The 121,896-nt window shown below is 45.6% G+C and overlaps 2 protein-coding genes across 4 annotated transcripts; one reads left to right on the top strand and one right to left on the bottom strand.

Annotated features, from left to right (window-relative positions):
• Positions 1 to 254: 254 nt before the first annotated feature.
• On the top strand, positions 255 to 80,774 carry CLDN10 (claudin 10; the record flags this gene model as incomplete). 3 transcript variants are annotated; one of them, XM_084275784.1, is made up of 5 exons in its annotated part: positions 255 to 339; positions 73,537 to 73,698; positions 73,864 to 73,945; positions 79,594 to 79,701; positions 80,660 to 80,774. In XM_084275784.1, 5 exons carry the CDS (start codon positions 270 to 272, stop codon positions 80,772 to 80,774), a joined length of 537 nt encoding a protein of 178 aa, XP_084131910.1. The 3 variants fall into 3 exon arrangements, with proteins under 3 accessions (XP_084131910.1, XP_084131909.1, XP_084131908.1); XM_084275783.1 differs by lacking the exon at positions 255 to 339 and adding an exon at positions 66,682 to 66,901 and having other exon boundaries at positions 73,657 to 73,698; XM_084275782.1 differs by lacking the exon at positions 255 to 339 and adding an exon at positions 66,682 to 66,901.
• Positions 80,775 to 82,626: 1,852 nt separating this feature from the next.
• DZIP1 (DAZ interacting zinc finger protein 1) lies at positions 82,627 to 115,401 on the bottom strand (the record flags this gene model as incomplete). The annotated part of the gene is made up of 18 exons (XM_084280170.1): positions 82,627 to 83,095; positions 83,897 to 84,068; positions 87,196 to 87,326; positions 87,657 to 87,859; positions 88,683 to 88,733; positions 88,914 to 89,043; positions 89,404 to 89,599; positions 89,929 to 90,074; positions 93,178 to 93,237; positions 100,393 to 100,449; positions 101,714 to 101,762; positions 103,506 to 103,646; positions 104,919 to 104,981; positions 106,199 to 106,336; positions 107,062 to 107,223; positions 110,117 to 110,241; positions 111,755 to 111,839; positions 114,811 to 115,401. 18 exons carry the CDS (start codon positions 115,399 to 115,401, stop codon positions 83,013 to 83,015), a joined length of 2,583 nt encoding a protein of 860 aa, XP_084136296.1. The 3' UTR covers positions 82,627 to 83,012.
• Between the last annotated feature and the right edge of the window lie 6,495 nt (positions 115,402 to 121,896).

Genomic DNA, 121,896 nt, shown 5'->3' with positions numbered 1-121,896 from the left:
AAGTGTTACTGAACTTGTTGGAGTATAATTTGCTTGTGTTATGCCTTTTTTTCGCTTACTCACGTGACTGGACTACTTTTCTCTCCACGCAGCAGCATTACCAGGTCCTTGGGTTACAGAGGAACATGCTAGGAATACAGATTATCGCCTTCATATTTTGTTTCTGTGGGCTAGGAGCTGCTATTGCTGCCACTGCCTCAAATGAGTGGAAAGTCACCAGTCGAGCATCATCCGTTATCACGGCAACCTGGGTCTTCCAGGGTCTTTGGATGAACTGTGCCGGCAACGCACTGGGTGCTTTTCACTGCAGACCTCACCTCACTATCTTCAAAGTAGAAGGTAAGTGAGTGTAATTTAACTGGAACGTGTTGCAAAGCGTGAGCCTGAGGAGAAGATTATTTTGCCTTGTGCAAGAGATTATGATTAAAGCATTGTCATGAATATAAGGAAAGGATATTGCAGGCAGAATATCGGAAACTACTCTGTAGGAATGGTATGTATTCCAGGAAAGACAGTAAGCCCTACTCTGTGGTTGGTAATATGTGATAAGTATACTGGACAAAAATTCCAGTAAATACGCTATCAGTAACAAGCCACTGTTAGCAGGGAGAGGGACTAAACTCTCTCCCAGCATTAATTTCCATGCAAAAGAGAGTCCTGCTTGCTGGATGGGGAGAGGAGGAAAGATAGTAAGGTCTGTGGCAGCTGTTGGTTCTCTTTCTAGTGTCTAAGGAAATTAGATAGCAAAGATGTTGGATTTGGAAGGTGTCTATTGGAGCTTAAAAACAAATGGAGGCTTCTTGCCTTATATCAGGTATGGGTTTTCTCGGAGACAGGGACTAGCTAAAAGTCCACTAGACAGTGTGGTTTTGCACTGTGGATAAAGCAGTAAATGAAGAGGTTTGTTGTTCTATTTGTTGTTAAACCTCAAGACAGTAGGCAAGAGAGTGTTCTCAGTGACACTGCACGCAAGGTGAGGGCAGAGGGAGGGGAACTGCTTTCTTCTGGGTGTGGGCAGCACATGAGCAAGATGGAGTCGGAAAAGCAGAGTAGGAAAAATGGACTAAGACACTGGTATTTTAGGGAACCAGAAAAGAAATCCAGGCTAGGCCGGAAGCAGCCTCCCAAAGCTTTTGGGAGATCAGAAAAAAGCACAATTCTAAGATGTCAACAGCCATATATCTGCGTGAACAAGATATGAAATGTAGTGTTGCATGGCTGTTACTGTACTGCGCAAACAGGGTCATACACACACCTTGCACAAATTTGGAGACATGGAAATGCAGGGATGTCACAGATCCATACCTCTTCTTGCCTCCCATGTCCCTCTGCATGCTCGGACATACATACATGGAGAACTTTGAGATACAATTCTCTTACATATATGGAGGACTTTGAGATAAAACTCAGCTTCATTTTTGTACACATTTTATCACACCCTGCTCCAAACCATCAGAAATCACATGAGGGATGTGAATGGATAAGAGCAGTTTGATTTCTTTTTTCCTGACAGAAACTCACATAGGCCCTTTAAAAGTGAGTATTATATATTTGCAAATCACCATTTTTGCACTGTTTCTGCTGAGATTTAATGAAAAAATAAACCACAACACTCTTTTCAGGCACTTAAACTCAAATTTGTTTAAAGAAAGTACATACTTTAGTAACTAGAAACTCCCATTATTGCTATTATTAGTAGTACAAAAGCTGCTTTCAGAAAAATAGCCCTAATCCATTTGCCACTTCGGATTGTTACTATTATTTTGACCAGTGGCAGATTGAAACCTGAGTAAACAAAATACAGGTCATTATATATGCAGCCTTTAAATATATTCTTAAGCATCTGAGTAAGATTTTCCTTATTTCCTCTTCAGAGTAACACAGACAAGAAATTCCTAGCGAAGCGAAGCAGCACGGTCTTGTTAAAGTGAGAGAGCAGCTGTACTGACATTTAGGAAGTCTAATTTTAACCTGCCAGTGCACGCACCAGCAAAGGGTAATGTTACATGTAGCATAAACACTACTGGGAAAGCGTGAGGTATTTTGTTTGGAAAACCTGCTAAACATAAACTCCTGGTAATCCAAGGAAAGCAAGAGTTCAACAGGGAGAGAGAGAGAGCTTTGCACTCTCACTCTGTCCTAGGTTGTAAAACAATAAAACGCTCAGATTAAAGAAGTAATGAACTCTCATCTCTGTCCTCCGAGCTTCCATACATCATCATTACTGGCATACTGATGTCAGGGTGGGTTGGCAATAGAACGTTTTCTTCTGCACGTTTACGTTTTTATGGAGTCTATTTACAATTTGTACTATAGCCAAAGATAACTGCTACACGTTCCTACCTATCCGTCTTGAGGTTCCTCCTAAAAATGTATTAGCAGTAAATAATGTAAGCCATGCCTACTGCAGAGCAGGTATATCTGATCATTGAGGTTTTGATTGCACTTTTGGGGTTATTTTGCAGGAAAGGCTTCTCCATCAGCTCTGTGAAGTTTTAAGATTTTATTTATTCTCCCCTATTTGAATCACAGTAAACAAAAAACAGACTCCAGAGGTCTTCCTCTGAGCAGGATTACCCTGTGGTCATTGGCAGCATGTAGGTATATCTCAAAACTGACTTTCAGCTGGAGGTCTAGCTGTGCTGATAGGAGCATAGCCAAGGCATTAAGAGCTCAGCTTCTGCAATGCAGCCCACGTGCAGATCTTGAAGGTTTCGTGTTTCTTCAAGTCTGGCTTAGCATGGCCACACCGCTAACAGTACCCAGGCTAGCTGGGCTGTTGCCAGGTGTACATGTACATTGACTTGTACAGCCACATATACATTTATGTGAACAGCCACAGTGTACTCTGCTGTAGTGACTGAAACATTCAGAGGAAACATCCTGGAGATGTGTGATGTATTTACTGTAGCATGAGTGGCCATAGTGTTGTAGCAACAGTCATTTAAGGCAATGTTTGTGGGGAGAAGTAATATCTTTTATTAGATCAACTGCTTTGGGAGAAATATGCAACCAAGTCATTCATCAGATCTAATGCAAATACAGTGAGCTTCAAGCTAAATATTGTCTATGAACGTTGTCTCTTCAGTTAACTTAATTACAATTATCAGTGCACGAGATACACTCATGGAAATACGATGATAAAAACCAAGGGACTATTACACACAGGCATAAACTCACGCAGTCAATAAATGCCAGAAATTAAAACTAGCAGAGAGACAATAATATCTAATCTCTGATTAACCTCTTATTCCCTTCCAGTATGACAGACCCAGGAAGTACCTTCATAAGGTGAGCCTGGGAGCTGCTCCTAACTCTGCTGGAGTCAGAGTTATCATGGACTCCAGAAACATACTGACTTTTTATAGCAGAGTTTCCATCCACCCTGTGTCCTGCTAACTCCTCAGTGCTCCACAGCCAGTAGTTACCTCTCTTCTCATTCAGCTCATGTTTATCATGGTGTTGGGTTTGCTTGGCAAGGTTTGGTAGCAGAGGGGCTACAAATGTGGCTTCTATGAGAAGCTATTAGATGCTTCCCCCACGTCCAATATGCCAGCTGGCTCCAAGATGGACCCACCAAGACCACCAGCAATGGTGATAGTCCCTGTTGATAACTTAGTTAACAAGGGGAAAAAAATCTGTGCCACATCAGGAGCAACTGTAGACAGAGAGAGGATTGAAAAGATGTGAGAGGAGCAGCTCTGCAGACACCAAGGTCACTGAAGAAGGGGAAGGAGGTGATCCAGTCCCCAAAGGAGAGATTCCCCTGCAGCCCACAGAGGACATTGGTGGAGCAGATACCCACCTGCAGCCCATAGGGAACCCCACACTGGAGCACCCAGAGTCTGTGACCCTGTGGGAAGCCTATGCTGGAGCAGGTTTGCCAGCAGGACCTGTGGCCCCATGGAGACAGGAACCCAGGATGGAGCAGTCTCCTGTTAGGACTTGTGACCCCATGGGGGACCCATGCTGGAGCAGATTTTCCCAAGTCAATTCTGTTTTGTCTGTGATGGTTAATTGCTGAGTGATCTCTCCCTGTCCTTATCTCAAGCCACAAGTCTTTCATTGTATTTCCTTTTCCCTGCCCAGCTGTGGAGGGGAGTGATAGTGCAGTTTTGGGGGGCACCTGGCTTCTGGCCAAGCCCAATTCACCACAATGATCCTGAATTCTTAAAATTCCAGAATTCTCCAGATTTGACAAGAAGGTTTCTAGCACTGCTTAGACACCTATTTAAGTATTTTGCTTTTGGTGATTCTACAGAGAGTTGTTTTGTTCACATAAAACATGGAAGTGTAACTAACAAACTGAATTGTGCCTACATCCCTTTCCCATGAGACTTCCTTAGTCTGCCAAGGCAGCTCCTAGGCTTCTTCAAGCAATTAGGTCAGCATTTGGCATGCTTAGACTATGATGCTGCTTCACGACTCCTCTGCACTCTCTGGTTTCCCATACCACGCATTCAGGGAGGTGTACCAGAAAGTGGAATTGTGCTTCCTTGAACTTTTGCTTGTTTGGTTTTCGGATCTTCTTCTGGTATCTCTTAGTTTCACCAGTGCCTATTTTGACCGAACCAAGTGGGGCAAGTAGTGCTATTCTGATGGTAGCCAACATGGAAAGGACCCTGCCCAGGCGCTCTAGGTCACACAGCCAGACAGTTTCATGGAGCTGCTGCTGTAACGCAGCTACCAAGTGGAAGGAAGCTGAAACAAGGCAACAATTATTGCAGCACCTGTACCCAAAACAGCCTTGTGAAGTCAAACTCCAGTTCAGTGCATCCGAGTGTGGAGAGCAATTCCAGACATGCTTTGTGGTGAACTTTCCCAAACAATCCAGAGCAGAAAAGGACTGACATGAGAGTTTCCCTCTCTAGACAGAAACTTGCTGCCAGGGAAACCATGCTAGCCATTTGCTTGCTGCCAGTTGACAGTGAGCCACCCAGATACCTGTGGGCCAGCCAAGTCCAGGCTTCTCCTAAGCCTTTAGGGAGAGAACTTAGTTCTAAACCCCCAGCAGCCACTGCCACAAATTGTACAGGGGTTGCAGTGGGAGCAAACAGAGTGGGGGACTGGGGCCTGAGAATGCCCTCCTGTTCCCCACCACCTACCTGCTCTCTGCTGCCTGCCAAATCCCCACACCCTGCCCACACCTTGCCTGTTGCCCATGGCCTGCTGGCTGCCTTCCCGAGCGCTGCCTGCTTGGCTGCCTGCTCTCCCTCCACTGCTCGGCCCCTGCCTGCTGGCAGCCTTCTCCCCGTCCAGAGTCTTGTCCCTGCCCACTCCTCTCCTGCTCTCTGCCCGCTGGTTGCCTGCTCCCGCCCGCTGATCGGTCCCTGCCCGCTCCCCTCTGCCCGCTCGCTGCCCGCTGGCCGCCCGCCGGCTGCCCGCTCCCGCCCGCGGGAGGCGTGCGCGCTCCTCTCTCCATGGTGCTGCAGGCGCGGCCCCGGGGAAGAGCCGGCCGTGCCCGGTGGAGGGTGCCTCGCCGCTCGGGTGGCGGCAACAAGGTCCCTGTCGTCCCGGAAAGGCCGCGAACCTCGGGCCCGGCTTCCCCTGGGTGAGCGGCCAGAGGTGAGGAGCGGTTTAACTGTGCCCAGGGCCATGGCAAAGCAGCAGCAGAGAGCGCTGTTGGGAGGTTAAAGGGGAGAGGGACAGGCGGTCAGCTGGGGGTGAATGGCTGCAGCCAGCAGCAGGAAGGGAGAGATCTGTCGCGAGGTCTTCTTCAGGCTAATGGCCAGCCTCAGAGGACTCTGCTGAGGGGTCCAACAGCCAGTCAAAGGGAAAGGGTCATGGGGGTCTGATACTGAGGTTAGAGGATGACTCTAACAGGGTTTGTGCAGCAAGCAGATCCTTCTAGGAAAAATGCTAACTGAATGGAGGTGGGGCTGATCTATGTTTGACAGACTAACCCACCCCTCCAATAAGTATTTCTGCCCAATGAGTAAAATATCCATTTGCTGATTGATGAAAACAACGTTAAAACAGCATTGGCAGAGTTGCATCAATATGAAAAGAAATCTACTCCAGGAGCAGTAGTGCAAACTTGGGAATGGTATCCATGGGGCATGGCCTGGATTCCTCTCAAGAGTTTTATGGCTCAATTCCAAGACTCTTCATTCCTCAGCAGGCAGATGGGTCACTGTTTAGACTGGTTGAAATGCTGATTCTAGCACTTCTGTGTGTGCAGAGAAATAGGGTGTTAAATCTTGGTCATGAAAAGTTTTCTGCTCTCACAGCTTGTCTCTCCTATCGTAGCAAGCATCTTTCTGAGCTCATGTCCTCTGTTCCAACATGAGATGATTAGTTCTCTCCACTCAAACAAGATAGCCTAAAACATGTTTGGTCCCTAGAGGAAGCACCAGAGGAATGCACCAGAAGTCACGAGATGCCATGACAATATACAGCAAATGTTTTTGGAATCTGTTGTATATTATTGTCCACCCTCTCCCACCCCCACCCCCCCACCCCCAAAGGTGAAAGAAGAAAGCAAATTAAACAGTTTAGCCTAGGTAGGAGTTAGTCTGAGACATAACAGGACTTATTCATGTTGTTTCAAATAAGGGAAAGGATCAGTCCATATGCATCTGAGCCACTCCTGAATCAGAGAGCCATGTTTGACCTAGCAGTCCCCGGCAGAACCAATATGAACTGAAGGGGGGCTTAACTCCTACGTATGCAAAAGATTTTCCCTTTGGGAGGTCCAGCAACAGCTGTGAAGTAGATCCAGACCAAAACCCAGGGCTTTCATGGGCATGGTAAGTTCCAGAGCCCAGGAGTCCCTCAAGAGGCAGGACAACTCTATGAAACCTAGGTTTTTGGATGTCAGAGCTAAAACAGGTTAGAATTTTTGAAGTGATTCACAAGGAATCCAGCTGCCAAATTTTGTTTTCTCTCTAAGCTCCTTGTTTCCAAGATTTTAATCTATAAGCGCTGAAAATTCATTAATCTAAACCACAGTGAATCACTATTTACTGCTATTTACTATGAAGACTGTCTGGCTCTGGCCAATTACTTGAACCAGAATAGTTCAGAGCTATAGGGCAGAGTGTAAAGTGGTGTGCCTACTGGGGGATCTGCAGCCACAAAGATAGACAAAGGAGTCCAAGAACTGCAGGACTAGACTGCATGGGGCCAACTGGAAAACACTGAGGCTGGAGGCTTTCACAGCCAGCTGCCAGTTTTGGAGGAGAAGCTGATGGCAGGTTACAAAGGACAGACTCTGATGCTGCTTTAATATCTGCAGGATTCTGGGAAAACACAAGACACTGCAGATCAGACGTCCCTTTTAGCTCTTGTTTACACCCGGCAATTTGACAGCATCCCTGCAATCCCCTTGTGCTAGAAGCCTTCTGTCTTCCCACCTCCCTCCAAGGACAGAGGTTACTGTGGTACTTTTTCACAATCTGGCCATGAGTAACGCTGCTTGTGCTGCTTTCCAGTCATCCTCACAGATTTTTGCACGGCAGACAGTCCTCTGGAGCTGGTTTTCATCTGCAGTGAGGAAATGTGGAAGGTGCAAAGCGCTGCTGTTTGCTAGCATGGTTCCCATGCAGCTGCTGTGAGGATGGGAATGCAAAGCTTGTTCATGGGGCATTAGTAACAAAGCTCTTTCATCTTCTAATACTCACGCCAAGATAGATTGCTATCTCTGCTTTGCTTTTAGCTTTCTTTGATTCCTCCTACATAGCAGTAGAGAGTGTACAGCAAAATGAATAGGACTCAGCAGTAATTGGTATGCAGCCAATATCTTAAAATACCTCTGTTCAAACAGGTTTTGTACCCTGGTCTGCTTTGTGAAAATTGAGGTGGGTGAGGGGAGCTTCCCTGGTGCTGAGGAGCCTAAGGCCAATGTACCTCTGCTAATCTTTTTAGCAGTTGTGCTACAATCAGAGCGTCATTTGGAGTTGCAGAGATACCATCCATTTCATTTTTTACAAGTCCTTGGAGCAGGAGGGGAGATGAGAATGGGAAATTCTCCATCGTGGTACAGGGAGGGGCAGGGAATGGGAAATGGGCGTTCTCAGTCCGTTCCTCCTGAGTTGTTTTCCTTCTTAGCTGGGGGGGGCATTCCACACACACACCCTTCCCTTGCAGCACCGTGGGGCCCCACCCACGGGAGACAGTCCTCCACAAACTTCTCCAGCGTGAGTCCTCTCTGTGGGGGAGTCATCTCCTCACCACAGGCCTCAGCAGGACTCCCTTCCATGTAGCACTGACCTTCGGGCCCAGACTTGTCCGGCCTGGTCCGCCACAGAGTCACAAGTCCCCCGGCAAACCTGCTGTGGCATGGATCAATCCCTTCACAGGCCATAGAGGGCTCTGCTACCCGTCCTTATCCATGGGCTGCGAGGGGACAGCCACTCCAGCATGGTCTTCTCCACGGGCTGCAGGGGAATCTCTCTTTCTAGCACCCGGAGGGCCTCATTCTTCCCCCGCCTCCTTCGGGCCTGGCCTTGGTGTCTGCGCAGCTTGTTACATCGTCTCGCTCCCTTCTCTGGTGGCAAAATGCCTCTGCCTGCAGGTTTTTTTTCTCCTGTCTGTGATTCAAAGAGGCGCTGTGACCATCGCCGATTGGCTCGGCCCTGGTCAGCAGCAACTTTGGCCTTGAATTGGCCGATGTTTACACTTTGGGGGCTGCAGAGAACTCCTAGCTGCTTCTTGCAGAAGCCGTCTCAGCAGCACAGCTACGCAAAACTGCGCCACGGGCTCAGTTCTAAAGCCAGTTCTGTTCAACTTTTGAATCAAGAGTCTGGCTGTAGGAGTCGAATGCGTGGGTAGTAAGTGTGCTGCTGATCCTAAACTGGGAAGTGGTGTTGCCTTCCCGGGGAATCTGGATAGATGGGAGCACTGGGCATCGATCAGTGGCATGACCCTGAACCACACCAGTTTCTGCCCCTGGCAGGGAGTAACGTTTGGCACGAGTCTTAAACGAGGAGAGTAGCTGGAGAGCAGCACTGCAGCAAGGTGGGGGGCCTGGGGGTGCTGGTTGACATGAAGTGCAACAGGTGTCAGCAGTGTGGCTGGGGAGGGGAAGCAGAGAGGCAGGGTCAGACATGACATGAGGAAACACTTCTTTGCCAAGGGGGCAGCCCAACCCTGGACCAGGCTTCCTGCAGGGGTGCTCCCTGCCCCAGCCCTGTCAGTGTTTGAGGCATTTGCACAACGCCCTTATGTCCATGCTTTAACTTTGGTGAGCCCTGGTGCTCAGGCCAGTTGGACTAGATGGGCCTCATAGGTCCCTTCCAGCTGAACTATTCCATTCCATTCCATTCCATTGCAACTTTCCATTCCATTCTATTCCATTGCATTGCAACTTTCCATTCATTTCCACACTCCTGTATACTTTTCTACTCCCTCTGCTCACTCTCAATCTAGTAACAATGAGACCATCATTTCCCTGGAATGCCAAGAGTGAGTCAGTTCCACAAAATACTTGAAGAACACCACGACAATTGTGCATTTTTCATTTTATTTTAGTTTTTATTTTCTTTTGCCATGCCAACTGCGTACGTATTGTCATGGCTTTTGCCTTTTCCCCATCCCTTTTGCTCTTTTGTCTTTGGCTGGGCCATTTGCCAATTGCCACTTGCCAACTTTTGCCGAATTGCCGAATTGAGCCGAATTGAGCCGAATTGAGCCGAATTGTGCCGAATTGTGCCGAATTGTGCCGAATTGTGCCCAATTTGTGGCCATTTGGTGCACAAATTTGTGCACAAATTTGTGTGGCAATTTGCGGCATTTTGTGGCAAATTATGCCAAATTGCTCACAATTTGTGTGCAATTCCTGCCCTTTTGGTGCGCAATTTGTGTGCAATTCGTGCCTTTTTGGTCCCCAATTTGTGCCCTTTTTGTGCCCTTTTTTGTGCCAAATTTGTGGGAATTTGCAACAATTTTTGCCAAATTGAGCCCGAATTCCGCTGAATTCTGGTGAATTCTGATGAATTCTGCTGAATTGTGCTGGATTCCTCCGAATCCAGCCAAATTCTGCTGAATTCTCATGAATTCTGCTGAACTCTGCTGAATTGTGCTGAATTCCTCCGAATCCAGCCGAATCCAGCCAAATCCAGCCAAATTCTGCCGAATTCTGCTGAACTCTGCTGAATTGTGCTGAATTCCTCCGAATCCAGCCAAATTCTGCTGAATTCTGCTGAATTCTGCTGAATTATGCGGAATTGCACCAAATAGTGCCGAATTGTGCCCGAATTCTGCCGAATTCTGCTGAACTCTGCTGGATTGTGCTGAATTCCTCCGAATCCAGCCAAATCTAGACACATTCTGCCGAATTCTGCTGAATTCTGCCAAATTGTGCCGAATTGAGCCGAATTGAGCCGAATTATGCCGAATTGTGCCGAATTGTGCATGAATTATGCCGAATTCTGCGGAATTCTGCTGAATTGTGCTGAATTCCTCCGAATCCAGCCAAATTCTGCTGAATTCTGCTGAATTCTGCTGAATTCTGCTGAATTATGCGGAATTGCACCAAATAGTGCCGAATTGTGCCTAATTATGCCGAATTGTGCCCGAATTCTGCCGAATTCTGCTGAACTCTGCTGAATTGTGCTGAATTCCTCCGAATCCAGCCAAATTCTGCTGAATTCTGCTGAATTCTGCTGAATTTGCGGAATTGCACCAAATAGTGCCGAATTGTGCCGAATTGTGCCGAATTGTGCCCGAATTCTGCCGAATTCTGCTGAACTCTGCTGGATTGTGCTGAATTCCTCCAAATCCAGCCAAATCTAGACACATTCTCCCGAATTCTGCTGAATTCTGCCAAATTGTGCCGAATTGAGCCGAATTATGCCGAATTGTGCCGAATTGTGCACGAATTATGCCGAATTCTGGTGAATTCTGCGGAATTCTGCTGAATTGTGCTGGGTTCCTCCGAATCCAGCCAAATTCTGCCAAATTCTGCCAAATTCTGCCGAATTCTGCTGAATTGTGCCAAATTGCGCCGAATTGAGCTGAATTGTGCCCAGTTTGTGGCAGTTTGTGGCAATTTGTGCCACATTGTGCCGAATTTGTGCCCACTTTTTGTGCCAAATTTGTGCCCAATTTGTGGCCATTTGGTGCACAATATGTGGCAATGTGTGGCAATGTGCGGCATTTTGTGGCAAATTGTGCCCAATTGTACCCTTTTTGTGCCAATTTGTGCCGAATTGTGCCCAGTTAGTGCCCAATTTGTGCCCAATTTGTACCCATTTTGTGCACAATTTTGTGGCAATTTGTGGAGCACAAGCAGCAACAGGCAGTGAGCCAGCCCAGAGGGGCCCTGTCAAGGGGTCCTGCTCCGTGCTGCAGAGGAAGGCAAAAAACCCCCAGGGACCAGTGCCAACACGCCGCTGGGGAAAATTCCTTCCTGACCCCAGCAGCAGAGCTGGCGATCAGCTATTCCCTGAGCACGTGAGCAAGACCGACTCCCTCCTCCCCACCGGCTGGTCACGCCTCCCCAGAAATGCCCTAGCCCTATTACCTCAGCCCAGAGCCTAACGCAGGGCTCTGGCTTCCCAGAATGGCCTAGTGCCCCCACCCCCATCAACCCAAGGAGCAAGGATCCATCCAGCACCTGGCAGAGTGCCGGTCGGTGTGTGCTCCTTGCAACCCCTCTGCACCCCGTTTGCTTACAGCTGCTGCTCCTGGCTGCACAGGGGATGAGGATGGTGAGCGCTCCTCAAGTAAAGGTATCCCCGTGCTCTGGCCACAGCCTTAGCCTCCTTTGAGTTGCTTTAGCAGCTCCTCTAAGAGCTGCTCTCTGGGCCGTGCCCAGGACAACTCTGACAGGGGGACTAGCAGGACACCCCCTTTTATACTGCCCAGGAGCATTGTGACATCACCGTTGCCTGGTTACAGGGGGTGATAGGGGCCCCGCCATGCACAGCCTGGCCTGCTGCAGCCCCGCCCAGCATCCATCAGAGGAAGGCCTCTGGGCCTCTAGGCCTCTGAGCTCTTGGCTCCCAAGGCAGTCCCTGTGCAGTCCCTGTGCCCAGGAGGCTCAGAGGCTGTCCCTGCCTTTGGTGGCCATGGAGTAGACACAGCTGCTGGCAGTTCCTGATGTGTCCTCTGCCACTGGGCTCCCAAGAACAAAGCCAGTGCCCTTACTCTTCTCTCAGGCTGTGACACAAACCAATCCTGTGGCACAAAGACCGTCCCGATTAGTCGTTCCCCTTCTGTGCTGGATGTAAAGTTCATGAGGCCACGCAGCGTGGGCACCCAGGGGCTTGTCTGAAATCTTTTACATTTCTATGCTTTGCTTTGCTTTGCTTTGCTTTGCTTTCCTTGCCCAGTTGTTACTTCTTTTTTTTGGGGGGGGGGCGGGGGGGGAGCGGAGGGGGGGTGTTGTGTTTCCAATTCTTTCTTGAGTTTTTATGTTTGGTTTACTCGTGCAGTGTCATGCAGTATCACGTTATGCGATTTTCTCTTACATTAAATTACATTATTTTAGGGGGGGTTGTTATTCGATGTTAAGGTTTCTTACTATTTCATGGCACTCTATGCTAAACCTCCCTGGCAGTCTGGCAAAGCCAGAGAGCCATGGAAGTGAGCAGCAGGTATACAGGCCGTGCAGCCTTTGAAGCTTGTGCTGCTTGGCCAGTGCTGCCGGATAAGTGCTCCTGTGCCTGCCCCGTGTATGGGTGCAGCAGCAGCTGCCCTTTTGCCGTGCCACTTCCCTTTTCCTTGCCTCCTTCCCCTTGCCTTGCCTTTTCACTTTTGCCTTTTTCCATGCCTCTTGCCTTTTGCCCTGTCTTTTACCTCTTGCCTTGCCTCCTGCCTCTTGCCTTTCATCTGGAATTTTACATTCCTTTACATTGCCATGCGGTTTAGGAAGTAATGTGGGTGGTAGTGGGATGGTAGTGGGATGGTTGGACTCAATGATCTTGGAGGTCTTTTCCAACCTGAGTTGTTCTTCAATTCCATGAAAGCGGGCTGTAGCGTCTGTGCTAGATGGCAGAGATGAGAAGTGATGCCGTCAAGTCAGGCGTCAGCATCTACAAACGCCTTTTCAGCTATTTGAAAGCTTATGAAAAGCTTGACTTTCATCTGGTGCGTTGTGCTGACTACTGTTCCCCCTGGTTTAGTTTTCATAGTAGGACTCACTCACTTTAAACAGGCTGAAAAGCAGGTAGCCTGGATGTGCATCTCCTCCATGGTCAACAGCATGCTTCCTATCTGTTGATCCAGCAGCTCAGCAGTGCCAGTGTCCAAGGCTGCAAACTGATGTCAGGAGAACCTCTGATTGCTGAAGTCTTTGTTGAGCCTTGGAAACAGACAGGCTTTATCCTTGTGGAAACTGGTGACAAATTTCCCTCAGTTTAAACGAGGACAGCTCGTCACCCTTCCTAGACAGTACTTGGTATAAATCAGTACTACAAAGTCAAGTAGATCAGGAACTTTCCTTTTGAGGTGGCTCTAACTGCCTAGACGCATATAGTACAAAACTAGTTGTGGAGTTTGGTGGTCATCCACACGATTCCCTGCCCAAGAGGTTCATGACTCATTTATCCCTCCAGGGAACAGTGAAAACCTTGCTCATTTCTGGTGTGGTGTCATGCTTATAAAAATGGCAGCCACTTTTTTGGGAAGAGTGGGAGAAACTTTATTTCTTAAGAAGAGTCAGCACAAAGGGATAGGTACTGTGTTCCTTTATAAAAAAAAAACAAAAAACAAAAAAAAAACCAAAAAAAACCAAACAAAAACAAGAAGTTGAGTGTTTTTTTTTTGAAGAACTGCACATACTTTGTAATGTGATGCCCATCTGCCTGCCTTAGAACAAATAAAGATGCCGGAAAAGAAAAAGGAATCACAACGTGCCCTAGGCTTACCGGTGTCGTGGAGGGAACATCTTCTGGATTTCTCCCTCCTAGCTTGCCCCCATATGACCTGTAAGAGCTGGCTGGAATTGGACCTGCGTTCGGCAAGAGGCCTTGCAATTAGTTTTGGATGCAGTAGTATATCGGGTCTTGGGTTCAGTACACTCCGTGCATCCCCTCCAAATTGTGTGGGGCATTGCAGTTAATGGAGCACCAATACACATGCGGCAGCGTGGACCAGTGGGCCCAACTCACCCCATTGGGTTTTATTCTCACGGTTTTTAAGGTCTGGAAAAACGTTACTCTGTCTGGGGAAGGGGTCTGTGTGTAGTCAGTCAGTCTTGCTGCGCGAGAAGCTGAGAAAGCCCCTAGAAAGGCGAGTAGTTGGAGACAAACGGCTCGTGCCAGTCGCCAGCGATTTGGTATTTGGAGCAAGACAGAATGGCGCATGTAATGGTCAGTGTAGTTTTTCTGGAATTTCTTCAGGCTTTCGATGCTGTCCCTCCAGACAGGCTTTCCAGCTCTGAGATGAGCAGAGACATGACATGCTGGGTGAAGAACTGGCTGAGCAGCAGGGCTTGGAAGGTTGGAGTGAATGGGGCCGCATCAATCTGTTGAGCAGTCACCAGTGCTTTTCTTCTGGGCTGTGGTGGTTTGGCCCTGGCTAGAGGCCAAATGCCCACCAAGCCGCTCGCTCACTCCCCTTTTCAGCCGAAAAAGGAAGAAAATGTATGTTGGGAGGCTTAGGATTCAAGATAAGGACAAGAGGGATCGCTTTCCAGTTAGTGCAATGGGCAAAGCAGACTCACAGAATCACAGAATTATCAAGGTTGGAAAAGACCTAATAGATCATCTAGTCCAACCATTCACCTATTACTACTAGCTCCCACTAAACCATGTCCCTCAATACAACATCTAGTCTTTCCTTGAACACCCCCAAGGTCGGTGACTCCACCACCTCCCTGGGCAGTGCATTCCAGTGCCTGACTACCCTTTCAGAGAAGTAGTGCTTCCTAATGTCCAGCCTGAATCTCCCCTGGTGCAGCTTGATACCATTCCCTCTAGTTCTGTCGCTGTCTACACGGGAGAAGAGGCCGACCCCCAGCTCACTACAACCTCCCTTCAGGAAGTTATAGAGAGCTATAAGGTCTCCCCTGAGCCTCCTCTTCTCCAGGCTGAACAATCCCAGCTCCCTCAGCCGCTCCTCGTAAGGCCTGTGTTCCAGACCCCTCACCAGCTCAGTAGCCCTCCTCTGCACGCGTTCCAGGGCCTCAATGTCTTTCTTGTAGTGAGGGGCTGTCGTGGTTTCACCCCTCCTTTCTCATGAAGAGCTGAGAAAGTCCTTGACTGTCTGACAGCAACTAGAAACATCAGGGTGTTATCAGCACTACTCCCATTTTACTCTCAAACACAGCATTCATCTGCTGTTACAAATGAAATTAACTCCATCCTGACCAAAACCAGGACATTATCCACCCCTTATTCCATACCATTTACGTCATGACCAAATCCAACCATTTTCTTGTTTCAGACACATATATATGTGTGCACACATGTATACACACACATGTGCATACAGGTATTATTCCCTTAGTCTATGGACCATTCTTCTGAGTTTGTTGAGTGAATGATCTTCAGGCTTCATTCTTCGTAACAGTCTCTCGTGGTGTCAGTATGTGTCCGTTGGATCGTTGCATCTCGGGCTCTCAACCGATACACCTGACATGGTCCATGTTCATAGTCTGTGAATCAAAGACGTTCATTTTCAAAGGGAAGGAGGAAAAAGTTCTTGGAACACCAGGTCTTGGTCCCGTTATCGTGGCAATCTTCCTTCATTGACTTGTATGACTCCGGCTGTAACTCCATTGGTACAACATACAACAACATACAGCAGTAATAGCAATAATGGATGTACAGAGCAATTATTATAATACAATTTCTACCTTATTAATTATATTGGCTATTCTCACCTAAAATCAAATCCCTCTGGGGTACACATCGAACTTCTCCATTCTTCTGCATTACCCACCAAGTACAACCAGGTCCTTGAGCAAAAGCAATCCCAGACATGGGTTTACCTTTGCCTGAAGCAGGGATGACCCAAACTGTCTTCCCTAATATACTCTTCATATGCACCACTGGGACTCTGTCTCCTTCTACAGTACATGGAAATTTTGACTGGGCCGGACCAGGTCGATTGGTGGATCCTCTAGAGTTAGCTAGCCATGTGGCTTTGGCTAAATGTGTATCCCAATGTTTGAATGTTCCACCACCCATCGCTTTCAGGGTAGTCTTTAAGAGTCCATTATATCGTTCAATTTTCCCAGAGGCTGGTGCATGATAAGGAATGTGGTACACCCACTCAATGCCATGCTCTTTTGCCCAGGTGTCTATGAGAGCATTTCGGAAATGAGTCCCGTTGTCTGACTCAATTCTTTCTGGGGTGCCGTGTCACCACAGGACTTGCCTTTCCAGACCCAGGATTGTATTCCGGGCAGTGGCGTGGGGTACAGGATATGTTTCTAGCCAGCCGGTGGTTGCCTCCACCATTGTAAGCACGTAACGCTTGCCATGGCGGGTTCGTGGGAGGGTGATGTAATCAATCTGCCAGGCCTCCCCATATTTGTATTTCATCCACCGTCCTCCATACCAAAGAGGCTTCAACCGCTTCGCTTGCTTGATTGCGGCACACGTCTCACACTCATGGATAACTTGTGCAATAGCATCCATGGTTAAGTCCACCCCTCGATCTCGAGCCCATCTATATGTTGCATCTCTCCCTTGATGACCTGAGGAATCATGAGCCCATCGAGCTAGGAATAATTCACCTTTACGTTGCCAGTCTAGATCTACTTGAGCCACTTCAATCCTAGCAGCCTTATCTACCTGATGGTTGTTTCGATGTTCCTCCATGGCCCGACTCTTAGGCACATGGGCATCAACATGACGTACCTTTACAACCAGCTTCTCTAACCAGGCAGCAATATCTTGCCATAAGTCAGCAGCCCATATGGGTTTGCCTCTACGCTGCCAGTTGTTCTTTTTCCACTGCTGCAACCAACCCCACAACAGAAGGATCCTCCGAGAGTCCAGGCAAGGCACGCAATTGTTCAATTTCTTCTGTCTCCAAAGCAGCTATTCCAAAAGCCCATCGGTATCCTTTTGGGTCTTTAAAATACCCTCTACGGAGATAATCCATACCTAAAATGCACGGAGCTTCTGGGCCAGTCACAATTGGGTGTTTCTCCCAGTCCTTCCCAGTTAAGCTCACTTCAGCCTCTAACACAGTCAATTGTTGGAATCCCCCTGTCACTCCAAAAATGCTGACAGGTTCTGTCCCAACATGAGTCGATGGCATTATCGTACACTGGGCACCAGTATCCACCAGAGCCTTGTACTCTTGTGGGTCTGACGTGCCAGGCCATCGGATCCACACAGTCCAATAAACACGGTTATCCCTCTCCTCCACCTGGCTGGAGGCAGGGCACCTCTATTGTTGCTGACTGTGTTGGCTGTTCACTGGTGCAACGTTCTTCCTGGCAGAATCGCGTTGTGCAATTCTTTTGCCTCGCAGCTCATTTACTCGTGCTTGAAGGGCTGAGGTGGGCTGCATACCCCACTTACTCATGTCCTCACCGTGGTCACGCAGGTAAAACCACAGCGTCTCTCGCGGTGTGTACCCACTGTATCCTCCCTTCTGGGATGATGGACGCTTTCTCCCAATAGCTGCAACATGGTTGCATACGGGTTTGGAGATGGACACATTTTCGTCAAGTCGCTTGACCAGTTTCTCTACCGCTGCGATCACAGAGAGAGAAACATTGTCCTGATATCTCCGAAGGTGGCCAGACACCTCAGATACGGTTGGTGGATATACATCACTCCAGTCCATTGTTGCCAATGAATTAGTGTGCCCTGCTGGTGCACTTCGTACAACCTTACGCCACATATCTGGGGTGCATAGGACGTCATCAGGATCAGAGGGAAGCTGTGAGTTGTCCAGATCATAATAAATTACCTCCCATACAGCTAATTCTCTCAGGTGCTGGATAACTGCCTCTAGGTTGTTACACTTGGGTGTTTGACATGTGATGTATTCCTTTATGGGATACCTTTCCCTCACACTTGACAGTAGTCGCCTCCAGAGGCTGAGGATTTCAGGCTTTTCCCCAATTGCCTTATCAATGCCTCCTTCTCTAGCTAGGGATGCCAACTGCTTGGCCTCCCTGCCATCTAATTCCAGACTACTGGCCCCGTGATCCCAGCATCGGAGCAATCAAGTGATGATGTGCTCACCTGGGCGGCGGCTGAAATCTTTTCGAATTTCACGCAGCTCACTCAGGGACAGGGATCGTGTAACAACAACCTCATCCTGAGATGGTTGAGATGGAACAACCTTATCCCGGGATGGTTGAGATGGCTTTGCCTTATCCTGAGATGGTTTGGATGGCCCTGCTTCATCCTGACATTCATCAGATGACCCTGCTTTATCCTGACCTTCATCGGGTGGCCCTGATTCAATTTCATCCTCATCCTCATCCTTCACTACAGGAACAACTCTCTTTGTGTATTTCCTCTTTCGTACGGGAGCAACAGACACTGATGTGGGTTGATTTTTTGTTTTACCGGCAGTATCTGCTGTTGGGGCAGCAGTAGCTGCAGCATCAGTTGGGCAGGTTGCAGTAGCCACAGTGCTAGTCACAGAAGTTACAGTGGCCTCAGTGTTAGTCCCAGTGGTTACAGTAGCTGCAGTGCCATTCATAGGGGTTGCAGCAGCTACAGTGCTAGTCACAGAAGTTACAGTGGCCTCAGTGTTAGTCCCAGTGGTTACAGTAGCTGCAGTTTCTGCTGGTCTGTTTTCCTTCCTTTCCCTCTGACAGTGCTGACTGCTATCAAGCAGTGTTTGGTAAATAGTGGCCAGGGCCCAGCACAGTGCAGTAAGCTGTGCATCTCTGGCAATTTCTTTTCAGATATGCAGCCACTTTATCAGGGTCCTGTAACTGTTCGGGAGTGAAACTCCAAAACATCGGACGTGAGAAAGTGCCTAGGTAGTTGCCCATACTCTGCCACGTACCCTGCCACTCGTGATTATCTGGCCTCGCAGAACACTCTTGAGTGGTATTCATAAACCTTTGCTTAATATTGAACAAAAGCAGAACCATATTCACCAAACATAACAACAGCAAAATGCTAATTTGAATATCCCAGGGATATTGTAAATTTTCAAAAACTGTTACCAGAGCTGTTGTATTTAGCCCAAAGGAAGAGAAAACAGCATAGATATTTCTTTCTGTACTCCCACCATACCAGCTGCGATTATTAACTCCTCCCTGTCCAAAGAATGGACAGGGCAGCAAAATCTCATACAAGTGCCAGAACAAGTTCACGACCATTGATATCACTGTATCATAAACTGTTTTCATAAAGTACACCAAGATGAGGTACGGGAACGAAAACAGGAGCTGCAGCCTCAGGATGTTAAAGGATCCTGCTAGGATTGCATACAACAGACGGTGCTTTTGCTGCCACAGCTGTGAGCACAGCCTTGTGAGTACATACCAGAGCATCGTGACCAGAGACTGCTTAAATCAAAGTGCTTATCACAACTTTGACTTAATTACAATCGGGTCAGGGTCAGATCTACCATTATCCCAACCTTTCGGGCCCCACGTTGGGCGCCAAAAAGACTGTCGTGGTTTCACCCCTCCTTTCTCATGAAGAGCTGAGAAAGTCCTTGACTGTCTGACAGCAACTAGAAACATCAGGGTGTTATCAGCACTACTCCCATTTTACTCTCAAACACAGCATTCATCTGCTGTTACAAATGAAATTAACTCCATCCTGACCAAAACCAGGACAGGGGCCCAAAACTGAACACAGTACTCGAGATGTGGCCTCACAAGTGCTGAGTACAGGGGGACAATTACCTCCCTGTTCCTACTAGTAACACTATTTTTGATGCAAGCCAGGATGCCGTTGGCCTTCTTGGCCACGCGCGCACACTGTCGGCTCATGTTCAGCCGTGCATCAATCAGTACCCCCAGGTCCATTTCCTCCACACAGTCCTCCAGCCACTCCGCCCCAAGCCTATAGCGCTGCCTGGGGTTGTTGTGGCCAAAGTGCAGGACTCGGCATTTGCTCTTGTTGAACCTCATGCCATTGGCTTCAGCCCAGCTCTCCAGCCTGTCCAGATCCCTCTGTAGGGCCTCGCTACCCCCAGGCAGATCCACACTCCCAGCCAATTTAGTGTCATCTGCAAACTTACTGAGGGTGCACTCAATGGCCTCATCTAGGTCGTCAATAAAGATACTGAAGAGGACAGGCCCCAGCACCGACCCCTGGGGAACACCACTCGTGACCGGTCGCCAGCTGGATTTAACTCCATTTACTACCACTCTCTGAGCCCGGCCCTCCAGCCAGCTCCTTACCCAGCCGAGGGTGTACCCATCCAAGCCACGGGCTGCCAGCTTCTGCAGGAGAATACCGTGGGAGACAGTGTCAAAGGCTTTGCTGAAGTCTAGGTAGACCACATCAACAGCCTTTCCCTCATCCAGCAGATGGGTCACTAGATCATAGAAGGAGATCAGGTTGGTCAAACAGGACCTGTCCTTCATGAACCCATGTTGGCTAGGCCTGATCCCCCGGCCATCCCGCACATGCCGCATGATCTCCCTCAAGACTATCTGTTCCATAACCTTCCCTGGAACCGAGGTCAGGCTAACAGGCCTGTAGTTCCCCGGATCCTCCTTACAACCTTTCTTGTAAATGGGAGCCACATTGGCGAGCCTCCAGTCTTCTGGGACCTCACCAGTCAACAAGAAGAGCTGATTGATAATGGAAAGCGGCTCGGCTACCAACTCAGAATAAAGGACTCAACGCAGAATAAAGGAAAAGTGATTTATTACGCTACAACTAGACACCCAGTGAACCAGAGTCGTGTAATGAGAAGTGCGGCCAGGTCTTCAAGCACCTTCCCCTCCCTCCTTAGCAGACATAAACGTCATCGTAATTTTACTCCCTTCTTTCCCCCCGCCTAGCATGGCGCGGGGAGGGGCAGGGAATGGAGAGGGGGGTTCCGGTCAATTCCTCGCAAGCTGCTTTCTTCCTCCAGATCTCAACACTTCTACTTCCCCCCACCCCTCCCTTCTTTGCAGACTTGACTTGGATCCTAATTTCACTCCCTTCTTCCTCACATCATGGCGCAGGAAGGGGCGGGGAATGGGAAATGGGCGTTCTCAGTCCGTTCCTCCTGAGTTGTTTTCCTTCTTAGCTGGGGGGGGCATTCCACACACACACCCTTCCCTTGCAGCACCGTGGGGCCCCACCCACGGGAGACAGTCCTCCACAAACTTCTCCAGCGTGAGTCCTCTCTGTGGGGGAGTCATCTCCTCACCACAGGCCTCAGCAGGACTCCCTTCCATGTAGCACTGACCTTCGGGCCCAGACTTGTCCGGCCTGGTCCGCCACAGAGTCACAAGTCCCCCGGCAAACCTGCTGTGGCATGGATCAATCCCTTCACAGGCCATAGAGGGCTCTGCTACCCGTCCTTATCCATGGGCTGCGAGGGGACAGCCACTCCAGCATGGTCTTCTCCACGGGCTGCAGGGGAATCTCTCTTTCTAGCACCCGGAGGGCCTCATTCTTCCCCCGCCTCCTTCGGGCCTGGCCTTGGTGTCTGCGCAGCTTGTTACATCGTCTCGCTCCCTTCTCTGGTGGCAAAATGCCTCTGCCTGCAGGTTTTTTTTCTCCTGTCTGTGATTCAAAGAGGCGCTGTGACCATCGCCGATTGGCTCGGCCCTGGTCAGCAGCAACTTTGGCCTTGAATTGGCCAATGTTTACACTTTGGGGGCTGCAGAGAACTCCTAGCTGCTTCTTGCAGAAGCCGTCTCAGCAGCACAGCTACGCAAAACTGCGCCACGGGCTCAGTTCTAAAGCCAGTTCTGTTCAACTTTTGAATCAAGAGTCTGGCTGTAGGAGTCGAATGCGTGGGTAGTAAGTGTGCTGCTGATCCTAAACTGGGAAGTGGTGTTGCCTTCCCGGGGAATCTGGATAGATGGGAGCACTGGGCATCGATCAGTGGCATGACCCTGAACCACACCAGTTTCTGCCCCTGGCAGGGAGTAACGTTTGGCACGAGTCTTAAACGAGGAGAGTAGCTGGAGAGCAGCACTGCAGCAAGGTGGGGGGCCTGGGGGTGCTGGTTGACATGAAGTGCAACAGGTGTCAGCAGTGTGGCTGGGGAGGGGAAGCAGAGAGGCAGGGTCAGACATGACATGAGGAAACACTTCTTTGCCAAGGGGGCAGCCCAACCCTGGACCAGGCTTCCTGCAGGGGTGCTCCCTGCCCCAGCCCTGTCAGTGTTTGAGGCATTTGCACAACGCCCTTATGTCCATGCTTTAACTTTGGTGAGCCCTGGTGCTCAGGCCAGTTGGACTAGATGGGCCTCATAGGTCCCTTCCAGCTGAACTATTCCATTCCATTCCATTCCATTGCAACTTTCCATTCCATTCTATTCCATTGCATTGCAACTTTCCATTCATTTCCACACTCCTGTATACTTTTCTACTCCCTCTGCTCACTCTCAATCTAGTAACAATGAGACCGTCATTTCCCTGGAATGCCAAGAGTGAGTCAGTTCCACAAAATACTTGAAGAACACCACGACAATTGTGCATCTTTCATTTTATTTTAGTTTTTATTTTCTTTTGCCATGCCAACTGCGTACGTATTGTCATGGCTTTTGCCTTTTCCCCATCCCTTTTGCTCTTTTGTCTTTGGCTGGGCCATTTGCCAATTGCCACTTGCCAACTTTTGCCGAATTGAGCCAAATTGAGCCGAATTGAGCCGAATTGTGCCGAATTGTGATGAATTGTGCCAAATTGTGCCCAATTTGTGGCCATTTGGTGCTCAAATTTGTGCACAAATTTGTGTGGCAATTTGCAGCATTTTGTGGCAAATTATGCCAAATTGCTCACAATTTGTGTGCAATTCCTGCCCTTTTGGTGCGCAATTTGTGTGCAATTCCTGCCCTTTTGGTCCCCAATTTGTGCCCTTTTTGTGCCCTTTTTTGTGCCAAATTTGTGGGAATTTGCAACAATTTTTGCCAAATTGAGCCCGAATTCCGCTGAATTCTGGTGAATTCTGATGAATTCTGCTGAATTGTGCTGGATTCCTCCGAATCCAGCCAAATTCTGCTGAATTCTCATGAATTCTGCTGAACTCTGCTGAATTGTGCTGAATTCCTCCGAATCCAGCCGAATCCAGCCAAATCCAGCCAAATTCTGCCGAATTCTGCTGAACTCTGCTGAATTGTGCTGAATTCCTCCGAATCCAGCCAAATTCTGCTGAATTCTGCTGAATTATGCGGAATTGCACCAAATAGTGCCTAATTGTGCCCGAATTCTGCCGAATTCTGCTGAACTCTGCTGAATTGTGCTGAATTCCTCCGAATCCAGCCAAATTCTGCTGAATTCTGCTGAATTCTGCTGAATTATGCGAATTGCACCAAATAGTGCCGAATTGTGCCGAATTGTGCCCGAATTCTGCCGAATTCTGCTGAACTCTGCTGGATTGTGCTGAATTCCTCCGAATCCAGCCAAATCTAGACACATTCTGCCGAATTCTGCTGAATTCTGCCAAATTGCGCCGAATTGAGCTGAATTATGTCGAATTGTGCCGAATTGTGCACGAATTATGCCGAATTCTGGTGAATTCTGCGGAATTCTGCTGAATTGTGCTGGGTTCCTCCGAATCCAGCCAAATTCTGCCAAATTCTGCCAAATTCTGCCGAATTCTGCTGAATTGTGCCAAATTGCACCGAATTGAGCTGAATTGTGCCCAGTTTGTGGCAGTTTGTGGCAATTTGTGCCACATTGTGCCGAATTTGTGCCCACTTTTTGTGCCAAATTTGTGCCCAATTTGTGGCCATTTGGTGCACAATATGTGGCAATGTGTGGCAATGTGCGGCATTTTGTGGCAAATTGTGCCCAATTGTACCCTTTTTGTGCCAATTTGTGCCGAATTGTGCCCAGTTAGTGCCCAATTTGTGCCCAATTTGTACCCATTTTGTGCACAATTTTGTGGCAATTTGTGGAGCACAAGCAGCAACAGGCAGTGAGCCAGCCCAGAGGGGCCCTGTCAAGGGGTCCTGCTCCGTGCTGCAGAGGAAGGCAAAAAACCCCCAGGGACCAGTGCCAACACGCCGCTGGGGAAAATTCCTTCCTGACCCCAGCAGCAGAGCTGGCGATCAGCTATTCCCTGAGCACGTGAGCAAGACCGACTCCCTCCTCCCCACCGGCTGGTCACGCCTCCCCAGAAATGCCCTAGCCCTATTACCTCAGCCCAGAGCCTAACGCAGGGCTCTGGCTTCCCAGAATGGCCTAGTGCCCCCACCCCCATCAACCCAAGGAGCAAGGATCCATCCAGCACCTGGCAGAGTGCCGGTCGGTGTGTGCTCCTTGCAACCCCTCTGCACCCCGTTTGCTTACAGCTGCTGCTCCTGGCTGCACAGGGGATGAGGATGGTGAGCGCTCCTCAAGTAAAGGTATCCCCGTGCTCTGGCCACAGCCTTAGCCTCCTTTGAGTTGCTTTAGCAGCTCCTCTAAGAGCTGCTCTCTGGGCCGTGCCCAGGACAACTCTGACAGGGGGACTAGCAGGACACCCCCTTTTATACTGCCCAGGAGCATTGTGACATCACCGTTGCCTGGTTACAGGGGGTGATAGGGGCCCCGCCATGCACAGCCTGGCCTGCTGCAGCCCCGCCCAGCATCCATCAGAGGAAGGTCTCTGGGCTCTAGGCCTCTGAGCTCTTGGCTCCCAAGGCAGTCCCTGTGCAGTCCCTGTGCCCAGGAGGCGCAGAGGCTGTCCCTGCCTTTGGTGGCCATGGAGTAGACACAGCTGCTGGCAGTCCCTGATGTGTCCTCTGCCACTGGGCTCCCAAGAACAAAGCCAGTGCCCTTACTCTTCTCTCAGGCTGTGACACAAACCAATCCTGTGGCACAAAGACCGTCCCGATTAGTCGTTCCCCTTCTGTGCTGGATGTAAAGTTCATGAGGCCACGCAGCGTGGGCACCCAGGGGCTTGTCTGAAATCTTTTACATTTCTATGCTTTGCTTTGCTTTGCTTTGCTTTGCTTTGCTTTGCTTTGCTTTCCTTGCCCAGTTGTTATTTCTTTTTTTTTGGGGGGGGGGGGGGGGGGGCGGAGAGGGGGGTGTTGTGTTTCCAATTCTTTCTTGAGTTTTTATGTTTGGTTTACTCGTGCAGTGTCATGCAGTATCACGTTATGCGATTTTCTCTTACATTAAATTACATTATTTTAGGGGGGGTTGTTATTCGATGTTAAGGTTTCTTACTATTTCATGGCACTCTATGCTAAACCTCCCTGGCAGTCTGGCAAAGCCAGAGAGCCATGGAAGTGAGCAGCAGGTATACAGGCCGTGCAGCCTTTGAAGCTTGTGCTGCTTGGCCAGTGCTGCCGGATAAGTGCTCCTGTGCCTGCCCCGTGTATGGGTGCAGCAGCAGCTGCCCTTTTGCCGTGCCACTTCCCTTTTCCTTGCCTCCTTCCCCTTGCCTTGCCTTTTCACTTTTGCCTTTTTCCATGCCTCTTGCCTTTTGCCCTGTCTTTTACCTCTTGCCTTGCCTCCTGCCTCTTGCCTTTCATCTGGAATTTTACATTCCTTTACATTGCCATGCGGTTTAGGAAGTAATGTGGGTGGTAGTGGGATGGTAGTGGGATGGTTGGACTCAATGATCTTGGAGGTCTTTTCCAACCTGAGTTGTTCTTCAATTCCATGAAAGCGGGCTGTAGCGTCTGTGCTAGATGGCAGAGATGAGAAGTGATGCCGTCAAGTCAGGCGTCAGCATCTACAAACGCCTTTTCAGCTATTTGAAAGCTTATGAAAAGCTTGACTTTCATCTGGTGCGTTGTGCTGACTACTGTTCCCCCTGGTTTAGTTTTCATAGTAGGACTCACTCACTTTAAACAGGCTGAAAAGCAGGTAGCCTGGATGTGCATCTCCTCCATGGTCAACAGCATGCTTCCTATCTGTTGATCCAGCAGCTCAGCAGTGCCAGTGTCCAAGGCTGCAAACTGATGTCAGGAGAACCTCTGATTGCTGAAGTCTTTGTTGAGCCTTGGAAACAGACAGGCTTTATCCTTGTGGAAACTGGTGACAAATTTCCCTCAGTTTAAACGAGGACAGCTCGTCACCCTTCCTAGACAGTACTTGGTATAAATCAGTACTACAAAGTCAAGTAGATCAGGAACTTTCCTTTTGAGGTGGCTCTAACTGCCTAGACGCATATAGTACAAAACTAGTTGTGGAGTTTGGTGGTCATCCACACGATTCCCTGCCCAAGAGGTTCATGACTCATTTATCCCTCCAGGGAACAGTGAAAACCTTGCTCATTTCTGGTGTGGTGTCATGCTTATAAAAATGGCAGCCACTTTTTTGGGAAGAGTGGGAGAAACTTTATTTCTTAAGAAGAGTCAGCACAAAGGGATAGGTACTGTGTTCCTTTATAAAAAAAAAACAAAAAACAAAAAAAAAACCAAAAAAAACCAAACAAAAACAAGAAGTTGAGTGTTTTTTTTTTGAAGAACTGCACATACTTTGTAATGTGATGCCCATCTGCCTGCCTTAGAACAAATAAAGATGCCGGAAAAGAAAAAGGAATCACAACGTGCCCTAGGCTTACCGGTGTCGTGGAGGGAACATCTTCTGGATTTCTCCCTCCTAGCTTGCCCCCATATGACCTGTAAGAGCTGGCTGGAATTGGACCTGCGTTCGGCAAGAGGCCTTGCAATTAGTTTTGGATGCAGTAGTATATCGGGTCTTGGGTTCAGTACACTCCGTGCATCCCCTCCAAATTGTGTGGGGCATTGCAGTTAATGGAGCACCAATACACATGCGGCAGCGTGGACCAGTGGGCCCAACTCACCCCATTGGGTTTTATTCTCACGGTTTTTAAGGTCTGGAAAAACGTTACTCTGTCTGGGGAAGGGGTCTGTGTGTAGTCAGTCAGTCTTGCTGCGCGAGAAGCTGAGAAAGCCCCTAGAAAGGCGAGTAGTTGGAGACAAACGGCTCGTGCCAGTCGCCAGCGATTTGGTATTTGGAGCAAGACAGAATGGCGCATGTAATGGTCAGTGTAGTTTTTCTGGAATTTCTTCAGGCTTTCGATGCTGTCCCTCCAGACAGGCTTTCCAGCTCTGAGATGAGCAGAGACATGACATGCTGGGTGAAGAACTGGCTGAGCAGCAGGGCTTGGAAGGTTGGAGTGAATGGGGCCGCATCAATCTGTTGAGCAGTCACCAGTGCTTTTCTTCTGGGCTGTGGTGGTTTGGCCCTGGCTAGAGGCCAAATGCCCACCAAGCCGCTCGCTCACTCCCCTTTTCAGCCGAAAAAGGAAGAAAATGTATGTTGGGAGGCTTAGGATTCAAGATAAGGACAAGAGGGATCGCTTTCCAGTTAGTGCAATGGGCAAAACAGACTCAACACAGAATAAAGGAAAAGTGATTTATTACGCTACAACTAGACACCCAGTGAACCAGAGTCGTGTAATGAGAAGTGCGGCCAGGTCTTCAAGCACCTTCCCCTCCCTTCTTAGCAGACATAAACGTAAATAAGATTACCTCATATCTACTTCATGCCACGTGCAGGACTTACAGGGGATGAGCAGATGTGCTGGCCTGGAGACAAAGCTGGAAAGCCAGATTCCTGTTATTCCGCTACAATGACCTTTTATGTGATACCAGGAGACACTTTTGCCTGCCCAAATATTAAAAAAATCTAGAACTTAAATTTTTATTGTCTTAATTCATGCGCGTGCAAATTCTTCTGAGAACATCTATTTCATCTCTCACCTTAAATACCTCCTACTGGTCACCCAGCTATTTGCCCTTCACATTTCTAAAAAAGGATCTGAAACAGTCAAAAAACCAGAGACATTAAAGACTTCCAAAGACCGTGCCAAACAGTCTGCTGATGTGACCATTTTACCGTTTTGTTTCTTTTTTACTCTGCTAACTTTTCTGAAGTAAATGTACGTTAGTCTGGAGGTAATTAAGCAAGCTCTAGTAAAACACATCCTCGGGATTAACCTGCTTAAAGTTGGAATTTTTAAATTCCACGTGCTGTGCTATTAAGCACTTTTCCATAACTGGACATTTACATATGGTAAATTTTATTCCTGTACACCATCAACTGGATGTGCCATTAATTTTATTTTACAAGATTATTCAAAGTTAGACTTCAAGATGTCCCTTCTAGCCCCTCTGTTTTCCCAAAAGTTAGCTGCATAGACTCTGAAAGAATGTGATTACATAATGTGACCATCAAAATGAGAAGCAAAAGTCCCTTCTTGAAGATTCTCATGAATTTGCTTTCACAATAGTATATACTGCTTTTCTACCAGGTCCACTCTACCACTTTTGATTCTTGCCATTATTTTGTACCCAGCTGTAATTTCTGTATAGCAGGCAGAGGCAACGATGTGTCTTGGGCTCATATTCAGGGCAGCGCACACCGATTCGTACTTCCAAAGGAAATGAGAGCTCATGAGAGTTCTAAAAGTGCACTGCAGATGGAAATCTGCCCAAATCATCTGTTATTTGGAGACTGCCTTTTCCTTCTTCACAAATGAATTTCTAAACAATAACACAGAATGTCACATAAAAGCCTTTCTATTGCTATTTCATCCTGTAAGCAGCAAAAGCAGAAACCAAACCCCAGGCACTAAGGAACAGTGAAAGTGACTCACTAACCATATCTCAGTACAGTGTTTAATTGGGCAACCAGGAGAACAGGACTCTCTGGACATACGAACAGCTTCTCCACTGCAAGCCCACCACAAGCCCAAGCTGCTGCCCTGGGCTGGCATCCTGTCCCAAGCCCGCATTGCACCACATGAGTCAGCCACCTTTCTGTTAATAACACAAGCAGTTACCTCACAAAGTGGGGAAAAGAGGTAATTTAATTAACTAAGTAATCATGAATGGCATCTGGCTTTTCCATAGCATGTTTTTAATGGAAACATTCCACCTTACAAACAGATGATACACTTATATTCTAGCAAACCCGATGCAATAGACTCATTTACCCCACCTTTCAATATCTTCATGCCACAAGTAGTTTTGCTGTAACAAAGCCTCCAATATCATGCTTTCTTAACATTGCCCCTAGAAACTCAACTCTTCACAGAAATTCATCGTTTTCAAGTGTCAGGGACTCTTGTGCCTCCGTGTGCAGTAAGGCTCAGGTTCCCTTTGAGCAGACCTGTTTGCCTGGCTTCATGTAGGGCTGGCACCCATCAGGGTTTTTCACTCTCGCAAATGCAGCTTCTTTCCAACTGAAGCTCCTTGCAGAGATGACTTTTCAGTGCAAAAACCAAAGCTTCTTCAGCTTTCCTTACGAGCTGGGTGTCATCTTTCCAGGCTACAAAATCTCCACGGTGGGTGTTCGGAAACGATGATGCAACTCAACCAAAAAGCCCCCCCCACCTGAGGAGTCACCCACTGTCCTAGTTAGAGCTCTTTTAGAACAAGGTGACTTTTAAAACAAGGGCACCTACTGCAGCCAGAGATCTGATATGAATGGAAGACAGAAAATTTGTTTTGATCCCTGTCAGGGATTCAGGTCAATTCCTGATGAGTCAGAAAGACTCGTTGCAGTCCCAGTCAGCTGATGGCAGCCAGGGCTTCTTGGTCTGCTGTCTCAGAGGTTGAACAAGCACCAGGGGCTGGCACTGCCCACCAAGCACTGCTAGGGACATCACTGCCCATGGCACTGTGAGCATGGCACAGCCATCCTGTACATTGCCTGCCAACTCCACAGCCTTCATCTTTGCTTTTCTCCCTCAGACCTCGTCTCCCTAGGACATCTCCAGGTGAGACCACTATAGGGTTCCTCTTGCATTTCTGGCTGACACTGGAGTCCAACAGCCTGTGCTACAGAGGGACCATCACATTACTGCTGCCTCTGTGTAGGTGTTTGAGATCAGTACATCCTTCCAGGAGGCACAGGGACCTCAGCAGAGGTTGAAGATGAGTCAAAGGCAAAGAAGTAAACTGCAGCTGGAAATGTGTGTCCCTGAGGGAGCAGGAGGGCACATACCATAGACCCACTTTAGCTTAAAGCAAATGAGACACAGAGTGGTTGGACATGGTGAAGTGCAGTGCAGGGGTATAGCAGGGAGAGAAGGAGTTGTGCTTCTGCAGCTCTGTGCATCTCACCTGCTTTCCAGACTGTCGCTCACCCTCAGACTGTCAGTGCTGGTTGGCTCTCTGTGGTAGGACATCCTCCACTGCCACAGCCAGACTTTGGCGCAGACACCCGCAACCGACAGCTCAGCTAACTTCTGCCCAAATGGCAAAGCTGCCCCTGCCCTGGCAGGTGGGCCCTCTCAGGGGGCTGTGCCTGGCAGAGCGAGGGAGAGAGGCAGGAGGAGAGATGGGCAGCCGAAGCCAGCATCCCTCCCTGCGGGCAGTAGCTACTTGTCTGAAGGCAAACTCCTGCTGGGACATGGGGCACAGTGGTGTGGTGGGCTGTCAGGGGGGTTTGCTGCACAGAGCGGCCAGTCCTTCCCTTTCCTCCCCTGGCACCCACGGAGCAAAGCACTGTGTGTGTTAACAGGAACAAGCATAAGCATTTCCAGCCAAGGTACTTAACACAAGTCTGTTTGCCAAATGCCTTCGCTACCTTCTTTGGTTAAGGTTAAGAGAAATGTTTTTGCTCAAAGGAGAAAACAAGTAGGGGGTGGTTTTCTCCCTCACCCTTCCTGTCTGCAAACCCAGGCATCTCTGCTCTGCAGTTCCTTATAAACAAAAGAAGGAGCTTTTGTGGAGCCTGTTGATAAGAGGTAACTCCACACCACCCCACATCCCACAGATTTATTTTTTTTATTTTTATGTTTGCAACGATATGCAAATGTTTGAGCACTTCCTAAGGTTGCTTAGCACTGGTTGTGCTGCAGTGTGGAGATTGCTCTGGTTACTGCAGAGACCTGAGGACAAGCCCAGGGCAGAGTAAGGCACTAGTAGTCATCTGGGCCTCCTGATAGAAGTTGCACTTGATCAGCAAGATCTAGATGTGCAAGACTAGGGCACCATTGGGTGAAAGGAGAGTCAAGGAGATAGGAATGTCTTTGTCTTGCACTCCTCTTTTCTGGGAACGGTTTGCAAGGAGACAAAACACTTAACAGTCAAGGAAAGCAAGTCTGGTGTACAACAGCTGGGACATGGGGCAGGGAGATAGCTCTTGACAAAACGCATAGGCCACAGCCACCCAAAATACATGAGACAGCTTGATGGAATCAGATTATTGGGAAAGCAGAAAGTGAGCTTGTGAGGTGCAAGGCTCTGCCTTGACGTGGTGGTGACAATTCAGCCACTGCTTTCACTACAGCAGGGAACAGACCCACGTTCTCCACAATCTCAGCAAAGGCTAATGACTCAACTGTGAGAAACTAGATAATTTCCAAAACCTAGTATTTTAATTTAAAAAAAAAAAGAAAAAAAAAAAGAGTAGGAGCTCTTATATAAGGAATCTGTGTGCTTTCAACCACCTGCTCTTTACAATTTTACCACCTTGGATCACTTAAAATAAAAATCTATGTCCAGCAACAGAGTTATGCTGTGCCTGCTTGCTCACACAGCCTCAGAGCAAGATGCTTATAGTTCATAATGCTGAAGGGAAAGCATTGCTGAGCAAGGGAGAGGAACAGTGAAGCAAAGAGTCATATTTTAGGTATGCAAGGCTCCTGAATAGCTCTTTCAAAGAAGGAATGATGAGGAAAATTCTGTTTCCAAACAAGACTCATTTCCATTATGCATGAGTCGTACAAAGTGATTTTGAGAGCCAGAGATTTTTTCCCTGGCATTGCTCGCTTTTCTCAGTAAGAGAAAGAAATAACATTACTTCGGGGTCTGAAGTTCACTGGGTTACATCTGCTTTCACTCAATTCTACCAGCAACAACATTTTCAAAATGGATTTCTTTCTTTTTCTTTTTTTTTCTTTTTCCTTTTCTCTCAACATCTTTTCAGCCTTGCTGTCTCCTCTGTGCCACTAGCAGAGACAGGACCGTAAATTAATTCAGTGCTGTCTGACAATTGCTCAAATAAAGTTCTTGCAATCCATCCCTCTTTTGCTTCAAAACACCTACCTTTTCCTTTCTAAATAATTTGATGGAAACTTAATGGGAAGAAAAATTCCCACAAGCCTCTGGTGAGCTATTGGATCTGTGGAGATGGACCAGTAGGGGTCAATCCAATACTCAGGATCCTCTCAGCTGGGATCAGGCAATGCATGACATACAGATTTGCTGTGTCCAGTTTGGGTACTACACTTGAAGCAAGATGCAGAGCACTTGGAAAGAGCACACAGATAAGAGCAACTAGAATCTCTCAAGTTTACGAAACATGACCTATGAGGAAAGTCTGGAAGACTGTTTAGTCTAAAGAGGACTAGACTAACCATAGGCACAAAAATAACCTTTAAACGTATAAAAAGTGGCTGCAAACAGGAAAAGCGTAATCAGTTCTGTGTGTCCAGTGGCTACACCACAGAAAATGGTAAGCCAGGATTGCCACACAGGCTACTAGAATCATCAAGGTCAGAAAAGACCTTAAAGATCATCAAATCTGTCTATGGACAGCCCACCTCTAACGCTTAGCTTAAGTTTGTTACAGAATCACAGAATCATAGGGGTTGGAAGGGACCTCCAGAGATCATCGGGTCCAACCCCCCTGCCAAAGCAGGTTCCCTAGGACAGGTCACACAGGGAGGCATCCAGATGGGTCTTGAATATCTCCAGAGAAGGAGACTCCACAGCCCCCCTGGGCAGACTGTCCCAGTGCTCTGTCACCCTCAACTGTGAAAAGGTTCCTCCACATATTGGTGTGGGACTTCCTGTGCTCCAACTCGAGGCCATTGCCCCTTGTCCTGTCCCCACAGACCACTGAAAAGAGGCTGGCCATTTCCCCCCGTGTCCCACACTTAAGGTATTTATAAACATTAATAAGATCCCTTCTTAGTCTGCTTTATTCTGTGATTACCTGAATCAGCTCAGCCTTATACCCTGTGGTCAGTTGTAGATGCCAGAAGTAAAATATGGCCCCTGAAGCCCTTGCCTCTTGTGTCTCTGATCCCCCCTTGCAGCCCACTTAGGTGGAAAGCTGTAATTTGGGAAAGTATCTAAGGCCCACTGGTTAACAGCCTGTAGTCTACGAAGGTGTTTTAATAGACTTTTAGTCTGCAAAGGTTGTCAGGTATTAAATGCTCCTGTGAGTTTTTATATCCATTTACTATTTTTTGTCTGGATTTGGAGCCAGCATTTTGCTCTGTGCTTGCAGAACACGTAGCGCTGCTCATTTGGGGCCGGTGATCTGGCCTAGATATTGTTGAGAGATCTACAGCCCTGAGCAAAGGCAGCACGCTCCCATTCACCCCATTTCACTTCTCTGCGCTATTTTCACTGCCAGTGTTCTCCTAAAATATTTGAAACAGCCCAAAACAGAGGAGGCACGGAGGCAATATAGGCCAAAATGCTCAAAGTACTCAAGCTGTATGTTATCTTCCTTGTATAAAATATAAACAGCATTTAGATTGGCATCTGAACAAAAGCCATCCAGTTAACAGTCAGCTCAGGGAAGAGTCAAGTGAGGCTGGCAGGGAGGAGCAATGCTTTGAACGAGCTTCATGTCCTCTGCAACAGCTGAGATTTGCCAAGAGATTGCAATCTTGTGTACAGAACAGAGTTACACATTGGTAATCTTGAATGGTGTGGGTCCCATAGTTCTTTCTTCCTTCCCAGGAGATGTCCTGCTTCATTGGGCACCTTTAGACGATGTCCTGCTTCATTGGGCACCTTTAGATGAGGTGCTAAAGTTGCTGTGATGGACCTTAAGCATAGACTTAGTATTTATCCCAGACTGCTTCAGACATCTTTGGCGTAAAATGCTGCGTGGGAGTTAGGTGCCCTGTGATCCCCTGGTAGTCTGTGGGGACAGGGCATCCTGTCCCCCTCTAGGACAGGATCCATCCTATCACTGTGAGACACCTACACCAAGTCAGAGGAGCAGTCTAGACTGGGCCAATTGACAGTAAAACAGATGGATGACTAGTGAAGTTATACTGGGCAGGATTCAATTGAATCCCACCCTGACTCAGCAGATGCCTATAGCTGAATCCTACCCTACATCAGATCAGTTGGATGTAATTTATACCCACAAATTTCAATCCAAACACAAGTGCCTATGGAGAGCAGTTTCCTCTTTTCTTCCTGCAGCTAATTTTCCCATGTTTCACATCTCTCCTCCTCCCTGTCTGTGCCTAAAGAGAGCAACACTTGCCCAAAGCTGCTGCAGGGGTAGAGCTTCGCAGCCCTTAAAATGTCACCTCAGACTGAGAACCCTCTCTCCATCCCACATCATTCAGTCTCCACTGAATAGACCTTTAGCTGACCAGACTGTCTGTCATGTGCAAAGCCCTGTCACACAGCCCAGTGAAATCCAAATGCTTCTTTAGCCATAGTCAGTTATGGGCATGAGTATGGAAAACAAGTCTCTGACAGGCATTCACTGACAGCCCGAATCTCACTGGCACAAGAGGGAACGCTAGCTATTTCCAGAACTAAGCCTGCCATTTATTCTTTGGGTCAAGCTTTTACATGAAGCATGCTCTGTGCACATGCACAAAGTCAAGCTGTCCCTCATTTTCCTTGTGCAGAAATAACGCTATCCTTCTTGGAAGATGCTTCACTAGTATCAGGCTGGTGGAGAGATGGTTACAGCGGGCAAAAAGGCTAGTTCAGGAGGAAGGAGTGGTTTAAGCTCACTTGTTTAAGGCTACATCATTGCCACAGCAGATTTTGGGAATCAATGGACATTTTCCATAAAGTATTTAATAGTTAGAATGTGCTGAGACAATAGAAACCCTTTCCAAAGGAGCCCTTTATTGAATATTTTGGCAGTATATCTCTGGCTAGAGTCAAATAAATTAGTCATCAGATAAACCAGTCACGCCAGCTATGCCAGCAGTACCAAAATAAACAGAGTGTTTCAGTCAAATCCACGAAACAAAACGATCCACAAATCTTACTTAAAATTCCCCCCTGTAATTGATGCATAATTAAGTTTCTAAACATGAATGCAAGCGTGCTGTTCCAGAGCCTGTGACGATGAAGATTGTATCTTTGAAAGTAAACGGGGATCTTCGGATGCGATTAAAAGTAATTTTTGAGTTGCCAGTTCCAAGTTCCTACTGGCAAATTCAAGACATTCAAAGCCTGAGTCATTCCTGAATTATTGCAGGTTTGATGCCAGGGAAACTCCAGAGATTTTGATGGAGTTACACCAGACATGGACTGCATGAGGCTGACAGAGCTCAGTCCTGTTGAAAATGTATCGTCAAATATTTTTAAAAGAAAATGTCAAGATGAGTTTATAAAAATCACTTTCTACAACAAAACCAGTATAATACCAGCAACTTGACTGCCTCATCCCAAACATGTTGCCTGAAGTAATCTACCTTACTAGGTCTAAAATATACAAACCTCCTGAACTCTTAAATTTCTCTTGTCCTAAAATATAAATGAAATAATAGCAGTGACAGCTTTAGAATTATTCCAGTTATCCTTATTGTTAGCTCATATGTTACTAATTATTTTCATATAATATACTTTAAAAAATATACTTCTTTTACCAGTGTCCTTATCCCACTTCTTGGGACTCCCGGCAGCTTGACAAAGCACCCAAGTCCCAGGAGAGGAGAAGCAGGGCATGAGAAAGAGACCGGCAGTTGTAGTGGTGTGACCAGGCAGCAGCTTGTGGGAGGGAAGAAGCACTGCTTTTAAATCACAGAATCACAGATTCACAGAATCATAGGGGTTGGAAGGGACCTCCAGAGATCATTGGGTCCAACCCCCCTGCCAAAGCAGGTTCCCTAGGACAGGCCACACTGGTAGGCGTCCAGATGGGTCTTGAATATCTCCAGAGAAGGAGACTCCACAACCCCCCTGGGCAGCCTGTGCCAGGGCTCTGTCACCCTCACTGGGAAAAAGTTCTTCCGCATGTTGGTGCGGAACTTCCTGTGCTCCATCTTGAAGCCGTTGCCCCTTGTCCTGTCTCCACAGACCACTGAAAAGGGGCTGGCCATTTCCCCCTGCATCCCATACTTAAGATATTTATGAACATTAATAAGATCACCTCTCAGTCTTCTTTTCTCAAGGCTGAACAGCCTCAGCTCATTCAGCCTTTCCCCGTAGGGGAGATGCTCCAGGCCTTTAACCATCTTCGTAGATGGGTTGAAGAAGTTAAAAACATTGTGAGGAAGCTCTTTTTGCCTAATTAGCATTTATTTCCTAACAGCTGCTATCTCAGATTAAAACATTACTATTTGGGTTCCTAATATCAGATAAATAAGCAGACTAAGTGGCCTTGTGTAGTGGTCCAAGCCTCTGGAATCACATCTGGAATGGCTGCAGGGCCAGATCGAAGTGCGTTCAGACACATTGACTCTTGCAGCTTTGCTGTGGAACTGCTGCTGTCCTCCCGTCACACGCTTTCCTACGTCAGTGCCAGCGCTCCCCATCCATGCAGCCGTGGCCACCTCAGTCCTGATCTGAACCTCCCTGCAGCAAGAGCAGATGATGATCCTGTCTTTTGGGCAAGAAGAGACACAATGGGATAGCTTGTGTATGGATGACCTATACCCAAGTATTAAAGCAATTAATGAGTTTCAGCTCAGGTTGATGATAGAATTCCTAACAGAAGCTGTACAGAGGGCTCATGTTTCCACGAGATACCTCTCATAAAACCTAAAAATGCTACTATGCTACAGGTAACAGCCTTTGTCACATTTATTCAGTAATGTGGTTTTCAACACGCTGATACAGAAAGGAAAGGCCAGGTTCCACTGAAAGCAGACTAGGAACAAGCTTCAGACGTTTCTTTGGTTGAATATCCTCCAGTTCACATCTCCTCATGGAAATGTAAGAGCCGTGTTGAGATTTAGTAAGGAGGCCGATCGTATCACAAAGGTTTGACTGGTATCACTTCCCTTTTGCAGTAGCTTGTATACTATTGAACTCCATGTCTATGCTTTAATTCCAGCAATAACGTTGCGCGCTTTCTGTTGAAGGATCTGGCTGATGCCAGTGCTGTGTCTGCATCGGAAAGGCTGTGCCCCTCTCATTATCACCATAAACCACACAGATTTCAGGATTGACAAGGACTAGAAGGAAAAACACTGCTCCATAGTTTAAGCTGAGGGCACCTGTGAACCCGATTCCATTTCAGGAGATATTTTGCCTGCTCTGCTGATGGTCAGCTCTATTCGCATATTCTGGGGATTACATCTCTGTCACACAGTGCTCCACAAAGGAATCAAACACAGTCATTGTGCTCTGTTTGCACTTATCAGGAACTACTGAAACCAGAACAAATGTTTATTATTTATTATTTTTATTGGCTTCTAGGAGTACTTCTTGTAATTGGCATTGTGCAAACACAGAACACAAAGGACAGCACTGTCCCAAAGCATTTCTAACATAGGGAGCAAGCTTCAAAAGAAACAGGTAGTAGGTTTATGCCATAATGGAGGAAGAAGAAGGAGGTGGAAGAAGAAGATTAGGCTTGTTTGATGATGCTGTTTCACAAAAAGTGAAAGGAAAAACATCTCTTGGATTGGTGGGGTTTGTAGGTTCATTGTCAGGCTGTTCCTCCGGGCACTGGGAGTTACTTCACCAGTCACTGCTGCACTTCTCAGCTTGGAATAATTTCTGTCAAAACTGAGAAGGTACAGCACCCCAGCTCTCATTTTGGAATGGTTCATAGTTTATAGTTTTTCAGTGTCTTGAAGGAAAGGAACAAAATTTCCAGTCAGGCTGCACTCAGAAATGAGACAGGAGACAGAACCATTTGCCCCAACATGACATTCAGATAAGAAACCATGTTGGCAACGGTGGCAGCTGGGGGCTTGGCAACCCCCACCTGGTTTGCAGTGCCCTGGGACTGCGCAGAGCACCCTCCTCTGTCTGGCCATGCAGAGAGACAGCCTGTGAGTGGCAGAGTGTTGGAGATCGGAAGCTCCATTCATTCCTCTCCAGATCCCGAGTTTCACACAGAGCCTTAGTGCATCCTAGGGCAAAACGCAGTGGCTATGATGAGAGGTGGCTTTGGGTGGTTGATCAATACTGGAGCTAGAGAACAGTCTTGTAAAAAAAGGGACTAATTACGAAAGAGAGAAAAACTCGTGTCTGAAACCCCATGGACACTTTCTCTAAATGATTTCTGAGGTGGCAACAGCACCAGAATACCTTTCTGGTATCAGAACAAGAAAGACTCAAATGTTGCCTCCACTCACCACCTCAGACAAGTTATATTTTAAATGGATTTATCTGTTTTCCAAGCAAGAAATAATGTAAACACATAAAGGGTTTGATTGTTTAGCTCCAGTCTATCTTAGACAGACAATGCTTTTGAAGAGGGGGCTTTGGATTAAAATAGAGTTTCTTGAGGAGCGGACATCAGACAACAGAGATTTCCTGGAAGAAAGATGTCTGTAACTTTTACTCTATTTGATCAACAAATCTGAGGCTGAAAAGAACATGTGTAGGGAACTTTTATGTAGATGGATAAAGGTTGATGTCTTCTTTGATGTCTTGGCCAAATTGCTTGATTCTCAGTAACCATCACAGAGGCAAAGTGTCTCAGTGGTGGAGATTCCCCATGGTGTCCCTCAAAAATGATCAAGGCAGTTGCCAGTTGATACAACCTAGGAAGAGATAAAGACAGTAGTCCTCATCAATAATGTGCTCCTAAGTACATAACTTGAAACCTTTAGCCCATAAAACAATTTGGATTTTCCCCTTCTGTACAGTTCATGTATCTCACTCTGTGCTCTGTGGTTTTATGTGCTGGGAGAAATTAATCTGCAAACACGGGAAGTAGGTTTTGATAGAGACACCAGTCTGGTCCTAACTGTCTGAGGAGGATTGAGTTGGCCACTTATCGCAGCTTCTGCATTATTCCTAAGAAGAAACAGATTTAATTTTGTGTCTTGCCTTTGGGCTGATAATTCGTTATCATTGTCCATTAACGTGTGTAAGACAGAAGCTCTTACGTAGCTGGTTACAGCTGAAACTAGGGTGCAAGAAACAACTGTTAGGGCAAGAACTTTATGTAAATCCATGAAGGATTGGCTTAGTGGTAGGACTAAAAATTTTGATGTGATCTTCTGGAATAAACATGTCTAAAATTGGTTTTGGATCCCTAAATTACTGTGCACACAGAAAACCAAATCTTTCTCACCTGCAGACAAAAAGGAGAGGAGAGGGTCACATTACCCAGGCGCAGGTGTTTTTTCTTTCTCTGGTTCCTCATGCCAGCATGTTCAACTGGCCTTTACTTGGAAGGAGGAGAGGTTTTATGATGGATAATCCTTTTTGTCCTTTAAATGCCCAAGAATGTGAACTTTGCCTTTCCTCCTTCCCCCTCTTCCCCCTCCCCCCAATGATTTTACCTCCTATTTCTGAAGATTCAAAAGTTCATCAGTAAAAAAACTAAACTTGTTTTGTTAGGATGTTCAGTCCAATTATGTCTAGGACATGTAAGAGTATACAAGCCCAGTAATGTTTCCACAACACGTAAAACATTAGCAAACATTGTTTACACATGTCATTTGAAATGAAATGCTGCCTTGCACAACCCCTGGATATTAACGTGTGCGATCAAACTTACACCCAGCAATCGTTAATCTGCTTATAGCTTCCCTCAGCAATACCAGTGAAAAGGTATACACCAAGAGTGATGTAATTAACCAGGGTTTATGTAAGTCTGGGAGATGACATATCATTTAAAAAAGGGCTAGCACCTCCTTTCCTAAGCCTGGGAACGCCAGAAGAGCCTAAGATGGGATCACCATGGTGTGTTGCCTATGGGCAGCACCCTCACTCAGAGGGGGCAAGGGCTGCTGAGAAGCCAGGGGCAGGTCTAAAAATAGTCCTGCAAATAATGTGACAAAATTGGGGTTACTTTATTTAAATACATGCAGTTTCAATAGCTCGTGCTGTAGTTTGGCCAGAAACAACAGAGTTCCTATTAGCTAAGCAAATGAAGGGTAAAAAGTAGCAGGTACGGCATCAATCCGCCACAGACCCCTCCAGAGGGCAAGATGGACAGAAAGCCACCGACGACTCAGCAGGTGTTTGGGGTGCTGCTTTCAGCAAACTTCATGTTGTTTTTCATTGAGCATAAAAACCTCGAGGTATACAACATTTCAGTACATCTTCCTACCCAGAAGGCCTTCTACTATGAGGAAAGAAATTAGATGCATTTAACATGACTAATCTGTACTTCCTTTTCCCAAGATCTGGCAGTCTGTTCTCTCAAGAGGCTTTCTCCATGGATTCTTTGGATCTGCTTCCCTCTAAAGGCCATTCAGGGAATTACAGTATTGCCCGGAACGTCAATCAAGTCTTAACGCAAAATCAGTTCTCAGATGTATTCCTTATCTGGAGAGGTGTTTGAGCTCCGTGAAGGAGAGGAATAAAAACTTTAAGGGTTACTTCTTGATGTAGGACATCTTAAAAGAAATAATGTTTAAGTAAAGTAAAGGATTTTATCAGCAAGCAGAGGTTTTTATGATCAAATTTATCTAAGACTAAGTCTCAAGAACATGTGCTTTGTAATACCTGATTGTACAGCAATGTGAATGGCAAATGTGACCTGGCTTGTCCCAAGCAGAAACCAGGATCTGGCCATCCCTGATCCCAGCCCTGTGCTCAGAGGAGTAAGTAGCTATCTCCAAACATCCTGGGGTATTGTGATGCCGGGTAAAGAACTTTCTGGTGTAGCAGAATTTGGTCAGACCGTGTCTTACCTGCAAAAGTGAATTGATCCTTCAGCTGAGAGGCTCAGATGTGCCATGAAAATGAGACCTTTAACTGCACTCAGCAGTAAAGTGTAGCCCAGGCTGGAGCAGCACACTGAGAAGTTGGTCATTTTCTCTGTAGTTATGAAAAGGTTAGTAGAGGACGAGAATGGTTGGACTTGATGATCTTAAAGGTCTTTTCCAACCTAGTGATCCTGTGATTCTGTGAAAAAAACAAATATAAAGGAGGCGTTTAAAGTTTACCTGTTTGTTATTTGGGCAGACCGTGAGAAATAGGATAATCTCTAAGCATACTTGTAATCTGAGTAATAAACATTGTCAAACAGCATTTGTGCTCAGCTTCTGCAGTGTACAGACATCTCCAGAAAGGAAGGGATCAAATTTTAGGTGAACTGAATACCACTGCCCTGTTCTCTCTGCAGAGGGAGCACAAGGCAGTTACACCCCTGAATTACATGGGACAAGTCAGGGTCTGAGCTCATCTAATTTAGTGAGAAGGGGACAACTGAGGTCTTTAAATACAGACCATCTGAAAACTCCTTAAAATATCTGAGATTTGTTCACAGGCCTGGCAAATATGGTAGAAGAGATACATATCCTGCAGTCACCTGAGGATACATTAGGGCAATTAAAATGGCACTAGCCACTTATGCTAAGGTACCCCCATTGCTCTTTAGTTGTTTTGTCTACTGTAATTGCCCTAACCAGAGAAGGAATGTGCTTTGGGATTGACTCTTTCTCTCTCTGCAAAATATAAGAATCTGCATGACAAATTTGGGGTAAATCTTTCAGGTGAAGCTGGCTAAGCTGCACCCTACTCCAATATAAGGAAGGAGCAGTAGGACTCCTTATTAGTGTTTTAGCCTCCTCTGAATGCAATGTAGTTACCCTATGTGGTTCCTGGCTGTTTGGTGTCCTGTTCCTAGAGCCTGAAATTTCCAGGTGCAGTGTTGTCCACACTGCCATTGGGTCTTCACCAGGTTCTTGTATCATCCTCACCATTGTTGTCCTCGCTATGTCCTCTAAAATCATAGAATCATAAAATCTCCAGAGTTGGAAGGGACCCATAAGGATCATCGAGTCCAACTCCTGGCTCCACACAGGGACAGCCAGGTCAGAGCAGCTGTCTGAGTGCATCGTCCAGACGCTTCTTGAACTCAGCCAAGCTCAGTGCTGTGACCCCTTCCCTGGGGATCCTGTTCCAGTTCCCAACCACCCTCTCAGTAAAGAACTTCTTCCTAACATCCAATCTAATTTAGTTGACTTCCAGGATGTCTTTCAGGGGCAACTAATTAATTTGACCAAAACATAAACTGGGATGTAATTCTGAGGACAGCAGACTCCAGAGATTGGCTTTACCAATAGGCAACACTTTCTCCCACACGTGCTGACATACTACACTGGGATGTGAAAATGTTAAATTCAATTTTACAATATAAAAACACTGAAAAAACCCTACCTTAAAATTCATAATTATGTCTTAGAGCCATCACTTAGTATCTGGAAGAGATCCAAACCAAACAATAAACTATGAGATCCCGGTTACAGTTTGCTTTAGCGATAGCTAGTGGCTGGATATGTCACCCTGCTAATTTGGCCTGAGAGAACCATCTCATCCCCAGGAGTGCCTTTAGCTATGCAGAGGCAGCCTGTGGTTTTTTACACCTTTAGGAAGGCGACAAAGGGGTACATGAATGCAGTGTTCCCAGCAGCCAGCCCAGCCAACCCCACAGCTCACAACAACGCTCCCTCAGTTGACAGCAAAGCCATTGCTACCAGGGACCTGACGAAGGTGTTAGTTAGTCACAAAGGTATTGCAAAGGAAGTCCTCTGCAGATCTTTACCCTCTTCAAGGCAGGCAAAACAAATTCAAAACTAAGCCGCCTCTGTGCCTTAGGTACTTTGAACTAGATCTGAATCCTGAGCTGCTCTCTGGTGTGATGAGGGTGTGCCTTCATTGTTCTTCAGGCTGATCCTGAATCCAGTTTCAGTGTTTCTTAAGACTGCTCCCCTTTGCTGTACCCATCCACGCAGCCTGACCTGCAATCCTCCATGCCTTACCCCCACTGTTAACATGACTAGTGCCACACGCCTCACGCTTGCCAAGGTCAGCCCCCCAAAATATACAGCCCAGGCAAGAAACAGAACGTTCAAACTTAATAAATGAGAAAGTGTTAAAATAGGTGAGAGAGCAGATACTGCCGAAGGTGTTTTGGAATGGCTACAAAACATTAGACATAACCAGTTTTGCAAGAACTGTGTCCAGAGTGTCTGCAGAGTCCAAACCTCCCCGAGACACTTCTGTGTGAACAGGGAACAATATACAGCAAACTGAGATATCCTGAATACAGATAAGTAGTATTTACAGAAAACATTGTGTTCTATGGCAGGTGATGGGGGCACAAAGAGCTGTTAAAATGGGAAAGGTTGTAAGATAAATCTTCTACCCAGAAGTTGTTTACAGGAAGAAGTTACATAAACCTGGTAAGATTTTATCCCTTATAGACACAGAGCTGCCTACAACAGTGGCTCTGTGCAGTGCAATAATGAGATAAACAGGTTAGTAATTAGGTTCATTAGACAGCATTGTTTGGAGAGTGGCTGGCTTGGGGGAAAACTGCTCTCAGAGATACATGACAGACCTGAAAGTCACTGAAGATTAGCCTGTTGGGTATTTCTTCTCCACTTAAGTGTGCAGAAAGTGCAAATAACTTATCCTATCTCTCTCTGGGCAGCTAGATCACTATCCTGCAAACATCAAGTAAAAGATAGTAGCTTCTTACAAATGCTGTGTGATTAGAAGGGCTAAGCAGAAGCCGGGACCGGCTCCACACACGAGTGGTGGGGTGTTCAAACATGGGATTCTTGTAGCTCTCCAAGTCCAGCCTGCTACACATCGCCTGGTAGATGTGAAATCCTAGATAACATTAGGAATGGTTTTAGAAAGGGAAAATATGACCTAACAGGACCACCAAGAGAAAGGTCTACTTGTAAGGAAAAAAGATAGATACAAAAGCCATCAAGAAAAGAGAGAGAATCATGTTCTGAATACCACAAGGATGAGCCGTGAGAAACAAAATGGTGTGGCAGGCTGAAAATAAATACATTCATGTCCTTCAAAGGACCAGTGACTGGGAGATCATTTACTGTTATTTACTTTAAATTCTGCTGAAAGGCCAAAATGTAGCAATACCAGGAGAACTGATGCTAATTCCAAACAATACAACAAGTGTTACAAAAGTACCGTCAAGAAGATCAGACAGATACATGCTCTGGAAAAAAGGGGCAGGTGTAACGAATCAGTACCACCTTGGCACAGCTCTTTGTAACAGTGAGGGGAAAAGCAGCAGAATATCCTCCCCTCCTTCCCACCCCCCGCCCCATCCACAGGTCTCTTGCCCTGCAGCAGCAGAGGCTTGCCTCCCCTCCCGCCCAGAAGCAATGTGCTACCGGCTGCCGCTGCCAGTGGAACTTGCCTTGGAAGTGACCACGACCAGGAGGGACAGCTTTACAGCACCTTGTGAGAGGGAGGCAGAGGGGCATTTGATTCTGTACCGGCGTGTTTGTTCCTGTGCTCCTCTCTGTCATGAAAATCGAGGTGAATCCCTGCATCCAGGAAAGCTCCTGCAGTCAGTTCAGAATCGCAGCGGAGCGAAGGCAAACGGATCCTCAAGAACAGAAAATAATGCACCTCGGAATATACAAGGTGCTCTATCCTAGGGGACATATAATTTGCCTTGAAATGTCTGAAAGTCTTCTACACAGCATGGAGACAGCTGAGGCATCTAAAAGAGAAAAAATAAAGAGTTACTACGTTGCTGAAGTTGAACAAGTCAGCGCAGAGGGGAGGAGTGGTCCATATTCTCGGCTTAGGGCTGTAAAATAAAGAAAAAAACATGCAAGAAAAACAAAAGCGATGACAGAAGAGTGAAAATGTAGCAGAGGACTTCGCTAAGAAATTAAGAAGGTGAAAAGCCATTCCCTCCCTCACAGAGGTGCTGTGAAGTACAAATGAATACATGTAAAGCCCACCAGGTAACTTAGCTGAAGAGCATCATGAGGGTTCAACCAATAAGCACTTCTTAAAACTCCAAGCCTATTCAGAGAGCAAAGTTTGCAGCAGGAGACCTTACCTGGGAAAAGCATTATTTTTGGGACAAAACTATTCACACTGGAGCTTCCCTACCACCCCACTGAATGCCGAAGAACAGAAAAAACACAGACATTTCCATACAGATGACTTTGCACAGAATACATTTGTCTCAAAATCTCCCATCAACTCCTCCCATTCCATACCAAAAAAAAATGTTGCAGTCTTAACAAGTGGAAAGAGCAGATCCAGAGCTACTGCTCATGGGCATCTTAGAGGTATATGTTAATCAGATCCCATTTCTGCAAGTGCCAAATGGTAAAGCCCTCCCTTGCCTCCCTCCCCTACCTCCCATGGAGCGCCAGAAGAACCAGTACTAGGGACTGGGGTGGCAGCAGCCTGCCATGTCTTCTTCCCAGACACAGTGAATGACCTGATGAACAAGATCTATGTGAATAGATATCTGAGGAGTTGTCCATAATTCAACTGAGGGCAGAGAGAGGACATGCCAAGGCAAACACATTCCAGATGACTTGCAACACAGTGTGAAATTTCACCCTATCATAAATAACACAGCAAATGCAAATGGTGTGTTTCCCAAGGTACCGGTCAGACACATCCTTTTCCCTACGGAGCAGAGAAGGAGGAAATGTACCATCCCTGCTTCTTACCTCCAAAAGGCAGGTCAGAGGGATTCCTGCTGCGAGGACAGCTGTACTGCCCATTGATCCCACCCTCTGTCTGCCTGGGTAAAGAAAAATACTTCAAATGTTGTGTACTCTGGCAGCCAGCGAGTTACATAAATACCAGCAGCTCCTGGGAAGACAATGAACAAAGGTGTGTTCCTTCCCCTTTCCCGATGTGACCTTTCTGCTGTGCTCAAGCCATCTGCAGCACGACGCCTTAATTCCACTGTAACTCGAGGCCATGCCCTTCCACTCATGGAAAGGCCAACCCACTTATGCCAAGAAGCAGATTTTGGTTCTGGTTGTGTCTGGACCTTATTAGTCAACGGTCAGGCTCATCAAACCGTGGCTGGAGCAGGCATCATCTAAGAGGAGAGAAATTCTTTCCAAGTGTGGCCACAGTGTCTGTCCACAGGCAGGAGATGATGCAGACAGGCCCCAAACTGTGGGCACTGTGTGTGGTCCAGAAAGTTGCTCTTCCAGAGGCACACAGACACAATCACTCGTTTCAACAGCGCTACGTCTTGAGTTGAGCAGTGTTTAGGAGGTTTAGGACTACCTCACCAATTTAGCAATCTGGAGGGCTTGTCTAATGTAATCATCTTCAACTCCTTCTGCAATAAGTGAAAACAGACAGGTGTCCCCAGAGGGGGAAATGTGCATGAGGTCAGTGGGATAGATCACCCTCTGGATGTGTCCATCCACTAGACACGGAACTTAGAGTCAGAGGCTTAACATAAATCCTAAACCTTAGACAGCCAAGGTGAGAGGCAAATCTCATCCAAAAGGCTCAGGCTCATGGCTCAGAGGTATGACCAGTGGTTTATGTGTTACAGACTCATCATGAATTCCTCTGTATTCATAGCCCCATTATGTGGAGAATAGGTCTTTCTTACAAAATGACCATGTATTTCATGTTGCTGTGCCTTCCTACCTCCATGCCAAAACATTCCTAAGTGCTGAGAGGTTCTTCCTCAGGGTTTGCTCCTACTTTTTATGCCTGTGTTTTCCCTGCCCATAGGCAGCATAATCTGAGGTGCCACACATTTCCATGTCTCTTTTCTCTTTCTTCTGCTTTTACTCACTTCTTTCTCACCTCTCATTCCTGTTTCAGCCTCTGCATCCCCATGTTGCTTTCAGGGAGCACCGAAGCGTGAACAGACCTATTCTTCCATCACAGTTTGGGAACTCACAAGAAATCCAGTTTCCACAGAACAGATTTTTCCCACCTGTGGGAAGCCTGGGTGCCCTGACACTGCAAGGGCCCAGTAGCAAAATGTGTTCAGCTCCAAGAGCAGCAGGAGTGCAGGAAGCCAAACTGCCATTCAGGTCTGTGGGGAGGTGGGAGCCACCACCAATTTGCACAGGCACAGATGGGAGTGAGAAGCAGTCAAGGCTCCCTGGAGCTCCTGGAGCACAGAGCTTTTCCAGAGCTGTGAAGTCTGCATTTCAGGGGATTGGATGATGGTTTTTGGAGCAGCATGGGTTCTGCTAGCCCCATGTGAGTCTGTCCATCATACAGAGAAAACTCATAGCTGCTGCAGTAGCCAGCACTAAGCAGGAGCTGCAAAAGATGGGCATGACTAACAAGTCATTTTTGTGCAGTTATGGGTACGAGCCAGTCTTTAGACCCAGCCTACTCTTTTTGGAATGGCAAGAAGGATTGGACACAATTTTTTTTACATATATACTCAAGTATTTGTCCTTTCCCCCAGAATAGGTGGTGGGTCCAACATCTCTGCACATCCCTATGCTGCCCCACTGCTCCTCCCCTTTCAAGGGCAGTCAGCAGCACTAGTACCTAACCGCTCAGCTTGGCAAAGCTTATAGGCCAGTGCCTGATTTGATCCTGCCTTACCCAAACCAGAGGAGAAAACTGACCTGAAGGAGAGCTGATTTCACAATACAGATCTCCTTTCTTCTCCCTTGCAAGGCTTCTTTTCTTTCTGAAGCTCAAAATGGCTGGAGAGAACAGATTATTCCAGTGACCCTTTTCAGACCATTCACTAAGACTCTGCCAAACATGTTATGACCAAGGTGTTACTGGCCTGCCAAAGGTACCAAGGTAGTTTTGCAGGTACCCTGCAAAAACTTCTGCTGAGACCATACGGACCAAGGACTCTGGTAAACTGCCTGCTCTGTTCCAACTTATCCTGTTTAAATGAGAAGTTTGGAAGAGGCATCATTCAGCTGAGTTGGATGAAACCACTCAGAGACAGAAACATGCAAATTCCTCCTGCAAAGCTGTCCATACTCTTCTCATGCCCCTTTTCCTACATTCGTCAAGTTTCAGACAATGGATTTACCACACAGGTGGGCAAACTGGTATCTCCCTTCTTTGCTAGCCAAAATTACCAGTCTTCCCAGTTCAGACTTGCTTGGCCCAACCATTTCTTTCACCTGCCACATTTCAGCTTGTTCAGGGAGATAAGGCGTGTGATGTAGCCCCGAACAGTGGCATTTCTTCTTACAAGTGAAATAATAATTGCTGTTTGCTTTCCTGTGACTGAGTATAGGACCTGATTATGAACTCAGAGCTGCTTAAATCTTAACACTGCAGACTCTAATCGAGTGATGTCGCTGTAAAACTGCCGTAGTCGAGAGCATATTCAGACTCGTTGGGTCTTCTTCCACTCTGGATTTTCCAGGGGAACAGATACTACTAGATTTATATATATATGTATATATATATATTTAAACATCTTTGTTTTCATTGAGCTTTGATGTATTCCCTTGGAAGTCTTGTTTCACAAGAGATCACAGTCTGGTTATTAACTTCATCAGCAGATGAATCCACAATTCAGGAGCCATATGTACAGGTACTTATAAGCAATCAGAACTGAAGGAACACCCTAACGAGTTATTCATTGTGCCAAGTCTGCTCTAGGAGAAATTAAGAGAGAACTTCACTGTATAGATGTCTTTTTTTGTTATTTTTATCTATTATTACTTTATTACCTCGATGTGTCAAACATTTTTCCAGAAGAGGGCGCAAAATTTATCTCTGGCAACACAAAAGGACTAAGCTGCCACCAGCCTGTGTTCGGGCATGCTGAACTGCAGACTTTTTCAGTCCTCATTTGTAAATATGGGATTTGAGATTAAACAGTAACAACCTGCTATTGTGACATTTATAATACAGGTGTCGTTCATAATACAGGTGACTACCTATGAATCTGCCAATCTTGGTTCCTTTTACAGTCAGTAAAATGAAACAGGCACTTGAAGGACACAGTTCAATCCCATTTCACCCTATATTTATCTGACGAGTAGCTCTCATCAGATAAATGATGAGATTTCACTATATTGCCTGGAGCTGCAATGACCACCATGGAGCCTGGGTATCTATCTAACGTGCAGACACCTTCCATGAGATGCCTAAATCCAGGTGTCTGTAGTCTGGAACTGAATCCTACACACGGGGTTGGATTCACCTGACTTATTTTAGATAGAGGCAAGGGTGGTTAGCCCAGATGTGGACCCCGGACTTGGAACATCTAAGCTAGAGACTGTGGTGGTTTAGGTAGGCCTGGCTGTAGGCCAGATGCCCACCAGCCACTCTATCACTCCCCTTTTCAGTTGGACAGGGGAGAAGATATATATTGAGAGGCTTAGGAGCCCAGATAAGGACACTAACTGGATGAGGGAATGGGCAGAACAGACTGAACATAGCTGGGTAGTGTAATTATTGTAGAGAATTTCTGTTGGGATGAGGATTTTCAGGACGATTCTCAAATACCTGATTCGCAGAGGCGAGGCGAGGGGTGGGCCCTTCTCTACCAGTACCCAGCTAGGCAGAACTGCGACAGAGAGAATCCCACCTCTTGCATTGGCCAGATAATGCTCTGCAATGACGACCTGGGACAGGGCTGCCCATACTATGCTTGCTGCCAAACACCAGTTGCCACATGATGTTCATTGTAAATTTCAGCGAACTTACCGAAAGTTCTGGTTGCTGCGCTCGTGAGGCTGTTGTCAATGTTGCAATAGAGACCAGGATGGAGGGTCCCTTGCAGAGACACTAAGGCAGCCATGATGCAAATGGCTGGCAAAAGAAGGGAGAGGAAGAGGAGCGTCACACTGGTTAGATCACACTGTTACTTATACCAGCTGGTGTGTATAGCTCCATTTATTCACCTGTCATCAATCCCTCAGTCAGGGCTTTTTAAACTTCACAGACGGGCTGATCTTGAGGAGGGGTTGAAAGCTTGAAGTCAGTCAGTCCTTCCTGCTAAGCCTTCCTCATAACTGTTCACATGAAAATGAACAAGTGCGGATCGTTATTCAAAATAGTGAGTCATTTCAGAGATGTATATGCTGTGTAGATTGTATCACCTCCACTGGATACGATACAATCTTCAAACACAGACCTCCTGTGATTTATGTATTCACAAAGAGTTGCTTTCAGCCTGAAGATGTAACCTTGCCCCTTAAGCATATATACAGCCGTCATCACACAAAACCACTCCTGTTAGGTTGTCTCTCTGCATACTCACGTGCAAAGCGAGCGTCACATTTCCAGCCATGGTCCAGCCAAATGGGGATGTCACGCAGCATGCCCTCCTGTTGCCTCAGCTTACAAAGGTGGGGAAGATTTTGCATTTCTCTGGGGTTTCCCGTCTGAATATTGCTTCCCAGGCACAAATGCATTTTAACATCACCCCGGCTCCCAGCAAACAGGGATAGCTAATGATCATGTGGTAGCATTGTCTTAGTTTAAGAAGCAACAAAAGTAAGTCTAAGAGAAATTCATGAGCATGCTAATACGTAAGTCAAGGATAACCCTTCCTATCACAATTTAGAGATCTTCCCCAAAATGAGTCAGAAAAGGGTTTGAGAGTTGAAGAAACAGCATTCACAGCTGCTTTACACCTATATCAAAATACTCTGATATTAACATTGTGGCAAAGTAAACCCCTCACTGGCTTGCCTCTTACAGTGTTCATCCTTTGCTGCTTTTAAAATAACAGTAAACCCCACCAGGACCAGGCACATAATGGAGAGTGGACCACTGGCAATTGGTTTCGTGTGTGAACGAGTGAGGTGGTTGTGAGCAGAAATAATTCAAGCAAGACCATAAGTTGCTGGATGCCCAGTGCAGAAATAATTGTTCAAGCCAATGGCTGGCTGTTCTGAAGGAAGATACAAAGCAGAGTAGGACTACAGCAAGTTTCCATGAACCAGAAACTTCACCCTTTCCATACAAAACCTGGCAAGCTCTACAGATGAGTACAAATTACTCCAAAACCACATGCATGAAAGAATGGGCCCACTGTCAAGACTCTGGGTACTCCCAAGCCTACAGACATATTGGGACAGCAAAGCTAAAGTCAGTGAAGGTGATGGGACTCTAAAGGGAAAAACACTGTGTTGCAACAGTACAGAGCCCGGCCACAGAAATGCCGAACGCTATCCCTACTGCCCACCCGAGTGTCAGGAAGGGCTCGAGGTACCTTATCTAGCCAGCTGTGACTACTCCCACAAAAAAAAGTGAAATTGGTAGCAAATGCTGGAAACTGTTGGAGAGGGTTCAGAGGAGGGCCACAAAGATGATTAGAGGGCTGGAGCACCTCCCCTACAAAGAGACGCTGGGGAAGCTGGGCTTGTTCAGCCTGGAGAAGAGAAGGCTGTGGGGGGACCTCATTGCAGCCTTCCAGTACCTGAAGGGAACATATAGGCAGGAGGAGATTCAACTTTTTAAAAGAGTAGACAATGGTAGGACAAGGGGGGAATGGACTAAAGCTAAAGGAAGGAAGGTTTAGATTTGATATTAGGGGGAAGTTTTTTACTGAGAGAGTGGTAAGGTGCTGGAACAGGCTGCCCAGAGAGGTGGTGGATGCCCCATCCCTGGAAGTGTTCAAGGCCAGGTTGGATGGGGCTCTGGGCAACCTTGTGTAGATCCAGGCCTGGAGGTTGGTGGCCCTGCCTGTGGCAGTGGGGTTGGAGCTCTATGGTTGGATCCTTGGGGTCCCTTCCAATCCAGGCCATTCTATGATTCTATGATTCCAATGGGGAAAGAACCTAGAAGCACCTCTCCATTCAAGGGTACTACAGCCCTATGGAGAACAAATGGAGATTACTCAAGCACCTTACTTCCCCGTTGCAAAAAATCCCAGCTGTTGCACAAACAAACTGAGCCGGAATGTCATACCTCATTGTAACCTGCTGTTTGAGAGGAGCTGATGGGAGGTAACGACCTGCAATTCACATCCAGCTCCTTTGGGACATCTTCTCTAGTTGAAGACTAGCGCACACACTAGTGCAAGTTCTGACTAGCAAGAGCACTAATAGTGTAGAAAGGGGGAATAAAAATTAAAACCAAGATCTTAACAAAATTAATGTCCTAATGGGCATCTTTAGGCCAGCGTTTTTTAAGGCAAAACTACAAAGAAAGTATATCTCTGTTTTGCAAGGAAATCTAGATAATTCCTGATAAGGCTAATGAATTGCTCTAATTATTACATGTCCATCCCACTTATTAGTAATGAAAAATCCTAGGGATATGCAGGTGGTGGGTAGTAGTATGTGGAAATATCTAATGCAGGAAAAAACCCTGTGAATAAAGAGAAGTCCTGTGAAGATATGACTTGTGGTCCCTAGCTATAAATTCCTGTAAGAAGAGGGAAAAGAACATTTTTTTCTCCAGAGGGAGGTTTGGGTTACTCTAGTCCCCTCTGCTTTTCCTAAACCTTTCTTTCTCTCTTGCTATTTTATGAATTGGCTTCATCAGTTTGTAGTGGCAATGCTTACTCATTGAGCTACATAGGTGCTTCATTTTCCTTAACAAAGATGAAGAAGTGGTTGGTAGGGTTGTTGGTTAATAATTTTGCGCCTATATCAAGGAAACAGCAGTTTTGAAAAGAGCCTGATCTCTCTTTCCTATTCTTAGACATAACATAAGGCAGGGATATAAAAAGGTCTCTGTATCACACTCTTTCGACGTATACATATACATGACTCTGCTTATTTGCTTTGTTCTAAGATATGAGAGAATTTCTTTGTGAAGGTATTTCAGTCCATTTGATAATCTGCAGAGCAAACTCTGCTCTCAGGGATGTGCATCCTAGCTTAACAGCTTTATTTTATTTACACATGTATATTAATATATTTGATGATGCCTGTGCCACATTAAAGGGCTGGGGATAATTTCTCAGCATGATGAGTATGTGGCATGAATTGTTCCCCCAAGCACAGCTACAGGTTTTGACATAGGCAACGGAGGGCTTCCTCTGCTGAGTTTAAAGTTCAGAAGTTCAAAGGCACTTCTCATTAGAAATTAACCATGGCACTTCAAAAATGTGACGGGAACAACCTACTCCACGCCTGAAGAACTTGGCAGGGGCCCTTCTCACAGGCCAACAGACACCAGCATGCTGAGAAGCATCTCCCAGAAGAAGGGTCGAGTTCAAGGGCAGCACAAACAGGAGAGTGACCCACCTTGGAAAACATGGCCCCTTGGTTTCTCCAAGCCTTGTTTGGAGACCAAGCTCTGCAACATGAGCTGTAATGGGCTTTATTTACAGCTACCTGCATTGCACTGGCTGTGCAGTGGATACCTAGATGAATATCCAGAGAGGTGCCCAGCCTTGGGGCACCATTCCAGCTCTAGGGAGTTTGAGCAAATCTTTAACTTTCCTGTCTTTCTGGTGTGGTGTAGAAACTCCTGAGCTGACGGTCGGGGGTAGCATGTTAATCATGGAAATGCAGCCAGGCAAAGAGCCTGTCAGACACTAGGCATGTGTCCAAGGATGCCGTTGGCCCCCGCCGAAAGCCAAGAGACACATCGGCACCTGTGAGGTTCACTGGGCAACCAGGCATTTCTTGCTTGCATGAGATGCTTGCTCATGGGAGCCACTGGAGCTGAGAGGGACAGAGGGATGTGGGCTAAAAACTCAAGGATGGCAATTCGCTGAGCCACTCGTGCTGTGACTTGATGGGACAAGAGCAGGCAACTGATGTGTATGAGGTGGGAGGCCTGGAAGAGCCCAGGACAGTGTTGGGCTGGTGGAGTGAGTGAGCAGAGGCTGCTCAGTCAGGAGTGTGATTTGCTAAAAAAATATGAGAAATACTTTGTTGAACACAGGGGAGGATTGGACCCGACGATCTCTTGAGGTCTGTTCCAACCCCTACGATTGTGTGATACTGTGATTGCGCTTTAACTGTGGCTTTTCCTTTCTGTGCTTTAAAACTCAATCCTCAAAACCAAAAATTTCTTCCATTTCTCTGGTCACCCTGTGTAGAGCTGGGGTGTAACGCCTGCCCGAGGCTGGGGACCATCAGTCAGCCATGTCCCCAGTAGCAGTGGCTCAAAGCAGAGCTGCCGTGGAGCTCTGCAGAGAGAGCCCCCAGGCAGGTGAGAGCAACTTCTGCCTTAGGTCATGCTTAAGCAAACTCCACAATGCTCCACAACTCCAGCCTATGGAGTTGCCCAGTGCTTGGATTTGTCCTGCCAGAGCTGGAAAACATTTGTGGCAGAGATGGATAAAACCTCCTGCAAAGTACAGGCAGTTAAAGGGCTTGGAGCAACCTCCAGGACATTCAGTCACAGAATCACAGGGTTGGAAGAGACCTCTGAAGATCATCAAGTCCAACCATTCCTGTCCTATGCTAAGCCATATCCCTAAGTACCTCATCTACCCTTTTTTTAAACTCATCCAGGGATGGTGACTCAACCCCCTCCCTGGGCAGCCTGTTCCAGGCTCTGACAACCCTTTCAGTAAAAAAATTTTTTCTAATATCCAATCTAAACCTGCCCTGGCACAGCTTTGTGCCATTTCCCCTTGTTCTATCTCCTGTCACCTGGCTGAAGAGACCATCACCCACCTCTCTACAACCTCCCTTCAGGTAGTTGTAGGCAGTGATAAGGTCTCCCCTCAGCCTCCTCTTCTCCAGGCTAAACATCCCCAGCTCCCTCAGCTGTTCCTCATAGGATTTGCCCTCCAGCCCCTTCCCCAGCCTGGTTGCCCTTCTCTGCACTTGCTCAAGGACCTTGATGTCCTTCTTATGGTGGGGAGCCCAAAACTGCACACAGACATTGCACCAGCTCTACTAGGATCCCAGCTTGAGGTTGTCTCCTGCTTGGGATGGGAGGAAAACTGAAACTGGTTCAGGTATGTGATCCCAAAATCAATATTTTCACAGCTCAGGGCATGTGACATGTCACCGGAAAGTTCCCAGCAAGGACAATGGCTGGCACAGGACAGCAGCTCCGCAAGGCTCTAGTGCTCTCTGCCACTGACCAGCCTGCACAGGGGATTCCATAAGCTGATGCCTACACCCAAGGCAGTCCCTCTAGGTTTTCTTTACAGGCAAGAAAATTCCTCTCGCAAATCGGCAGATCTTCCAGAGGTGGCTTGTATTTAATGGGTCTGGAAGGGCGAGGGGGACAGAATTTATAACTGGGAGTTGAATTCCATGCATGATTATGCTTTACATTCATACCACAGAGCAGTATTGTGCGTTAACAATATATCCAGCAATAACACAAACACTTCCTCCAGCTGAATTTTAGCATTTGTGGCAGGTTCTCGAATGGATGCAGCAAACCTGCAGCCTTTAGCGTGCCGGGTTATGTCCCAACTCTCTCCTACCAAATCAGGTTTTTCCCGTATGTACATAGAGAACAAGTTAACACTTCCCAGATTACCACATGAAAAAAATGCTCCAGGCCATCTTTCCAAATAAACCCTTAAATCCTCAGACATCACCCAAAGTCATTTTTGTCAACAGTGCACCATTCCATAGAAAAACAAAAACCAGTCACTACAGTAAGAGCTGGTGCCTCAGACCTCTCTGTTTGGCATCCACCGGCATTTTAAATTTGTTGACATTTGTCAAGCAATTTACAATCCAGAGCCACCACTTTGTCACAGGGAGACTTCTGCAATTCACAAATCATCTGTTGGAAGGTTTTCTGATTCCTACCTCCCCATAACACACAAGATAAATATGCCAGAAAGAAATGGAAAAATATAAGAAGCCACGTTTTCCCAGAGCTGGCAAACAATAAACAGATTGCTTCATTATTGTTGGGGTTTTTTCTTGCCTTCTTAAACTAATAAAGCATTTCAATGCTTAGATTCTATGGGAAAGCCTAGACCTTCACTTGTGCATTTGGCTACCCTTCTACACACCAGGATAAAGCACCCTTGAAATGTGATTCGCAGTTACACAAGTGCCCCTTTTTTCTGCAGGGAGGGCAAATCCAATGAGGAGTGGCTGAGGGAGCTGGGGATGTTTAGTCCGGAGAAGAGGAGGCTGAGGAGAGACCTTATCACTGCCTACAACTACCTGAAGGGAGGTTGTAGAGAGGTGGGTGATGGTCTCTTCAGCCAGGTGACAGGAGGCAGGACAAGGGGAAATGGCACAAAGCTGTGCCAGGGCAGGGTCAGATTAGATGTTAGGAAAAAAATATTCACTGAAAGAGTTGTCAGGGCCTGGAATAGGCTGCCCAGGGAGGTGGTTGAGTCAAAAACCCTGGATATGTTTAAAAGATGGGTAGATGAGGTACTTGGGGATATGGTTTAGCATAGGACAGGAACGGTTGGACTCGATGATCTTAAAGGTCTTTTCTAACCTTGTGATTCTGTGATTCTCCCACTCTACAACTTCATTTACCAAAAAAACCCCCCAAAAAACCTAAAACCACATAAAAGCCTTGCTACCAAAAGCAGACCACTGTTTGTGCAAGGCATCATTCAGGGTTGCAAACCTTCCTTACAAACTGGGCTTAAGTCAAAACTGTTCCAGAATTTCTTCTTTTCTAATGGTTGAAATGCATTTCTGACATGAAGAAAGGCTATTGCAGCTAAATTGAATTAAAAAGTGGAATAAACATCTAAATGAGCCACAGAGAGGAACAGTCAGCTGAGAAAAGTCACTCAAAGAAAAAGGGAAAGAGATAAACCACAGTGCATACCTGAATCTCTATTATCAGCAGTAAAGGCTTTACTTCTTTACAAGGGCAATGGCAAGGTAAAGCTCCTGCAATGCAGTGAAAGAATGCATGTTTTCAGTATGGGCACATGAAAGCATTAACGTAACAGACAGGGCACATTGTGTCCTGCCCTTGGCCAACGTGTAGTTGGCTACTCTGGACTGTGACCCGGCAAAAATAAGCAGTCCAAATGAATTTTCTCCTAGGTAATACACTGGTTCATTTACTGCGTGCAGTAGGCGCTGCCAGGCTGTTTTCCCAAGGGTCAGCGTGGGGGCAGGACATGTTGCTGAGGAATGGGAAGACCCTGTGCTGCACACAAAATGAGCCAATGCACTGCTTGGCACACAAAAAAGCTTCCTGGTACAGCTGATCCATTTGGCCAGTGCTCTTGGAAGATGGGAAGCGGCAGGGAACTTCACCACATCCCCTGACCACACATGTATTGTCCCATTGGCATCTATGTTTTTAAGGGTTTGGGTTTGTTTTTTTTTTTTCTTCCTCAGATCTCATTACTGACGGATTTATTTGTGGTTCCTTGAGCTCAGCAGTTTGAAATTTGATTTTAATTCTTCTCTATTTATCCAAGAACTTCTGCTCCTGCAGGCAGCCCCCAGCATCACAAAACCACACAGAATCACAGGGTTGAAAAAGATCCTTAAGATCATCAAGTCCAACCATTCCTGTCCTATGCTAAACCATATCCCTAAGTACCTCATCTACCCATCTTTTAAACATATCTGGGGTTGGTGACTCAACCCCCTCCCTGGGCAGCCTGTTCCAGGCCCTGACAACTCTTTCAGTGAATATTTTTTTCCTAACATCTAATCTGACCCTGCCCTGGCACAGCTTTGTGCCATTTCCCCTTGTCCTGTCTCCTGTCACCTGGCTGAAGAGACCATCGCCCACCTCTCTGCAACCTCCCTTCAGGTAGTTGTAGGTGATGATAAGGTCTCCCCTCAGCCTCCTCTTCTCCAGACTAAACATCCCCCCTTTTTCACTGGAGGGTCTTACCCTTTTCTGCCAATTCAGTCTATCAATTCTATTTCGAATACATACACCACTTTAGACACCACATCAAACCAGTGAGATGAGAAGCAGCAGTGCTGCTGATGCATCGAATGCAGATTCATTTCAACCACACTTAAATCAATTACTTGAATCCTTATTGATAAGAAAAAGTCACCTATTATTTCCTTATTCCCTTTGTTTCTCAGTTGCTTGAGCATGTTGATCTAAGTCAGCTTTTACATCCGCTTTGTCACCATGACCTTTTTTGATCCCAGCCCATTTGCTCTCAGATTAAGTCACGCTACAGAAGCTGCTTTTCCTCCAGGTTGTGGTTTTCATGTTCTTGGTTAAATGAAATCTTTCTGTGCCACCAGCCAGGACACCTGGTGCCTGATAAATGGTGGAGCTGAAGATGGCAAACCACAACATCCTCTGCCTGACACAACCCTTCTCCGAGTAAACATGGGGGCTACTGTGGGAATCAGGAAAAGGAACTGCATGAGGACTTGAGGAAGAGCTTCCTTGCAGATAGAGACACTGCTGGGAAGGTGTAAAGCAGACCTTCGCCTCCACCTGTCTCCCCTTGCCACCCGCCTGGAAATGGACAAATCTGTGTCGAGGGCTGAGCTGTACCCAAGCAGGGCTAGGAGCGAAAAGCATGATGTAAATCACTGCCCTTTGCACATATTCATTCTCCAGCAGTTCATTTCTACCTCCTCCGGGGCTTTTGCCATGCCCATCAGTCACCTCACACCATGTCATCTCCTCTACAGCTGCTTCCACCCGCCCCAAGCTTTGCTTCTTGCCTCTGCCGAGGAAACCAGTCCCTCTCTTCAGAAGCTCCCCTCTTCTCATTCCTGCTCTGCTGTTTCACAAAAGCAGGGCTAAAGGCCTGCGGTGGTTTAGCCCTGGCTGGAGGCCAGATGCACACTAAAGTCTCTATCACTCCCCTTTTTGGCTGAACAGGGGAGAAAATATACATTGAGAGGCTTAGGAGTCGAGGTAAGGACAGGGAGAGATCATTCCACAATCAGCGTCACGGGCAAAACAGACTCAACACAGAATAAAGGAAAGAAACTCTCTAATTTATTACCCTGCACTGCACACCCAGTGACACCAGAGTTGGGTAATGAGAAGTGTGACCAGACCTTAAAGCACCTCCCCCCCACCCCTCCTTTCTTCACTTTAGTCATGATTTCACCCCCGTCTTCCCCACATTGTGGCATGGGGTGGGGCAGGGAATGGGGGAATAGGGGTTTTGGTCAGTTCCTCACAAGATGTTCTCCTTCTTAGTTGTGCCATGCTCCCCACTTTGGGTTTCCTATCCAGAGGCATTCTCAAAAGAAACCCAACAAACAAACAAACAAAACCCATTGGAAAAAAATTCCCTATTTGTAAACAGCTGGAAAAGTAGTTACATGCGGTGCTGCCAGGAACTGAACTGCAGGTGGCTGTGAAAAGGAGCTTTCAGCATGTGGACTGAATAGCAGGGTAGTGGGGACCATGTGCAGTCATGTTCTGTGCATAATATTTAACATGTGATCACTAACATGCTGGTGCACCGCTCAGGCCGACAGAGAGCTACATGCATCCCAGCGCCACTCCCATTTGCTTCAGTGAGGTGACAAAATCACAGTGTAATGGAATAATTCAGGTTAGAAGGGACCTCCATCCAGTCACAAATGCAGCTTGTTCAGGGCCGTGTCCCATTAAGCCCTGAGCACCCCACAGAGGGAGGTCCCACCGCCTCTCTCGCAACCCTCTCCAGTGCTTGACCATCCTCACAGTAACACAGTTCTTTCCTGTTATCTAATGGGAATTTCCCAAGCCACAACTCATGCCCCTTGTCCTGCTGCTGTGTACCTCTCAAAGGGTCAGCTCCAGCTTCTCTGAGCCCTCCATCTGGGAGCTATCCTGGTGCCTGTTAAGAGACAAGGGACTCCTGGTGCCCAGATCTCCAAGCACTCAGGAAAAGGCAGAGACCGGCTGTGGCGCACGAGGGCAGAGGATGTGCTCAGTGGGAATGTGTTCCTGTTCTGGGAACACCAAGGTCTCAACCCTGACCTGCAGCTCAGCCACCGATCAGGGCTCAACCTCTTCATCTTTATGGCTCACTGCAAGGATTGCTTCTGGCTGCTTTGCAAAGACATCTGCTTCTCTGTCCCCCCACCTCAATTAAACCCTAATAGATACAATTAGAGAGTCTTTTATTTTGCAAAACTCTTCTAAATAGCATTACACAGGGCCTCACTTTCTAAAAAAGAGTCTGAAAGTTTCCCTCCTTTCCACTGTGACCTACCAGGGGTTCAGCAAAACCTTAATTTGATGTGCGAGGCAACTTCTGAATGCCAAGAGCTGCACCTGTGCTCCTGGCCAGGTGGAATGCACCTCCAGTAAAGTAGGAGATGCACTTCTTCACATTTCCTGCTCAGTTTGTTAAACAGGTTATATCTATTTTTAAAAGCATTGTATTACAAACTTACAGGGAACAACACAGGAGTTTTTTCAACAAAATTAAGCTGAGCTGGAAGGAGGGGGGGGGAAGGAAAAAAAAAAAAAAGAAAGAAAGAAATAATGCATTAATCTTGGTGTCAAGAAACAAAGTCTGTAATGTCCAAACACGCTGCACAGAATGGGAGAGGGGAAAAGCATAGTGGCTGGTGGAATGCAATTTTTTTTCACTCCTTTAAAATTATGTCAGTTGTCACTTAACTATTAGGGGTTTTTTTCCCTTCTGTTATGTAATGTATGAACCACGTAGCTTCACGTCGCTCCTGTCCTGGCAGTTTACAAAAGGCGTGTGGCAACTTCATTTCATTTAATTGTACTTACAATTAAAGCTTGAGGAAAACAACAGTGGCAACCCCAGCAAGGACTGGTGGTGATGATCCACGGCTGTTCCCGCTCTTTTTTCGGTGACACAGAATCGTGCCTTTGGCCTACTCCCCTTTGGAGGAGGGGGTCTGGTTGCACACTTTTTAGGCGGCACTTTTTGTTCTGCCTACAATGCCGACCACGGCACAAGCCTCCTCACGGTACAGTCGTGTTGATCTCCTCCGAATTCGAGGTGTGTTCCCCAGATCTAGCACTGACAGCAGACCTGGCCTCGCCCAGGTGATGACGCTCTTACCAGCCTGTCTGTATTCCCCGCGTGTCTGCCTTATCTTTTCGATATTCAAATTTTCAGGGAAGCCCTAGCAAACAAGGAAGTTGTCCTTCAGCCTTAGAAAAATAAAGTTGGGGTTTTGGGTTTTGGGTTTGGTTTTTTGTGGGTTGTTTTTTTTTTTTTTTCCTTTTCCCCTTTTGCACAAGTGCTCCAGGCACCCTGGAAATCATAACGCAGCGGGGCCAGGAGAGAGCCTCACGTTGCCCAACCTATGCACGGTAAAATTACATGAAAAATTACTCTGGGACAAAGGCATGACGACCCCAGCCTGCTTATCCTGGCTGCAGAACAAATGCTGTTGTCATCCGGTGTTTAACTTATGAGGCAATAACGATCGCTTGTGATTTTGATCCTGCAAGAGCTACAATAATATCCTGTATTTCAGACCTGACAGCAAACCCTTTTCTGAAGGACTCTTCTGTACATAGTTACACAATAGACTTTTGTACATAGACAAAAAATCCAACTATTGAATAATATACCATTCTGATTGGTAAAATATATCTAGCTTAAAAATCCTGGAAGTCTGGGGAGGTTCCTGCTGTCTAGATGCCAGCCAGTGTTACTCCAATTCACAAGAAGTGTGTAAGGGAAGACCCAGGGATCTGTAGACCTGTCAGTCTAACCTCAGTTCCTGGAAAAATTAAAGGGGAGATTATATTGAGTACTACTGAAAGGCATTAAAAGAGTAATGCAGTCATCAGGCACCATCAGCAAGGGTTTACAAAGGGAAAGTCCTCTTTAACTAATTTGATATCCTTCTACGATAGGGTCACCCACCCAGTGGATAAAGGAAAGGTGGTAGATGTGACTTTTCTGAATTTGAGTAATGCTTTTAATATTGTCACTCACAGGGTCCTTCTGGACAAGTTGTCCAGCTGTGGGATAAGCTGGTACCTGGTGCACTGAGTGAAGAACTGACCGAAGGCCAGAGCTCAGAGGGTTGTAATGAATGGGGATACATCTGGCTGGTGACTGGTCACCAGCAGCATTCCTCAGGGTTCAATTACAGGGCCGATTCTGTTCAATATAATTATCAGTGATCTGGATGCAGGATTTGAATGCACCATCGACAAGTTTGCTGACAGTACTGATCTGTGAGGTGCTGTTGCCTCACCTGAGGGACAGGAGGCCTGGCAAAGGTATCTAGATAGACTGGAGCACTGGGCAATCATCAGTGGCATGATATTTAACAAGTCCAAGTGCCAGATTCTGCACCTAGGATGGAGTAATGCCAGGGACGAGTTTAAACTGGGAAAGGAGTGGCTGGAGAGCAGCCCTGCATTAAGGGACCTGGGGGTGCTGGTTGGCAGCAGCTCAGCAGGAGTCAGCAGTGTGCCCTGGCAGCCAAGGGGGCAAACCACATCCTGGGGTGCATCAAACACGGTGTAACCAGCCAGTCTAAAGAGGTGTTTGTCCTGCTGTATTCATAGAATTATAGAGTGGTCTGGGTTGTCAGGGACCCCAAGAATCATAGAGTTCCAACCTACAGACATGGCCAAAAGAAGGGATCATTATGTCCCTGGATGAGAGGTGGTTAGGCTCGCCTGTACGTGGCACCTCTGGCTTTGTCGCTTTATCAGTTGCAAGGCATTTAGTAGTGTGGAACTGATTCAGAGAATCAATTAATATGCATGCTTTTATATCATAATAGGACATTTGCTTTGCCCCTTTGGTGTGCAAGTTTGGAGGAGTGATCCCCCTTGCACCCAGCGCTGCACTAAACATACCTGCTTTGTAACCCTCTGCGGGTTGTGAAGTTTGTTTCCACACGTTGGACATGAGGAGGAGAGGGAGGAAATGCTTTTTTAGTACAGCAGTGGTGCAGCCTCACCTGGAGCCATGACTGCAGTTCTGGGCCCCACAATTTAAAAAGGATCTGAAGGTCCTTGAATGTGTCCAGAGGAGGCCAAAAAAGCTGGTGCCAGGGCTGGAAGGCATGTCCTGTGAGGAGCAACTGAGGGTTTTGGCCTTGTCTAGTTTGGAGAAAAGGAGGCTGAGGGGTCACCCCATTGTTCCCTACAGCTTCCTGAGGAGGGGAAGCAAAGATGTAGGTGCTGAGCCCTTCTCCCTGGGATCCAGGCTTACCACTTGTGGGAACAGTTCAAAGCTGTGCTGGGATGTTCAGACTGGACATTATGAAGCACCCCTCATTATGAAGCACCCCTTTACCAAGAGGGGGTCAAGCACTGGAACACGCTTCCTGGGGAGGTGGTGGATGCCCCAAGCCTGTCAGTGTTTAAGAGGCATTTGGACAATGCCCTTAACAACAGGCTTTAACTTCCAGTCAGCCCTGAAGTGGTCAGGGAGTTGGACTAGGTGATTGTTGTAGGTCCCTTCCAGCTGAACACTAGTAAGAAACACTTACTAATAATTCTCCCCACCAAATGCCATTTTCATGCCCAAGAGCCAATTGGGCTTGCTGCCAAAAATGAACCATGAGGGCTGTTTTTCTTACAAAAAGGTGTGAGCACCTTTCTTTCCCAGTCCCAGCAAATAAATCCGCACTCATTGCAGTGACCTAGCATAAAACTATGTTTATGCAGTGACCTGTTCAATTTATGTACAGAAAATAATGGGAATTGGTCCCACAGCAGTCTGAGGAACTTGGAGGGGAAATAAATAAATAAATCCCAAGTCATGGCTTGCCCCAAAACACAGGAACAAGAAACAAAGTGAAGGCCAAGTCTTTCACTCTACTACACAAACCAGAAGTATCTGAGAAAGCCAAGTAAGCACAGCCAAAGACAGAGCTATGGTGGTAGGAAGACAGAGGTTGAAGGGAGTTACAGCAACGTCTTCGTATGGATATCAAGTTCCTAGCATAGTAACAGGGAGAAAAGGGACCATTGTTTTCTGGAAAACTGGAAGTTTGAAGATGCATGAGTTAAGCTCACAACAGAAGGACTTGCACAAGAGATAGAGAGAAGCTTGAAAAATTGATAAGGGGGCAGACACGACCTCAGAGATGAATGTCTTCCAATGCCTAATCCCCACAGGTCCCAGACAACACAAAGAAAATGCCACAAGGGAAGAGTATCTCCTGCAACTTCCTTACCCTTTCACCCAGTGTGAATACTCAGCTGTGCATGATGCCATTTTGGGTTTACACTACCACAGACAAGATGAGAAACTCAATGTCCTGCTTCAATTCTAGATGAGAAAGAGGGTAACAACTGGACTAGTAGCATAAAAGTCCCCCTGAAGATGAAGTGAGCCTGGTTCTCGTGTACTCTGAGACCACTTTAGATCATCTGCCTGAAAAGGGGTTTACAAGGGCATGAATGTACAGACCAGCTCTGCTTGAAGGGCCCTTGTTGACAGACGTGGGTTTGAGCTGGAATTAACTTCTCCTGCTCCAAACCACCTGCATGGGCTCCCTTTTAAGTCCCTGGCAGTAGGCAGGTGCCTGTCAGAGAGACACACTGCTCCTCACAGCCAAAGTCCAGCTCTGTTGAAAGGGGAGTGCTCTGGGACAGCAGAATAGGTTGTTGGGCATCCCAGGCAGAGCCCACAGCAGCTTCAGAAGGATTGCCTACCCAGTCTGCCTCTTCTAAGTCCCTCTGGGAAGGGGTGCCCATGCTTGTCAGGAAGATCCTCTTCTTGCTCTTCTTCTTCTCGAGGGACTCAGACTCAGACCCAGAAGTCCCCGGGCTGTGCTCTTACCCTTCAGCACTTGCTCCATTCCCCTGGTCACAACATAGCAGCACACTGAAAACTGCCCAAAATGTGTCCAAACTCCAGTCCCTGGATTCATCAAGCTTTACACCAACCAAAGCAGCATTATCAGTAAAAGAACTGGTCAGCACCTCACATCAAGGAAGCACGATGACCTAGACTTGGATTCAAGTCAAGAGTCTGGATCAGATCCCAGCTGAGAGCTCTTTGAATTAACCTAGCTTTCCACCACCAAAAGAAATCCAGTCTGCAAGACATCAGAGTGCTATGATGGAGGAAAATATTCAAGCAACCTTTTATTTCCCCCCTCTTATTTTTTCCCTTTCTCACATCCAGACCTTTCCTCTTCTTCCTGAGAGGAGGGGAGAGGAGGGGACATCTTGGCACAGAGGTAGAACCGGAGCTGTAGCAAACCCCCATGCCCAACGCTGCTCTGCAAACAAGCTTACCACCTGCTTTCCCCTCTCCCTCGTCCCTACCACTGCCTCTGTGTGTCACCTCCAAGCTGGAGGGTGCCAAGGAGGCAGAGGGTGGGCAGAGCCCTGTTATATCAGTAAAGGTGGCTGCAGACCCCACTTTATCCTGCTGGGGCATTAACAGGTCAACAAAAACCTGTTCTCCTCCAGCTCTAATATGCATCCAAGGGTACCCCTAACTCTAGCTGGTTGGGCCCTTCCTCCCTTCCTCCCTTCCTCCCTTCCTCCCTTCCTCCCTTCCTCCCTTCCTCCCTTCCTCCCTTCCTCCCTTCCTCCCTTCCTCCCTTCCTCCCTTCCTCCCTTCCTTCCTTCCTTCCTTCCTTCCTTCCTTCCTTCCTTCCTTCCTTCCTTCCTTCCTTCCTTCCTTCCTTCCTTCCTTCCTTCCTTCCTTCCTTCCTTCCTTCCTTCCTTCCTTCCTTCCTTCCCCCCCCTGCTCCTTTCCTCCCTTTCTTTCTCTCTCTCTCCCTTTCTCTCTTTCTTCCTTTTATCTCTTTCCTCTTGCTTTTCTTTCTTTCTTTCTTTCTTTCTTTCTTTCTTTCTTTCTTTCTTTCTTTCTTTCTTTCTTTCTTTCTTTCTTTCTTTCTTTCTTTCTTTCTTTCTTTCTTTCTTTCTTTCTTTCTTTCTTTCTTTCTTTCTTTCTTTCTTTCTTTCTTTCTTTCTTTCTTTCTTCCTTCCTTCCTTCCTTTCTTTCTTTCTTTCTTCCTTTCTTTCTTTCTTTCTCTTTCTCTCTCTCTTTCTCTCTCTCTTTCTCTCTCTCTCTTTCTCTCTCTCTTTCTCTCTTTCTCTCTCTCTTTCTCTCTCTCTTCTTTCTTTCTTTTCTCTCTTTCTTATCTTTTTTTCTTTCCTTCCCTTTCCTTTTTAATGTCTACAATGTTCTTACATCCGGGTTTGTGTCCACATGGCAAAATCAGAGCACTCATCGCAAGAATAATGATGTAAACGTGGCTTCTTATCCTCCAGCCATTGCCTGCCTGGCAAAAAGGTTTAGAAAATGTAACAATAGTTTTGAAATAAATAGGAGGAAAGTAAAGACCGGCAGTGTACTTTCCACATCGATGGCAAATATACTACTGATGTGAAAAGTAAACAGCTCTGAACAAGAGGAGAAGCCGCAGCGGATAAATTCACCCCTGCGAGCTGCTGGCTTGAAATGCCGGTGCCTTGGGACCGGGATAGAAAAACCCCCAAGCTTAGCACCTCACACCGCAAAACCAGCTGTTGAAAAGCGGATCGTCTGCAGGCGGGTAGCGCCAGGAGCCCAGCCGAAACTCTCAGAGGGTTAAAAAAACCCCCTTGCTGCGTATTTCGAAAGCTCACATCCTTGCGTGGAGTGCTTGAAGCGATCGGAACACCTGTATTCTACAAGCTATGTAGAATAGCCCCCCGGCAAGGCTATATTTGGGGGGAGGAAAGGGGGGTGCCTACATGCAGAAAGAGATGCCAAGCTGTAAGGACTAGGACAAGGCTGGCAGCGAGCGTCTGCGGAGTGGAGTGGCTGCCGCCCTCTCCCGTGCCCCGCAACGCTCAGCTCCGGGACAAGGAGAAACCAAAGCCCAGGTACAGGGCGCCTCGCCCTGTCTTTGTTTTCGGGTCTGGTTTTTACTGCTCCCCCGGGGAGCGCCGCGCACCCCCCCGCTGTGCCGCGGGGCCGGGGTCCGCCGTCCGCTCCGGGGGCTGCGCTGCGCCCCCCGCCCCGCCGCGCCGCCGCTCGGGCGCGGCTGGGGGGACCCCGGGGAGGTGCTGCAGGGCCGGGCGAGGCGGGGGCGGCCCCGGGGGCGCCGGGAGCTCCTTCTGCTGATTGGGCTGCGCGGCCCGGGGCGGTCTCGGCCCCGCTCCGCCCGCTGCCGCCGCCGCCGCCGGGACTCGGTCGCTCCCGGGCTGCCGCCGCCGCGGCTCCGCGCCGCCTGCCCGCCCGCCCGCCTGCCTGCCCGCCCGCTGCCGCCTGCCGGGCCCATGGCGAGCACGTCGGCGGAGATCATCGCCTTCCTGCTGACCATCTCCGGCTGGGTGCTGGTCTCCTCCACGCTGCCCACAGACTACTGGAAGGTGTCCACCATCGATGGCACGGTCATCACCACCGCCACCTTCTGGGCCAACCTCTGGAAGACCTGCGTGACTGACTCCACCGGCGTCTCCAACTGCAAGGACTTCCCATCCATGCTGGCGCTGGACGGTCAGGCTCCCGCCGACACCCATCCCAATTGCCCCTCAACCCTCAATTCCCCCGTCCCCTCGCCCCCACCCCGTGCCGGTCTGCGGGAGACGGGGCGCTCCCTCCGGGCCGGTCCCGGAGCCCATGGGGGGCGGTGGCTGTGCCTCGGTGGGGCTGGTGGGCAGCGGGGTGGGGGGGGGAGGTCGGGGCGCGCCGAGCAGGTCCCGGAGGGGCGGGAGGGGACCCCGTGGAGGCGGCTCCCACGCGGGATCGGCGCCCCGGTGTCCCCGAGCAGGTGGGCACGCCACAGGAGGGGGGCTTTTTCCCCCAAACCCCACGGACTGATCTGGGGTTTGATGCCCAGGTGCCCGCGTTGGCTCTCGTTTTTAACCCCATCGGGAAACTCCGCGGGTGCGGGTTTGCCACAGGAAAGACGCGGGCAGAGGGTTCCTGCCGATTTATCTTCCGACTGTCGTGACATTCCTCTTTTTGATGGCTGTGCCAGCCGCGCAACGCTCGGTGGAGAAGAACAAACCTGGGCGTCATTTGGCTTCAATTAACGTTCCTTTGCTTCTTTCTTGTTCTTTCTCCCCCCCCCCCCCCCCCTTTTTTTTTTTGGTTATTAACTCGGTTGTCATTGCTTCATTGATGAATGGGGGTGTAAAAGCTTGGGGCAGTCAGGGGATGCAAAGGGATGCACGCAAAAGGGATGCAGGAAAAGGGATGCGCGCGAAAGTGATGCACGACTAGGGATGCACGACTCAGCTTAGCTTTTAGGGCAGTGTTTTGCTCCTGTGCCTGACACCACAGGCTGTGTTGGTGCAGTGTTTCTTTCCCTTCTGGATAAGGGGAAACATTTTTGCCCTTTAAGGAAGCCCTACTGGGAAACTGGAACCACGGGAAATCTTGGCGACTAAACTTTGAGTGGGTAGATTGGCACTGACTGTGGTTGGTGGGAACAGTGGAAATGCGGGTGGCATCGGCTTGTAGCCTCAGGAGGGGACTGTGAAGAGAGGGAGGAGAAGGGTTTTTAAAATGAAGGGGACTTTTCCAAGTTTTTATGGCGGCACATTAATACAGTGTACAACATCCCAGTGTCTTTGGTACTCGCAAAAAACTTACAGTCCGGTTGGATACTCCCTTTGTGCTGGACACGGAGAGTGGATCTCCGTGTGAAAGGTTGGCTTAAAAGGGCACAAAGTCTGTTAATTGAATCGCTAACAGAGATTCAAATTATCATAACAAGGATCAATATTATCATGAAGCTAATCAATGCCAATGTCACAAAACTTTTCACCTCTGTATGTACCAAGGGCTGAAAGACGTCAGGTTACTAAAAAGAGGGAACACAGGGAATCCTTAAAATCACTGTGGCAGGATGCTTCCCTCAGATGGGGAAGTACCAGTCCCCAGACGTTCTTCTGACCCAGCCCCATAGTGGCAGAGGGGTTCACTGGTTCCTCCGAAGGGGTCGGAGAGCTGGCTGGCCTCTGCTGGTGTCAGTGACCCTGTGGCCAAGTGTAGCAGCTGAGAACGTGGTCTCTGGCCTCCGGCAAGGAGCTGTGGTCTGTGTGCAGGTGGGCGAGGAGTGATCACCAGTACCAAAGCATTCAGAGCTGTTGTTTAGAGGTTCTTGTAGTTCTGGGCTAATGTGTTTTCAGAGTAAGAGAATGAGGAATGAGTGTGTGAGGCACCCGCTGCATGGTCAAAAAGACAGCAGAGCACTAACTTGCTTTGGACAGAAGCAAACCCAACGTGCGCATCTGGAAGAGCCTCATCCCATCCTCCTGTTTATCAGCAGTGGAAGATTATTGGCTCCAGCATTTCTCAAGAACATCTCCAAACTCTGTGGGGCCAGATCCTGGTACCCAGGTGCCATGCTAATTGAAAGGCAGCTGGAGAGGGTGACGTGACCCCACAGCGCAGGCCAGGCAAGCTGGGATGGGGTGGAAGGGCAGCCGCACAACCAGAGGTGCTTTCAGTAGCTGGCCTAGCCCAGACTCCCCTCCTTGCAGCTACAGGCTCTGCTGGGAACCTGTTGGTGCCTGACAATGGGTGTGTGTCCCCCCTTGTCACCCCAACCCTTCCCCAGTGCAGGAGCGTGCTTTGGGGTTGCAGTGTGTCACGCATAGCTTACAAGGATTTGTATGTCAGCATGAACCCCAGCCTCCTTTGGTCATTCAGGTGGCCTCTCCCTCCCCTCCTCTTCCTGCCTGCATGGATTTACGTGGCTAAACTGGATCCCATTCCATGTGACTCGGGGGACATGGAAATTGCCTCACTCCATCCTCTGGTGGGGGGCTGTGAAGGTGCCAGAAAAGGGCAGAAGTAGCTCCCTGAGGTGTTTGTGAGCAGACACACTAATCCTATAGAGTGGTGACAACACGCTGCTCCCCTCAAAATGGTAAGGCAGGACTGGGAAATTACCAGAAATAATTTTGTTGTCCCAGGGAAAGGTGACCGTGCTCCACTCCTTCTTCATGTAGCTGGAGAGGATCTGTCCCACAGAGACAATCTGAAACCTCTTGGGTTTTGCTGGACTTCTTGTCCAAAGAGACTGCTCAGGTCTGCCAGGGGATCAGGGGCAAAACAAGGGGGTAGGAAATCAAGGTGTCACTCTGCCTGCAGGTGATGGACAGGTGCAGAAGAAGTCCTTTCTTTTTCAGAAGCTGTGTCGTAGTTAGGGTCAGGAGTGATCTGGGGGTGGTTCCCTGTTACCCTTCTTTGGGTTGGCATCACGGCGGTCTCGGTGTTCCGCACATCGCTGTGGGGCGGCACGGGAGCGGGGCCGGCCCCATGGCTCTCAGGCCATCGCTCCACACGAGTGGAGAGAATTGCATGTGATGCCCTCCCGCCTTTATGTGTTCCTGTTCCAGAAGCTCATTTGGCCAGCCCTCGTTAAGGGCTCAGCCCCGTGTTGTCTCTGTGAGCTGTGTCTGTGGGACTTGACAGGCATTTCGTGTTTGCTTGAGCGCGCTGCTGGCTGTGGGTAGAAACTCAGTGATGAAACCACCTCCCCAAAAGAGGATGTATCGGTTTTCATGTTTCCAGTGGTGGCTCCGATGACCTTTTGCAAGAACAGAGCCAAACAAAAATTTACATATGAGCTTAAAGAGGATATTAGAGCTTACAAATCACACATAAGCAGTGGGTGTGTACTTTTAGAAGGAATCTGTGCTGTATCTGCAAGGCAACTTCTTACACTCCATGTGCTGCAGGCTGTGGGATGCCACCAGAGGCATTTACTGTGAAAGTGGCAGCCTCCAGAACTTTGAATACATTTTTTTTTCTGGAGTGTTACATGATATGTATTCCTCCTAACTCCATGTGAGCATGAGAGGCAAGCGTGAGAGCAGTGAGGCAAGACAGATGAAGACCTAACAAGATTAATTTGAATGCAAGACAAAACACATTTGGGTTTTTTTTTTTTAAAAAAAAAGAAACTGAAACACACCACCTTGGAATAGGTTTCTCTTGGAATGCTGCTAAACATGACTTTATGAGTAATGCATGTTTGTCTGCTTGTCTGTTTAAAACATATGGCTTTTTTGTTGCTTGGAAACTTCATTTGGGTGCTGAATATGTCCCTTACACGCTTCCTACAGGAGCTGGTGCAAACAGACAATAAACATTTGGAAAGGGGATGGGGCAGTCTTTGGTCCTGAGTGGAGAAGTGTGGAGAATTAGGCAGCTCCCCTTTACACTTCTCTGCATCAAGCGCCCCGGTGAGCACCATAGTGTCGTTGCTTTCTAGGAAGCAAAGAAACTCACAGACTCACCGAACGGTTGGGGTTGGAAGGGACCATAAAGATCATCAAGTTCTAACCCCGCTGCTGGGGGAGGGGGAAGAAGTCAGCTCTGAAGAAGTTGGCTGTGACAGTCACATAGACTTAGCTGAGGGTCCAAGCAAGAGGAGGCTGGATTTGGTGAAAAGATCTCGTGTTTCCTAATGCGTCGGTCAACCTAGTGGGACTAACAGAGCCTTCTGCTCTTCCATGTTACCGGTGTAGATAGTGATTTGGTTTTTATTAAACATATTTTTTTTGGTTTTAAAAGGTGTGCCAGTTGGGTGATTGCTGTGGTGAGCTGAAACAAGCCTGCCCAATTCAGTGAAATATTTAGTGAGGAAGGTTACTCATTCAGCAGAACTGAGCACTCCTCCAGCTCGCGCTGTTTATAATTGAAAATGATTTCTGGGTGGGTGAGTTAATTATTTCTTGCTGTCTCACTACCCTCCACCTATTCTGAAACTGCGTGCTGACCTTCAGGAACAGTTGAATTTCAGCCCTGTGGTTCCTCACATAAGCTGGCTGTTTTGGTTGAGGTGAATATGTACTGTTTCTCCTTGGAGGTTCAGGCATAAATAAAAGTTTAGAGGACCTTTGGGTAAATATGTTCATGGTTCAGCACTTTAATGTGTCAATTAGCTACTAACAGTGTCAATAAATTGGACCTGTCAAAAATAATAGCTTCCTGCCAATCTTCACCTCCTGCTTTACCCGTGTGCTACAAGAAACACATTACACACCATCAAAAGTACTAAAAGCCAGCCTTTCCATGCCTATAGCAAAAGTTAGCAAAGCAAAGCAAGACTGCTTTCTTCAGACTCAGGGTTTATAAACTAAGAGCCACCTTCTGAAGTTCTTCTTGAAGCCCTCTGCCTACTGACATCCCTTGGGTTTTTCCCAAGTGAAGAAAAAGGAGTAAGAACATGGGATTTTGACTCGAAAGCAGAGGTGTAGGTGTACCTCTCACCCAGGTTTGAACTGAGGTGTTTGAGAGTGTGGTTTTTACGTCACCGTTGAGGAAATTTTACTCTGCCCAGTTGGGTGAGAAAGGTGGTCACCTCGCCTGGTGTTAGGTAACTGCAGTCTGGTTGGGTGAGGTAGCTGCTGTCCGGCTGGATGAGGTAACAGCGATCTGGTTGTTCACTCAGGGTCATCCCCTGGCTCTCTGCTTCCTTTGCCATGGATGGAGAAAAGGAGGTTCCTTCACAGAGAGCAGTTCACCCTTCTACCGGTGGGGTCTACCTCACAGTTCACGCTTAACATACCTAAGGATAAGGATAGGCACTTTAGCTGGGCTCAAATGACTCTCTCCGAGTCCAACAGGAGACTTAACAGCTGTTTCATTGGCTGTTGTATTTCTCTAGCAGAACAGGCTGCAGAAGCACATGTCAAACGAGAGAGGTCTGTGTGGTTGCCAACAGATGTGGATGAACGGCAGCAGGCTGCGTTTGCAGCTGTGCAGCACAGCACCTGACTTTGGTAGGACTGATACAATGGGGCATTACGTGCTACCAGTCCCTTCTCCTGTGCTGCTTGTTGCACAAAGCTGGGAACCAGTGTGGGTTGTTTGAAACACCATTCGTACGCGGAGAGCTCATCCTGGAGCTGACAGGTCTCCAGCAGCAGCTGAGTAAGGCTGTAAGGAGTGCAGACAGTGTCCGTGCTTGAGTGATAGCCATCTGCAGCTCAAGGACCTGCCAGCCAGACACAGACTTCTCTCTAATGAGTGTATCCAGTCTCTTTCTGCAAACCTGTAGCATCCACATGTCCCATGGAAAAGAGTTCCACAACTCCGATGTCTGAAGAAGCGCACTTTTTGTTTTGAATCTTCTGCCTTCTGTTTTCATTAGATGTCCTCTAGTTCCTGTTTTAACATATTAATGTCCTATAAATTGAAGACTTTTAGGCAGGCTGGGGTGGTTGGTTTTTTTTCGTTGTGTATTTGCTATCACCTAAAATTTGGAGCAGGCAATGAACACGTGGTTTAGCTCTCAGCATTTCCACACACTGGGGATCAAAGCAAAAAGAACAAAACACCTGAATAGCAGAAGTGCATTTTCATTTTAAATGAGGTGTAACAACAGGTTATGAAGAAAAACAGCTTGTGATGGCCGCTGGGCTGTGTAAGGTTGCAGCGTTCCGCCCTGTGACCAGCGGTACGAGATTATTACAGCCTTTCAGTTACAAGATATTCTGGGAAGAGAGAAGGGGCCAAGTTGTCCTGCTGAAAGTCCCTGTCCCTGGGAGGTCCAGCTCAGAGCTGCCTCAGCCAGCATGGCAGAATGGTATGTAGCTCAGGCCAGCCACATTTGTCCAGGCAGTAGTTTCTTTTATCTCCAAGGGTTACTTCTATCCATGAAGCTGAGCACGTGTCGGACTTCCTTGCAGAGTGAGGCCTTTTGTGGATCCAAACCCATGTGGCCCAGGCAGGGGTCAGCAGCTGCCATCAGCTGCTGGCCATACTGCATCTGCGACACGTTGGCAGCAGGACTGACATGTTGGGAAAGATTCCCTTTCTGTACACAGAGTGGGTCTGCAGCCTGTGACAGCCACTGCAGGGGCTGTGTGGGTTTGCTCTTCAAAACCTCATGGGTACAACCTCCTGCAGATACTGTACCCAGTGCCACAGGATTCTTTTTTGCAGCCCTGAGCGCCCTAACGTGTTTCCTATGAGCTGGGCTGAGGTGGCGATGCCCTGTGAAGGGGCACACATCACCCAGGAGAACGTGGCGCATGGTAAGGTGACGTTGCTCTGGCCAAGGCCTGGTTCGGGTTGCGAATGCCTGGCGCTGCGCGGAGGGAGAGGAGCTACAGCGAAAGCCGTGTCGGGCCTGTTTCTCACATTAGCCTTGCTCTTTCTCACTGCAGGTTACATCCAAGCCTGCAGAGGACTGATGATCTCCGCTGTCTGCCTGGGCTTCTTTGGTGCCATTTTTGGACTGGTTGGGATGAAATGTACAAAAGTCGGAGGCTCCGATCAGACTAAAGCAAAAATAGCTTGTTTAGCTGGACTGATTTTCATACTCTCTGGTAAATATACCTTATTTCTCTAAGTTTAGGATTTGAAGTCATACCGGAGCTGCTTCTTTTCCGCAGAAATCCCTGTGCACAGTTCTCCGTGACTTCATTAGCTTCAGGGTCAGGCCCAAAGCTCTTCTGCTGGCTCCACTGAATGGTTTGTCTTATGCTTTTCAGGGTTGTGCTCTATGACTAGTTGTTCCCTGTATGCAAACAGGATCACGTCTGAGTTCTTTGATCCTTCTTTTGTTGCACAAAAGTAAGTACTTTCCTATACCCATAAATCTTACAAAGAAGTAGACCTTAAGTTTCATGCTGTGCTCCAGAGCCCATCTAGGCAGAGAGCAGGTGCTTCTCCTCTTGGGCAGAGGAGGAGAGTGGGCTGCAGTTTTTATTTAATCATGGTTTCCAACTGTAGTAACTCTGTGATGGAGGTTAATGACCGAACACCTTCCCATAAGGCAATTGCTCTGTAATTTTTGTGCTCAGGCGTATCATAAGCTCAGCGGGGTTCTGCCCCTCTTGCTGCAGAGCTAGCAGGGTTCTTCAAGAGTGAATCATAGAATGGTCTGGGTTGGAAAGGCCCCCAAAGATCACAGAGCTCCAACGCCCCTGCCACAGGCAGGGCCACCAACCTCCACGCCTGGAGCTACACAAGGTTGCCCAGGGCCCCATCCAACCTGGCCTTGAACACCTCCAGGGATGGGGTATCCACCACCTCTCTGGGCAGCCTGTTCCAAGTGAAGCTTGTGTTTGTGTCAGAGGTGCAGCAAAAGGATTTCACAAGACAGCAGTGTTCACTAGGTGCATCTTTTGATAGGAAAGGAGGAAAATGGTTTCCTGAATCTTATGGTAGAAGGTGGTTTCCATACACCCGTCAACCACTGTGCAAACTTCACTCTTCTTGAGGAGAGGTTTCAGCAGGCTCTGTGGACTTAGTGCTGACAGATTTTCATATCCCAATGGCTGAAATTTGGATCATAAACCTTATAACCCGTTGACTATATAAGGACCGACATAAATGCTTTGACTAAACTTGTAATTCGATTTAAGGGAGTGAATGTTTGTGGAATTGCAGGATGCATGCCAGAAATAATGAGCACCCCTACAGACTCCCTTGAAAGCTGTGCAAGTTCTCAGGACCTACAAAGGTGACACTTCATGAACCCGTGGATTTTGGGTTCACATCTTACCCACCAAGTCTGAAAACGCTGGCTGTAAATTACAGCTTCGTTAACTTTCTAGGTCTGGCTTCTTACGTAATGTAAAGTTATCTTTAAAGACAAGGCTTTCTAAGCTTTGGTGGTGGTAGTGCCAGGATATGTCAAGAATTGGGTATGAATTTCCCTGAGATCCAAGTAAGGGCTCAGTAAGGAACTCTGAGCCTTTCTGTTTCGTTGTGGTAGAAAGAAAATAATCTGAATAAATACCATTAACTGGATTTACATTTGCAGTAGCCCCTTGAAATCAGGTTCATATTAGCTTCCTCCATAATTCTGCTATAGTTTCTGCTTGTTTGATACGGTGAGAACAGGATCCAGAGGCCTCCAAAAGAAACAAAGATGTGAGGTACTGTGAAGAAAATGGAGCTTGGCTATATAGCCAGAAGTTAATTATTCATCAGGCTTACTGTTCCTAGTAAAAAATACCATGGTTCTTGCCAGACCTCCCTTTCCTACACTGTATCCCTGTGCTGTTCTGCTCCAAAAGAGCAGGCCGACCTCGCAGAGGAGTTTTACTGTGAGCAAGTGAGAATTTCGGTCCACATGCTGAAATAAAGGCAGCCAAACCTCCTATGCAGAAGTTACCTCTCTCCTGCAGCACCAGTGCAGCTCAGCTGCATGCGCACATAATCGCAGCCACAAAGATAAAGGCAGAGAGGAGAGCCAGAAGCTGTAATTTGAGTTGTGCCCGGTGTAGCTCCTGCAATGACCTTGTGTCAGATTGAGCTACCGGGGGCGATCGTCCCCCCTTCTCTCCCAACCAATGTGAAGTATGTTGGAGGGATGTTTTTTCATTGCCACCTCTAAAGCCTTGCATTGGTACACGTTGCAGGAGCGTTTAACGTGCTTTGCAGGTGTATTGTGGAATTCTGGCATGGGCTCCTCACGGGTGCTGCTTTGGGTTTCAGCCTTTCACATTCTGCTGCACGTTTCTCTCCTGAGAGAGTTACTCTGGTGGTGTCAGAGACGGGCTTGAGATAGCGCTAGCAGAAAGTGAAGGACAGTGGATGTTGAGTGTCATCTCAGCCATCACAATTCCCCTTCAGTCTTCTGCAGTTGGAGGAGGCACCCTGAATATGTATGGGTGCAGGAGCAATCAGAGACCTGCCTAAACCTTGAGACTTCTGGTTTGAATATATGCACCTACCTGAGGAATGGCAGCTACCACGGGGACACCCTGAAACCTGCCTTACGTAGGACGAAACCTTAGGCTGGATGCCCAAGATGGAACAGTTTGCACGGCCAGTTTAGTACAACTCCAGAGGGATTGTTGGGCCCTGGGCAGGAACACGCTTGGAGTCTTTGTGATAGTGTGTAACACCCTGGTGCTTGCAGCCAGGTTGGATTTCATTTCCCTTTGGGCGCCCCTGTTAGGAGAGAACTTGTGCTTCTGCTTTGCTCTCTTGCTCATGTTGCTCCCGCAGCTTCTCTTAGGAAACTATTTTGTCACTTTACTACTCTTGATTTAAAAAAACCCGCCCTCTTATAGGCTACCCTTTTTGTGCCCTGCCACAATTTGAACCCTGCCAGTCATCATCATCATTCTTACTGATGAGTGGGGCCGATTTATCCAAACTACCAGACTAAGTTGCCATTCTTTTGTAAAGGGAATTCTTGCCCTTTATATTTCTTGTCTCTGAGTGGATTGCTCACAGTTCATGTGGACCCTCTTTCCCCTCTCCCATGGTTGCCTTTGGATCTATTTTTCCTTTTCTGAGAATTCTTTAAGACTTGGATGTTCAAAATGTGTCTCCTTAGGTAGCTGGTCCGATGTGTTGAGTAGGTGGCTATGCCCTTTACGTGTGCCGACATCCAGTCAGCTATTGAAGCTTCCAGTGGTTTGCTTGGATGCTTCCTTCATGGATGGTCCTAATGTATGTAACAACTGCAGTATTTTTCTTCTGTACTGATAGTAGACTTCCTTCATGTCCCTGAACTCTTCCTCCCTGGATTACAGCAGAAATTCTGCTCTTTGCCTGCTTGGCCAGTGTAGTTGAAGGTGACTTCAGTTCCATGCAGTTGAACTCTCTTAGCCCTCAGGGGTCACCACCTCTGGCCTCTTCATCAGTGTCCCGCTCCCCTCAGCGATCTCTAAGCGATCCTTCAGCAGACCCATTTCACTGATTTGAGATGGTGGATGCGCAGCCACAGGCTTTGGGGAGTGGCTGCTTTGTCTCTGGCAACTGGGAGTTCTAAGAAGGCAAGAGCATTTTGCCTGCAAAGACTTTAGTGCTAAAGTGGGAAGGGGAAAACAGCAGGTGCAGAAATTTCTTCTAAAACAGCCTCTCTCCCTTTTCTTTTTGTTCTTATTTTCCTTTTTTTTTTCCCCTGGAGATACCAATGTATGTGAGGGTTTCTTCATATGGTAAGATCTTGTCATGTATTGGATGTTGAGGAGAGGCTAGGGTTGGGTTCTTAAATGCTGAAAAGGTGGGCTGGAGTAATTCAGGGAGCCAGACACAGGTCGATATGCAGCTGAAAATGAGCCTTTTCTCCTAAGTGCCAGTTTAAATCAGAAGTCTTTTATCTACTCCATTTGTGTGTGTAAGAAGACCAATTAGGCCAGCTCTGCACCTCATTAACCTAGCAGTGTGAGAGTCACACAAGAAGGGTCTATATATGCAATCTGTTTATACATGTTATAGTTACAGATGTTGCTTAAAAACTACAAACAACCCCAAGAGGGAAGGCCAGGCTCCATGTCTTCTTTCCCAGCTAGCAGGCAGCAGTCAGGTAACCCTTGTCTACCCAATGAATCCCAGTGTAATCTTAATTTCTTTGCAATACAGCTGAGGAGCTTCAGGAGGGCAGATGGCAGTTAGTGGCCTTATCCCTCTCCTGTTAGCCTCAGGCCAGCTGTTTAACGTTGTGGGTGGAGGTGTGGAAGTGAAGTTGTGTTTCCCACTCTCTAGGCCAAGGTCTCAGCAAGTAAGTTGTTACAGCAACAGCCTTCCTGGTCCATATCCCTTAGGTGTGCTCTGGCAGCACCTGTGGGGATGGAGGGATCCCCAGAGTGGGATTGCTAAAAGAGGCGCCTTCATGGTGTGAGATGTATTTCGGGAAATGGAAATGCAAATGGAAAATGAAGAAGAAGCCCACAAGTTAAGAGCACCAGCAGGGCCTGAAGAGTCAGGTGGAAACTGTTGCCAGGCATCCTGCCTCTGAGCTCTGATGGCAGTGGAAACCCTCCCCAGACATCCTGCCTCTGAGCTCTGATGGCTCCATCGCTTTTCCACACTAAGTCCCTGAGTCAGAAATGACTTGAACTTGGGTGTCCATCTTGACCCTGGGCTTGTATCCAGGCAAACTCCAAGTGTGGTTTTTTTCTCCCTGTGTGACTTTTTTTTAAGAAAACAACCTCAAGAAAACATTAAAAAGTGATTTTTTTTTTTTTTTTTTGTATTTTAAAATTTTTATTCCAGCCAGCATTTCCCCCCTTGTGACCTATTGTGGAAGTTGCTGTGTCCTTTTCTGGGTGTCTGGGCTCACTGACAACTTTTGAGAGTTTCCACATCTCTGTAAAGACACAAGTTTTGCAGAACCCCTTACAGTTTACAGCTTACCCCTTTCAGGAATATATTTCAGCTGATGTTAAATTAGGATCCATTCACGTGGAAGCAATGGCAGAGTCTTTCAGTTGTGATTTTCAGTGCAGGACCCTGAGAGTCAGAAGGAGATAAAGGTTTCCTCAAGGAGGAACTGGAGCAGGACACACACCGTCTGTCCTAATATGAGGTATATGAGAGTCTGGAGACTGCTGGGCCTGCCATCTAACACAGGTCATCTTGAAAGTGTTTTAAAGAGCAGCACCTCAGGCAAGGAGCTGGAGAAGAGAGAAGACAAGTGGCAGCCATGGCTTGCTGCTGGTCTTGAAGCTCCAGAGCTCAGCTTAAGGGTGGTGAGGAGAAGAATGTCTTCTCCACACCCTTTTCCTTCATTTACTTCTCTTACTTTAGAAACTTGGACTTAGCCTTTTGTGCTAAAGCACCACCATCTTTTCTCAATGTCAAACTGAGCAGCTTCTGACTACAGACATCTGGTGTGTGGCCCAGGCGGCAGAGGGGACCATTGCTGGTGACCTGGAGCTGGTGACCCAAGGGCTCGGAAGGGAGCAGCGTCCTCCAGCCTGAGTCCAGCCACAGGGACTAAAGAAGCAGAAGGTTGATGGCACATGTTGCCTACGTGTGTGGATGTGTTTGTGTATGTGTATTATATGTGTGCATATAACCCCCCCTGTTTTAAGCAGGCTGGAGTGCTAAGAGAGAGCTGTAGGCAGCAGCTGTAGTCACCAGCTCAGTGAAAGCCCCGGTCCAGCTTGGGAGACAGTGGGGAAAAACCCCAAATTGTCCAAGGGGACAGGAGCTGTGCACTTCAAACACGTGGAAGAATCGTATAACCCTGCAGCCAAGGGATTCCGGAGGAGATGTGGAGAAGACAGGCAGCCCAGCTGGCTGTGTGGGGAGATAAACATCACCCATGCAAGCTGCAGGGACAGAGGCTGCCTCCTGAGGAAGGGAGAAATGGTGGAAGGGACACAGGTGAACAGCAGAGCTGCTGGTTTTGGGATAGCATCTATGTCAGTGGGAAGTTACTCAGGGAGAAAAAATATAGTAGGTTGCTTTATTCTGAAAACCTGTGACATTCATGCTCTCTTTCCTTAAACCCATTTATTAACTTCCTGTAGGTATGAATTAGGAGCAGCTTTGTTCATTGGATGGGCTGGAGCTTCCCTCTGCATAATTGGTGGCAGTATATTCTGCTGCTCAATAGCTGAAAGCAGTCATTCTCCAAGGTAAACCACGCATTGTACTCCTTGAAAGAAATCAGGAGTGGTGCAGTTGTACCCACGATGTGTGTGCTGCTTGTTTGCTTTTCCAAAGCCACTTTTTGGTGGGGTTCAGGAAAGGATTGTGTGGATGAAAGAAAGTAAGTGGATTTAAGGATAATGCTCTGTCCATCATGGACGTAGCTAAGCAAAGCTACCGACTGGAACAAATACTTGGGATAGATAGACTTTGTAAATTTACTACAGCTGGAAACCCCCCACATTCACTCCTGTAAGAAAAGCGGTCAGGTCACTTCACAGATGTGGACAGAGTTTCTTTAATTCCCAGTTGACAGAATCACTTGAATCGTAGGGGTTGGAAGGGACCTCCAGAGATCATCGGGTCCAACCCCCCTGCCAAAGCAGGTTCCCTAGGACAGGTCTCACAGGGAGGCGTCCAGACGGGTCTTGAATATCTCCAGAGAAGGAGACTCCACAACCCCCTGGGCAGCCTGTGCCAGGGCTCTGTCACCCTCACTGGGAAAAAGTTCTTTTGCATGTTGGTGCAGAACTTCCTGTGCTCCAACTTGAAGCTGTTGCCCCTTAAAAGGTCAAGAGTAAGAGAGGGGTGAAGGCCAGTGGTGGGGGCCTCCAGCAGCAGCAGAGGGGTGGTAAGGAAGAGGGGAGGGAGGAGCTGCTCACCCAGGATCTGCCAGAGCCTGAGTGTTTAATGACTGGGCCCTCATTGACTTAGCTGGGAATGAGGGGTACACGTCGGTAAGAAAGTGACTTGCAAAGAGGGGTGTTGGGAGGGCGAAAGTCAAACTAGAACGAGACCACACAGGGAAGGAAGGTTGTGTTGTGTGTGTGTCCCTGCCCCCTCCCCTGAAATGTATAGGTAGGCTGCTATAGGTTCCTTCTCGTGCTGCAGTGCTGGGCTGCAGAGGGACGGGCTGTGAGCGGCTGCTTCTCTTTTCCTTTCCAGGAGGGGCTACGCCTATAACGGAGCCACATCTGTGATGTCTTCTCGCACAAAGGTCCACAACAGCGTCCCAGACAAAACCCCACCCAAGCACTTTGACAAGAACGCCTACGTTTAACTGGGGTCAGAAGATTCACAGCGGTTTAAAGATGAGTTTATATGGTTCCTTCAGAGTGATTCCCCCCCATCCTGTCCCGTCCTGTCCCCCCTCCCCAGCCCCACTGTAATTACCACGAAGACAATGACTTTTTAAAAACATTATTAACTTGCAGCTTTTTACGTACTGGTGTAAATTTTGTTACGGAATATTTTAAGATTGCTGTGGGTATTGTGAAGTTTGTACCTGGAAATCATGAGCTGACGTTGCTTTCCTTAAAAAAATAATAAAAATAAAACAAATAAACGAGGTGTTTACCAAGCTGGTGGGTCAGCTGCTTATGGGAATGGCATCACATGCGTCACGTATCGACAGCGGCACATCGTGCACGTAAACTACCTCCCCACAGGCACACTGGCTTTGCAGAGCCTGCCATCACTGCAGGCCCAGGGGAGGACAGTCAGGGAAGCAGCAGGCTCTGGCCTCCGTATCCCATGGCCAGGGCTGGGGGATTGAACATGCAACGTGGTTGATTCAGTGCCAGAGGAATAAGAGGGAGTGAGTGGGTGAAGGGAAAAGCAGCATGGGGCTGGAGGAGGCAGGAGTGAAGAAGTTAGGGGAGGGGAAGGGGAAGGGGAAGGGGAGGGGGAAGGGAAGGGCCCCAGGCACTACCAGCTCTGCTGATGACATTCCTGAAGGGCTGAGCAAATGAATATTGTCAGTTCTTTGCAGCACTTTTTAGTTAACCCTGAATTAGTTACAGCAGCTCAAAAATTCAGCTAGTACTGGGGGTTTTTATTTCCCCTGCCCTTAGAAAGGCAATGGCTCTCGAGGGGGTGTTTGTACAATGAGATCAGAGGTTATGACCAGCCGCAAAATGCTTTCTAGACTGAGACACGGAAATTAGACACACAGTTGTGTCTGTCTTGAGGTGAGAAGTGACAGACCCCTGAAGTTTCAATACATTGGTTATTTTGGGACAAAGCTGTACCTATCATCCTGGGCTGCATTGAAAGGAGTGTGGCCAGCAGATTGAGAGAGGTAATTCTGCCCCCTACTCTGCTATGATGAGACCCTACCTGGAGTACTGTGTCCAGCTCTACAGCCCTCAACACAAGGACATGGACCTGTTGGAGTGAGTCCAGAGGAGGGCCACAAAAATGATGAAAGAACTGCAGCACCCCTTCTGTGAAAATAGGCTGAGAGAGTCGAGTTTGTTCAGCCTGGAGAAAAGAAGGTTCCAGGGGAACCTTATAGCGGCCTTCCAATACCTGAAAGGTGCCTATAAGAAAGCTGGTGAAGAACTGTTCATGAGGGCAGGTGGCAATAGGACAAGGGGTAATGGTTTTAAACTCAAAAAGGGGAGATTTGGGTTGGATATTAGGAAAAGGTTCTTCAGTATGAGGGTGGTAGATCACTGGAACAGGTTGCCCAGAGACATAGTGGAGGCCCCATCCTTGGAGACATTCAAGCAACCTGATCTAGTGAAGATGTCCCTGCTTACTGTAGGGGGGTTGGACTAGATGACCTCCAAAGGTCCCTTCCAACCTAACCCATTCTAGGATTCTATATAAAACAAGAAAAGAACAGCCCTGTCAGGCCAGCAGGGCCTGGCAGTAAAGGTTTGGCACCCGATGCCATTGAAAATGCAACAGGACTACAAAGCCATTCCAAGTGCCTTTTGTTTTTCTGCATTTCATCTCAGTCAAAACAACGTTGTGGCTTTTGTCAGAAGGAAGCCCATAAGGGCCGAGGTCTGACAGGACTTGCGCAAGGGCAGGTCGGTACTTTCCTCACCTCAGCCTGGCGTTTCAGGGTTTTTTCCAATTTTTGTGCTTTGATCTTCACACTCAGCTGTAATTAAAAAACCCCTAAAAAGTAACAACTTTTCTAAATTTTTCCAAAAAATGCTAACTTCTCCCCCCAAAAAGGGTAACTTCCCAAAAAAGGAGGCATTTGGTAACACCTGGGCTTTATAGCTGAGGCCATTTTTTTTTATTTCGTGTTTATTTGAAACAATGTTAGAAACTCCACCTTTTAATAGATGGACACATCTATTAAACAGGCTTTCTTGCACGACCAGTTTCAACTTCAGTGCATGTGAACAGCCTTGTTTCAACTGCGGGCCTGAAAGACATGGGAGATTTGTAAAAAGAGTGTTCTCCTCCTTACCACATGACTGATAGGAGAAATGAGTAGGAAACACTTGACAACCCCAGCAGAGCCCAACGGCGGCGCCTCCCGTCAGCAGCGCGGCGGTTATATGTCTGAAGAGTCACTCCAGTCTGTTACTGTGACTAAGCTGCTCTTTAAGGTGCTCGTGTTATCAGCTTCGTGGAGGCCTGTTAAAATAACAAAAGAAAATGTAAAAATTAACAGTTACTAATAACGTTTTGGGGGTTATTGGTGTTTATCTATGAGATAAAATGACATGCTATGTAAGCAAACACCTGAGGACTTCAGGAAGTCCAGAATTTGAACCGGTGAGGAAATTACAAGTGTTGATAATACGAAGGCCGTTTCTGTCACAGAACACAATGCACAGGACAAGCAGTGTCAACATTACTTTCCCTTTAAAAACAACCTGAAGTATCTTTACGTAACTGACACCGCTTTAACCTTTAACTATTTTGAAATGTTGGGAGCTCGAAACTACTATGCCAGTTCTACGTAAGAGTGAGGCTATTCCTTTACCTGTAGCTCAAATATTTATCTCAGCCTGGTGGGTTACTTGGGTATCTTGAACAAGCCTGGAACCTTATTAGTATTCTCAAGACAAAGAAAGGAAGTTTCCCTCCTCAGGTAAATTTGGGAAGAGATTTAAACCCAAGAAATCCTGGGTGATTAATTTTTGAGATGAGGATGAAGCCTGATGGCACTGTGGTTTTTAAAATCTCACATTCAAGCTTCCTGGGATCCCAACGGTATAGCATGTCTTGTTTACATGTAAGTATTTATCATAAATACAATCCAGGACGTTTGTATGACAAACCCAAGCACACAGGTGGGTTTTCTTTAACTTGCTCTTTCCTTACAAAGCACCACGTACCGAATTATAATGAGTAATACATGATACTACTTAAGTTCCCCTCCAGGTGAGTCAGTCACTTAAGGTTTGTAGCGTAGGAGTATGGATACGTTACCCTCGTCCTTTGGTACACCCTTCTTGGGAAGACCCCAGGCATGTACCACAGACGCAGCATTTGACTCGTTTTTCTGAGTCTTCAACGCCTTCTGACCTTTATCAACCTTATTCAATAAAAAGTCGTCTTCTACTGATGATATATCCCAATCATCTTCTTCAACTTCTGCAAACTAACAGGGAGAAGAAAAAAAAACCCACACAGTTTTTCCTCTGTCCATTCAAGTTGGGTTGAGAATCTTCCTTAAACTCAACAATGAGAAACTGCTTGAGACAAAAGCACGGGCACGCAGCCTGTAGGACATCTATCACCATAGTTTTAAGACCCACGTAATCCAGTTACCTGAAGTATATTGATTCACTACTATGGTTCCAAAGCTAAAAGTGTGTTGCTTTGGGGTTTTTTTAATCAGGAACTGCAAAAGCTGCTTTCAGTCTAACTTAAAGAAAGGGTTGTCTTTTCTAGGACATTAGCTACTCCACTGAGACGGATTGGAATGTATATTACCTATGTGAAAACAAAAGATATGACATGCTACACTGCAAGCCAGCAGTTTAGTTTGCTACAGAAACATTCCAGAACAAAAAATTGAACATTGCAATAAAGTTCTTTTGAATTGAAAACTAGTTTGCTTCAAGAGAAAATTAAATAATGGAAGTTGAGAACAATCTCAAAGTTAAAATACGGATTCCTCTTAAGACTCACTGCTAGCACGTACAAGTATATTTTTAATTAAGTGGTGGATCTGCATAATGAGCTCCCAAAATGAGAGTCTAAGTCAAACAGATGAACAACCTGAAGGCAGCAAGTCTGTGGCCTTTCTTATCTCATCTGCCTGACAGTGAAGTATCTTTTGAAAGAAGAGCCACAGCATTTCCCCGCCTGTCACTCAGCTGCGGTTCGGTGGGATCGAGCCATTACCAGAGAGCTTGACTGTGGATAGCGAAGGAGGGTTTGATAGAATCATAGAATGGTCTGGGTTGGAAGGGACCCCAAGGATCACAGAGTTCCAATCCCCCTGCCACAGGCAGGGCCACCAACCTCCAGGCCTGGATCTACACAAGGTTGCCCAGGGCCCCATCCAACCTGGCCTTGAACACCTCCAGGGACGGGGCCTCCACCACCTCTCTGGGCAGCCTGTTTCAGCACCTCACCACCTTCTCTGTAAAGAACTTCCCCCTAATATGTAATTTAAATCTTCCCTCTTTTAGCTTTAATCCATTCCCCCTTGTCCTGGTTTCAGGCAAAGCTAAGGCCTTACTCCACAGGAGTCTCTAGATATCCCAGTGAGACACAAACCCTCCTCTGTCGCCCAGGAGGAAGAGCCACGTGCTGTTAGAAAGCAATGTGAGGTATGCACAGGCTAGAGAAAAGGGGACGCGAGCGTGTCACGGCGTCTGGAAAGACGGGGAGAGACCGCAGCGCTGCTCCGCCCTGCAGCATCATTCAACACTCACCCTGCACACTGGTTTTCAGCAGCTGACAGGTCTGCTCCATGAGCTGTGTTATTAACATACCAGGGTTCAACATTGTGCTTGGTGCAAGTTATCTGCCTTTGGAGGGCGGGGTAGGGGGAAGCCAGAGTCACATCGAGAAAGGCTGGAGGAAGACTTTCCTCAAACAGCCACTAAGTCCCAACTGACTTTTAAAGGACAAAATAGAGAGAAAACCGTCAACTTCAAACAGAATTTGGCTTTGACCATGTAAATGCACGGCAACAACCAAACCTGCTCAAAGAGTTACTCCAAAGAAGTACTGTCATCCATGCAGTGCCTGGTAAGGGGAGCTCGGGTAGTACAGCTTCAGGGAAGCACAACATTCATTTTCTCTAAAATCTTCCTGAATTATCTACTGTAAAGCATGACACCTTTACAAAACATAGGACATCGGGATGCCTTACAAAGGTTTTATGGTACTGTAGATTTTGAGAAGGAGCATTAGCAACTGTAAGTAGTTAAATTATTAGTACTTAAGCTAATACCAAATTTTGGATTTTAAGAGAAGCCCTCATTCCAATGGCATTGGAATTCCAATGTGTTTATGTCTTTGGGCACCTTTGAAACTCCCACCTCAAATTTAAAGGATTAACTCAAACAATAAGCCTACTTTTAAACATGAAGATATGCATGTCCATACATAATTAGCAAAGAATACAAGATCATAGGATCACAGAATCATAGGGGTTGGAAGGGACCTCGAGAGATCATTGGGTCCAACCCCCCTGCCAAAGCAGCTCCCCAGGACAGGTCACACAGGGAGGTGTCCTGACGGGTCTTGAATATCTCCAGAGAAGGAGACTCCACAACCCCCCTGGGCATCCTGTGCCAGGGCTCTGTCACCCTCACTGTGAAAAAGTTCTTCCACATATTAGTGCAGAACTTCCTGTGCTCCAACTTGCAGCCATTGCCCCTTGTCCTGTCCCCACAGACCACTGAAAAGAGGCTGGACATTTCCCCCTGTGTCCCAGGATGGTGCGTTGTGCTGTAGCGATTCCAGAGAGAGAGTAGCAACGTCTGCCCTGGGTTTATAAACTCACTTCAAACTCATCATGTCCACACAGCAACGCGTCACTGTGCCAATACACAGACACAATGTCTACTAAAACCACAATGAATAGCACTATCTGCTGTTGAGTTCTGATGTGGAGTAACTTTTGATCTTTAAAAAAAAATAAAAATGTTCAGGGAAAGAGAAATTTGCTTCAAAGTGGCTTATGAATTATAAAACTTTAAACTGAGGAGAAGACTAGGACCTCAGGAGCTTGAGGGATAAAGCCTAAGCTGTCTTAGAAGCCCGACTGTGAACACATGGCATACTCAAGGGACAGACATCAGTGATAGATCTGATGTAGTCTGAAAACAGTGTATGATTGCAAATAGATGCAGCAGAACAAAGATCATATTCAGAAATGGAATTGGTCTCCTCAGTAAGGTGTATTTAGAAGTTCCATATCAGATAAAGCTCAAGAAATAAAAAGATTCTCAAGTATCAGCTAAGCAAATTAATCTTTTCCTCCATCAAAACCTACTAGGAGGGTGCTCTCTGTGCTGCTCAAGTAGGAGATAAAAATGAGACCAATTGGGCCCAAGGTTTGTGCTCCCTGTAATGATCCAGTCATGGTGTAAGCTAACAAGCAGTGTGGATGGAAGGGCCCCTTGCCACGGCTCACTCACTAGCACTTTTCTATATAGCAGTGCAGATGGACCTGAAAAACTACTTGTTGTAATTCTGTAACTGTATTTGAGAATTAAACTCTTCATCAAGATGGTTTCAGCATGAAAAAAAAAGGAAAGTGGTACCTTCGGTTCTTGCACCTCTTCTTTCTTAATAAAGGCCTGTGCAACGTTAACCCCTCCAGCTGGTTTGTTCTTGTTTCCATGGGTAGAAACACTCTTTCCAACTTGTTCAGTCAGCTTTTGAATAACTGTTCCTAAAGTTCATAAACAAATCATATTGACAGTTTCCATTCACAAGAAATCTTCCACAAAGTAGAAGTAAGTAAAGGGTTGAAAAGCAAATGTTTAGACAGAAGTCTCTGAGGCAAAGATTGTCTCTGTTTCTGCACTTAACATATGAAATAGCATGATACATATCTAATTTGAACTGACATTTCAAAGGATGATAATGTAAACATCAGCAAAAGCATAAAATGCACATTAATATACACAGGCTCAAGACTAGGTAGTCAGGAGTATTCTCAGGAAATGCAAAATCAGGCAGGGCCGTTACAACGTGCACATAACAGAAGTAGTGAAAGCACCTTTAGAAGTCTTTGCAGATGTTCCAGTTCTTTCTATTTCCCTTTGCTCCAACCCATCCATATTGCTTTTGCCAGAGGCCTTCAGAAAAGCACTGACTTTGCTGCCTGAGGGTTTTGACTGCTTCTGCAGTAGTTCTGGTGACATGTAATACTGCTTAATATCGTCCTCATCTACCTCTTCCTCTGAGCTGAATGGTGGAGTTCTAAGGAAAACACATACAACCTGAGAACTTGCCACTTTCAATGATAAACACCACACTGATACACATACACACACACACACATATTTAAGCTTCCTTGTACTTTCCTTTCCACTAACACATGCATTTTTCTTATGTGGAAAATTCAGCAGCTCTCAAAAATTCTAATTATCCATAAAGCTATGTAAAAGAAATCATGCTGCCAAGTGAACTTTGCAAGTTGTCACAAAATGATCTCTTACAAAGACATGATTACATCCCTCTTTGCGACTGTCTTTCAAAACAACAGACCAATAAATATATAATAAGTCTTGCCAGGTAAACAAAGGCTTTCATGGACCAGCAAGGAGAGAAAAATTCAGGGTCTAGGAATCTGCACCACAGAAAGTCTGTTCTGATATTCTGTTAGATGAAAATAATTCAGGAATTTTTAGGTGCAGGAAATCACAAGTAATGTGCCTGATGTGAGTGGAATCTGGAATATTGTGCTTAATTTTGGTCAGAAAATATCAATAAACTGAAAGAATTCACCAAAGTCTTTAAATGGTTTTAGCTGGCTCAGAAAAAATATCTGAGAACAAAACTAAAGGACATGATACTACAGATTTTATTGAATGTCCCTCTCCCTTTCACAATAAATACTCTATCTGCTGAAAGGAGAAGATGCTGTCTTTGAGAGATTAAATCAGCAGTCTCAAAATGAATAATGCTTTTAAACAAAATATGAAACATGCCTTGTTTATACTTTCAGCTTCTGTGTGGCAAGCATGTGAATATTCAGTCACCAAAAATGTTTCTGTCAAAAATAAAAGGGAACAAAACCTACGTGATACTAGATGTCTTTCTGGAAGCTCCATTTCCAAAAAGCTTCCTGGATCTAAAAATAACAAGACAAGTTATTTCAAGATTGACAGTCAATGAAACTGATTTAGAAATAACGTGAATTCTTTGCTCAGTTCTTACAACATAAGCAGGAAATGTTCACATCAGTCACACAACCCCAGGTCTGTAGGATCGCCACCTGAGGTAGGAGTATTAGGAGAAGAGTGTCTCTTACTTTGGCGTCGATGTGTTCTCAGCCATGGCTGTTCTTGGCTCAGCGGGGCGGACAGCTGTTGAAGACCTCTTCACTGGTTTTCGTGGGGTGGCAGATGAGGAAATCCCCAGATGACTGAACTTGACTTTATCTACAAGAGAAATTATCTATCTGATTACTAGAAACAAAGTTGGCTTAACCATTCTATTTAATTTCTAAGATGAAAGGTGTCTCTCTGCTGCAGATTACAGCTTTACAAAACAGAAGAAGTAGTTTTTTTCCTCAAAGCAGGTCAGAGTTACCATGTACCTCACCGATCCAGGAGCTAAGACTTCTGCAGTTAAACACAACGTCAAGAACTCTTCAAAGGAACCAGCTTAGTTGTGGCCATAAGTATATAGAATATTTAGATGAAAAGTTACGAAAGCAGCTGTACAGAAATGTTGCTAAACAAAACCTTAAACATCAGGTATAAAATAGAAGAGAAGGAATGAAACAAAACCATTTTAACCTTCTGAAGGAAGTTGAGGACAGGAAACAGGTCTATTACAAGAGGATGATTTCTCTTCCACCCTAAAGCTAACTTGGCGTTCCAAATGCTCTCGAATTCGCTGGATGCCAGGCTCTTGCTTCTGCTTGCACTCTCTGGCAGATTCAATGGCACGCAAGATTTTAGTTAAGCGATCATTTGGGATACCACGAACACCCTAAGGAAACAAATGGTACTGTAAACACAAGGGGTATTATTTCTGGGGTTTCTGTCTTACATTCTATATACACTTTTAAACTTCAAATATCACAGAGCTTGTAGAAAAATCACAAAACCTGGCAGCACTGCTCACCGGTGTAGCCATATCCTCCACAGTTGTAATTTGATGGACATCCTCTCAGGTTGATTAATTACACTCATTTATAACATGTGGAAATTGAGCTTTGGATTTTATAGGTTGAGGGTTGTAGTACAGGAGTGAAAGAGAATAGCAAAAGAAATGGGACAAAGATTACCCTTCTTTTAAAAAACTCAAAATAATCTTACTGCTTTAATTCCCAAGGATTCCAGCTTCTCCTCCAGGGCTTGCTCCAAAACAACTCGTAATTCTTTGGTTAAAGAAGGATCAGTCTTCAAAGCATTTATTAAATAGTGGTTACTTCTACCTGTTTTATGATCACTTTTCTCAATTTCTAAAATAGGAATGGAAAAAATTCATTTAAGAGACATTTGCAAATTCTCCAGCATATAAGACAATTAAAAGCTGCAGGGAAGCATGCATTTTCTTAGTAACACAGTAGACATGTATGTGCACTTCGTGCCTGCATGGAGTTGTATTCTTTTTAAAATCCTGGACTAGCTTACAAAAGTCAGCTCACTTGGAATCTACCTCAGCAACCCACACTCACCTTCACAAGTATCTTTTATTTTTCTTCTCACAGAATCACTGTAAGGATATATGCCTGAATGTTTAGCAGCAAAAAAAATATGAAATCTTTCCTTTTAGAACTGTACCTGGAAACTTCTGATAAAGAAAGACTGCTAAGATCTCGAAAAGTACTATTTCAAATTAAAACTGAACTCTAGAAGGAATTCAAACAGGAATATGACAGACTTGTTCTCAAGAAGAGCTTCAAAAAACGTGTTGTTCTCTGATGAAGTGCTATGAAAACCTACTGAAATCAAGTCTTTGGAAAGTCCTAACACTTTCCAAAGTCTTAGTAAAGACAAAGCCTTAGTCAGAGGCAGACCATTCCACAGAAGATGCCTGACTGGTAACACTGCAACTCCTCAGAACTCTTTCAAGGACAAAGTTCAGTGTTGTGTTTTATTCTGTGCAGGTCTATGACATCACACATACTTAGAAGCAGACAAAGAAGTTTCTCTTTCCCTTGCTTTAAGTGTCAGTAATGACAGGAACTCTTATGCAAGAAATAAAGAATCATCTAGAGAGATTCTTCCACCTAACTGAAAGACTGACATTTAAGTTACACCAAAGTATTACAGGGTCACACAGGGGACCAAAGAAGCAAAACATACTCATCTGGAACCTGCCTATAACATGCCTCTGGCAAGACAAAGTTTAACTGGGTGCCACTTACACCAAGTGAACCGATAATCAGTGGGACCACGGTAGGTGCTTCTGCCTGGCCACAGGCCAGCAAAGCATCTGCAGAGGGGTATGCAACATCCCAGGAAAGCATCTTTAAACCAGACTCCCACCACCATCCCCTGAAAGAAAAGGTAAATCTCGGGCAGGAGTTTGCCTCTTTACAGGGTGTGTTTCAGGGAGGCAGAGTTATTTGCCAGCCCTCAGACAAGATCATAAATGAAAGAATAATTAATTCCATATTGTGACTTTCAAATGTTCTCTTTCAAGACAAACCTGCTTAAATGATTGCTTAAAAAGCACTTCTGTTTAAAGTTTTCTTCAAGGGAAAGATAAGCACCCTGGAGTACCCAAAAAAGCCTCAAGATACAGAAATGATATTTAGGTTGTTTTGAGAAAGTGTCTTCCGATGGATCTGGGAAAGAACCATCGCTAATGAAAACCAAAAAAGCATCCAGCTATCATGCTAAGAGATCTGTGCTGAAGAGGACAGAATCTGGTTGAAATCTTAACTGGCTTTGGTAACTGTGGACAACTCAGTCCCTGACAGAAGCAGGATTGAAAATTATTTGGCTGGAGAGCTGAGTCCTGGCTCCAGGCTTTGAGCAACGTGCTTTAGTGGAGGGTGTCCCTGGTCGAGGTAGGGAGGTTGGAACTAGGTGGTCTCTGAGGTCCCTTCCAACCCAGAGCACTCTGTGAGTCTAGTAAGAAGCGGAAACACAGGGATATCAGACTATCCCCAGTCAGGAAAAGGTACATTATATACTATGAAATCTTCCCACAAAGCCAGACATGAGACATCTTCAAGAGGAAGGCTCCAAGAAGCCTTCTGAAAATCCTGTCCCTTTCAGATGTTAATCCTTACAATGAAACAGTTCCATCCAAAATAATTTAAAAATTCCCAATTACTGCATATTAATATGGGTAACAAGACTATCTAGCATTATCATAATTAATGACAATACTAATTCTTGCTAATTATCTCAAGCCAAATACTCTTTGTTGGAGCAAACTATTTAAGGAACTGTTTCCTTTTTAATTTCCTTTTTTTTTTTTGAATAAAACACTAAGTACTACATTTGACAACTTCAGAGACAAGGGACCTTAAATCTGGTCCACTCTCTCAGCTCCTACATAATGCTATGAAATACTCTCCCAAGTCAAGAATTTTCACACTCTCCCTTACAAACAGTTGTCACTGAAAACAAAAAAATCTTGGTCTATCTTTTCAGACTGCATTCTTTCTTTCTCTCTTTTGTACTGCAGGCTATGCCTTTAGGCACAGCAGAAGAATCAAAGACAATCCATCAAGGGAGAAGGTGGCAAGCAAGAGAAATAGCAGAAAGAACGGCAAAAATGTGAGCAGTCTTTATTTGAGATTGTTCAGAGTCCCTGGATTTTCCCTGGGGGAACCACTCACACGCAGATATATTCAAGGGACAATTTGCTTTTTGGAACAGCATCATCCTTCCAAAATTTAAACTCATCATCTTGAAGGTTCAAGATTGATTTTGATGTCTGCACACAGTAGATTAGATGAAACACCAAAGAGCTGAATAGCATACTGAAGTGCTCTTAGCCTTCTTCAGGAGGAGGATGGTGTACAGGATGAACCCATGCTTTCTCTTCAGTCTCTGTGAACGTGGCCTGCTCCAAGCTTTCCTCAGATGAAGCCCAGGAACAGCACCCGACACTGGGCTACCTAATGTCATTCGGAATTGCACAACCCTGGCTGGAGCTGTGGCTGCCTGGAAGTAGGTGTAACTCAGAGCACTTGCAAAAGTATCTTTGGTGCATCTACGAAAGCAGGCAGTTTCAACCTCCACCACCAACTTCCTGCTTCTACCTGAACTCTTTATCCTCTCACCCAGAGTTTGAGAAAGCGGCGAGCACACGCTGCAACAGCATCAGCACCAAAAGCTTCCTAGTAAAGGGGCATTCCCTCAGGCATATGGAATATGTCTCTTGAGGAGTTAGCCAGCTTTCCATAAAAACACTGAATGTGGATAAGGAAATGGTAATATTTATGGCAAACAGGAGACTGACACAAACAAGGGATGTCTGCACCCCAACCATGTAAGCAAACTCAACCACAATGAAAAAATACTGCTGGGATCAAATCACACTGACATTTTTATTTTCAGAAAAACACATGCCACTAGATTTGCAGCTGAATCAACCATTACCTTTTTCCTCTTCTGAAAGCTCCTCTATGGGCTCCAGCATATGCACCAAGGGTGCCTGCTCTAATAACGAGGAAGAACGGGAACACACCAGACAAACAGGGCAGAAGGTGGTCAAGGTCCAGAGTGGCAAAGTCAGGCAAAAAAAACACACTGATGTCAATTTTCCTGATTGCTCACAACCTGCTTAACAATCCCAAACCCAATGCAACCAGTACATGTTTTTTAGAGGAGACCCTAATACAATAGTCACTTCAGGAAAAATTTACTTGCCTGAACATGGGTTTCTAGTGTCATCTATCAGTTTTAAGCCATCAGCACAGGGCTGGCTGATACATCAGTTAGTGCCTAGTTGCTAAATCACAACATACAACTACAGAAAAGCCTTCTGGAACGGCACCCAGAGGTCAGGTAAGATGTTTTTAGGCACTTAAAATGACAACAATACCTAGGATTAAGTAAATTAGCATTAATTTATCATAAAAAGCATTATAATTTTAAAAAATATTGTAAAATATGTTCATGTGTGATTTGATATGAAGAGTTTACAAGAGGCAAGTAAAATGGACACAGAAATCCTCAAAAATATATGGAAAAATGTTAATGCATCATTTTGAAGAATTATTAAGCACAGAGGCCACATGTGCAATTTTATATATAAAATTTCCAATAAAATAAGTTTTAAGTGTCTGAAATCACTCCAACATGGTGAGATTCAGTATTACCTCGTGCTTGAAAGAAATCTTGAAATGTCCTTTGCTGCAAACAACTTCCTAAATCATTATCATTCTGTAGGATCATCAGGTACAATTTGTTTTATATAAATAAATGAAGCCAGGGTATAGCTTATTTACAACTTTACAGACTTCAGATATGAAAGATGCATCAAAATGCTTGTATGTAGACTAAGACAAATTAAGGAGCTTAAAATGTTAAAAATGTTAAAAATGTTCCATAAATAAACTTATTTCAATGAAAGTGGAATTTTAGCTTATTCTACATTTATGGGAAAAATTGAGAAGCATGCAAACTATACTTTCAGAACTCAACTACTGGCAGTGTAGGAGAAACCAATTTATTGGCCCATATTTTAGGCCAACATCCATTTGCCACAGCCTTCACAAGGAACCTCTGGCACTTTGTTACATTGTATGGGTGGAAGGGGAGGAAGTGACCAAGATGCCTGCTCTTCAGCACTCTTGTACAATCAGGTACAAGCAGGGATGCACTAGGACAGGTTATCACCAGGAAATGACACTTTCACACCTCTGGTATCCCCCATGTGAAGGGGGCTAAAACTGGTGTAAATGCTGCTCTCTCCGTGCTTTCCAGACTTGCAGTTCTCTTCAGCCTCTCACCTGCTTTTCCAAGGAGGTTGCAATACTGAAGATTTGCTCCCATGTCATTTGGGCTAAATAAGAAGTTCTAAATAAAAAAGCTTCTTAGGCCATCACAAGAGGCTAAAAAGATGGAAACTTCAATGTATCTTACAGAAACACTTAGAAGCAAAACTCAGAGACTGACTGACAAATGGGCTTCTGGTCTTTCAGTCTCTAAGGCTGTGAAATTTAACAGTGGTCAGCGCATTCCCAGGCACTGGAACATGATCCTCCACACTACTGCTCCTTGCATGCTGCTGCTTCTCTGCACCAACTAACATTCTCCAAAACAAAGTTCAGGCATGGTTTGGGATCACTCCCAAAAGCCTGCAGTGAGCCTGTTTTGGAGGATAGAACCTGATGCACAGTTTTGGGGGAGAAGGGGATTCAATTTAACTGCACAGGCATTGGCAGCCTCCGAGTTATTTGGCTGGACCTACTAGACAGTAAGGTAGTTGTTGTTTAATTGGATTTAACCTGTACTTGTTTTACCTGTGCTTTACTCAAATGCAATCTGCTTAAAGGAGCTGATTCATCTCTGCACAAGCCCTTGTCAGGTAACTTTACAGAAAAAGCCTAGTCCCCAGACTCCACTGATCTGGCATAAAGGTATGTGCTTCTCTTCCTCAGTGGAAACAGAGGAAACTACAAATCAGAGAAAGAGTAGTTGCAAGAGCAAAACCAAAATATATTGCTGTTACATCGAATATTGCTGTTCAGTGCATGAAGCTGCAACAGGGGAGGCTTAGGCTGGATGTTAGGAAGAGGTTCTTTACTGACAGGGTGGTCGGGCACTGGAACAGGATCCCCAGGGAAGGGGTCACAGCACTGAGCTTGGCTGAGTTCAGGAAGCGTCTGGACGATGCCCTCAGTCCCATGCTCTGACCTGGCTGGCCCTGTGTGGAGCCAGGAGCTGGACTCAGTGGTCCTTATGGGTCCCTTCCAATTCCAGAGATCCTATGACAACTGAGGAAACTGAATGCTAAGACATGGGGGAGTGCACCATCTGGAAACACAACTTATCCAACATTTCCTTTCTCTTTATCTTACACATATTTTAAGAGATGTCTATTAAACATCTCATTGGAATCAAATATAAGAAAAAGTGGCTTGGTTCACCACTCCTCTGGTTTATAGACAGGTGGGGAGATCTCCCCTTTTAAGGAGCCCTCTCCTTATGTTTACCAGAGATGTGCTTCTTGTAGCCATCTGACCAGAACTCAGTTCTTGCCTTTGTGCAAAAACCAGCAGCATCTAACTATTAACAAGCATTTTAAAATCTGACAACCCAACTAGAGTTCTGATCTGTACAAAGCAGTCTTTGCTGACTTCAAATCTAAAACAGAGTTGCTAATGCAGACTGAAACCCTAACTATTCTGAAATATTGTAATCACTACAACTTCTGCCATGAGTAGAGCAGGCTGCCTTCCTCTCATCAGCCCTAAACCCAGTTAAGCTGACCTAAGCGGGTGTTGTTTTGCGTCAACATCTTCAACATCAGAACTTGCTGGCCGGGATCTTATTCCTAACTTTCTTCATAGCTTGAGCACTGAACCTAGACAGACTTCTCTCTTTCCTTCTGGACTCACACCTATATAAAATTGCTTGTTCCTAGTCACTTCTCTGTTCCCCATTCCAGACTGTGTCCTTGCCTTACCAGAAGCGGATCCCAGGAGGCTGCAGCAAGGCAGGAGGCAAGCTGGGCTCCAGCAGATCTACCAGAGTACTGGTGGAACTGAAGATTACATCGGTCTTGCAGTTCAGATGCAACCTCAATTATACTTTGTTCATTTACACAACTTGAACCCCAGCTCTCATCTCCACTCCCTTCTTGGCCATAGAGATAAATTTCAACTTCAGACTTAGACCTACCTATTCAGTCAGGCTCTGTGGCTGCTCCCTTGCTTAACTGATCCTTCTTAACCACAGCTCATTTTCCAATCCATGTCTGCCCAAACCTAACCCTAACGCAACCTCAATGACCCCTGTAGAACCAGTTATAACCAGCTGTCTCTGGGTGGTACCAGCCTTTTGCAGACTCTGACATGAATCAGCTTCTGCTGCTGGCATGAACCACCTTAACTCCAAACCTAATTCATTCAGTCCTCCCCAGCAGTCCCACACCTGATCCTAACCGAGCAGTGTTATTGCTAAATCCAGTAGCCAACTCTAGAAGCATCCTCACTGCACGTCACCAGCCACCCTCAGCTTCAAGCCTAACCCTACCTTTATCCTTGGCACGACTGCTGTCAGCCTTAAGCTTGAGCCTAGCTAAATGGCAGCTACCAACGCTACAGGAAGGCTGCTCACAGTCACACCTCACTGGCCTGGATCCAGCCATATCAGTACTAGCCAACATTAAGGCCAGAAACCTTAAGAAGACCTCCACAATGATGTGTCTGTCAACCCACATCTTCCAGAATATCTCTTCTTCTGGCTAATGTGTATAGAGATAGATAGATAGATGAGATGTATCAAAAGTACAGGTTGCTTTAATTTCTTCAGTGGTTAATTATTCTAATGAAAAATAATGTGCCTGTATTTCAACAAATAATTAAACATCTGTTTTAAGTAATATCTGAAGACAATTTCTATGCAGGTGCAATAGGAAAATGCAGCTAACAACAGTGAAGAATCCAGAATGTGTATATTTCAAATGAATCATGTATTATTTTTCTGTTCTTACCTAACAGTTTTTAAAAAATCCCCAATATTTCAACAGTACTATTGGTAAAGCAGTCTTCTGGACAATATTTAAAGGAGAAATCCTGTCTACACTGAAGTAAGAAATATGAAAATACTTCTGTCCTGAACAGAAATGTTAGTTATCTACAGTAGACTATCAGCTACAATAAGCACTTTGCACTTGCAATATGAAAACCAAGGATAAGCTGTAAAATTTGTTTGCTATAAATTGCTTCACTTCTTAAAGATGTAAGGAATGTAAGCCATGGCTATAGTCATGTTCTCCTGCTTTAATTTATGCTCAAATTTCACATCCAAAGAGCTGCCAGACTTAACCTGGAATACCTGTAGGTATGACTGTTGTGTTTGAATCAATGCACTTAATGTGTTTGTCTCCTAACCAATCCCTGGGAAGCCACACACCTCACATGAGCAGCACAAATCTTAACTGTGAACCACAATCTTAAATATGATAAATTTTTGACACTTACCCGAGGCCTCTAATTTAGGACTCTAGTCATCTCAGACTCCTACAGCCAACAAAGAGATTATAGGCAACTTCAAAGTGCAATTCAGACCTTAGTTCAGCTGAACCCAACTCTGAAAGGGCCCCTTTTCTCTGTTAACTGCCTTGGAAAGCTACTTCGACCAAATTTTCCTCAGTTATTCCCCTAATGGTAGCTGGGCCTTGGTCCACACCATGTGTGAAGACTGAGTCATACATTTTAATGGATAGTCTAATTAGTATCTTTGCTTTTTAACTGATGGTGTTAATTCTATCTAGTATTATGAACCTAAAAAAGAATTTCAAGAGTAATGTAGGAAACAAAGCCTGGTTTAAAATATGATTTTTAGAGAAATTGTAACTAATTGTAACTAATCTGTTGCCTTTTTGTGTGACTTTTAAGACAAGACTTAAGCTGTATTTGCATAAAACCCTACAGCTGGCTCAGAAACAGAGAGAAGAATGGTCAGGCAGGATGACATTCAAGGCTGATGATTATCTCTCCCAAGAAATCAGGAACATTAACACAAAAACTTCACACCTAAGATATAGCATTTGTAATTTTGGCATCTTTTCATAGCACAGATTTAAGAAATGCAGAACTAATCTTAGGATGCAAAAGCTTCCAAGCAACCTTGAAAAGTGTACTCAAATTCACAAAAGAGAGTCTTTTCCAGAATTAATTTTCTTTCAGAGGAAATGAAAGAAAAGGAAGATATTCCATATGCAGGCAAATGTTTGGTAGGAAGACTACAGTTCAGAGATGTTCTGTGCTAAATAAATTTATGTACAGAAGCTACCATCAAGCACTTTCATTTTCAGAATGGCACAAGATGCAGCCACGATGTCTTAATTTACTATGTAAGTCAGTCCCTTGAGGGGACATAAAAATTCTGGGAAAAGACACTGTAATTTCTGCTAACCTTTATATCCAGAAACTAGGGTAAGTTTATAAAAAAATCCAGAAGGGAAGAAAGGGGACAGACAGAGAGACCTGCAGAGATAAATAAAATAATGATCAGCAAAGGAATCTGAAAGAAATACCTTCTTTGGGGTTTTATAATAAGCCAGTAGTGAATCTTTTGTGTCTCAATGACAGGAACAGCCTTTTCTATCTGAAGAAGGTTCATAAGGTGCCACAAACTTTGTATTTGGAGCAGCATGAAATCAGGAAAGGTATGAAAGAGCTGATACCAATTGTCAGAGTACAGCAAATACAGATGTTCACAGAACTGTGTCACTCCTCAGTCCAAATGAAAGTAAAATCACTAAGAAAGCAATGCTTGATAAGCTTGGTGTGTAAGCCTGTTGCAGCAGTATTCTTCACATGAATCATTTCTTAAATTCAGGGCAATAGATAAGCTACTGGCTGTGAGATCTCTTAGCCAGAAACAGCATTGCTGTGTTGGTGCAATGAACCTGGTTTGAATGAAAATTAATTTGACGACTTTAAATACTGTTATTAACAAGCTGTATTTAATATATTGTTATTTATCTCCACATAATATTCCATCCATCTAGTTTCACTTAAAAAGCTTCTAGCAACGAACAGCTACCTTGCCTCTGTTAGTAAGAAATCTTGGTATTAAAAGAATTTTACCATATAATAAAAATCTCTGTTCCTTAGCTTAATAATTCTTGACACAACTTTTTTTTATATTAACACTTCGTATTCATCAGTTTTCAATTCCTCAGTAAGTTACCTAAAGCTTCTGCTGTGTAATACCTTTCCAGATTTTTTTTAATATATTGAAAGATTGTCTACATTTTTCTTAGACAAACTCCATTTCCTCTCCCTTTGACAGGTTTTAAAACCAAGAGAAATAATAATAATAGAATCATTATTTAATTATAGTTCAGACACTCAATTTATAAAAATGGTTTTAACATTTAAACATTTTACTTGCTCAAAGTTAATTTTTCCTATTACTTTCTTACTTGAAAGAACATTCTGGTTCTGGCCTCTGGGGAGGTTAACTCTGGCATGGCCAGAACCAAGACAAAGAATTAAGTGATCACAGAATATTGGTAGGGTAACAATGCTCTCAGTACTTTGCATACCAAGAAAAAAAGTGAAAGCTATTTTCATAAAGCATTAAACTACATAAACGGAGGTTCATCACGTCCCCCCACTACTAAGCCATATCACAATGCCACAAGTTAAAATATCTGAATAATTATCTATATGCAAATACAGATACTGTCTAGATAGTGTATAACCATTTTGTCTTCTTTATTTTTCATTCTAGACTTGTGAAGTCACATGACAAATATAATCTCAAGACTTATAAACAAACACCTTCACTTCTTCCTCTATACAAACTCCAGTATATGTAGGTACCAGAAAGTAAACATATTTTCTAGAAAAAAAAGATTTTATTTCCTGAATTAGCTTCACTTAAACTGCTCCAATATTATAAATGTGCTAAGAATATTCTCAAACTATTGTATTTTGCTTTTCATTTATTCTTTTCAGTAGTGCCACAATGACTGGATAGGAATTCTACATGCTGACTATAGCAAAGCAATTCAAATCACGTTCTTCTGGAATAACTACTCTTATGGTTATGATGTGTCAAGCAACACACTTCAGAAGACAGAGTGTTAGATCTGAAAGTACTACATCTGGACCTATGAAAAAACCTTACCATGCATCGCTGGTAGACTTGGTTTAGATTCTTCAAGATGCTTTACAGTAGTGTTGACTAAAAGAGCATAAAAGCAAAAAATTATGTAAATATATTAAAGAGTAACAGACATACAGAATTTTCTAAATGTTGTCTTATTCAATCATACTCACAAATTACATAAATTTTGGCATAACATTATAAACAAATAGTTTACAAAGTAAACTCTCCAGATACTCATAACACCTTTAAAGCTTCTAGAACCAGGGAAAGAAATTAGAAATTAAATTGGCACCAAATTGGGATATGAATCTGCACTAGTCAGATCATCTCTTTGGTCGCATCTGTATGCATCCAAGAGAAGCAGCCCTGGCCCAAAGCTGGCTAGTCAAGTCTAGCACGACTGACACTTGATTTCCCCAAAAAGGACACACTGCATCCACACCTCCTATCAACATCATGTATCAAGCGTAGCCTTGGAGTGAATTATCAGATCAATTCGACATTCCTCACATAGGCTTGGGGCCAAAGAGCAAATTTGCTTGTGTGCCATGGTCTTAGACTTGCCTGTGCTTCGGAGCGGCTGAGTATGACCAGGTCTAGCTGAAAAGCCATACAGCCATACAACATAATACTATGCTCTCCTCAAACCAACCTACTCCCTGTTGTTAGATTCAGTTCAAGCCAGTATCCTGCTAATAAAACAAGATGGTTTCCAAACTGGAATTACAATTAATCCAGCTGTTATCATCTATTGCAATAAACCCATTTCAAGTCACTGCAATAGCAGCATTAACTATATGGGTGTTTGTAGTGCAGGACTACATCCCAGAACACTATTACCAGGTTTAGCTGTTTGTAATGGACTTCAGATGTTAAAGCATGAAACACACAAAAACGTCAGAGTTCTTAAAATTCTTTTAACATCTTTATCTTTTAATCTATTTTGTCTGCTCTCTCAGTATTTTGCTTTTTATAAGTTCTGCAGCCTAAGGACACTCAAGCATGAAAAAACAATGAAAATTACACTTCATAAAGCACTGTAAAAAGTTGTTTGCATAACGCAAGAAACAGTTGCTATCTTTCCCATCTCTTCACCACCCAAGTGATCAACATTGTACATCTGAAGCCCTTAGAGCTGCAAAACATGAGCTTTGCAAATCACGGCATGGAAACAAGTAGGTACCTTGTGAAATTCAAATAAATTGCCACTGCTGATTTGATTTGAACATTTAGCTATTAAAGCTGGTGCCTATATTTTTCAAATGAATTCTACCATTAGTTTTAGACAAGCTGCTGAAATCAGAAACAAAGCCTGCATTTTCGTGCTGCTTACACTTACCGTCATACGGTTTAATGCCTGAAACTGATTTTGTGGACAATTCTTTTATCTAAAAGAGAAAAGACAGATATGTGAATAATTACTAATATAAATTGTCAAGATCTAGAAATGAACATGTTGTACAAAAGGCAGTTTCAGTACTATTAAACAAATTATTATTTATGATTTGGGGAGAAAAATACTACTGTCACGAAATTCTATTCCACTGCTTAATGTATATATCATTCATGCTTAATGAATGTTGAAGATTTACTTCTGTTTGTTGTCTTACATGAACTCATGCTTTGCACACTCTGTTATTACAAGCTGTGAAGTGAAATAAGAGCAGGCTTGTGAGTCACCTGAGCACTTACAGTTTCAATACTTTCTGCTTCAGCAATTCAATTGTCAGCAATTCCAGCTTCACACCAGGGAAATACTTAATTACACATTGATTTTAAATGTGTGAACAGATCTCCTGCCCACTCTATAGTTTTGTCTATTTGACACCCAAGACATGTGCTGAACAAAACTGAGAGCTGGCTGTAATTCTATCTAAAGAAAACAGGAACCTTGAGAATTCTCTATTGCTAAAATAGAGAATGTTCTGCACTCCCAATTTCCAGAAGAGAAGCTAAGCGTCTAAGTACACAGCACTATCAGCTGGAGCTGGCATGAGATACAGGACCCCGTGTCCTCTTTTATTTATCAATTTGGATATAACTAGTACTGCCTTAATTCATTGTCCATTCAGCTTGGATTCTACAAAAGCCTTGGTTATTTCCCAAACCCTTCCAGTTCCCGGGAACTGAGAAAGCAGAACTTCACAACTGTATTACACAAACATCACACTGTCCCTCTGAACCTATTTTACACCTGTGGTCACACTTGTTTTGAAGGTCACTTTTCTGCTAGTAATTTATCTAGGATTAAGTCTTCTATTGCTCTAGCTGTCACTCCTGGTTAAATCTTGCCTGGTGAGTCAAGACCTTTCACCACCTCGATCGCCCTCCTCTGGACAGTCGAATAGTTTGATGTCCTTCAGGTACTGAGGCGCCCAAAACCTGCAAACAGTAGTTGAGGTGGGGGCACAGCAGTGTGATGCAGAGTGGAACAACCCCCTCCCTCGACCAGCCAGCTATGCTGTGTTGGACGCACCCCAGCCCACAGTCAGCCCTTCCGGCTGCCAGGGCACACGGGTGACTCATACTTGGCCTGACATTAACCCAGACCCCCAGATCTCTTTCTGCAGAGCTGCTCTCCAGCCTCTCATTCACCAGTTTGTACGTATAACCTGGATTACCCCAACCCAGGTGGAGGATCTGGCACTTGCTCTTCTTAAATTTCATATGGTACTAATTTAATTAATTATTCTTATAGTTATAAATATGATACTTCATTTTTAGTTTTAGTAGAAACGTATTTTCAGATTGCAAACACTAGATTTGATTATGATCATTCTGTGGCTGATAAAATCCTGTTCACCATCAGAAATTTTTCATATGTACAGAGGTCTTTGGAGATTGGAACCTAGTCATCTTTTAACTTTGTGTTGAACTTATTAAAACATTTTGTTCATTAATCTTTTCCTTCTAAATTGTGCTTTAATTCCTACTTTACATTCCTCTGTCTCTTTTCCAGATCTATTCTTATTTATCAACACATTTCCCAAAGCTTCACCAAAATACTACAGCAATACTACTGCAAACTGGGAATATTAACTGTGTAACCAGAGATACATCAAAGCCCAAACACCAGTGAAATGTTTCTCTGCATCTTATGCTCTCTGAAACAAGAGTGCTTCACAACAGACCTGCTTCTTCTGAGTAATAATCAGATCATTCTGGTCCTGAAGCCTCCGCTCCAATTCTTCTATCCTTCTCTTATAAAAGGTGCTACTTTCATTCAGATCTTCCTTCACTGATGACTTAAGCTTCTCCATCTGTGACAGTCGCTAGAAAGCAATCAGAAGAAAAGTAACTCCGTATTAATATTAAATAAAATATTTTAGTTCTATGAACCTTTTAAAAAGCAAGTTGTCATGCTTAAATATTTCAATGCTTCTTTTCAGCAAAAACATAACATCTCCTGTGATTTCAGTGGGACTTGCATATATTAAGAGTTGTCTGGATCACTTTTTAATTCACACAAGGAAGACTACCTAAATCTCAATACAAAGGAAGAGTCACACAAACATATTGCTGCAACTGCCAGATAATGAGCAGGAAAAAGCATACAACTCTATAAAAATAGTTTGGTTATAAATAGTGTCAAATAACGGTATTTTAAGGAGATGAGATGTAAATTTGCATCATAAACCTAAAATATTAGCTCTCAATGTAGAAGAAAGAGAACAGTATTTATTTTAGGTGTACCACCCCAAAAGTAATACTTACATTACTCCTCCCTTACTCTATCCTTGCACTGTATGTGGGTGTATCATTAACTACATCCTTTTTGGGGAACGTTCCATGGTTTCTCCCCATTGCTTTCTTGCCAGAGGAGGAGAAGCATTGGTCAGACCACTATGATCTGCTCAGTTCTTACATGGTCACGCAGATGGAAGAAAAATGAAAGGAAAAGGAAGCAAGAGAAACAAAGCAGGAAAGAGATTAAAAAGAAATGCAGACATGAAAAAAATCTGAGGAATAAAGCTTTATAGACTAAAATATATAAACTGATGCAAAACAAAATGCCATGGTGTTTGGTTTGGTCGTTTTGTTGGGGTTTATTTCCTGGAAAAGCTGAAGATATTCTGCATTAGAAAGCTACAACAGAAAAAGCAGCAGAGAAGTGATAGAAAAGAGAAAAAAAAAAAGGATTGACACATATGCCATAGGTTCATGGTAGCATAAGGTACAGAGCAGATGACAGCTACATGTCAGCAAGTTACACCTCAACCATCCATCACATCCACATAACACCGTAAAACAAATACACTGCTCACAGAGTTAGCTCTAAGTGCTACAAAAGAGACAGTTTCAGGTGTTGGTCCAATTCTTAATGATAAGGCCAGGGTTGAAACAGGATTTAAACAAAACATCAAGACTATCTCAAAGAATAAAAGAGATAATAAACACATTTAAAAGGACACACTCTTATAACCTCTTGAGATCCAGGCTTTCTAATCCAACAGATGTATAATAGCATACCAAGAACTACTGAAAGGGTAAGAAAATCAGACAAAAGTCTCCTTTTAGTTTAAGTGGTTTGCTGTGCCACTTACCAGGGACCTTTCTGCCTCAAAATTATGAAGAAGGGCTTTTATTCTAGAATTCCACATAACTTCCTATGTAGAGGAAATCAGCATTAATTCCTATTAAAAATACATTACCATTTAGTTCAATACATGCAGCTTTCTTTTTCAAACTAAAGCATAAACACGGAAAAGATTATTCATCATATGACAACAGAGCAAGCCTGTATTTAAGACCTAAAACAGTAATCAGCATGTTTTAGACATCCAAATACTGTTTTCTTACCACTCTAGAAACTCCTTGATTTGATTGTTAGTGTGAAATATTCAAGTATTTTGATGCATCGCTGTGTATTAACAGTAACAGTAGTAAGAGCAGGGGGGTTTCCCCCGAAATGTCATTTCCAGCACTCATTAACAACATTTTTTGTATAATGATGATAAGAAACAGGATTAATATACGATTTGGAGTGAACAATATTTAAAAAATTGAATTATAACAAAGTAAAACTCACTAAGTTTTCCACATCTTTGAGCAGGAATGAGCCAACTTGTGGGTGATACAGTAGCATACAAAGACCCTCACATCCCAAGAACCATGAAATAGATAATGCATGTCTCAAAAGCATCAAAAGAGTACATACTGCATGTCCCAAAAAGAGGAAAAAAGGTTTGTGGGTATTTCCAAAGGCTCACAATTCTGATTTAAAAAAGAAAAATAACAACCCAGACATGCAGGTGAGAATCTCAGAGCTATGCAATGACCTCGGCCCTTCCTAGCTCAGCCTTTCCTATCAGCGGGACCTTGGATTGCCCAACAGATTTGCACAGCATCTGTGCTGGTTAGATGATATAGTCCTGGTACAGAAGTTGCACCTGATGAGCCTGAGAGCTTCATATGGCTCAAGAGCCACAGGTTGACAAATCCCGTCAGAAAGTTTCTTAACATTTTTTTTTCCAATCATAGAAAATGGAAAATTCTGACTTCCTCACAGATTAGCATACATAAATGATTTATTAGCACCTTCTGGAGTTGAACTGCAACTATACTTGGTAAAACTAGATATATTTATTAATAAAGAATAAGAGTAAATAAATAAACAAACAGCAGTTTCTTTATAAAGGATAAAGGAAATAATTCCTTCATTTCCCTATAGAGATTGCAGTAAACAGTAGCAAATCTTTACAAACAGCTATTTTAGACATTGACAGGAATGAGAATTCTACTTTTGTATTTAAAATCTAGTGGGAGATCTGCAAACATTAAAAGAACACAAGTAGTCTGTCAGACGCAATAGATAAAGTATTACCTGTTTTTCAAGAAGTTTGATCATATTTTGATACTGCTGAGGACTCAGAGGTTTCTCTTCTGTAAAGTCCTGGCTGTCTTTCAGCGTCCCCAAATTGGATTTTGGCTGCATATTGGACTTCTGTAATTCTAAGAGTTGCTAAAAGGCAAGGAGAGGGAAATTAAAACCTGAATATGTACACAGATTTTGGTTCATAAAATTGCTGTTTAATACAAAATTCACTTTAAACATAACTCCACAGAGATTGCATCAGACATTTCTCACATTTCTCATGACTTCAGCATTTATCAAATTTCAGGTAATTATTAATGTATACATCTAACATAAATATACCTTGCAAATATACACAGGAACTAGCAGCTACAAAACACAAGTTGCTCTGGTAATGCCGTAGGTATTTGTTTTCTGACCTGCCTATACTTGTACAATTCTCTTTCTGTTCAAGACTCTGGAAAGCATTTCCAGAGCATGTATTGAAAACACATGCACAGTTCTGCTGCCAGGACTATCATACAGAGGTTAGTCCCCTCCATGCCAGTTATAAGAGTGTTAATATAAGGATACCTAACAAACAGCATTAGTAACAAAATCCACTGATCTGTAAGCAGGCACTCAAAAGTTGAGGAGTAAGAAAAAAATTGACATTGTTGTTGAAGTCATAATTCACTCTTACAAAACAATGCTATTTTAAAAAATGAACTGAAATTAATTTGATAAATATGCAAAGATACAATTATGATTATCTGGTCAAGTTTTTTAAGAAGACCTCTAAGATGATTACATTACATTTCAAATATGTGAAGTTCACTGCTCTACTGCAAGGGTCTCAGGGCTTAAAACGTTGGAAAGTTTCAATCACTTACATTTTCTAGTGTTGAATTTCTTGAAGATAACTCCTTAAGCTCTTTCATAAACATCTCTTTCACTTTTTCTATTTCATCAGCCAATTTTTCTTTTTCCTCCTCTTTCCATTTATGAAATGATTGTAGAATTTCTTCTTCTTTTGATTTTTGCTGTTCACATTCCTGAAATTATTTTTAAATCATTATTTGTTATTTTCCCTGCATGCAGTACTAACTCAAGCCCCCAGACTATGTGTGGGAAGCAACTGCTTTCAAAGGGCAACACTGTGACATCAAAAAACATGAAAAAACACCAGTTCCTGAAGAATTCGTGCTAACAAACTACACATTTCACTAGCAAAACAAGTATGCTTCAAGAGGTTTTAGTAGTTCATTATTTTTCATTGAGTAACACATGAATGACTTGACTTGGTCATATCACATATACACCTAGTTCAGCATCCTGTTTCTCAGAGGCCATAAGTATACAGGCAGGAAAGATCAACAGCAGCACACGCACACACACGTGTTCTCCTTAGAGTAGTCTCCAAGCTGCCAATATTTCTCAGCTCAGAGGACTTTCTCAGCTTGATAGTTCTGTAGATTTAGTAACTTTCCATACATTTTTCCTCATATACTTCTGCATTTGTCACTTGTGGCTGCGTCAGCGTTTAGCAGCAGCAACATCTTTTGCCAAAGAGCTCTACAGGTCTACTGCAAGTTACACTGAGAGCCACGTACTATTCTTCTCCTTTTTTTGCTTATTTGTTTGAATCTGGATCCCGCTACGTTGATTTGATGGATACCAAGTCTTGAACTGGAAGAGAGAGCGAATGACTGGTACCTTACTCACTCTATGTAACTCATGCCTTTGCAGACATCGGTATCTCGCCCTCCATCCCCACCAAGCTGCTGTCTCTTCCAGACTAGCAACTCTGAGCATGCTCACTCACTGTAAATACGGACTGACTATGCTTGCAGAACATCTCTGTAACTTCCCCAATTCTATCATATCCTTTTTGAGAGGAAAGGACCAGACCTACAAATGGCATTTAGGCTTGCACAGTGACTTCTCAGAATAATTTCTAGTATTTTCCTTACTGGCTGCTGCCAATCACTGGGCTGACATTTCCCTGGGACGCTGCATCACAACCTGACAATCCTGCCCTTCAGTAGTAACACTCAGCTCAGAACCCATCGTTTTGTAGATGAAGCCAGAATTATTTTTGACCATATACATTTACCCCACTTTATCTGTTAAATTACTTTTACCATTCCCTTACCCAGTCATTCATTTTTGTATAGTCCTCCACTTGTTGAAAGTCCTGCATTTTACTGTCCAGAATATACACACTTTTTAGGCAACCCATCTTCCCCTCACAGTATTCACTCTGAATTTATTCTCTAACTATAGCAGGAATCATTGTACAGTTATGAAGAATGGGATCTTCTGTATCTTTTCAGCTCAAAGGAGCAGAAGGGACCAAGAATTGGAAGCTTTTTATCCAAATTCCATCCAGCAGTGGTTCTCCTAAAAAAAAAAGCCACTGGGGAAAGACCTTCTGATCTTTCAATCGAAAGACAACAATGTAAGGATACCTGAATTGACAGTGGATGTCAATCACTGCAGACAAACTGCAACCAGTCATACTTCACATTTCTATCTTCCCTGACATCCCAGAAAAGCATAAAAGCTTTGAAATCTTCTTGTTGCATAACACTGCAGGCTGTAGCTTCAGGACATTTCAGGCAGTCCGCCTGTAGTTACAAGTCTCAACTAAGACAAGTGACTTCAGAATAGGCCCCAAAGGCACCAAAAAAATGAATGGTGCCCTGTTATAAATACACCAAGTTCCATCTCATAAGAAAAACAATGCTTCAGGGGCAGGAGAAATGTGGTATAGATGCACTTCTCAGAAATGAGGCACACAATGAAGGAGCAGAATACTTAGCAGATGTCCACACAGGGCTAAGGCCCATTATTCTGATGATTATTGATGATAGCCATGTTTTATTTTTTCCTTTAAATTAAAAATATAGTGGTTGTTTTCCATATGTAATGGTTGGTCCACATGTAATGGTCCTGAAACTCTCTTACAGATTAGGTTAACCACCTCAGAACACTACTTTTGAATGTGATGTGGTGAACTACAACACGAAGATAAGCATTTGACTCAATCATTAGAGGTATCTTGGTTCTTATGCCAAGAATTTGCTCCTCAAATTGAAGGGTGAAGTCTCTCCCCCATTAAAAAGAAATCTCTATCTCTATTTCAGTACCAAATTGTCTGATCGCATTTAATTAAACAGAGGTGTAAACTGTGAGATGGTCTGAAATTATCAAGCTTTAAAAAAAACCCTAAGAAACCCCAGGTAATTTAAGACATACTTTTTTCTCTTTGTCAGCCAGTATGTGTACTTAAAAGATTAAGTATCATCCTAAACATAGTCTTGTGTGTGATTAGACGTAGTAATTACAGATAGGAAATTACTACCTTTAAACCATTCTGGTTTCAGGTCTTTTATTGACACAGGAGAAGCTAAGACCACTTTCTGCTTTGGCACTCTGGTCAGCCAAATCCTAAAGGTTTAAAGACCAAGATAGAAGTTCTAGATTGCTTTGTTTCTTATCAATCTCTCTTCCATGAACTGCTTTACACCTGTTAGACAGTAAAGTTCTCCAGAGGAAATAATAAATCATGCTCGGTTTATAAAGTCACATCAGAGTTGTACCTAAGAAATGCTCAATCGTCACAAAATATCATGTCAAACACAGCTTATGTTTCACCACAAGGAGGCAATTTTATCTGCTTCAGGAATAAGCCCCACACCTTATGAACTGGAAAAGTGCTGTCCAAAGTATTTGTTTAAACTATGTCTAAAATGAAAGGAAGGAGAAAGCAGATGTTCAAAATTATGGAAGGTGAAGGAGGACTATGCTCTAATGCCCAAGCACCACTGCTGCCCGACAGGCAAGCTGTAGATACATTTCTGTTCTGTTCCAGTTACAAAATGAGTAAACACAACCCAAAGTACTAATTCTTTTGAAAGGTTCACGTTACTTACTACACATTACCTTAGAAAACCTGACCATATTAGCTTGTTGTTCAGCCTCTAACTGGGACTTCGTGAGCTGCAACTGCTCCTTCAGTTTATCAATCTCATCCTGCAATTTGTCTGCCTTTGCCTTCCTCTTCTGTTCTGTTTGAAAGAAATGTGTATTTTTAAAATATTTGTTGTAATTTCTGCAAATGGGGCACTTAATGCAGATGCATTTCTGCAGTGTTTCAAGAACACCTTCACGAAGGGTGACTCACATAGACCATTCCCCTTCTTGTTATCATGAGTATACAAAGATGATTTTAAATACATGTGTTCTCTGGACTGCTAACATCCTCAAAGATTGAAAGATTTAAAAATATCAGTATTACTGATGTGAGAAACAGTTTACAAAATATTTACAAGGAACCGTATTATTTAATCTACTTTCACAGGAATCTAAGCAGCACAGACTCAAAAAAGGATGTATGAAGGACAAAGTGAACCTCAGTGGTTCAATTCTGTCAGGTTTAATTTACTCTATATAACTTTAGCAAGGAGTCCTTACTTTCCATGTAACTTACTGGTTACATGGAAAGAGCACGGGGGAATGTCGCTGTAAAAAACATTTTAAAATGTGCAAAAATTATAGCAAACTTCAATATTGAAAAATTTTATCGATTTCCCCAGGATTGACTAGGCTGCCCATCATGTGGGAATCTGAGCGCAACGCACAATATTAGTTCAGAAAGAACTGTGTGGCATCTTTCTCTGTACAGCCATTTCAGACTAATTCTTGATATAGTAATTAGTTCAGCTGGTTCTGCAGCTCCTTCCTTTATAAGCTTTAGCAAAGCATAAAGTAGACAAGAACTTCTTTCAATATATCAACACTTCCTCCAGTGCCTACTCAGACTCCCCTCACTTTCCCTGACATTTCATTTGCCTGACAAGCTACGGTTCAGACCTCACTAGATTCTTCCCACGCTTTCTTCTCCCAAGTGTTCTTCTCTCCCAACTTGTTTCTAATCACTGCCATTTGCCAATACCTGTTGGTCCTTAGCAATAAACCATAAGCATGTGGCTTACCAGGGAGGAGAGAATTGAGAGATGAATGAAGCAAACTTTGAGAGCAGTGCTCTTCAGGCTAAACATTTTTCAATTAAGGGAGACTAAAGTATGAAAGTTGGTGGCATAGCAACCAAGATTATCATAAATGCATAGAGTTATATTATTCTTGACAGTGTCTTTTTCTCACCACATTTTACAGTCATTTTAGTTCAGGAGAGCTGGTAATTCAGGTGCATTCACCAAATATATTTGCCTTAGCAGAACATGTTTCTTTTACCCACACTTACATAACATGCACGCCTGAAGAGAACTCTGCTACTGAATGAACTACTTGGTGGGAGTGCAAGTTTGAAAAGGCACTGTAAATACGTCATACAATCTTTTGTTAATTATTTTCCAGAGACAGAAATGTATGTCCTCCAATGGATTTTGTCAGTCAGCATTGCTTGCATTCACACAAATTGGCATCCCCAACCCCAAACTAGAGCGTAAAAATCCTTCTTCCCTGCTACCCAAAATCACAGACTGCAGCATGTCCTCGTTATACTCATACTCTTCTGGACCATTTATCACAAATATTTTTTTAGAACATTACAGAACATACCAATCTGAGATTCTTCTGGATGACGCCTTTGCAGGTGACTTTGAAGAAAGGAATAGTTCATAAAAGCCTTTTCACAAAACTGACACTACAGAAAAACAGATTAAAAAAAATTAAGTTATTATTAGTAATATGTTTAAGTATAATGTTTAAGGTTTTTAACAGGTTATTACATTTTGCCTAGACATCAAAAGCAAATAACTTTAGTAAATTCCATTTCAAAAGAATAATGACTAAAATTCTCACAGTGCCTGATTTCTGTGAAGTTACTTGTGTTATTTAATGTCTCCCAGTGATGGTCATGGGCAAGAAATCCATTGTGTAAACTCTCAACAAAAAAGGCTCTGACCAAGTAAGTTCAAATTCAGATATAAACCACAGCTAAGAGATGGATATAGGTAGGTAGAGAAGTAGAAAGAAAGACAATACTACTCAGCAAAATACACACAGACCCTGACTTCTAACAGCTCAGGTATTCTTAAGACCCCTGTATGGAAGCAGTTGCAAGAGACAGTAAAGGTGGGTTTGAGGTGATAGAAGTACCCCAGAAACATAAAAAGGTCAGATATTTCAAACTAAATAAGGTAACATTACCCAAGTGTGCAAGAAAAGGTACATACACTGGTATGCTACCTAGCATCCTCCCAAAGCGTAAAGCTGTTCCCAACTGTTCCCACAACTTACTTATTATTAAGTCATATTTTAAGTAAAATGTGGATCCTTTCCATTTTAGTGTTTTTCTGTGCACCTGCAAAGTACATTGCACTAATGTCCAGAATATTAACAGACGATTACCACAAAGACAGAAGCTACAGATTGTGCAACACAGTGGTAAGACTGTGAATCAAAGCCCCTAATCACTTTAGGTAGGGTTGCTTGTTACCTCTTTCTCATACTTTTTTTCCCCCCAAATAAATATATTTTAACAAACTACAAAGACTCAGCTAAGTCCTTTTTCCTCATCAGTGTGATAGGACTGTAAAACTGACTTAGGTGATTCAAGATCTTGTCACCATAATTGAATTCCCAGATGTAATCTAATATTTAAAATACTGTCACTGATAGTCAAGTATCCTATTAAATATAAATATCTTTCAGCAAATACTACAGCTGTGAATTATTAAGACAATTTTTGTTGGGAAAATGCAGAAAAAGTGCTAACAAAAAAATAAAGTTATATAGTATGGTGCCAAAGCATTGCTGCCAACCAAGAGGGAGCTCACAGTGTAACAGATTGCACATGATTTATGAAATGAAATTGGCTGTGAAATAATGTTATCCATTCAAGCACAAACTTTGTGTCAGTTTGACTTGCTGGCAGCGAGAGCAAACTCTTACTGCAGGAGACAGGATTAATACAGGGAATATTTAGGTTTTGAATTATGTAATGTTATTGCTGCAATTACTTTTCACAGTGTTAGACACAATGTGCACTTTATGCCTCCATTCTGCATGAGAATATAAGTATCAAAGTATAAAAACCTGAACAGTTATTATTTAAAATTAAACTTATATTATTCGGATGAGGGCATTGACTGATGAGTCTCCAATGTATGATTTGTAGGTACCAGTACCATTTTACAGTAGTATTTTGTGGTTGAACTTACATTGGTGGTGGATTAAAGGCATTAAATCTGAATTCCAATTCAAGTTATACCAGATATAAAGTGCATTTCCACTAAAAAAGGGCAAATAACGATTTACAGGCTTGTTTGCAAAATAGCTGAGATTTTGAGGGGATGAAATCTGACCTATCCTCTCCAGAACACCAGCAACCCCCCTATTATCTGGCGCTGCAGATCAGCCAAGACCATGATAAACAGAAAACAATTACTATTTCCTGATTACACTGCTGATCTGCACTTACAAACACTAGGAAAAGTTTAATTTATCTGTGGCACTCACACTCACAATTCTGAAAACACCGCAATAACTGTTAAATATCACTCCCTGTGCTCACTTTTCCCACATGAACCTAAGTAACTGCTAGAGACAAGAATTTACTAACAGAGAGAAAAAAGGAGGGGGGACACTTACTTTACTGGAAATTAAATGAAAAATGGGAAATAGCTTTCCATCTCAGCTTTACTGTAAACGCCACTGACTAGTGATGAGTTAGGTTCACTACCTCCACCATGACATTTGTATTCTACAAATACTGCAGGAAAACTTGGAACATTTCTCTGGCAGCCATGGTATGAGAATTATTTACATTTACACGTAAAATGTCGCATGCAGTTTTCTCTTCTACACAGGCCAGACAAACTGCTCTTTAAGTTGCACAAAGGCTTTTAAAACGACACCACTCAAATGCCTAACACTCAAATGCACTGAGACAAGGTTCTCATTATGTGTCTCACTTCTACTCTTGGGGCATAAGGTATCTTTCTCCCTACAGAAAAGCTTGAGTCAACTGTGCCATGACACTCAAAGTCAGAACAGCAGTACTGAGGAACAGATTGTTGTGGACTTATGGATGAGCTATTTTGCTTAGACTCTTGACTATGATGCCTGAGTCACTTCTGAGTCATACACCCAAGTTGAAACTTTTTTCCTGGATAATGTTACTGCAAGTAAGTGACAACTCACAGACAGCTAAGTTACTGCTTAGCACCAGCTCTGATATACTTGCTCTGCACACTTTCTGACCATGTAGCTGACAGGCAAGGAGGGGCAGCAACAGAAAGTAGTAACGTACTTATCACAGGTTTTGTGTGTGTGTGTGTGTGTGTGTGTGTGTGTGTATCTGACACTTCCAGTGCAGTAAAAGCAAATCCAGTAAGAGCACTTGGTGGTAAAGAAAGGGTTTGTTAAAGATGGTATAGCACTGTCTCAAACACCTGTGATACCAGCCAAAAATCTGTGAAACACAGATAGGAAGTCAAGTATCTGCAACCGATACACTCGCTTTCTGCGGGGTCACTGGTCCCCGTGGCTCCAGCCTCTCGCCCAGCAAGTGACTGCGCCCCAGCAGAGTGGGGCTGCTCTGCCACCTGCCCCTGGCGGGGTCAGAGCTGGCAAAGTGTGGGTCACCGGGCCTCCAGGACCTCTCCTCTCACCTGATGGTAGCTGGCTCGGGCCTCCAGCATCATCTGCTGGGTGCTGATCATCTTCTTCCTCCTGCGGCACTCCTCCTTGAGCCCTTTGATCTCCTGCAAGTGGTGGACCGCCTCCTTGCCCAGCTGATCACGCTGGACCTGGGCCGCCCGCAGGGCCTCCTCCAGGCTGCCGAGCTGGGTGCTGAGGTACTCCTGGGAGTGCAGCAGGTACTCGGTGCAGAGCTGGGCCAGGCGCAGCAGCTTGAGCAGCAGCGGGTCGGCGGGGCCCTGGCAGTGGGGGCAGCGCTCCCGCTCCGCGCTGCAGAAGGTGACGTGCTCCAGGTGTTCCTGCAGGATCGCCACGTCCCCCTCCCGGGACACCCGGCCCACGTCCACGGCGCTCAGCCGCCGCCAGTCCGGGCCCTCATGGCGTCCGCGGAACTGGAAGGCGGGAAACTGCGCCGGCCCCGCGCCGGTCCCGTCTCCCCCCGCCGCCGCCGCCGGTGGGTAGTAGGCGCGCTCGGTGAAGGGCTGCGAAAGAAAGACACGGCTCAGCCCGGGCCGGCCGACACCCACCCCACCGCCCCGCTCGCCCTGCCCGGCGCTCACCATGTCCAGGCTCAGTCCTTCGGGCTCCGCTCGGCGCCGGCGTCCTCCGGGTCGCTATGGCAGCCGCAGCCTGCACGAAGCGGAGGCGGGAGTCAGGCCCCGCCCCGCCGCTCCCCGACACACCGCCCTCCCGGAGCCCCGCACTGGGGTGGGGGCAGCGGCACCCCGGGACAGGCGCCGGGATGGCCGTCGCCACACCGCCCCGGCACGCTGCACCCGCGTCCCACCGCGGGGGCTTGGCTCCGTGAAAGCGCTACGCTTGCACCAATATCCCCCTCCACCATCCTCACACGCTACTCACACCTCAGCCCCGTTACCACAAGTGCGGATCCTCGCCACAGCCACACAGCGGACGTTTTCCCCGCGCCACTCCCTTCGCCGCACAGGTCTATCCATGACAGCCTACAGACGCATCTCACTTGGCTGCACCAACGTGCCTCCCCACGCACCGCCCTGCCCCTCCTCCCTGCTACTCCTGACTCACAAACCTTTCACGTCAGACCCTTCTGCCCCTGTGCTGTGTGATGCCCTTCTCCAGCCTCATGCATCTCCCAGATGTGGTGGCACTTGTCCCCTCCCCACCACCAGTGGCAGTACACATGCCATTACTCAGTACATCTGCTTCAAGCTGCTGCACCCCCAGTTGGTAGCTCCACACAACCTCTCCAGAGCAACTCCATGCCCTCCCACACCTGCACACCCACCAAGCTCCTGCCAGGCGCTTTCACACACCTTCCTCACCCAAACACAGACATACACCCTTTGCATGCTGCTTCTGGCTGCTCTCCTCACCCATCACACCAACACACCCCTTGGTATAACCACGCACCAGACCACCTCTTAAAATCTTTTAACCCTAAAACAACGCCATGTCTGACGGACATTCTTGCCTCACTCTTACTGATCCCAAAAACTTCACCTCCACGAAGCACCTCACGGCTTTGTACTTCACCATTCATGCCCACTTTTCTTCAAGGCAACCAACAACTGGTGACCATCTCCCTGCCTCACCACAATTCCCAGTGGTCCCCAGCTCAGGGTGTCCCATCTTCTGCTCACTTGCTTCAAACTCTTGCCCTCACAGAAGCACAGAATTGTTTATGTCAGAAAATACCCTTGAGATCATTAAGTCCAACTGTTAACCCAGTGCTGCCAAGTACCAAGTGCTAACTAACCCATATACCCAAGCGCCACATCCACGTGCCTTCTAAAAAAACACCTCCAGGGGCGATGACTCAATTACTTCCCTAGTAGCCTCTTCCAGCGACTGACAGTGAAAACCTCTCCTGGCACAACTTGAGGCCATTTCCTCTTCTACTATTGCTTATTACCTGGGAGAAGAGGCCAATCCCTACCTGGTACAACCTTCTCTCAGGTAGTTGTAGAGAGCAGTAAGGTCTCCCTCAGCCTCCTTCGCTCCAGGCAAAACAACCCCAGTTCCCTCAGCTGCTCCTCACTTGTGCTCTAGACCCATCACCAGCTTTGTTGCTCTTCTGTCCCAGCACATCAGTGTTCTTGTAGTGAGGGTCCCAATGCTGAACACAGAACTTAAGGCACGGCCTCACCAGTGCTGAGTACTGGGGAGGGGGCAATCACTTCCCTACTCCTGCTGGCCACGCTGTTTCTGATACAAGCCAGGAGGCTATTGGTTGCCTTGGTCACCTGGACACACTGCCAGTTCATTTTCAGCCAACTGTTGACCAACACCCTTTTCCACCAGGCAGCTTTCCAGCCACTCTTCCTCAAGTCTGTCGCAGTCTTGCATGGGGTTGGTGTGACCCAAGTGCAGGACCCAGCACTGAGCCTTGTTGAACCTCATAAAGTTGTCCTTGGCTCATCAATCCAGCCTGCCCAGATCCCTCTGTGGAGCCATCCTACCTACAACAGATCAACAGTCCTGCACAGCCTGGTGTCACCTGCAAAGTTACTGAGGATGCACTCCGTCCCCTTGACAAAGAGAACTGGTCCCAGTACTGAGCCCCGGGGAACACCACCTGTGACCAGCTGCCAACTGGGTTTAACTCTTGACCACAGCGCCTCAGGCCTGGCTGTCCAGACAGTTTTTTACCCAGTGAAGAGTAAACCTGCCCAAGCCATGAGCAGCCAGTTTCTCCAAGAGGGTGCTGTGGGAAACGGTGTCAGACTTCTGCTCTCCATACACATACTGGCTACATTCTGACTCAGTGTCAGGAGGGGAGCAGGCTGCACATCCCCAATCCTCCTACAGCAAACCTGGGCACATAGCAGACACACAGTCAAAAAACATGGACCTCTGATGGGAAGAAATGGGGGTCTGGTAATGAACACCTGCAGCAGAGGGGTTTTCCTCACAGTCACCAGGTGCACTCAGTGTGCACCCCAAAACAGTGACCAGGGAACAGACTTCTGCTTCACAGTCCAGACTCACGTATTTCATCAAGCCCTTGGCTACCAAACCACTACCTCAGATAGTACCAGAGAGATGCATATTTGTCTCAAATCATTCACTCTAGCAACCCCCAGTCCAATTCTTACAAGACTCGCCCATCCCTTACACTCCTAATCAACCCCCACACAAAGGAGGAAAAGTTTTCATACCCAGAGAACCACAAGGTCTTCTCTCTTGCTTTATTCAGATACAGAACAGTTACACACTTCTGTCTTCCCCACTCCTGTAAAAAGGTTAAAGATCAACTTTCCAAGAACATATCTAGGCCCTGTGCAAACTTTTATTAATCTACAACATTAATTTCAATGCATCAGAAGTTTGAACAGAGAAGTAATAACATGAATAAGATGGTGAGCCCTCCAATCTCTTGGCTGGAGCCGCCCTGGAAGCCAACTGGATAAAATACTTGGCACTATAACTTGCTTTTTTGGACCTTTAACCTTAAGCTTACTGGCCACACTTTATACATTTCCTATGGTTCAGTACTTCTTCTGTTCTGAATCTTCTATCACTCACCACAATTCTTTATTATTTTTTTCCTTTAGAAAGATACTGCCTGCTGTTTGTAACATCACAGTCTTCTGCAAGGCTGACATTTTTGCCACTTCGTTATCCACAAACAGTGCCTCCAGCAAATGCTACCTTCAAAGACACTTACTTAGCATTTTTTAACATGTATCAAGATCAAGCATGGATCTGCCTGGTTTACCACAGAACTTTGCACTGTTCTGCCTCCCTGAAATATTAAGAAAATGTTCTCTTCTAGAACTATTTTTAATATACTGCAGAGTCACTTCCATTCACGGTGTATAAATACATCTTTTTATTTGTAAACTGCTAGATTTTTAAGTAGTGCTCAAATACCGACTACTGTCCAAAATGTTCATGCCTCAAATTCCTTAAAACACTCTGAAAACGTTGGATACTTTTCCTAGTCAAAAGAACTGTTAAGCTGTATATAATGAAACCTGTCTCCCAAAGATCTGCTCTATTTGACAGAGAGAAATTTCCTTACATAGAAAACACGTATATTTTGTAAACTACAAATTTGTGTGAAGCAGTGGCCCAAAAAGGCATACATGCCGTTGTCCTGGTTTCGGCTGGGATGGAGTTAATTTCTTTTCTAGGAGCAGATGGAATGCTGTGTTTGGGTGTTAGGATGGGAGCAGTGCTGATAACACCCTGATGTTTTTAGTTGTTGCCAAGCAATCAAGGACTTTTTCAGTTCTTCATATTTCCCTACTAATGAGAAAGGAGGGGATGAAGCCAGGACAGGTGACCCAAATTGACCAAAGATAGTATTCCGTGCCAATTACATCATGCTCAGTATAAAGGGGGGCTGGTGGGAGGAGGAGCAGGAGACTTCAGGACCCACGGTTTTCGGATACGGTCCGGTCTGGTTCTGGGACGGCTCTGAGCTGCACGGCCTGAGTTGTGTGGTTCGGTGAGAAACTGCATTGTGTATCACCAGTTTCATATATTTTTTGCTCTGAAGTCCTGTTATCATTGTTAGATTTATCTTTCTGCTATTCTAGTAAACTATCCTTATCCCAACCCAGAGTTTTTGGGTTCGGGTTTGTTCTTTTTTCCCTTTCCCTTCCCTCCCCCGCCCAGCTTCCCCTCCCTCTTCCTTTAAAGAGCAGGCAGCTGCGTGGATCTCAGCTCTCAACTGGGGCAAAACCATGACAGCCATACTCTACTGATGCATGGGTTTAATTAAAAACCCCAGTTATTTAAACTAGACCCATGTATATGCTTATTTTCCTCAGCAGATTGATTCAGTTCGGAATACCCACAGGGAGTTTCATGCAGCTCCAACTTAACCTGCTTTAAGTGAATGTGACCTGGTGCTGGTGCATCACCCAGCTCAGGAGCCGCACAGGCTGCCCGGGGAATCTCAATGGAGGCAGAGAGACAGAAAAAAAGCCATCAAAAAATGAGGCAATCTCAGCCTCAGTATGAGTTTCCATTACTTTTTTTCCCTCCTTTCTGTCAGATTTACTCCATCCACGGAGCTGTGCCCACGCAGAAATTAGGGCTGTCACCAACCCACGGTTAGGGGTGGCACCGCTGTAACTCGAGGGTCGTGGAGGACGACCGCTTCCTCGGACACCCCTTTCCCACCGGGGCGGGTGGCACAGGGGAAAAGTAGGGTTCCACCCCGGCTCTGCACGCAGGCCAGGCCCGGGCCCGGCAGCGAGGCTCTCGGCGGGGTGCAGCGGACCGCGGCCGAGTAGGGCCGGGCCTGCGGGAGGCCCTAAGCCGGGCTCCATCTCCCAGCCAAAACCTTCGGCTCCGCTTCGGAGCGCGGCCTCCCCGCCCGCTCCCTCCCGCCTTCCCCTAGCAGAGGCCTCGCCAAGCGCTTCCCTCCCTCACCCTCCTGCTGCCCAGCCCCGTAACCGGCGCAACAGGAGCCGCGCCCGCCCGCCCCACTCACCTCAGGCAACTGCTCGGCGGCGGCGGCGGAGGACGGCGGCCGGGCGCGGAGGGGTGGCGGGGCTGCAGCCTTTCCCCGACCCGGGCGGTTACTGGTGCGTGCTGGAGAGAGAGGCAGCTCCCCCCCTCCTCCTCCTTCTCCTCCTCCTTCTCCTCCTCGCCTCCCGCGTCCCCATCCCCCGGCGCCTCCCGCTGTCTAGAGGCCGCGGGGGATGAGTTGGGGCAGGGAGCTGGGGGGGAAGGGGTGCGCTCGGGGCCGAGACGGGCGCTGCGGGGCGCAGGCGAGGCGAGGACTGCCCCGCTCCTCGCCAACTGTCGGCTGTTGAAACCTGCCCGGCAGGCGTTTATGCCCAGGCGGGATGTTCTTTGTCTCCGTCCTAGCCCCGCAGCGGCGTCCCAAGCCTCTCCCCGTCCGCAAGCGACATCTTTTCCTTTGTTTTTTTTTTTTTTTAATTTTAATATAAAGAAGAAAGAAGAAGCTTTTTCCTTTGTTTTTTTTTTTTTTTTAATTTTAATATAAAGAAGAAAGAAGAAGCTTTTTAAAGGTTTCTTTTCGACATTAAAGCCATTTTGTGTGTGTGTGCGTGAGTCACGTACCTAAAACGACATTTAAACTTCCCCAGGAGCGTTACCCCGCGGCGGGGAGCCCCGGCCGCGGCGGGACGGGCAGCAGCCGGGATGGAGGGAGGCGGGACGGGGCACCTCAGGGCGCTGCCGTGAGTGGAACGGAAACTCGCGTGGAGGAGCAGCGGGGGGCTCTTGAGCGGCTCTTTTCCTTGAGTGTGAGAGAAGATACAAGCTCCAGTGCGGGATAAGGGGGGAGGAGGGGGGAGGAGACGGGAGATATGCTTTCCTGAAGGTACCTTAACATGTGGGGTGTCGGGTGAAGAGACTGGGTGCAGGCAGAATCATCATTCGTATCGTGCAGGCAGAATCATTCCAGCCGCTACAGGTTCCATCAGATTCTCCTAACTGTCTTCCTCTTCCCTGCAAGGTTTTGAACAGTGTTTTTCCAAAATAAATGTTGTGCAGCCTTTGTGGCAAGGAGGAAAATTTAAGAGTTAGAATTTAATGTAAAATAGACCTGCAAATTCAGCAGAGGAGATGACCATTGTGCATTTACACCACCTAGTCTTCATTGAGGAGTTCCATTTGGCTAAGGAGACACCCTTTTTTTCCCACAGTACATACACAGTACGCTCTGGAGAGCTTCTGGCTCTCATTGTGCACACTCAGAAGCTTACCAAGACACTAACTTTCCTTCTTGCCCCATGAAATTCTGTTTCTGCAGTGGTGACGTGAGTGCATAGGCTGCGTACACCTGCTTGAAGAAAATGAGTAATCATGGGAATGCTTTGGTTTTTTATGTCCTAAGGGTAGTTCAGTGTGCTCCAATCACTACTGGGCATTAGCTGCAGAGGATCAGGCTAGAGCTAGTCTGAAGAAAAACGTGAACATGTGTAAAATGTGGATGTCAGGTCCTCAGTACTGACTTTTGCTTCTGCGATCCGCTGCTGTTGGGCTATGACAGCAGGCATTGCCATAGGAAGATGGGGATATCAAGGCTTTAGTGTGGTTAACCTTAATTAACACTAATCATGAAGAGGGGACTTTGAAAACTAGCAGTGCCTCAC

This window comes from Gallinula chloropus (assembly GCF_964237585.1).
Source record: "Gallinula chloropus genome assembly, chromosome: 1".
Lineage (NCBI taxonomy): Eukaryota > Metazoa > Chordata > Aves > Gruiformes > Rallidae > Gallinula > Gallinula chloropus.
The sequence above is the reverse complement of the archived record's forward strand: the minus strand, read 5'-3'. Positions and strand labels throughout refer to the sequence as shown.